The following is a 144179-nucleotide window of genomic DNA, read 5'->3' as shown; positions in this document are numbered from 1 at the left end:
TTGCCCACTTAACAGCATCCGTAATGATCTCATTGGGATACTTTTTTTCTTTAAATATATTCTTTAAAATAAGACATTGTTCATTAAAAGTTTGCGTATCGGAGCAGTTTCTTCTCAAACGCCTAAATTGGCTGTATGGGATATTTTGTAACCATTTTTTATGATGGTTACTTCTAAAATCGAGATAAATATTCACATCAACATTTTTGAAAAATGTTTTTGTGGTAAATTCGTTCCCATGGTGCCCTACAATGAGGTCAAGAAATTCTACTTGTTCTGTACTCTGATTGAGAGTAAAAATGAGGCCCCAATCATTCTTGTTTATTTTTGAGCAAAACTGCTGGAGGGAGACACTATCACCCTGCCAGATAATGAACAGATCATCGATATATCTTTTATATAGCTTGAGTTTTCCTAGATGTAGTTCTTTTGGCATGATAAAAATGTTTTCGAACACCTGCATGAACAGATTGGCATAGGACGGTGCGACTTTTGTTTCCATCGCCGTTCCTTTTTGTTGATGGAATATACGTTTGCCATGTGTGAAATAATAATTATTTTTAGGTATAAAGGATAGAAATTGTTTCTGGATGTGTAGGATGTTGGGATCTTCTTGTAGAATGATTTCAATGCATGCTAAGCCTACAGTATGTTCAATGTTTGTATACAATGCTGTGAGTGGCTAATATAAAGTTCTCTTCCCATTCGGTTTCTTTTAGGATATTTATAAGTTGGGAAGAGTCTCTTAGGTAACTGTCCATTTTGATTACATATTTCTGAAGAAACAAGTCGATGTAATGGGATAAACTACTTGTAAGGCAGTTTGTATTTGAAATAATGCGACGACCAGGGGGAGAGGTTAGGCTCTTATGAATCTTAGGTAGGTAGTAAAAATAGGGTTTGCTGGGGTTTCTATGAACAGAATTTTTTTTTCTTTTTTTTGTTAGGAGGCCCATTGTTGCATGTTTTTTGATGAATTCTCAGTAATGTTGCTGAATGGAGAAGTGCCTTTTTATGGTAAGTTTTCTTATGAATTTCTCAAAGTCCAAAAAGGTATCAAAACAATTATTGTTATTGGTAGGACAGAAGGAAAGTCCTTTTTCTAGAACCAATCTTTCATATGGGTTCAATTGATGCAAGAGATTAAAGATTTTTATTGGATGTCGGGAGTTTCTCTCTCTGTCGTAGTTATCTTTCCTCTTTTTGCCTCCCTTTTTTCCTCTCCTTCTAATTTTCTTTTTGTGCTGGTGTAATATGAGCTGATTGGTTTCATGGGTGTAAGTGTCTTTATCCTGGTGTGTTTGTGTGGGGTAGTTCATAAAAAATAATTTGTAGGTATAGCTGGTGTGGCGTTTTCATTGGTTTTGGCAGGATCATCTGTGGTCTGAGAAGATAGTGGTTTTAAGAATGGAACTGATACTATAGATCCATTCAAAGAGTGGTCTAAAATAACTGATGTTTCCACCGAATGTATTGTGCTGTTAGTTATGGGTTCTATATCGACCTTTTATTCCTTGTGTAAATTAGTTAAGTGATGCACCCAGGGCATATATCTCTTTCCCAGAACTCACTGTCACAACTCGGAAATGTCCTTTCTGTCTTGTCTATGCTGCCACAACCACTCCACACCACTGCCATAAATCTTGAGGGAGATTTATTGCTGCTTCTACTCCAGTTTTATGCCATAGAAGCAATGAAATGAACTAAAATTCTTGAGAACACGGCACTTCCACACCATGGAGGGGGGCTGGCATGGGGCATTTCCACCCCGTGCCAACATTCTTTTCAAAAACCAGTGAATGAAGGGCAGACCTGGCGTAGTTTTGCCCAACAGATGCATCAAGAGGCCTAATACAATCTATAGAAATTTGGTATACTATGATTGTACTGACCCAAAGTATCAAGGGGAAGTGTCATTTGGAGTGCAGAATGAAAGCTGTAAAAACAGAGCCCACAAAAAAAAAAAAATACAAATGAGTTTTTTTTATCAATTTCAGCGCACTTGGAAATTTTTTCCTACTTTCCAGTACATTGCATAGAGTAATATGTGCCTCAGATAACAAGCCCATATACATCTCTACTGTATTAACTGAAAAATAAAAGTTATTGCTTTCGGACTGAGGGGAGTAAAATCAAACACAACAAAGAAAAGGGGCTGAGTCCTGTAAGGGTTGAATGAGCCATTTACACTTGTTTTTAAAGGAAACCTACCATTTAGAATGGTCGGTGTAAGTTGTAAGTACCGGGCACCAGCTCAGGGTGAGCTGGTGCCGGTACTTACTTTCGTTAGTGTTATAAACCGCGGTATCGCGGTTTTAACACTTTTTAAACTCTAGACCAGAAAAGGCTTTGGCGCTGGTGCTCGGTACTTACAGCTTACCCCTACCATTCTAAATGGTAGGTTTCCTTTAACCCCTTAAGGACGCAGCCATTTTGTAGCTTAAGGCTCAGCCCGATTTTTTGGATTCTGACTTGCGTCGCTTTATACGGTTATAACTTTTGAACTCTGTTACTTATCAAAACGATTCTGAGATTGTTTTTTCCCCACATGTTGTACTTCATTTTAGTGGTAAATTTTGGCTGATAAGTTTTGCGTTTATTTACAAAAAAAAAAGAAAATATGATAAATTTTTTGAAAAATTCGCCATTTTCGAAATTCTAAATCATTGCGTTTTCAGGCAGATAGATTTACCACCTAAATAAGTTGCTGAATAACATTTCCCATTTGTCTATTTTACATTTTCATAATTTCTGAAATGTCTGGATAATTTATTTTGATGTCACGCGGCTTACAAATCGAATAGCGATTTTCCGGATTTTCAGAATTGACTATTTTGGGGATAAATAAAGTATTGAATGAAATTTTACATATTTAGCATCAAAACCCCCTATATAATCTACCCATTTTCAAATCTGCACCCCTCAAGCTATCAGAAACAGCTTTTACGAAGATTGTTAACCCCTTGAGATCTTCATAGTAATTGAATCAAAATGGAGGTGAAATTTAGAATGGTCATATTGTTCCCTTATACGTTCATTTAGCACTAAAATTTACACATTTCCAAAATATAAAAAGAGAAAACCCACCATACAATTTGTTCTGCAATTTCTCCTGAGTACAAAGACCCCCCACATGTGGCTGTGACTTGTTTTATGGGCGCACAGCGAGGTGCAGAAGGGAAGGAGGGCGCTGCAGCTGCCAGGATTTTAGTTTCCTCATTGGCCCCTTTTGAAGGCTATAAAATGTTCGCTTTTTCGTTATTTGGGCCATGTGACGGCATTTTTTTTGCGGGACGAGATACTTTTTCCATTGTTACCATTTTGGGGTTGGTATCACCTATTGTTGAAAATTTAGGAACTTTTTTTGAGGGCAGGAGTAGAAAAGCATCAATTCTGTACTGGATTTTTTACTTTTTTTTTTTTTTGGTGTTCACCGTATAGACTAATAATCATGTTATCTTTATTCTATGGGTTGATACGATTACGGGGATACCAGACACGAATATATTTTCTTACGTTTTACTAAATTTGTCAAACAAAACCCTAATGTGGGGAAAAATCTATCATTTATGTATTGCCGTCTTCCAAGTGGCATAACATTGTTACTTTTTTGGCTACGGAGCTGGTTGATGGCTTGTTTTTTGCGGGACATGTTGTACTTTGCACCAGTATCATGTCTGAGTACATATGGTTTTTTGATCGCATTTTATAGCATTTTTTGTGGGATTGAAAAGGTAAAAATCATAATTTTTGGAGGGTTTATAACAGTTTTTTTTTACGGCGTTTATCGTGGGGGTTCAATAATGATTTACTTTTATTCTACGGGTTGTTATGGACGCGGTGATACTATATATGTGGGGTTTGTGTTATGATTTAGACTTTTTTTGAGTTATATGTCTCTTTATATGTTTTGGGGATTTGGGGCATTTTTAGTGATTTATGACTTTATTTTTTTATTGAATAACTTTTTCACTTTTATACCATGGGACATGAACAAGCAATCTTCTGATTGCTTCTTCATGATAATATTCTGCTATACTGATGTATTGCAGAGTATTATCAGTGTCAGCCTATACACAGACGCCAGAAGCCATCTTACCGGCAATTCTTGCAAGTAACTCTGGGGTCCAGATCGGACCCCAGAGTTGCTATAGCAACGATCGGCGCCCCCCCGAAAACGGTTCGGGGGGGCCGATCGTGGGGGAAAGATCCCCCAGATGCATGTTAGATGCCGCGGTCGCGCTGACCGCGGCATTTAACGGGTTAAGCACCTGCGATCGGAGACAACTCCAATCGCGGGTGTTACACTGGGGTGCCGGCTATTAGTTACAGCCGGCACCCCGTGTTTCCCGATGCCGGTTCGGCTCTGATCCAGAGCCGAGCCGGCATAAGCGCCGTGGCGGATATATCCGCCACTGAGCGCTAAGTCACTGCGCTCCGTGGCGGATATATCCGCCACGGAGCGTGAAGGGGTTAAGATTCACATTAAATATTGACATAAAAAGAGCACACCTGCCCATTGTCCCTTATTAACAACAGATAATACCTTAGTGCATAAAACACTTAATGTTCAGTTGCTGTACAATATATATTTTTCAATGATCTTTAACTTTTTATGTCTCTTCCTACTGCCATGAAGTAAACTGATCTGCCTGAATGTAAAGAACATTTTAAAGTTAATTTTTATTTCATAATTTTAAAAAATGGGCCTAAAAATCCCGAAATCACAATTCAAAAAACAAACAACAGGCTCTCATGCACCCTCGCCGGAACGATTATGTTGCAGTGTTTGTAAATGGGGGCACAACCAATTCCATGCCTTGGAACTTAATGCATGTATAGATCCCCTGATGTTTATCCCAGACATGTCTAGAGATCGGGGTATCTGTACAATTTTTAACATCCCTGACATGCTCCCGAATTCTGACGCAAAATTCTCTGATTGTTTTGCCCACGTACTGCAGACCACAGTCGCAGGTCAGGAGGTATACCACTCCCACACTTTTGCAGTTTATAAACTGGCGGTTCTTATGTATGTGTCCAGTGGTATTACTGGTGAATGTCTTTCCTTCCCTGATGGATTTACAGGCCTTACATGAGCCGCACTTAAAGGTGCCTTTAGGGGGATTAGGGAGCCAGGTTGTATTGGTCACCGGTTCTAGATGACTATGAACCAATATCGCCCACCTTCCCTCCAACATCTGATCCATCTGAAGTAGTTTCCAGGAACTGGAAAGGATCTGTTTGACCTGCTGATGTCTCGCATCATATGTCCCTATGATGCGTACTGGCCCCGTAGGTATGTCCCTCGTACGAGGTGACAAGAGTGTATCTCTTTGTCTCTTAAGGGCCTCATGATGGGCGTCCCTTTTTTTGGGGTAACCTCTCGTCTGGAATCTGAATTACAGATCAGCCGCGGCTGATAGATACTCCGAAAAATTCGAACAGTTCCTCCTAGCCCGGAGGTACTACCCCTTGGGGATACCCCGTTTCAGTGGTTCAGGGTGCCAACTATCCCACTGTAAAAAGCTATTTGTAGCCGTAGATTTCCTGAATATTCGAGTATTGATTTTACCCAATTCAGATTTCCAGATCATTAAATCCAGGAAGGAGATTTTATGTTTGTGGATTTCTGAGGTCAAAAACAAACCTACAGAGTTCGTATTAAGAACATCACCGAACAACGTGATAGTACCATTCCAGAGAATCAACACATCGTCTATAAAACGAAGCCATATCAGGATATGGGATGTAAATCTACTCAGCTGGTCATTGAAAACCAGTTCTTCCTCCCACCAGCCCAGAAAGAGGTTCGCATATGAGGGCGCACACGGGCTCCCCATTGTTACCCCCCCTGAGCTGGTGGAAGAATTTACCATTAAAGGTAAAGAAATTATGTTCCAATACAAATCTGAGCAAATTGAGGGTGAACTCATTATGCTTTTGAAACTGAACACCTCTGGTGCAGAGGAAACTCGCCACTGCATTACAACCATTATCATGAGGGATAGAATTATATAAAGCCTCAACATCCAGACTTGCTAAGTATGTTGTTTCAGGGTCCACTTGAATGCCATCCAGTCTCTTCAGCACATCCATCGTATCTCTCACATACGATGGCAGGGATTGAACAAATGGCCGAAGGATCTGGTCGACATAGATACTAGCATTCTGAGTCACACTACCCATGCCTGAGACTATAGGGCGTCCTTTTAGGGCAGTGATGGCTAACCTATGGCACTGGTGCCAGAGGTGGCACTCAGAGCCCTTTCTGTGGGCACCCAGGCCATCACCAGAGAGGACTCCCGGTATCTTCCTGCAGTCCCAGACAGCCCAGGACTTGCTGTGCAGAGGTATTTTAAAGTGACAGCGCTACCAGGGACTATTTTCTGCTTTATTGGTGTCCTCAGGGTGCTGGTATCAATTAAAACTGTGACAGAGAAGGGAGTATAAATCACAAATTAAATTTCTGGGTTGGCACTTTGCGATAAATAAGCGGGTCTTTGGTGTAGTTTGGGCACTCGGTCTCTAAAAGGTTCTCCATCACTGCTTTAGGGGGTTCGTCCCCTTATGTATCTTGGGGAGGCCATAAAACGTGGCTACCCTCGGGAACTTGGGTGACAAAAACTCTAATTCTAATTGGCTAATAAGATTATCCATCTTAGCCTTAAGAAGAATCTCTGTCAAGGTCGTTACAAACATCTTAGTAGGGTTAGTATCTAGAGCTCGATAACAGTCCTTGTCCCGCAACAAATTTTGACACATAAGTACATATTGGTCCCTGTCCATAATTACCAAGTTCCCCCTTTGTCAGAGGGCTTGATAACTATGGAGGAATCCTCCTCTAAACCTCTGATGCTTTGTTTTTCCTGGAATGTAAGGTTATGGTGAACAACATCCCGGCTCGTCTCTAGGGATCTAAGTTGGTCAGTAACCAACCACAAAAACGCATCAAGAGGAGTGTCATTATTGATCGGTGGAAATTTTTTTGACGGTACTTTTAAATTTGTAAATGGACCCTCACCAGGGTTGCGTTCAGCCTCACCCATTAAGTCCATCATAGTATCCAAACATTCAAGATCTGTATCCTCTAGGCCCAATTCAAGGCACTGTCTTCTGTTATGTTGGACAAAAAATTTTTTCCATTTCAGTTTTCTAATAAATAACTGAATGTCTTTAACCCATGTAAACATGTCGTAGGCTGGAGTGGGCACAAACGATAAACCCCTACTCAAAACTTTTCTCTCCGTTTCAGTGACTACCCGTTTGGACAAATTAAGTACTTGTAGTGTGTCGTTCGGGGGTAGGGTGCCAGTTATCTCTTTCTCCTCAACATGTAGCCGTTAATGGGAGGATCCCGGGCTTAAAAACCTCCCCGATTCGATCTTTTATTCTGGCCCCCTCTCCCGCGACTACCACCCCTTGGTGCCTGACTTTCACTTCCCTGAGGTTGTTGATATGGGAGGCGTTTCCTCTGCGTATTCGATTGTGATAATTCACCATCAGACAAGTCACATTCAGAGGAGGAGGGTTTGATCTCAGATTCACCTGCTCCTCTGCTTGAGTAAATGAGATTAAAGATTTTTCCGTCCCTAAAGTCCTGTGTATCTCGACAAAATTGAAAATGTTTTCTTTCGTTTATTTGTGCTGTAAATCTTTCAACTGTACGTTTCAGGGTTGTCTCTTTTCTTTCGAAATCACTATTGGAGGAGAATTTTTTGACACATTCAATTACTTCTTTCAGCTTCAGGGATGTGCCCTCCAGTCGTGACTTCTCTTCCTCCAGAAGTAATCTCATGAATCGTAATGACGATTCAATGGATTCCTTCTCCCACTTCTTTAATAATTCAGTGGACCTAATCCTAGAGGAAGGGAGATTTATTCAGAGACCCCTAGGGACAATATTATTTTTGAAGTAGGTTTTCAATGACTGAGTCTCCCACCACCCCTCTCTTTGTACACTTGTGTAAGATGTTTAAAGGCTGCGTTGATACTCAGGCTCTGAGATTGTGGAGTAAGCTCTTTGCCCGAAAAAACCTCCCTTGCCTCATCCAGCCATTTCTCCGTACTTAGTTCCCTGGTCAAGAAACCAGCCATCCCCTTTCTAAAGTATTTAAAAATTATATCAAAAGAGTCTATAAGTGATAGAGTGTTTACGTTCCAAAGGGTTATATAAATCTGCCTGAATGTAAAGAACATTTAAAAGTTAATTTTTATTTCATAATTTTAAAAAATGGGCCTAAAAAACCCAAAATCACAATTCAAAAAACAAACAACAGGCTCTCATGCACCCTTGCCGGAACGATTATGTTGCAGTGTTTGCGTTCCAACGTTCCAATGTAGCAAAGGTACATGAGACTAGTTCATATAAGGTAAGTGCATGATTCTGACGTTGGTCATTTTAAGCTAAGTCTGACAGCACATCACACACATATATAACCTTAGTCTTAGTATAGATTGCATTGTCGGCTGACTAGCATTAGACTAGATCAGTCAAACAGATTGACCAGCATTCAGACTAGCTCAATCATACAAATGCCTGCCTGACGCGTTTCTACATGGGTCCCTATCAGCCCATACGTCATCAGAGGCTCTTAAAGATAGTTTTTAGGCTTGAAACATTGTATATGTCAAGCATGGACTGACAGCTTAGACGTTAATGTGCAAGTCAGTCCACGCTAAGACATGCCGGCATTGTGGCAGCCGTAGGCGCCGCGTACACGCTGCCGGCTCTTTAAAGATAAGGCCTTTCCCCCATCAGGGCGGTGCTGCCAGGCTCGCCACCAATCCCCGAGCGTCAGGTAAGAATGACGTTAACTGGAGGCTCGCTACACTGCAGCCAATAGGAAAGCCGCTATCTGATCGGGGCATGAAGTAAACTGCATGCAATGATTAGAATCAGGTTTCATATATTATCTTTGATTAAGGCTTCCAGCATTCAAAATGGGGCACATTTACTAAGGACCTTGCACCAGTTATCTGTCAGACTTTGTGCATTCTTTCATGTGCAAACTAATGGCACATATATTGAAGAATTGTTTGCACTTTATGTGCGGTGTACCCAACCCGTTTGTGTTGCGGTTGCACTATTCATCACATTTATTTTCAATTGTCCAATGTACAATTGGACGCCACATTTAACATGCAAATGTACCTGCTGTGATTGAGGTACAGGTACCTGATCACCTGTGCAAATGTGCTGGCATGTTTTACACCTGCTTTGTAGGCAGGATAAGGAACCATTTTTTGATGGAGGTCTCAGGACACTCTGGACAACCAGTTGCCACAGTATGCCAATCTTTTTATGGCTGAACTGAAAGGTGCTTACTTATCCACATGCACCACAAAACCCGTGATCTACTTCCTTTATATTGATGACATTCTGATAATCTGGACTGCAGGTGAGGAGGCCCTGCTTTAATTCCATGACGGCTAAAACAACTTTCACCCCACCATCAATCTGAAAATAAGCTACTCAGATAAGGAGATACACTTTCTGGACACCACTATTACTATTGACAATTGCTGAAAATTATGTATATATTTTAACATGAAGCTATAAAATTTAGTATTGCAAATATTTTGATCAACATATTATCTTTGTTGCTAACTGCAATATAAAGAACATTTCTTTTTTTCTTTGTTAACAATCAAGTGACATGGCATCTAGACTATTACTTATCAACTCTTCATTAAACTTTAATGAATTAATCATTCATTATTGAGGAATAAATGTTGAGATCCAGCTGTGTTGTCCCCGTTCACTTCACAAGCCTGGACAAAGATACTTTAAGGCCTATATTGTTCAGTGTTTAGTTTCTTCTTGTAATTTCCTATTACCTATTAGTTTCACAAAACAGAAACCTGAACGCTTAGTTGTTCACTTGCCTTTGAATATATGAAGCAGGAGAAAAGTAGAATTGCAATTTTTTTAATATTGCTGTAATGCATTAGAGGAAATTTAAATTCAAGCATGATAAACAAGGGACTCAGGAAAAACTGAATTTGCTCATGAAGTGTTCTGAAAATGATTAGATTTCAGGTTCGGCTGCTTGGCTGGGACCATTGATTGACATCCACCTCTCAGAGTAAGTTCCCTTGGCTGAGTTGGATGTGTGTTCCTCTGCAAAGCTGAGTGATATCATCGGAACATGTGTGCTAGTATCAGCTATGACCTTATTGATGGATGGCTGAACTAGTTAGCTGTCTAGTTCTGAGACAGGTGACTGGTTATTGCAGTCATCTTTCTTTGTCTGAATCAATTGTCATTGTTGTGGCTTGCTTTTCTGTGTATCTGACCTCTGTTATGTTTATTTGACTATTCTCTTGCAATTTGATTCTATGCCTCATTGCCATCTTGGATTTGACCTGGTTCTGTTTAACTTTGCTTATTTGTCTATTATCTGTTGTTTGTCCTTCTGTTCTTTGTCTCTAGTGATGCTACCCTGCTTTCTTTGACTCAGACTTGTGTTCAGTTAATGTCTCAATTTATGTGTCCTTGTGTGAACACTGGCCTGCATGTGATTATATAGCAGCTGGCAGACAAAGTAAGTTCCATCTCTCACTTTTCAGGGTCTTTCAGGGTCTGTTAGTTGGTAGTAGTTACACTGGTTGCTGGAGAGGTTCCTCAACATGAACACATAAATCTCTAGGCACTGGGACTATGGTAATATTCTTATTTTTGTGGTCCAAGGATTCCTTCCTTATAAAATAAACTTCAAAAATGATGCTAATGAATCACAAGGGCTAGTCTAGCTCTTCTGTGATCTGGCTGTACAAACTGATGTTACTCTGTGCAGCAGCACGTCTCACATTCCCTATAGCACTTTCTGTAATCCCAGCAGCAGAAATCAGCGAAAAGACAGTGGGGGGGGGGGGGGGGGGGCGGGGGAGGAGGAAGTCTTTTTGATTCACCAGTATAACTTTTAAAGTTTATTTTAAAGAATAAAAGTTTATTTTTTTTAAACCCCACTCCCAATTAATAATATAGTATAAAAAGCAACAATCACATATACCATATACCATACCCTTGTGGACAAGCAATATGTGTGGGAAGATTTTCCCCATCTCCTTGCATGACACCTTGACGTTTATGCACGTTAGTTAATTATACACATGGATATACTAAGATATCGATTTGTTACTTTATTTTGTAGCTTATACACTTTTCATGAATTGTGTCTTATGAAGAGATGGGCGAATCGATTCGAACAAAGTGGAATTCGGTCCGAATTTTACAGAAAAATTGTTTCGTCACGAACCCGAAGTTTATGCTGATTAGTGGGAACAATTTTTTTCTCCCGCTTTTTTAGCTAAATGCCCATGAGCACAACATGTTACTTGGGGCAGAGAACTCTTGGAAGGAGAAAGGATCACCCTTTATGACATCTGCAGACCTGTAAGCCCATCAGCGACCGGCAGGCTTATGTGATGTCACACAACCCTATAAAAGCTGTCAGCCATCTGCAATCTTGGCATTTCACACTGCATGTGCTGTCTGTAGCGTCCAGATACTTCTACTGTAATGTGCTGTAGCAATTTCTGCTCCAATTCCAGAGTGTGCATTTAAGGGGATCTGCATACCGCAAATAGCAGGGGGTTTTTTGTTACTGAAGCCACTAGGAAGAAATCTGTTTAATATCCACACAGCTGCTTTAGTGATTTCTGCTCCTCTCCCAGGGTGTCTATTGTGGGGTATCTGGATAACACAAATTCCCATACTTTTGTTGTATTGCTAAAGTTGAGAGCAGGAAATACGTGTCAAATCCACATAGTTTATAGGGTGATTTTTGCTCCAATTGCAGGGTGTCTGTTGTGGGGTATCTGGATAATGCAAATTCACATACTTTTGTGTTGCTAAAGTTGAGAGCAAGAAATACGTGTCAAATCCACATAGTTTATACAGTGATTTTCGCTCCAATTACATGGTGTCTATTGTGGGGTGTCTGTATAACGCAAACTCCCATACTTTTGTGTTGCTAAAAATGAGAGCAAGAAATATGTGTCAAATCTATATAGTTTACAGAGTGATTTTCAATCCAATTACAGGGTGTCTGTTGTGGGGTATCTGTATAACGCAAATTCCCATACTTTTTTGTTGCTCAAGTTGAGAGGAAGAAATAATTGTCAAATCCACGTAGTTTATAGAGTGATTTTCACTCCAATTACAGAGTGTCTGCTGTGGGGTATCTGTATAACGCAAATTCCCATACTTTTTTGCTGCTAAAGTTGAGAGCAAGAAATACGTGTCAAATCCATGTAGTTGATTAACCACTGTGTCAGATAGAAATGTGGCAGGTGGAGCAGGCAGAGGTCGCAGCACAGTAATGAGACGTTGCAGCAGGGGTGACTCTGTGAGGCCACAACTGACGTTGTCATCTAGCGGCGGTGTGTTGATCCACAACCCAAAGGTTGTTGATTGATTGACTAGGTCACCCAATTCCTCAAATATAACATCTGACAACCCCAGCCAAGAGTCTGTGGGTTCTTTAGAGATAACAATTAGTTGATATGGCCCAGTAGCAGGTCAGCGGCCCTCATCTGTCCTCAACCATCCTCTAACCTTTTCTTTTCACTCAGCCAGAGAGCTACTAGGTTGTCTAGGCTCAGTGCCATTATACAGCGTGGACAAAGTGTTTGAGGACAGTCAGCAGCTGCTTGGGAGTGAAGAGGTGGGGCAGACATGCAGTACTTCGTGCAGTAGGCCGGCTGTGCATACTGACACTGTAAAGCAGAATAGCAGTGACAGGGAAACGTAAATTGACGATGATGTAGCCAATCACACATCGTTGCGTTAAGAGAGTGTCAGCTTGCGCGTCAGCGGAGCAGGCAGCAAGTCACTACTGTGCCCATGAGTGAGCAGGTTGGCAGCAGTGTGAGGATGGGAGCCAAAAAGGTGCGGGGTACAAATATCGCTATGGAGGTCCAAGTGTTGGCAGTAAAATCACCATCATCTCGGAGGTGTGGCAGTTTTTTGTTAAGACACCAGAGGAGCCGAGCGTGTGTATATGTAGAACCTGTGGGCAGAAAGTGAAGCATGGCCAGGGAGCTAACATTGGCACCACAGCCCTGCGTCAACACATGCAGCATCACGATCCGATGACCTGGGAGAAACGTGGAACAGATATGGTGGTCCATCCTACCGATGCAGCAAAAGCAGCAGCACCTAGGGGCACACATGCCGTTTCAGCCAGTAAAGGCTCCAGCAGAAGGGAGCAGTTTGTATTTGAGATCATGTCCAGGTCCAGATGCTCATGCTCCTCGCTATGCATGGCACCAGCAGCCATTGAGCGAGTCGATTACAAAGAGACAATTATATGCGTCCAGCCATCCTAAGGTGCAGAAGCTGACTCTTGTCCAAGTTGTTGGAACTGCAGTCCCTCCCTTTCCAAGTTGTGGACTCTCTGCCCTTCAGAGAGCTAATGGCTTGTGCGAACCAAGGTGTAGAGTTCCAAGCCAATTTTTTTTTTCCAAAAAGGCAGTGCCAGCCCTTCACCAATATGTAGAACAGAAGTGGGCCAGGCCTGGAGCTTATCGGTTTCTTTCAAGGTGCACGGCAGCACGGACGTGTGGAGCTGTAACTACAGTCAAGGCCAGTACATGTCTATTACGGCCTACTGGTTGAATGTGCTTCCCGTCCAGCTACACCAAGAATTTGTACAAGAGACGCCACTTTTTCTTCCACGTTTTTTAAAATGCTGCTCCTCTGCCAGTGTCCGCCTCCTCCTTCTCCACCACCATCTCAGCCTCCACAAGTCTAAGTGCTGCTCCATCATAACATATGTGCATGGCACAGCGGTGTCACGCACTTATACACCTGGTTTGCCTCGGTGAACAAAGTCATACAGGGGCGGAACTGCTCCGCGTCATACAACAAGAAATCAATCTGTGGCTTTCTCCGTGAAAGCTGCAAATCGGAACCATGGTGACAGACAAAGGGAGGAACATGCTGTCCGCGCTGCACCGAGGAGGGATGGCGCACGGGTTCAATCTAGTTGTCAACAGGTTCCTCAAGTCTTCCACCCATCTGCAAGTCAATTTTAAAAATGGCCAGGAAACTGTGCATGCATTTCAGACATTCTTACAAAGCCAAGCACACCCTCCTCAAGTTGGAGCATCAGAATGGCCTCCCCAACATAGTCTGATATGCGATGTTTCCATCCGTTGGAATTACAGCCTCCATATGAACAGAGAAAAGCCATTAGTGATTTTTTGATCCAAGCCGTGCTCTGGCGAGAGCACTGTAGGGGTGAAGACTACATCTCATGGCCACATGAGTCCACTGGGGGCTGAACTGGAAGAGGAGGAGGAGGAGGACATTGGAGCACAAGCAGAGTCTGGTGAAATTAGTGGTTTTTCCACTGAGGTGACAAGAGAGGAGGAGCATGAGCATCCGGAGGAGGTAGAAGACGAATCAGATTACCCAAAAGCACTGTGGCAGTATATAGTGGAGATGGAGGCCGGGAGTCCCTCAGAGTCACTTGCGCAGATAGGCAAAGCAGCATGCTGCGGGCCATCTAGTGACAGGCGAATAATCAACATCTGGCTTAGGTATGAATTTTGGCTCTCCACCCTTTTGGATCCTAGCTACCGGTCAAAAATGGGTGATTTTTTTCAGCTGCCGAGAGTGAGGAACAACTGTCGTACTATAGAGAAATACTGAAAGGACAGTTGGCCACTGCCTTTCTGCACCATTTTCCATCCTCTGTCAGGTCTGGCTGAGGGATTCCTGGCAGTGACCGCTCACGTACTACTGCCACGGCTGCTGTGGGGAGATGAGGGGGTAGGAGCAGTAGCAGCTCCTTCAGCAGCAGCTTAAGTCTGGAGTCCTTAATGAGCAAACTTCTTCACCCGCCTAGTGAGGATGGTAGCCACCACCAGCAGCAGTAGCAGCAGGACATGGAGCAGACCCGGCCTACTTGGACAGCACTTTACCACCACACGAAGAGGATCTCATGGACTACTGGGCAGCCAAACTTGATGCGTGGCCGCAATTTGTGGGGTTTGCAGAAGAGAAGCTGTCCTGCCCACCCAGTAGTGTGGCATCAGAGCGGTTTTACAATGCAGCGGGGGCCATCATTACCCAAAGGAGAACCTGCTTGTCTACCCATATTCTGGAGAGACTGACAATTGTCAAGATGAATCAGGCTTGGATCGGCCCAGATTTCAACTCACTAATGCTTTATGCATCAGATTAGATCAGCCATTATGCCTCATCCAAATGTTTAGAAATAAGCCTGGATTCAAACTACCAACCTCAGCCACTATTCTGATGCTGCCCTATGCCACACATCTGCTTCCAGTTTCTCTATCTTCCTCCTACCATCTTTACCAGGGACTGGAATTTTACGCCACCTACACTGTATCTTTGTGCCACTCTCTGGCTTACCTGGTTGCCACTCCTCCGACCTATATCACTGTGCCAGTCTTTGGGTTGCTGCTGTTGCTGCTGAGGCCACCTCCACACTGTGTCATTGTACTACTCTGTGGCTTACTAGGTTGCTGCCACCACCACACATCATTGTGCCACACTGTGGGCTGCTGCTGAAGTCGCCTCCATAATGTATCATTGTGCCACTCTGTGGCTTACCAGGTTGCCACCACCTCCACACTGTATCATTGTGCCACTCTGTGGGATCTTGCTGCTGCTGCCACCTCCACACTGTATCATTGTGCCACTCTGTAGGCTCCTGCTGCTGCTGACATAATCTCCACACTGTATAATTGTGCCATTCTGTGTCTTACCAGGTTGCCACCACCAACACACTGTATCATTGTTGCACTCTGTGGGCTCCTGCTGCTGCTGATACCACCACCACACTGTATCATTGTGCTTCTCTGTGGACTCCTGCTGCTGCTGACATCACCTCCACACTGTATCATTGTGCCACTCTGTAGCTTACCAGGTTGTTGCCACCTCCACACTGTATCATTGTGCCACTCTGTGGCTTACCAGGTTGCTGCCACCTCCACAATGTATCATTGTGCCACTCTGTAGGCTCCTGCTGCTGCTGACGCCACCTCCACAATGTATCATTGTGCCACTATATGGGCTGCTGCTGCTGATGCCACCTCATACTGTATCATTGTGCCACTCTGTGGCTTACCAGGTTTCCACCAGCTCCACACTTTATCATTGTGCCACTCTGTGGGCTCCTGCTGCTGCTGACGCCACCTCCACACCTTATCATTGTGCCACTCTGTGGCTTACCAGGTTGCTGCCACCACCACACTGTATCATTGTGCCACTTTGTGGGCTCCTGTTGCTGCTGATGCCACCTCAACAATGTATCATTTTGCCACTATATGGGCTGCTGCTGCTGATGCCACCTGCATACTGTATCCTTGTGCCACTCTGTGGCTTACCAGGTTGCCACCACCTCCACACTGTATCATTGTGCCACTCTGTGGGATCTTGCTGCTGCTGCCACCTCCACACTGTATCATTGTGCCACTCTGTAGGCTCCTGCTGCTGCTGACATAATCTCCACACTGTATAATTGTGCCATTCTGTGTCTTACCAGGTTGCCACCACCAACACACTGTATCATTGTTGCACTCTGTGGGCTCCTGCTGCTGCTGATACCACCACCACACTGTATCATTGTGCTTCTCTGTGGACTCCTGCTGCTGCTGACATCACCTCCACACTGTATCATTGTGCCACTCTGTAGCTTACCAGGTTGTTGCCACCTCCACACTGTATCATTGTGCCACTCTGTGGCTTACCAGGTTGCTGCCACCTCCACAATGTATCATTGTGCCACTCTGTAGGCTCCTGCTGCTGCTGACGCCACCTCCACAATGTATCATTGTGCCACTATATGGGCTGCTGCTGCTGATGCCACCTCATACTGTATCATTGTGCCACTCTGTGGCTTACCAGGTTTCCACCAGCTCCACACTTTATCATTGTGCCATTCTGTGGGCTGCTGGTGCTGCTGCTGACGCCACCTCCACACTGTATCATTGTGCCACTCTGTGGCTTACCAGGTTGCTGCCACCACCACACTGTATCATTGTGCCACTTTGTGGGCTCCTGTTGCTGCTGATGCCACCTCAACAATGTATCATTTTGCCACTATATGGGCTGCTGCTGCTGATGCCACCTGCATACTGTATCCTTGTGCCACTCTGTGGCTTACCAGGTTTCCACCACATCCACACTTTATCATTGTGCCACTGTGTGGGCTCCTGCTGCTGCTGATGCCACCTCCACACTGTATCATTGTGTCACTTTGCGGCTGACTAGCTTGCCGCCACCTCCACACTGTATCATTGTGCCACTCTGTTGCTTACCAGGTTGCCGCCACCTCCACACTGTATCATTGTGCCACTCTGTGGGCTCCTGCTGCTGCTAACGCCACCTCTACACTGTATCATTGTGCCAGTCTGTGGCTTACCAGGTTACCGACACCACCACACTGTATCATTGTGCCACTCTGTGGGCTCCTGCTGCTGCTGACGCCACCTCCACACTGTATCATTGTGCCACTCGGTGGCTTACCAGGTTGCTGCCACCACCACACTGTATCATTGTGCCACTCTGTGGGCTCCTGTTGCTGCTGACACCACCTCCACAATGTATAATGTTGACACTATATGGGCTGCTGCTGCTGAAGCCACCTCCATACTGTATCATTGTGCCACTCTGTGGCTTACCAGGTTTCCACCACCTCCACACTTTATCATTGTGCCACTCTGTGGGCTCCTGCTGCTGCCACCTCCACACTATATCATTGTGCCATTGTGTTGGCTGCTGGCGCTGCTGATGCTACCTCCACACTGTATCATTGTGCCACTTTGCGGCTGACCAGCTTGCCGCCACCTCCACACTGTATCTTTGTGCCACTCTGTTGCTTACCAGGTTGCTGCCACCTCCACACTGTATCATTGTGCCACTCTGTGGGCTCCTGCTGCTGACGCCACCTCCACACTGTATCATTGTGCTACTCTGGTGGCTTCTGCTGCTGCTGACGCCACCTCTACACTGTATGATTGTGCCACTCTGTGGCTTACCAGGTTGCCTCCACCCCCACACTGTATAATTGTGCGACCCTGCGGTCTACTCATGCTGCTGCCAACTGACTGCTGTCTCTGCTTTCCCGCAATCGGGGGGCATGGCCGTTGGACAACCCAACGGATTTGGAAAAACAGTGGGAATTAGTGAATGCCGGCAGACCCGAATAGGTGAAGGACAAGGCTGCGGGATCGTGACTGGACCGGATAAGTAAATGTGCCCCTATGTGTCAAGCTAAAACAGAGGGTGTAATAGATGAAGATATGTGCAAATATTTTTGATGAAGTGTCTAGTAACTCCGGTGATCCATGTATTGCTGAAAATACATAAAAATCTAGTTGACCCATCTGGGAGGCCAAATGTGGCGATAACCGGTCTGTCTTGTCCAATGTAGCAATTTTCTTGGATAAGGGCCTGAGATCCTTGTGGCAGTCAATGTGGCATCATATATAAAGAATACCTCAGATTTTTTGCTTAAACTGAAGAAAGTGATTTGTCTGAATATGCTGAAATTACATTAGTTTTATTTGATGTTGTATCTTTATACACATCAATAGGGCATGAGCAAGGGATAAGAGCAGTATTAAAAAATTGGAAAGTTCTAAGTATACTGAGAAGGGAAGGCAACTCATACTGACATTGTTGACATTGGTGCTTAGAAATAATTATTTCCTGTTTGGTGATGATTTCTACTTGCAGCTAAGTGGAACTGCAATGGTCGAATATGGCGCATTTTTGGAGGAGAAGTTTGTCTATGTATCCCACCACTACAACCATGTTGTGAGGTGGTGGCGGTACATAAACAATATCTTCCTCCTTTGTGCTGGTGGTAATGTTCAATTGCGCCAGTTTTTTTTAATATTTAAACATGGTTGATGAGGGTGTGAAGTTCACCATGCTGGAATCGAAAATTCAAATTCAGTTCCTGGTATTAATATTGTTATATTAATGTATTGGTATTAATAAAGAACAAAAGAATTAAGACCAATCTAAATATTAAACCGGCTGACAAGAACAAAATTCTTCATTTTGATAGCCACCACCCTTGATCCATGGTACATTTTCTTACTTTTTCGTCAGTTTTTAAGGCTGAAGAGAATAGTGACTGATGAGGAGAAATGTTCTCTCAGTTTAAGAAAATGTCTATGAAATTTAAAGATCAAGAGATTGTATCTCGAAATTTGAGTAAAGTGACTGTCATGGGTTCCCCTGCGGCCCATGTCCCCGGTCACAGGCACACACGTGTGTTTTCCTGTGCCTCTGGTGCCCGGCTGCAGCGGCACTCACCTCTCCACAATCCAGCGGAGGCTGGTGCACACGTTCTTGTCTTCTTAGTGTGTGCGCACCAGCTTTACGAAATTTAAAGGGCCAGCATGCTGCTAATTGATGTTGCCGCCATCTGACCTAATAAGTAATAAGATTGTGGATCTTCTGCTATCTTCCAGTAATTTCGTGATTTTGATGGTCACTGATCGGTTTTGTGAGATGTCCCACTTTGTTCCTTTGCCGGGTCTGCCATCAGCTCATCGTCTTGCTAGCCTGTTCTTCCTCCACATCTTCTGTCTTCATGGACTTCCTCAGCACATCATTTCAGACTGTGAGGTCCAGTCTGTTTCCAAGTTCTGGCGCTCAATGTGCAGCCAACTGCAAGTTAAGTTGGACTTCTCCTTGGCTTATCATCTGCAGTCTAATGAGCAAGTGGAATGGGTCAACCAGACTTTGGGCTGCTATCTCCATCATTTTATCTCTACCCAACATGACAACTGGTCCAACCCTGCTGCCACGGACAGAATTTTCCTAAAATTCCTTGGACTCCTTGGAATCTGCCGGCTCAAGTCCCTTCTTCATTGTCTATGGACAACACGCAATTCCATCTCTTCCTCTTTCTGTTCCTTTCAATGTTCCTGTTGTGGAAGAGTTTGTTCAGGATATGAATTCCATCTGGGAACAGACTCATCTTTCCCTACTCCAGGCGTCTGCTTGAACCAAGACTCAGGCCAACAAAAATGCAGGTCTCCTCCAATCTTCTCTCCAGGAGATAAAGTGTGGCTGTCCTCCAGGTATGTTCGGCTGAAGATTCCCAGCTACAAACTCGGTCCTTGTTTTCTGGGTCCATTTGAGGTGCTGAAGCACATCAACCCCGTAGCCTATAAGCTTTTTCTTCCTCCCACCATGAGTATCCAGAACTCCTTCCACGTCTCCCTACTGAATCCTGTCATCTTGAATTGCTTCTCTCGACAGTTAGCAGCTCCTGTGGCAGATTGGAAGGCTTTTGGGACGGGGTAAAGCTCTTGGGAGCCCCGGGACATAATCCTGAACCTTCAGAGATTCCTTCAGTCCAAGAAAAGCGGAATGCCAAAGGGGTTAGGGCGGTGGGGTACTGTCATAGGTGCCCCTGAAACCTATGGGCACACCCATGGGCCTTCTTGTGCCTCTGGTGCCCGGCTGCAGTTGCACTTACTTCTCCATGATCCAGCGGCATCTCTGCAAGAATTAAAGGGCCAGCGCACTGCTAATTGGTGCTCTGCTGCCGTCTGACCTGATAAGTAGCCAGCTCCTCCCTTTGACCCCTGCCGAATCATTGTGCTCTTTGCCTCTGAAAAAGCATTGCCTGTGTGATTCCCTTTGTGACCTCCTGCTACATCCCTTACTCTGATCCCCTGTTGCCTGTCCTGCCCTCCTGCCTGTCCATGACCACGTTTCTGCTCTATGAATCTGTACTTCGTCTTGGCCGCCTGTGGAGTGACTTGGTGGTATCCCGCCACAACAAGGCCAACCCACTTTGTGGCGGGCTCTAGTGAAAACCAGGTGCCCCTTAGACTCCATTCCCAAGTGATACAAAAGATATTGAGCTAGGGGTGTGGGCATAGAGTTTACAAAGGCAACCCCCGCTGTATTTATACAATGCAACCAAAATTTTGGATCAAGATAAAGAATCATAAATCGAAAAGTGCCAAACAAGTAAATTTTATTGTACACAGAATAAATGGCAAAACAACATAGAAAATACATATAAAAACAGTGTGTAGCATGTAATCACAGAAGCAACAACCTATTAAAGGATACATGTCATCAGGTCTGTGTCACTTGTCCTGTCACTACTACCTGTTGGAGCAGCTCACAAAGATCCCATCCCAGTCTTTATCTAGTCAATTCATACATTAATCATTATAAAATCATCTATTCTTTATTATGTAAATTAGGCTGGTCACATGGTCAGAGGCAGTGATGTCACCCCTGTTACCCCTCCTCTCTCCTCCCCTGCTTATGTCTGTGTGTAATGTATAGTAAAGCATTGCTAGTGTGTGTGCTGCACCTGCTGACTTGCTGCATTCCCCTGATACACATGTGTGAGACACAGACATCAGCTACACAAGTACCTGACATGTTCTGCTATAACATAGCTGCCTGGAGCTGTTGTATTTCTCCTATACACACACACAGGCTGCAGGAGGCGTGGCCACCAGCAAGCACATGGAGCAGCCATTACATAGAGCAGCTGTCAGTCAAGCACTGGGGGTGTGGCTGTACCTCCCACTCATGAATAAGCTGGACAGCTTGAATATGCTAATGACTCATTGGACATTTCACAGGTCATTTGCATACAGCTTTAGGACCTCATTGCTTAGGTTTACAGGCATGTAGAGGGACAATGAAGGGATAGAGGCAATGCTTTGTAATAGGTTATTTTGCATGATGGGTTCTCTTTAAGAGAAGCAGGCATTGTACAGAAAGTATAGTGTAGGTAAAAACATGAGTAAAACTTCATAGGCAAAGAGAAAATGCATAAATCATGAAGAGCTGACATAGTTACCTATACCGATAAAACAGGCACACCCTGTACAACCCCGGCACATGTTTTGCTAGTAGCTTTCTCAAGAGGATAAACTGAGGGCAGGGAAGGATAGCTGGGGCCAGAGGGATTAACTGAGGGCAGTTGGGACTAGCTGGGGACAGGGGGAACTCGCTGATGGCAGTGGGACTAGCTGGACAAAGGGGGGATTAGCTAAGGGCAGAAGGGACTAGCTGAGGACAGAGGGGAACTAGCTGGGGACAGTGGGGACTAGATCTGGGGGCAGTGGAGGGGGACTTGCTCTGTGAGACCTGGGGGGTTTACTTTGTGGGAAGGGGGTAGAAGACATTGAGTGGGGCTACCTTAGTGAGGAGAGAAACAAGACCTGGCGGAGGGCAAAATTATAGTAGTTATATATAGTATTATAGTAAGATATAAAAAAAATATAGCAGTCCGAGATTTCAGGGTAAACAAGAATGTACTTGTTTTTCCAACATGTGTCCAAAAAGCTATGTTTCAGCTCCTCACATCTGGAGTCTTTTTCAAGCATAGGTGTATTAACATAGTGGCAATTTTATACAAAATACAAGGGAAGTGACATCATTACACAAAGTCATGTAATCAATTTGTTAACAGTTTGTTAATAATACATTTCATAGTGTTAACAATCCATACTAGCTTTATTACATCATAATCAAGGATCGGTGAACTGTAATATAAAGCGCACTTGTGCTCATAATGATATCCTTTGTAAACGATTGTGCGCTTACCTAAGGATCAGGTAAAAAAATCTGGACATTATGTTATCGGCGTACTACCTTAGACACTGCACATGTCCGTTATCACGTGACTAGAGATCAAACAAGAGGTCACGGAGGAAAAAGAACTCACACGATGACATCGCAGGTGTGCATGCACACAATAGAACAGATCCCTCCGCCGCCATAATAAGCAAGGGAAGACTGCTATATAGCAGGTAATGGGTAAACCCACTAACTTATAGGGTGCTACATCTCCTTGGAAAACAGGTGTGATTGCTCCAACACTAGCCCCCCTACTCGGGCTGTGTATATGGCTTCAAACTAGCCCATAGCATCATGTTTTGGACCTAAGTCCCGCAGGTGCATATTTAGGGCCAGGATGGCACTCCTTATGCAGTCCTATATTAGAGACAATTTGCATCCATAATATTTATATCATGCAGTCCCCCTAACAAGGTCATAATGTGAGAATTCTCCAGACAAAAATTAAATATTATAAAAACAACCGCAATGATCTGATCCAGAGGTAAATCAGCGATGATCGTATTCTTCAACGTGTAGATATAGTGAAGTGCTAGTTGTGAGGTTATCTATGAAAAAAGAAGAAAACAAGGAATCAATAAATTTGGCTTGAGATATAATCAAATAACAAATTAATATCAAATATTACACCTATGATCCTCTAAGAAGATCATAATGATCCTGATTCCACCTTAATAGAATCATGCCCATGCCACATCCAATGTTCTGAACTCCACATTGAGACCCTTGGGCTTCAGGGTATCAAGCTTGTAAATCCATTCTAGTTCTTTTCTACGTAATATGCGAGCTCTGTCTCGCATCCAAAAAATGTTTAGATACAGATAAATCTTCTCTCTTATCTCTTATTGACTGTCTATGGTTGTTGAGTCTTGTTTTTAGTGCAGTACTAGTCTCACTAACATACCATCGCCCACACGGACACTCCAAAAGATATACCACATGTGTGGAATTGCATGTCAGATAGTGTCTGGAGGGGTACTCCTTACCAACATATCTATTAGTGAATTGACTACCTTTAATGATGGTTCTAAAATTCACGCAATTAAGACAAGGATAGCAACCATATTTCTTGGTAGATAAAAAAGTTTGAGTGGTTTTTTCGATGGGCCAATATCTGACTGCACAAGATCATCCTTTAGATTTCTTACCCGTCTATAGGAGAATAGGGGGGGGGGATTTTGAAATATCGTAGAATTACTTAATCCATCTCTCAAGATGGACCAATGTTTCCTGAAGATATCAGATATGAGGTGGCTAGACTAGTGTAAGTGGAGACAAAGGTAAGTCTGTTCGTTGTTGACTTGCGGGGTACCCTATTTAAGACCTCCTTTTGATCTTTGGAGAGTACCTCCTCTTTTTGTTTCACTAAAATATGTGAGGGGTAACCTCTGTCCCGGAATGTGTCCATCATAGTTCCCAACCTCTCTTGTAAGGGAGGATCCCCATCTACAATTCTTCTAACCCATAGCATCTGATTATTTCTGTCTGTATCCTTAGTATAAAGATCCGTCACCAGCCTACTATCCAACAGTGACACATTGACATCCAAGAATTGCATTACTTCCCTTGAACACACATAAGTGAATTTCACTGAAGGGTTAATGGATTTCAGGTAGTCAAATAACAGTGTAAGCTGTTCCTTTGTACCTGTCCAAATTACAAATTTATCATCTATATAACGCCACCAATTGAGGACCTTGTCAAAGTAATACCATGTATAAATGTAATTCTCTTCCAGAAGACCATAAAGGTATTAGCGTAAGTAGGTGCCACATTTGACCCCATAGCGGTCCCCTGAGTTTGAATAAAGAACCGGTCTCTGAATAAAAAATAATTACATATCAGTATCAAGTGCAACAGAGAAATAATAAACAAATTGCATTCGTCAGAGAATAAAGAAGAGCCATGAAGGAAATGTTCCCCTGCTGCAATACATCTGGTATGATCTATAGAGGTATATAAACTCACCACAACAAAAGAAACCAATATAATGCCAGATTCCACAGGTAAGACGATACTTGTCGGTAAATTTGTGTATCTATTACCTGTTTTTCAATCTCAGCCAAATAGGAATCCTTGTCTATGATGACAATCACACGCCTTTATCGGCTGGCTTGATAACCAAACTGTCATCATGGACAAGGGCCCTCAGGGGCTCCATCTCTTCCTTTTTCATATTAGGGTGTCTAAATGTAATGTTCCCTTTAGATCTAAGGATATCCAAATATCTTTTCACAGCTATTAGAAAAGTTTCTATGGCTTCATTAACATAGGGGTTAAACTTACTCTTAATAGATAAATCCAAATCCTGTAAGGATAATTCAAATATTTTGTCCTAAGTTGTACCTCAGTCAGTTGTTTAAAAGAAATGTTCACAACTAGATTTTTTATTTTAAGTTGCGGCCTCTGCTCGAAGTCACAGGAAGTTTGGCATGTGGAGATTTGTCTTCTCCTCTGATGATGTTTTCCGCCTGTTCTCCTTTCCTGAGTACTCCATCCATCAAAGATCTCAAAAGGAAACATGAAGCCAAATCTAGAAGGTTGGTGACATTGAGGCTACATAAATCTACCCTGGAATATTACAAATCTAATTGCATACCTAGGGGCATGAGATCTACTATGCAACCTAATTTATTTTCAAATAATGACTTTTTTTGCACCCAATTTATGCAATTATCCAATCAGTATGCAAGAGACGTAACTTTATTAACTGCTTCACGACCGCCCGACATGTATTCACGGCGGCGGTCGTGTCCCGCTGCATGGAGAGGGCTCACGGGCTGAGCCCTCTTCATAGCCGGTAAGTCTTTGCTGCATATTACAGCGATCGCTGCCGGCAAAGCTGCCGCATGGGCGCCGCCATCTTACCTAGGATCGTCCCTCCCCGTGACGCCATCGGGGAGCGGCGATCGTCTCCATGGTAGCCTCGGTTCTTCGGAAGACCCGAGGCTATTTCGTTTTAACCCCTTTCAGCACATTGTAATGAATGAGGAAGAAAATCCCCATATACTGCCATACTGTAGTTTAGGGGGGTCTGAAAAATAGTAAAAAGAATAATAAAAAAAGTAAAAAAATATATATATAATAAAAAAACCTAAAAATTCGGTACACATTAGGTATCAACGCGTCCTAAAATGCCCGATCTATCAAAATATATTAACGGTTTTTCAATGCGTTGAACCCTGTAATGGAAAATAGCGCCCAAAGTCAAAAATGGCACTTTTTTTGCCATTTTGAAAAATATCAAAAAAATATATAAAAAGTGATCAAAAGGCCGTACAGTCCAAAAAATGATATAATTAAAAATAATATCAAATGTCGCAGAAAATGACACCACCCACAGCTTTTTACAACAAAGTATAAAAAAGTTATGGCAAGAAAATTATGGCAAAATCCCCCCAAAAAAATTTTGTACAGAAGGTTTTAATTTTTGTAAATGCATGAAAACATTATAAAACCTATGCAAATTTGGTATCTTCGTGATCGCACCAACCCACAGAATAAAGTAGACATGTCATTTGGGGCGCTTAGTGAAAGCCGTAATTTCCAAGCCCACAAGAAAATGGCGCAAATGCGGTTTTTCACCATTTTCACTGCATTTGAATTTTTTTTCCTTCTTCCCAGTACATAGCATGGAATATTCAATACCATTACTATGAAGTGCAATTTTTTACGCAGAAAACAAGACATGACACAGCTCTTTACGTGTAAAAATAAAAAAGTTATAGATTTTTGAATGTGGGGAGTGAAATATGGAAATCAAAAAACAGGAAAGGGCCCGGTCCTTAACCGGTTAAATATCGATTTTTTACATCGTGAGATGTAAGGACACTTTGAAAACTTTACTAAATGAGGAGGAGCTAAGCATAAAATCACTCTTGCTAATTTACCATCTAAATTCCAGAATGAGAAGGAAGAAATTAAAAGAAGGAAATGGTACAGTGAAATGGAGGACTACCATTTGGGTAATGTGTATAATTGCAAGTTTGAAGACATTAAATCCAGTGGTCATTCATCTAAAGTGACCAACAAGAAACGTAAGAGACAAAATAGTAAGCTTAGATCAACTGTTGACAGCTAGAGATGAGCGAACATACTCGTCCGAGCTTGATGCTCGTTCGAGCATTAGCGTACTCGAAACTGCTCGTTGCTTGGACGAATACTTCGCCCGCTCGAGAAAATGGCAGCTCCCGCCGTTTTGCTTTTTGGCGTCCAGAAACAGAGCCAATCACAAGCCAGGAGACTCTGCACTCCACCCAGCATGACGTGGTACCCTTACACGTCGATAGCAGTGGTTGGCTGGCCAGATCAGGTGACCCTGGAATAGACTAGCCCCTGCCTGCGCTGCTCGGATCATTCTGTGTCTGGATGCCGCTAGGGAGAGAGCTGCTGCTGGTCAGGGAAAGCGTTAGGCTGTTCAATTAGAATAGTGTTAGGCAGGAGTGATTCTACAAGAACCCAACAGCCCTTCTTAGGGCTACAATAACGTTATACTTTTTTTTTTTTTTATTTGCAGCTAGTACCATATTGTGAGGAATTTGCAGGGGGACTTGCTACCGTTGTGTTTAGCTCTTAGTGACACACATATCCACCTCAAACACCAAAGTGGGAAAATTTATTAGGGGTTTGATTTCAATTAGGCACAGTCTGCCATTTACTTTTTATTTTACGTTTATTTTTTCATAACTCAGCGTCATCTCATCTGGCATAGCAGTGTGCTTTCATACTTGCCAGAAAATAGCCATAGGAGAATCCAAACGGCTTACTTACGCCTACAATAGCGTTATATATATTTTATTTCTGGTTGATCTGCTGGTGGCTGTCCTTGCTGCAGTGCATCTACTACCAAATTGTGAGGAATTTGGAGTGAGACTTGCGACCTTTGTGTTTAGCGCTTAGTGACGCACATATCCATCGCAAAGACCGAAGTGGGAAAATTTATTAGGGGTTTGATTTCAATCAGGCACAGTCTGCCATTTCCTTTTTATTTTACGTTTATTTTTTCATAACTCAGCGTCATCTCATCTGGCATAGCAGTGTGCTTTCATACTTAGCTAGAAAATAACCATAGGAGAATCCAAACGGCTTACTTACGCCTACAATAGCGTTATATATATTTTATTTCTGGTTGATCTGCTGGTGGCTGTCCTTGCTGCAGTGCATCTACTACCAAATTGTGAGGAATTTGGAGTGAGACTTGCGAATTTTGTGTTTAGCGCTTAGTGACGCATATATCCATCGCAAAGACCGAAGTGGGAAAATTTATTAGGGGTTGGATTTCAATTAGGCACAGTCTGCCATTTCCTTTTTATTTTACGTTTATTTTTTCATAACTCAGCGTCATCTCATCTGGCATAGCAGTGTGCTTTCATACTTGGCTAGAAAATAGCCAAAGGAGAATCCAAACGGCTTACTTACGCCTACAATAGCGTTATATATATTTTATTTCTGATTGATCTGCTGGTGGCTGTCCTTGCTGCAATGCATCTACTACCAAATTGTGAGGAATTTGTAGTGAGACTTGCGACCGTTGTGTTTAGCGCTTAGTGACGCACATATCCATCGCAAAGACCGAAGTGGGAAAATTTATTAGGGGTTGGATTTCAATTAGGCACAGTCTGCCATTTCCTTTTTATTTTACGTTTATTTTTTCATAACTCAGCGTCATCTCATCTGGCATAGCAGTGTGCTTTCATACTTGGCTAGAAAATAGCCATAGGAGAATCCAAACGGCTTACTTACGCCTACAATAGCGTTATATATATTTTATTTCTGGTTGATCTGCTGGTGGCTGTCCTTGCTGCAGTGCATCTACTACCAAATTGTGAGGAATTTGTAGTGAGACTTGCGACCGCTGTGTTTAGCGCTTAGTGACGCACATATCCATCGCAAAGACCGAAGTGGGAAAATTTATTAGGGGTTTGATTTAAATTAGGCACAGTCTGCCATTTCCTTTTTATTTTACGTTTATTTTTTCATAACTCAGCGTCATCTCATCTGGCATAGCAGTGTGCTTTCATACTTGGCTAGAAAATAGCCATAGCAATAGGATAGCATCGTTTGGTTTTAAAAACTAAAAAACACAGAAAAAAAAAAACACAAAAAAACACAAAAAAAAGTTTAAAAAAAATTAAAGTTATAACTTTCATTTTCAAAATGTTTAACCCGAGGGCTAGGGGTAGAGGACGAGGGCGGGGACGTGGGCGTCCAACTACTGCAGGGGTCAGAGGCCGTGGTCCTGGGCGGGGTGAGACACCACCTGCTGATGAGGGAGCAGGGGAACGCCGCAGAGCTACACTCCCTAAGTTCATGTCTGAAGTTACTGGGACTCGTGGTAAAGCACTGTTGAGGCCAGAACAGTGCAAACAGGTGATGTCGTGGATTGCCGACAATGCTTCGAGCAATTTGTCCACCAGTCAGTCTTCCACGCAGTCCACCCATGTCACCGAAATCGGCACCTCAGCCTCCTCCCCCCCAGTCTGCCCCCTCCCAGGAAAATTTGGCATTTGAACCGGCATACTCTGAGGAACTGTTTTCTGGACCCTTCCCACAGTCACAAACCACTTGTCCGGTTGCTGCTGAGCAATTTTCCGATGCCCAGGTTTTCCACCAGTCGCAGTCTGTGGGTGATGATGACCTTCTTGACGTAGTGGAAGAAGTGTGTAAAGAGGTGTCCGACGATGAGGAGACACGGTTGTCAGACAGTGGTGAAGTTGTTGTCAGGGCAGGAAGTCCGAGGGGGGAGCAGACTGAGGGATCGGAGGATGATGAGGTGACAAACCCAAGCTGGGTTGAGAGGCCGGGTGAACACAGTGCTTCTGAGACGAAGGAGAGTCCTCGACCAGAACAGGTTGGAAGAGGCAGTGGTGGGGCCAGACGGAGAGGCAGGGCCAGAGCAGGTGCATCAGCGCCAAATGTGTCACGTAGTGAAGCTCCCGTGGCGAGGGCTCCCGCGGCGAGGGCTAGATTTTCAGAAGTCTGGAGGTTCTTTAAGGAAACACCGGATGACCGACGGACTGTGGTGTGCAACCTTTGCCAAACCAGGATCAGCAGGGGTTCCACCACTACTAGCTTAACTATCACCAGTATGCGCAGGCATATGAATGCTAAACACCCCACTCAGTGGCACCAAGCCCGTTCACCTCCGGCCGTACACACCACTGCTCCTTCCCCTGTGTCAGCTGATAGTCAGTCCCCTGCCCAGGACCCTGGCACAAAAACCCCATCGTCGCCTCCACGATCCTCCACAGCATCCACCAGCGTTCAGCTCTCCATACCCCAGACGCTGGAGCGGAAACAGAAATATAGTGCAACCCACCCGCACGCCCAAGCCCTTAATGTCCACATCTCCAGATTGCTTAGCCTGGAGATGCTGCCCTATAGGCTAGTAGAGACCGAGGCCTTTCGCAACCTCATGGCGGCGGCCACCCCTCGGTATTCGGTCCCAAGCCGCCACTACTTTTCCCGATGTGCCGTCCCAGCCCTGCACCAGCACGTGTCAGACAACATCATCCGTGCCCTGACCAACGCCGTTTCTGACAAGGTCCACCTGACCACGGACACGTGGACGAGTGCTGCCGGGCAGGGCCACTATATATCGCTGACGGCACATTGGGTTAACTTGGTGGAGGCTGGGACCGAGTCTGACCCTGCGGCTGGTCATATACTGCCGACGCCGAGGATTGCGGGGCCTACCTCGGTCCAGGTCTTTCAGGCCTACTATTCCTCCTCCTCCCGTGACCCTCGCGTTCAAAGAATTTATTCCAGCACCGATTACTGGGTATTCACTCTCCTGGACCCACGGTACAAGCAAAATCTTTCCACTCTCATCCCTGGAGAGGAAAGGAGTGTGAGAATGCATGAATACCAGCAGGCCCTGGTGCACAAGCTGAAACACTATTTCCCTTCTGACAGCGCTAGCGGCAGAGTGCATAGTTCTGCGGGACAAGTAGCGAGGGAGAGTAGGCGAGCAGGCAGCTTGTCCAGCACTGGCAAGGGTACGCTTTACAAGGCTTTTGCCAGCTTTATGTCACCCCAGCAAGACACTGTCACATGTCCCCAGTCTCGGCAGAGTAGGGCTGATCTTTACAGAAAGATGGTGAGGGAGTACGTAGCTGACCATACCATCGTCCTAAATGATCACACAGCTCCCTACAACTACTGGGTTTCAAAGCTGGACATGTGGCACGAACTGGCGCTGTACGCCTTGGAGGTTCTTGCCTGCCCTGCCGCTAGCGTGTTGTCCGAGCGGGTTTTCAGTGCAGCTGGTGGCATCATCACCGATAAGCGTACACGCCTGTCGACTGACAGCGCTGACAGGCTGACGCTTATTAAGATGAATAAAGCCTGGATTTCTCATAATTTCCAATCTCCACCAGGTGAAGGAAGCTCAACCTGAATAATTTATGCACTCCTCCTCCTCCTCATTGTCCTCCTTCTCCTCCTCTTTGTACACTAAAGCAGAGGAAACTGGCTATTTTTTGACAGGGCCCCGGGCTCTAGCTATAGTACTTTATGCATTTAATTTTTCTGGAGGGCCACCTACCCGGTCCTCTGTTTTAAACAATTTTTGGGAGTGCCACATACAGGCACTCAATCTATTCAATTTTTCTGGAGGGCCACCTACCTGCTCCTCTGGTTTGAAAACTTTTTTGGACTGCCACATACAGGCACTCAATCTATTTCATTTTTCTGGAGGGCCACCTACCTGCTCCTCTGGTTTGAAAACATTTTTGGACTGCCACATACAGGCACTCAATCTATTCAATTTTTCTGGAGGGCCACCTACCTGCTCCTCTGGTTTGAAAACTTTTTTGGACTGCCACATACAGGCACTATCCAAATTAAATTGTCTCCATAGCAGCCTCCACACGTTGTCTCCATTGCTACCTCCAAAAGTCGTCCATATAGCTGCCTCCATACATCGTCCCCTTATCAAACGAGGTGTGTCAGGCAGAAATTTGGTTTGTTTTCATGGATTCCACATCAAAGTTGTTACTTTGTTGCCACCCTGCTGTGTTATCCACAAAATATACTGGCAAACTTTTACCATTTACGGATATTATTTCAGCGCTTCTGTTTACATTCCCCTCACCCGCCATATCCCAAACTTATAAGAACGCTACTACACTTAACTTGGTGCAGGCTGGGACTGAGTCTGACCCTGGGGCTGGTCATATACTGCCGACGTAGAGGATTGCGGGGCCTACCTCAGTCCAGGTCTCAAAGGCCTACTATACCTCCTCCTCCTCCCACCCCTCCTCCACCTCCTCCTCCTCCGAATTACCATCCGTGGGCATGGCGCCATCAGTCGGTAGCTCTAGGCACAGCAGCAGTGCTGTCGCTAAGCGACAGCAGGCGGTGCTCAAACTGCTGAGCCTAGGCGATAAAAGGCACACCGCCCAAGAGCTATTACAGGGCATTCCACATCAAACTTGTTAACTTTGTCGCCACCCTGCTGTGTAATCCACAAAATATACTGGCAAACTTTTATCATTTACCGATATTATTTCAGCGCTTCTTGCGCATCTGTTTACATTCCCCTCACCCTCCATATCCTAAACTTATAAGAATGCTACTACACTTGATCTTATACAAAAGGTTCTTAGAAGTGCTGTTTGGGGAGTAGCCTAGAGACAGGGGCTTGGATTGGCGAAAGCTCGCCTGGCAGCGGAGCGCCAGCTCCATGCCAAGATCCATCTAACATAGTTTTAACTGCAGCACCTTTAATCTACTACTAGTTCACTGCCTCCATACATGGTCCCCTTATCAAACAAGCTGTGTCAGGCAGAATTTTGGGTTGTTTTCATGGCTTCCACATCAAACTTGTTAACTTTGTCGCCACCCTGCTGTGTAATCCACAAAATATACTGGCAAACTTTTATCATGTACCGATATTATTTGAGCGCTTCTTGCTCACCTCCTTTGGTTCCTCTCTGCCACCCATTGGTTTGAAGCCTGAGTCAATTATTGGATGTTTTAGATGCTATCTAGCTTCATTCTGTCACTCTGTCATGGCCATGCTGTTGCCCATAATTTTGGCATAATGGTGCAATTAAGCAGCCTCAGAGGCATCCATGCATGCTGCCCCTGCTGTTTCCTGTCCATTTCCGTGGTGTTTCCATCCTTTTCTGAGGTTCCCAGGTGTTTGGCCAAGCTTCCCTGTGCAGAGCCTTGGTCCCCTTGAAAAATGCTCGAGTCTCCCATTGACTTCAATGGGGCTCGTTATTCGCTCATCTCTATTGACAGCACTTCTTTTTTGGAGGAGGTTCCACAGACTCCAGACCCCGGCAAAAACTGACAAAGAGAGGCGGAAAACGTAATCAAAGGAGAAGACAAATCTCCACATGCTAAACTTCCTGTGACTTCCACCAGAGGCCGCAACTTGAAAAAGAATATTTATTTGTGAACATTTCTTCTAAACAACTGACTTGGGACAACTTAGGACTGCTACAACTTAATAAGGGGCTATGCTTTTGCCCAAAGAGACATATTGATTGGTTTCAATTAGAATTGGACTTACAGAACTTTATCAGATCTATTAAATTGAAAACCTTTTTTTCTGAACATACACCGAGGACACATTCCAAAATATCTGAGTTATCCTTACAGGATTTAGCTTTATCTATTAAGAGTAATTTTAACCCCTATGTTAATGAACAAGCCATAGAAACTTTTCTAATAGCTGTGAAAAGATATTTGGATATCCTTAGATCTAAAGGGAACATTACATTTAGACACCCTAATATGAAAAAGGCAGAGATGGAGCCCCTGAGGACCCTTGTCCATGATGACAGTTTGGTTATCAAGCCAGCCGATAAAGGCGTGTGATTGGCATCATAGACAAGGATTCCTATTTGGCTGAGATTGAAAAACAGTTAATGGATACACAAATTTACTGACAAGTATCGTCAGACCCTAGATTCTCTATAGAAAGAAAGCTGTGCAATCTGATCAGTGAGGCAGTGTCATCAGGCATTATTGATGAAGAGACAAAAAAATTTTTGTTGATTGAATCACCTAGAACTCCTTTTTTGTATATCTTGCCAAAGATCCATAAGTGTCTAGAGAACCCGCACGGTCGTCCTATTGTTTCTGGATCTGGGTCAATTTATACTAATATAGCAATCTTCCTGGATAGATTGTTGAGAAAATTTGCCATTGAAATCTAAATTCTTCCCAAGACAAGAGATGAGCAAAGAAATGACATTGTTTAAACTGTCCTGTGAAAAAGATATCAAAAAGCTCAAACAAACAAATGGATACCCAAATCTAACAAAATTGGAACAACAAGCGACGAGAAATTTACAGAAAAACAATAATATAAGTATACGCCCAGCAGATAAAGGGGGGGGGGGATCGTGATACTTGATACACTAGTATACAACAAGGAGTGTTTAAAACAACTACAAGATGAAAAAACCTACTGTAAACTTTCTAGTGATCCCACCAATCTATACACAACAGAACTAACTAAGTTATTAGATGAAGCATATGAAATGGAAATCATAACAAAAAAAAGAATATGACCATATATTACATAAACATTACAGGATACCTATATTTTATTGTATACCAAAAAAGACAAAAATAACCCACCCGGATGACCAATAGTATCCGGCATAGGATCATTAACAGCTAATCTTTCACAATATATAGACAGTTTTCTAGAGGAATATGTTAAAAAAACAAAAAGTTATTTGAAAGACACAACTCAAATTATAGGGGTCCTAGAAGGTTTGCAGTGGGATCAAAGCTGGCTAATTACAACTCTGGACGTCAGTTCATTATATACATGTATAAAACACAATTTAGGAATTCACGCAGTGGAATATTATCTAACAAATGCAGGAGACTTAAAGAATGAATAAATTAACTTTTTAGAGAATGCATCCAGTTCACTTTAGAGCATAATTATTTTTATTTTGAAGGGGATTTCTATCTCCAATTATCCGGTACAGCCATGGGCACCAGGTTCGCACCAAGCTATGCTAATTTATTTATGGCATATTGGGAAGAACAAACCATAGAAAGCATGCTTGGTGATGGCCTAGTGCTCTGGCGTCGTTATATCGATGACGTCATTTTGATTTGGGACAAAAGTAAAATAGAATTAAAAAACTTCATCTCAGCAATAAACAATAACACCTACAACCTTTATTTTACACTCAATATAAGCAAAGAAAGAGTAGAATTTTTGGACTTGCAAATTGACATAAAAGAAGGCAAGCTAGAGTGCAGTACTTACAAAAAACCCACATCGAGAAACAGTTACATATCTAGGCACAGTTGCCATCTCCCTAGATGGTTAGATAATATACCTTATGGACAGTTCAGAAGACTGAGAAGGAACTGCACGACAATAGAAAAATTTGAAGAAGAAGCAAGCCAACTAACATTACAATTTCAAGAAAAAGACTATAAAATCACGACACTAGAACCAGCTTTACATAAAGCAAGACAACTCACAAGAGAACAATTATTGGAAAAAAAAATCACACCGTCACACAATAAAACAAATGAAGAAAAAGACACAGAAAACACCCCACAAGAGAACAAAACTAAAATCATTTTACCATATAACACACAGTAAAAGAAAATACAAAACATAATTACTAGACATTGGGATATGTTAAAAAATGACAGAGCACTTCATGAAATGCTACCTGACAGACCAACCATAGTCTATACCCCAAACTAAATACGTCCTCAAACTCAATTCAGTAGAATTCCCCCCTGCGCTTCAATTAAACAACCAAAAATAAGGGGAACTCAAGGTTAATATATTTAAAAATCTTATAAGTTTTTTTATTTCATATCAATTAAAACTAATATAAACATTGACTTAGACAATAAACATTAAAAAATGGTCCCGAATTAATGGGGGAGACTTCAGCAATTCATCTCAGGTACATTCATTATACTTTTGAACAATATATCAAGCAATAATGTGCATTTCCTATCTGTAATCTATAGTATGGAGGTTATTACCTTGCTATGGCTGTTTGTCTGCCCCGCGCCCCGACGCGCGTTTCGCTTGCAAATTTTCGCTTCAAAACGCGTCTAGCATATGTCATAAGAATTGAGCAGCTTCATACCTTACAACATCTATGATTCACATTGGTGGACTATTTATTTGAACGTACAACATAACCTTGCTCCGGGGCTTCAACGCCGTGTGTACTACAAAAGTTGATAACACGTGACATCAAGATCATCTAGTTTGGACTGCGGGAGGTGAAAACCCACAATCCACAAGCCAGTCAAAGGCATCATCAGCGGCGTCTTCAAAGGCGTTCTGAACGCCACTACAGAACAAAGAACGCATCCAGCTTGTACAGCCCAAAGACACTTTACATAACGTCCCCTGGGACAAAGCGGCGTAATAGACATAGCTGGTGATCGGAACCCGCAGAAGAAGGCAACACGGTCCCGCTAAGAAACACCAACATCACCCAGCTGAAAATCAACTAACCGTGAGTGCCAAATAATATAACAAACAGTCGCATATTACAAACCATAAAGGTACCACATGAAGGCTAAAATTGTCTTAAAAGATTTAAAGCTGCTCAAAGAAACAAATTTTATTGTTTATTTTTCATTTTTTATTTTTTATTTTTATTTATAATTTTTCATTTTATTTTTCATTTTTTATTATAGAAAAATGTGTATTACAGGCATAGGGCCCTATGACCTGAAAACACAAACCTCCTGAAATACTTACCCCTTGGTCGTAAACCTTAACACATATATGCTAATCAACAAATATAGATTTCATCTATCAAATATCTGTGAACTTTTTTCTTTCCATTTTGGGAATTTTATGAAACTACCTTAAAAAAGGATTTCATGTTTTACTTCTCTGTCTATGTATAATCGCGTCTTTTGTCTATATATAATCGCTATTTTCTATACATGAATATGTTTTTAAATGTCTTAAATATTGGTCCTTAACTATTGTAATTGAATATTATATCGAGACAAGCAAATTAAATTAAATAGTTTTTTTGTTAACGAGTTGTTTACAAATTCTTGTTAACAAATTATTTACAAATTGTTTGCATCATTTTTTGTTTACAAATTGTTTACAAATTCTAGGTAACAACCTGAGACAGTTTCTATTTTAGTGCCCACATTCTTTGCAAAAAATCTGTGTATATTTGTTCCTTTTTTGGTGAAAAGGTCTTGATGGTAGCACATAGAACTGGAAAGGTTGGAAACTGATAAGTGCCACCACAATATCCCTAAGCAAATTCTCACATTATGACCTGGTTAGGGGGACTGCATGATATAAATATTATGGATGCAAATTGTCTCTAATATAGGACTGCATAAGGAGTGTCATCCTGGCCCTAAATATACACCTGCGGGACTTAGGTCCAAATCGGGATGCTATGGGCTAGTTTGAAGCCATATACACAGCCCGAGTAGGGGGGCTAGTGTTGGAGCAATCGTAGCACCCTTTAAGTTAGTGGGTTTACCCATTACCTGCTATATAGAAGTCTTCCCTTGCTTATTATGGCGGCGGAGGCATCTGTTCTTTTGTGCGTATGCGCACCTGCCGATGTCATCATGTGAGTTCTTTTTCCTCCGTGGCCAATGATACAAGGTCCGGATTTTTTTACCGGATCCTTAGGTAAGCGCAAGATCGTTTACAAAGTATATCATTATGAGCAGATGTGCACTTTATATTACAGTTCACCGATCCTTGATTATGATGCAATAAAGCTAGTATAGATTGTTAACACTATAAAATGTATTATTAATGAATAGTTAACTAAATGATCACCTGACTTTATGTAATGATGTCACTTCCCTTGTATTTTGTATAAAATTGCCACTGTGTTAATACACCTTTGCTTGAAAAAGGCTCCAGATGTGAGGAGCCGAAACATGTTGGAATAAACAAGAAGGTTCTTATTCACACTGAAATCTCGGAGTGCTGCCATTTTTTTGTATCTTACTTAAAGGGGTTATCCGGGTTTAAAAAATTTTCTTATGGCCGGGCTGGGGAGGGCTATTTAAACACAATAAACATGTACTTGCCTCCTCCGGCGCTTCCGATGTCCCGCGCCGCGGCCGGTCTTCTCTGTGCGCCGGTTTCATTACAAGTGCGCACAGTGAGCTTCCGGCCGGCCGGATGCTCCCATGCGACACCATCTCCCGGCGCTTACAACACTGAGAGATAGGGACGGATGGGAGGAGCCGTCCACATTGCGGACCAGAAGCTCCCTGTGCGCGGCTTCCGTGCCCCTGTAAACAAACAGGGGCACGGATCGAAGGGACCGCGGCGCGGAACATCAGCGGCGCCGGACAAGGTAAGTCCATGTTTATTATGTTTAACTAGCCCTCCCCAGCCCGGCCCTAGGTAATTTTTAAAACCCGGAAAACCCCTTTAAGGAGTGACTTTGGTCCAAGTCCTGGGAAATGCACCTGAGTCGTATCCCCTCAGTGTGAGTGCCGTCACAATTGCTTTTTAGTATTATAGTAGTCATATTCACATACAGATGGGCAGTATTATAGTAGTTGTATTCCTATACAAAGGGGGCGGTATTATAGTAGTTATATTCTTGAACATAGGGGGCAGTGTTCTAGTAGTTATATTTTTGTACATGGAGATGGAACGCATGGGTAGCCCTCACCTGCTCTATTTCTACTAACCACCCCGTTACTTAACCACTGTAATGCCACCCTGAGTACCTCCAGTATCTTTCTTATTGTAAGCTTTTTCGTACTTCAGTTACCCACACATTATATGTTCAATAGCTTGGTTGTACATTACTTTCTGTACAGTTTGGGCCAGTTCATGTAAGTAATAATATTGGATGCTAACCTAGAAATGAGTTATAGTTATTGACTAGAGATGAGCGAGCACTAAAATGCTGGGGTACTCGTTATTTGAGACAAACTTTTCCCGATGCTCGAGTGCTCGTCTCGAATAACGAGCCCCATTTAAGTCAATGGGAGACTCAAGCATTTTTCAAGGGGACCAAGGCTCTGCACAGGGAAGCTTGGCCAAACACCTGGGGACCTCAGAAAAGGATGGAAACACCACGGAAATGGACAGGAAACAGCATGGGCAGCATGCATGGATGCCTCTGAGGCTGCTTAATCGCACCATTATGCCAAAATTATGGGCAACAGCATGGCCATGACAGAGTGACCTAATGAGGCTAGATAGCATCTAAAACATGCAATAATTGACCCTGACACTATAGGGGACGGCATGCAGAGGCAGCGGCAGCAGTGGCAGGCTAGAGAGTGTCATGGCGACATACCCTAAATGGACTCAGGCTTCACCAAAGGAGGTGAGCAAGAAGCACTGAAATGAATTCCTATGTGAACAAAAGGTTGACGGTATATTTAGTCGATAACACAGCATGGTGGCGACATAGTGACCAAGTTCCATAACGTATCTGGTGAAACACCCGAAAAATGAGCCTGACACGGCTCGTTTGATAAGGGGACGACATGTGGAGGCAGCCATGAAGACGACTTACATGATTAAGAGCGACAGTATGGGGCATCCATATTGCGCTGCTATGATTGCAACTTCAGGTCTCCAGCATGGCGGCGACAGATGGGCCGGGTTCCACTATGTATCAGGTGAAACACCTGAAAATTCTGCCTGACACAGCTTGATAAGGGGATGATGTGCTGCATATCATCTCGTGCTCCAGCATCTGGGGTATAGAGAGTTGAAAGTTGCGCATAGAGACATTGTTGGACGCTGTGGAGGATCGTGGAGGCAAAATGGACAGGAAACAGCAGGGGCAGCATGCATGGATGCCTCTGAGGCTGCCTAATCTTGGGATGGAGCTGGCGGTCCGCTGCCAGGCGAGCTTTCGCCTGTCCAAGCCCCTGTCTCTCGGCTCCTCCCCACCCAAAATGGGCCTGGGGGCCAGAAGCGTTTACTTTGAAATAATTATAATTTTCAAAGCAGGCGGGGTCGTTTTAATATTTCACCTAGGAATAATGGAATAGCATAGTGGTTCTATTTTTAATTGTTTTTTCAGAAATGGTTCCATGATTAAGAGCGACAGTATGGGGCATCCATATTGCACTGCTATGATTGCAACTTCAGGTCTCCAGCATGGCGGCGACAGATGGGCCGAGTTCCACTATGTATCAGGTGAAACACCTGAAAATTCTGCCTGACACAGCTCGTTTGATAAGGGGACGATGTATGGAGGCAGTGAAGTAGTAGTAGATTAAAGGTGCTGCAGTTAAAACTATGTTAGTTGGATCTTGGGATGGAGCTGGCGCTCCGCTGCCAGGCAAGCTTTCGCCAATCCAAGCCCCTGTCTCTCGGCTACTCCCCAAACAGCACTTCTAAGACCCTTTTGTATAAGATCAAGTGTAGTAGTGTTCTTATAAGTTTGGGTTATGGCGGGTGAGGGGAATGTAAACAGATGCGCAAGAAGCACTGAAATAATATCGGTAAATGATAAAAGTTTGCCAGTATATTTTGTGGATTAAACAGCAAGGTGGCAACAAAGTTAACAAATTTGATGTGGAAGCCATGAAAACAACCCAAAATTCTGCCTGACACAGCTCGTTTGATAAGGGGACCACAATTGGAGGCAGCTATATGGACGACCTTTGGAGGCAGCTATGGCGATGACGTGTGGAGGTAGCAATGGAGACAATGCGTGGAGGCAGCTAAAAAGACGACGTGTGGAGGCTGCTATGGAGACAATTTAATTTGGATAGTGCCTGTATGTGGCAGTCCAAAAAAGTTTTCAAACCAGAGGAGCAGGTAGGTGGTCCTCCAGAAAAATTAAATAAATTGAGTGCCTGTATGTGGCACTCCCAAAAATTGTTTAAAACAGAGGACCGGATAAGTAGCCCTCCAGAAAAATTAAATACATAGAGTACTATAGCTAGAGCCAGTTGGCCCTGGCAAAAAATAGCCAGTTTCCTCTGCTTTAGTGTACAAAGAGAAGGAGAAGGAGGACAATGAGGAGGAGGAGTGCATTATTCATTATTCAGGTTGAGCTTCTTTCACCTGGTGGAGAATGGAAATCCTGAGAAATCCAGGATTTATTCATCTTGATAAGCGTCAGCCTGTCAGTGCTGTCAGTCGACAGGCGTGTCAGCTGCACTGAAAACCCGCTCGGACAACACGCTAGCGGCAGGGCAGGCAAGAACCTCCGAGGTGTACAGCGCCAGTTTGGGCCACATGTCCAGCTTTGAAACCAAGTAGTTGTAGGGAGCTGTGTGATCATTTAGGACGATGGTATGGTCAGCTACGTACTCCCTCACCATCTTTCTGTAAAGATCAGCCCTACTCTGCCGAGACTGGGGACAGGTGACAGTGTCTTGCTGGGGTGACATAAAACTGGCAAAGGCCTTGTAAAGTGTACCCCTGCCAGTGCTGGACAAGCTGCCTGCTCGCCTACTCTCCCTCGCTACTTGTCCTGCAGAAGTACACCCTCTGCCGCTAGCGCTGTCAGAAGGGAAATACTGTTTCAGCTTGTGCACCAGGGCCTGCTGGTATTCATGCATTCTCACACTCCTTTCCTCTCCAGGGATGAGAGTGGAAAGATTTTGCTTGTACAATGGGTCCAAAAGAGTGAATACCCAGTAATCGGTGCTGGAATAAATTCTTTGAACGCGAGGGTCACGGGATAGGCAGCCTAGCATGAAATCTGCCATATGCGCCAGAGTCCCAACACGCAAGAATTCACTCCCCTCACTGGCCTGACTGTCCATTTCCTCCTCCTCCAACTCCTCCAACTCCTCTTCTTCTGCCCATAGACGCTGAACAGTGAAGGACTGAACAATGGTCCCCTCTTCTGTCTCGCCAACATTCTCCTCCTCTTCCTCCTCATCATCCACCAGTCTACAATCTCTCTTCGTTGCTGGTAAACTGTGGATAACATGGTTAATGTTGAATTCCACCTCGTGGGCACGTCGCACAACAGTCGGTGAGAGGGCAGTGTGAGGCGACGCTGCGCTGCCCTGAGAGTGGCAGCATCTGTGCTGGACTTCCTGAAATGCGCACAGATGCGGCGCACCTTCGTGAGCAAATCAGACAGATTGGGGTATGTCTTGAGGAAACGCTGAACTATCAGATTTAACACATGGGCCAGGCATGGCACATGTGTCAGTCTGCCAAGTTGCAGAGCCGCCACCAGGTTACAGCCGTTGTCACACACAACCATGCCTGGCTTCAGGTTCCAGCCACAGATCAGTCTGCACCGTGATGCCCTGTAATAGCTCTTGGCGGTGTGCCTTTTATCGCCTAGGCTCAGCAGTTTGAGCACCGCCTGCTGTCGCTTAGCGTTGGCACTGCTGCTGTGCCTAGAGCTACCGACTGATGGCGCCATGCCCACAGATGGTAATTTTGAGGAGGAGGAGGTGGAGGAGGGGTGGGAGGAGGCATAGTAGGCCTGAGAGACCTGGACCAGCAATCCTCGGCGTCAGCAGTATATGACCGCCCCAGGGTCAGACTCGGTCCCAGCCTCCACCAAGTTAACCCAATGTGCCATCAGTGATATATAGTGGCCCTGCCCGGCAGCACTCGTCCACGTGTCCGTGGTCAGGTGGACCTTGTCAGAAACGGCGTTGGTCAGGGCACGGATGATGTTGTCTGACACGTGCTTGTGCAGGGCTGGGACGGCACATCGGGAAAAGTAGTGGCGGCTGGGGACCGAATACCGATGGGCGGCCGCCGCCATGAGGTTTCCAAAGGCCTCGGTCTCTACCAGCCTATAGGGCAGCATCTCCAGGCTAAGCAGTTTGGAGATGTGGACGTTGAGGGCTTGGGCGTGTGGGTGGGTTGCACTATACTTCCTTTTGCGCTCCAGCGTCTGGGGTATGGAGAGCTGAACGCTGGTGGATGCTGTGGAGGATCGTGGAGGCGAAAATAGGCTTTTCGCACGGGAGGTGTTTGGGCCGGGGTCCTGGGCAGGGGGCTGACTAGCAGATGACACAGGGGAAGGAGCAGTGGTGTGCCCGGCTGGAGGTGAACGGGCTTGGTGCCATTGAGTGGGGTTTTTAGCATTCATATGCCTGCGCATACTGGTGGTAGTTAAGCTAGTAGTGGTGGAACCCCTCCTGATCCTGGTTTGGCACAAGTTGCACACCACAGTCCGTCGGTCATCCGGTGTTTCTTTAAAGAACCTCCAGACTTCTGAAAATCTAGCCCTCGCCACGGGAGCTTGACTACGTGCAAAACATTTGGCGCTGATGCACCAGCACTGGCCCTGCCTCTCCGTCTGGCCCCACCACTGCCTCTTCCAATCTGTTCTGCTATAGGACACGCCTCCATCTCAGAAGCACTGTGTTCACCAGGCCTATCAGCCCAGCTTGGGTCTGTCACTTCATCATCCTCCGATCCCTCAGTCTGCTCCCCCCTCGGACTTCCTGCCCTGACAACAACTTCACCACTGTCTGACAACCGTGTCTCCTCATCGTCCAACACCTCTTTACACACTTCTTCCACTACGTCAATAATGTCATATAATGTCACCCACACACTGTGACCGGTGGAAAACCTGGGCATCGGAAAATAGCTCAGCAGCAACCGGACAAGTGGTTTGTGACTGTGGGAAGGTTCCAGAAAACAGTTCCTCAGAGTATGCTGGTTCAAATGCAAAATTTTCCTGGGAGGGGGCAGACTGGGGGGGAAGGAGGCTGAGGTGGAGGAGCTGGAGGAGTGCTGATTTCGGTGACATGGGTGGAATGCGTGGAAGACTGACTGGTGGACAAATGGCTAGAAGCATTGTCCGCAATCCACGACATCACCTCTTCGCACTGTTCTGGCCTCAACAGTGCTCTACCACGAGTCCCAGTAATTTGAGACATGATGAACCTAGGGAGTGTAGCTCTGCGGCGTTCCCCTGCTCCCTCATCAGCAGGTGGTGTCTCACCCCGCCCAGGACCACAGCCTCTGACCCCTGCAGTAGTTGGACGCCCACGTCCACGCCCTCGTCCTCTACCCCTAGCCCTCGGGTTAAACATTTTCAAAATTAAAGTGTAAACTTTTTTTTTTTTTTTTTTTTTAAACAAAACGATGCTATCCTATTGCTATGGCAAGTTTCTATTCTACATTGACAGCACTCAACTAGATTTTGTGCTGTGCCTGATGATTTTGAGTTATAAAAAGAAATAAACGTAAAAAAAATAAATCAGAAGACTGTGCCGAATTCAAACTCCTAATAAATTGTCCCACTTCGGTGTTTGAGGTGGATATGTGTGTCACTAAGAGCTAAACACAACAGTCGCAAGTCTCCATAGCAAATTCCTCACAATATGGTACTAGCTGCACTACTAGTGGCAGCAAGCCCAGCCACAAGAAAACCAAAAAAAAGTTTAATATAACACTATTGTAGGCCTAAGTAAGCCGTTGAGGTTCTCCTACGGCTATTTTCTAGCCTACACTGAAAGCACACTGCTTTGCCAGATGACTTTGAGTTATAAAAAGAAATAAACGTAAAAAAAATAAACCAGCAGACTGTGCCTAGTTCAAATCAAACCCCAAATAAATAGTCCCACTTGGGTGTTTGAGGTGGATATGTGTGTCACTAAGAGCTAAACACAACGGTCGCAAGTCTCCCAGCAAATTCCTCACAATATGGTACTAGCTGCACTACTAGTGGCAGCAAGCCCAGCCACAAGCAAATCAAAAAAAAGTAAAATATAATGCTATTGTAGGCCTAAATAAGCCATTGGGGTTCTCCTATGGCTATTTTCTAGCCTACACTGAAAGCACACTGCTTTGCCAGATGACTTTGAGTTATAAAAAGAAATAAACGTAAAAAAAAATAAATCAGGAGACTGTGCCTAATTCAAATCAAACCCCTAATAAATTGCCCCACTTTGGTGTTTGAGGTGGATATGTGTGTCACTAAGAGCTAAACACAACGGTCTCAAGTCTCCCAGCAAATTCCTTACAATATGGTACTAGCTGCACTACTAGTGGCAGCAAGCACAGCCACAATCAAACCAAAAAAAAGTAAATATATAACGTTATTGTAGCCCTAAGAATGGCTGTTGGGTTCTTGTAGAATCACTCCTGCCTAACACTATTCTAATAGAACACCCTAACGTTTTCCCTGACCAGCAGCAGCTCTCTCCCTAGCGGCATCCAGACAAAGAATGATCCGAGCAGCGCGGGCAGGGGCTAGTCTATTCCAGGGTCACCTCATCAGGCCAGCCAATCACTGCTATCGACGTGTAAGGGTACCACGTCATGCTGGGTGGAGTGCAGAGTCTCCTGGCTTGTGATTGGCTCTGTTTCTGGCCGCCAAAAATCACAACGGCGGGAGATGCCATTTTCTCAAGCTGGTGAAATACTCGTCCGAGCAACGAGCAGTTTTGAGTACGCTAATGCTCAAACGAGTATGTTCGCTCATCTCTATTATTGACCTATTATCAGGGGTGGTTTAGGAATTTCCTATTGTTAGAGGAGGTGTCTTGTTGGTAAACCCCACCTGGTTTATCCAACTATTTGTGTGGTTGGTACATAGGTTAACTGTTTTTAATGTGCTCATTATTCTTCAATTGGACATTTTTCTAGTGATTGAATAAAGATGTATTGTATATTTTCTACTTGAGCCCTATGACACACATTTTTTCTCTTTGTGTAATATTGATTCATACATTGTGTGTCGGCATATATAGTCTATGACTTTGTGGTTATGAAGGGTCCACAAGAGAGTTTCAGTATTACAGTAGTTATAGTTTTGTACATAGGGGCCAGTATTATAGTAGTTATATTCTTGTACAGAGAGGGCAGTTTTATAGTAGTTATATTCTTGTACAGAGAGGGCAGTTTTATAGTAGTTATATTCTAGTACATAGGGGGCATTATTAAAGTAGTTATATTCTAGTACATAGGGGGCATTATTATAGTAGTTATATTCTTGTACATAGGCGCAGTATTATAGTAGTTATATTCCTGGACATAGGGGGCAGTATTATAGTAGTTATATTTTTGTACATAGGGGGCAGTATTATAGCAGTTATATTCTTGTATATAGGTGGCAGTATGTACCTGCTGCATCAGTTCAGACAATTTCTATCAATATTATGCTCTTGTTTGTGCACTGTATAGAAGTCTGCTCTAGGGCCTGTATTACTTATTGTACAAATATGGTATTATGCACTAGTGGTTTCTGGGAAGTATTTGCACTGTACTTTGGTTTTTGGAGGGTTTTGATTAATAGTAAGGCCCCCTGAAGGGTAGCCGTATGACAATGCAGCCCTCGGACTGAAAAAGGTTTTGCACTCCTGCTCCATAGCCATGGTAGCCATGCGCTGGGTTAGAGCTGTTAGGGATAAGTTGTTTGACCAGAATAGCCTGGTATACTTACCTGGACCTATTCCTATATAATGACTGCTGAGACATCTATCTAGTTGAAAAGGTGTTATTAGCGACATAGCGCTGTAAATATATGTAAAATTGTGAGCTGTGGGAATGCCCTATTTTAAGATGGCTACCTGAGAGCTTCCTATTTGCTTCAGCATGAGCTGAGGATATATCCATTTCTAAGATGGCTGCCAGAGTGTTGCTTTAATGGCTATATGCTGTAGCTTTCAGTGAGGTTTCTATGGATGTTCTTAGACTTCAGGATATGTGCAGCAGTGACGGGGACATGCCATAGAGCAGTGATGGCGAACCTTTTAGAGCCCGAGTGCTCAAACTTCAACTAAAAGCCACTTATTTATTGCAAAGTGCCAGCACAGCAATTTAAGCAATAATTTATTTCTCCTTGTTCTTTAACAACTTTCAATCGTTCAGCCTCATAAAGACACCGATGCATTTGAAGGGAGTAGGGCAAATTTGTCATTTTAGGAAGATTCTGTAGGAAGATTCTTTGAGTCCTGTCTGGTGAACTTCATGCTGGGGTGATGGCCTGGGTGTCCACAGAGAGGGCTCCGAGTGCCGCCTCTGGCACCAGTGCCATAGGTTCGCCACCACTGCCATAGAGGGTGTGTTTACAGGATCTCTGAGGGTAGGAACATGTGATGTTTTTTTTCCCCTTTAACTCTGTATACACCACATATCTGTTAATCACTGTTCACTGATGGATTCATGTATTAATTCTACGAACACATTGGGGCACATTTACTTACCTGTGCCTGCACGATCCCCTACGAGAATGCACAGCTGCGCGATTCACTTACAGCATGCGCCCGTTATCCTACATGTGTCGCTTCCCCGATCAGGTGCGCTGGAGTTCATAAGTGCATGGCTTGCGACACAATTTTAAAGTTAAATTCTTGCAGTTTGACGTCCGCCCCCGGATTTGTGACGTGTGAAAGCCGGCGCAATTGCAACACAATTCGATTGTGTGCGACAAAAACTTCTGTTAAATGCAGCGCAAAACAGAAATTGTCTGGAAACCCAACGTAAATGCAGTCCGCTGACCCTTAGTAAATGTGCCCCATTATGTATATAAATTGTTATTTATTAAATTAACACTTCATGAGCGAAATATGTGTTTTGAGTAAGAAAATCCTGTGTTTTTCACAATTTGTGGAACTGATCAGACACCATATTGTTGCTTGACAAAGGCTTCATGTAGAAGCTGAAATCCTGCAATGTGTTTGGAATAGATCCACTTGTTTTTTCATTCACTACATGGAGTGCTGCTGTATTCTTTGTGTCTATTCACAAGGAGGACTGCCATACTCTGTTGGCTTGCACCCAGGATTAAGTATTTTTGCAGTGGTGCGCCATATTACATATATATGGGTTAAATAAATGCGATGGTAATATTATCTAATCACAACATGTGAAGGCATCCTTGCATTTTGCAATATTTGTGAAATATTGGGGCAAATTTACTTACCCGGCCCATTCGCGATCCAGCGGCGCGTTCTCTGCTCTGGATTCGGGTCCGTCCGGGATTCATGAAGGCAGTTCCTCCGCCGTCCACCAGGTGGCGCTGCTGCGCTGAAAATCATCTCCACGCGCCGGAATGCACCACCTCGGACCAGGTGAAGGTAAGCGGTCCCCAAGCGACACTTTTTCGGTTTTTAAATGAGGCGGTTTTTCCGAATACGTCGGGTTTTCGTTTGGCCACGCCCCCCGATTTCCGTCGCGCGCATGCCGGCGCCAATGCGCCACAATCCGATCGCGTGCGACACAATCCCGGGGCAATTCAGGTACAATCGGCGCAAATCGGAAATATTCGGGTAACACGTCGGGAAAACGCGATTCGGGCCCTTAGTAAATGGCCCCCATTGTGTTCACATTACATTTACATATGTGTGGTTTAAATCAACAAGATGTTAACTAAATGTAAACACAAGTAAAAACAAATGGCACATTTACTTAATTGTCCCTAGCGTATTCCCCGATGTGCATTGTTCGACCAGAATGCACTGTACTGCGATTCACTAATGTCATGGGCCTGAGATCTTGCGTGTATCGCTTCCCCAATTCGGTCTGTCGAAGTTCACCATCTTCTTCCTGGTGTATGAAAGTCCATTGGATGCAACACAATTTATAATGCCGCGCTCATCCAAATCAGTCACATCGTCCGACGAACCGCCTCTGATTTCTGTCGCATGAAAGCCGGCACTGCTGCGCCAAAATCTGATAGCATGCGACACAATCCCCTTCTAAATACCTGTCACAGCAGTGCAAATCCCGATAATGTCGGGAAGTCCAACGGAAATGAGATCTGCGGACCCTTTGTAAATAAGCCCCAATATGTGAATATAGCCTAACATTGAAATAACACAGTGCTTATATAGTGCTTATATATATTTTGTTTGTGTTAATGCTGTGTAAACATTGAGTTCAAACTATGTTTGCGTAAACAGGGTTTACATTAATGTTAGTGTAATCTAATTACAGTCACGTTTGCTCCCGCAATCCCTGTCTCGGATCGCGTGGTCCATGGTCCGCGGATCCGTGGCCAGCTTCACTTACCTCCACCAGCTCCAGCGGCATCCTCCACAGCTCCCGCAGCTTGGCGCGCATGCCCGTCTCCTAGGGCGCAAGTGCGCCGGCTCACTAAGATTTAAAGGGCCAGCGCACCAATAATTGGCGCTGGCCTGATTTAAATTCCAGCCCCTTCCTATTGCTGGATCTTCAAACTCACCTGAAGAGAAAGTTCCTGCGTTCCTGTGATTCCTGCGTTCCTGCGATTCCTGCGTTCCTGTGATTCCTGCGTGCCAGTCCGCCCCTGTGGTCCTGCCTGCCAGTCCGCCCCTGTGGTGCTGCGTGCCAGTCCTCCCCTGTGGTCCTGCGTGCCAGTCCACCCCTGTGGTCCTGCGTGCCAGTCCGCCCCTGTGGTCCTGCGTTTCTGCGTCCCAGCTCCTGCGATTCCTGACGTGAGTCCTGTTGTGCCTTCCTGTGCTATTTTCCTGCCGTCACTCTGGGTACACACTGTCTCCTGTATTACTACCTTGGCAGCCACCGCGGGCTACTCGCACCTGTGGAACGGACTGATGGTATTCCGCCGCAGCAAGTCCATCCTGCTTTGCGGCGGGCTGTGGTGAACACCGGGTGCAACTTAGAGACCGGTCCCAGGTCGGCAAGTACCACCTCCCGTGGTGGTCCGGAGGGTCCACAGACTCCCAGTCCTGACAGTAAGATCTGGCCATGGACCCCGCCAAGGAGCCACTTCAGATACTGGCTGAACTTTCCGGGGTTGTCGCCTGGAAGTCGCAGCAGATTGCTGCCCAAGGAGAACTTTTAGGCCAAGTCGCTTCCACTCTTCAACAGCTGTTTGACTCCCGGCCTCAGCATCAAGTCCCGGTGACTACTCCGGCAGCAGTTTCAGCGACTACTCCTGCGACTTCGCCTGTCATCCCGGCTTGTCCATCGGCACCAGAGCCTAGGATGAGTCTGTCTATGCCTAACTTAGATGGTGATCCCGAACAGTGCAGAGGATTGTCATCTCAGTTGGTCAGCGAGCATTCCAAGGTGGCATTCATCATCAGCCTCCATACCAGGAAGGCCCTGGCCTGGGCTACTCCTCTGTGGGACAGGAACGATCCAGTTACGGCCACCCTTAGCAACTTCCTGGCAGAGTTCTGGTCCGTGTTTGAGTAACCAGCATGAGCCTCATCTGCGGAAACGGCACTACTGAACCTACAACGAGGAGACTCCACCGTGGGTGAATAGGCTGTCCAGTTCCGCACCTTGGCGTCTGAGCTCTGTTAGAACAAGGAAGCCTTATGTGCAACTTTTAAGAAAGGTCTGTCCTCACGGGTAAAGGATGCATTGGCTGCCCGTGATCTGCCGACTACTATGAGTGGTCTTATCACCTTTGCCACCCGGATTGATGTGCGGTTCTTGGAACGAGCTGAAGAGTTGCGGCACGAGCGACCTCTAGTTCAGCTTCCACGTCTGCCTCGGTTGGCTTCGGTCTTCCAGAAGCCATTCCAGCCTCTGGTCGCTCAGTCTGCTGGTGAACCTATGCAGTTTGATAGAGCTCGATTACGCCTCGGGAACGATCCAGACGTTTCCAGGAAAACCTCTGTCTGTACTGTGCCAGTCCCAAGCACCTCATCAGGACTTGTCCAGTGCGTCCCCAATGTCCGGGAAATGCCAGCACTTAGGGCTTCTGAGAGAGGCATCCTTAAGTGTGAATTCAGCTTCTCCACATCTGATTATTCCAGGGCTGCTCAGTGTCGGCACCGTTGCCCCTGTGCAGGTCTCAGCATTCCTGGATTCCAGTTCGGCAGGGAACTATGTGGATGCCACTCTCGTTTCCCGGCATCACCTTCCGGTGGTCTCTCTCAAGTCTCCCGACTTCAGATTGGAACCCCACATCAAGAAAATTTGGTCTTCTATGTCCTGCCTCGCTCCACATCAGGTCTTCTTCTGGGTCTTCCAAGGCTCGAGTTACATGCCCCGGCTCTCAATTGGAAGTCTGGTGAGATCCTGCGTTGGAGTCCTGAATGCCAATCCCGATGTATGGTGGCCCCACTTCCGGTCTTATCCTCTACTGTGTCTTCCAAGTCTCTGGAGGGTCTGCCAGCTTGTTACCGGGACTTTTCTTACATTTTTTCTAAGAAATAAGCGGAGACCTTGCCACCACATCTTCCCTTGATTACCCTGTGGATCTCGTGCCTGGCACCACTCCTCCCAGAGGTTGAGTCTATCCGCTTTCGGTTCCAGAGACGGCTGCCATGTCTGAATACATCAAAGAGAACCTGCAGAGGGGTTTCATACGCAAATCCTCCTCTCCAGCTGGTGCAGGTTTTTTCTTTGTCACCAAGAAGGACGGCTCCTTACGTCCCTGTATAGACTATCGAGGGCTGAACAAGATCACAGTTAAAAATCGCTACCCTCTGCCATTAATTACGGAACTGTTTGATCGCCTACGCGGTTCCAGGGAGTTCTCCAAGCTGGATATTCGGGGTGCTTACAATCTCATCCGGATCCACAAAGGTGATGAGTGGAAGACGGCGTTTAATACCCGTGACGGGCATTTTGAATATTTAGTAATGCCTATCGGACTGAGTAACGCCCCTGCCGTTTTTCAAAAATTTGTGACATTTTCCGGGATCTTCTCTATACGTGTGCCGTGATCTACCTGCATGACATTTTGGTATACTCTCCAGACCTTGAATCCCATCAGACAAACGTACGTCAAGTTCTTGGTCGACTTCGTGCCAACCATCTGTACGCCAAACTGGAGAAATGCCAGTTTCACCAGCACAGTCTTCCATTCCTTGGTTACATGATTTCCGATAGAGGCCTTCAGATGGATCCCGCAAAACTGTCTGCTGTTCTTCAATGGCCACGCCCAGAAGGCCTCCCAGCCATACAGAGGGGGTTTGCAAATTATTATCGACAGTTCATTCCCCACTTCTCCACTGTCGTGGCTTCCATTGTGGAACTCACTAAGAAGGGTCACCAATAGAGATGAGCGAGTATACTCGTCCGAGTATACTGCTCGGTCGAGTATACTGCTCGGTCGAGTATTAGCATACTCGGACCGGCTCGTTACTCGGACGAGTATCTCGCCGGCTCGAGATCAAGCATTAAATTAAGTGAAGAACAGTATTTTTATTACATAATAAAATAACCCAGATGTTTACTGATGTTTTGCTTGTAAGAACACATTGAAATAACACTATTCTTCACTTTCCAGGTGTTCGCGCGTGTCTCCCGCTAAGTTAGGAGATGTTCGGAACATCTGGAATGTGAAGAATAGTGTTCTTTCAATGTGTCCTGCACTTAAATGTTCGTGTTTTCAATGTTTTTAATGTTTTAATTCTATTCTTCACTTTGCAGCTGTGCGCGCTTATCTCCGAACCTATCTGGAGACACGCGCGCACACCTGCAATGTGAAGAATAGAATTAAAACATTAAAAACAGTGAAAACACGAACATTTAAGGGCAGAACACATTTAAATAACACTATCCTTCACTTTGCAGCTGTGCGCGCGTATCTCCGAACCTATCGAGAGACACACGCGCACACCTGCAATGTGAAGAATAGAATTAAAACATTAAAAACTGTGAAAACACGAACATTTAAGGGCAGAACACATTTAAATAACACTATTCTTCACTTTGCAGCTGTGCACGCGTATCTCCGAACCTATCGGGAGACACGCGCGCACACCTGCAATGTGAAGAATAGAATTAAAACATTAAAAACAGTGAAAACACGAACATTTAAGGGCAGAACACATTTAAATAACAGAAGAATAGAATTACAACATTAAGAACTGTGAATACAGGACCATTTAAGTGCAGAACACATTGAAAGAACACTATTCTTCACATTCCAGATGTTTTGAACATCTCCTAACTTAGCGGGAGACACGCGCGAACACCTGGAAAGTGAAGAATAGTGTTATTTCTATTTTTTCTTACAAGTAAAACATCAGTAAACATCTGGGATATTTTATTATGCACTGTTCTTTTAATGTTCTCTTTTACTAAAAAAAATGCTCGGGTCTCCCATTGACTTTAATGGGGTTCGTTATTCGATACGAGCACCCGAGCATCGGGAAAAGCTTGTATCGAATAACGAGCACCCGAGCATTTTAGTGCTCGCTCATCTCTAGTCACCAATCCACGTGCCTGGTCTCCTACAGCTGAAGAGGCCTTCTCCAAGTTGAAGTCCGCATTTGCCTCGGCTCCAGTCCTCTCTAGGCCTGATACCAACAAGCCTTTTTATCTTGAGGTTGATGCATCCTCCGTAGGAGCTGGAGCAGTGCTCTCCCAGAAAGGGCCTAAAGGCCGAACTTCCACATGCGGCTTCTTTTGCAAAACTTTTTCCCCAACTGAAAGAAAGTAATCGATTGGAGACAGAGATCTGTTGGCCATCAAGCTTGCGCTAGAAGAATGGCTGTATCTTCTGGAAGGTGCTCTCCATTCCGTGAGTGTGTACACTGACCACAAAAACTTGTTATACCTCCAGACAGCCCAGCACCTGATTCGCAGGCAAGCCTGGTGGTCTTTGTTCTTTTCCCGTTTCGACCTGCTGATCCATTTTCGTCCGGCGGACAAGAATGTCAAGGCAGATGCCCTGTCCCGGGCTTCGGATGTTGTTGGAGAAGAACCAGCTCCTCGACACATAATTTTTCCGGACCAGCTTGTTGTTGCAGCTCCAGTGGATCTTCGGCAGCTACTTCCCAGCAAGACATATGTTAGACCTGGGGACATTCTTCTCGTGTGGCTGGGCATTCTGGAGGTGCAATGCACCGTGGCCCTCATCTCCCGCTAATACTGGTGGCCAGACTTGGTCAAAGATGTTCAGGAGTTTGTGGGATCCTGCTCCTCCTGTGCCCCCAACAAAGCCACCCGTCTCAAACTGGCTGGACTGTTACTGCCGTTTCCGATACCCAGTCGCCCGTTGTCCCATGTGGCAATGGACTTTGTCACCAATCTGCCTGTCTCCACGGGCAGTACTTCCAGGTCTTCTGTCTTCCCCACAGCTTGCCAATCTATTCTTCAGACACATCTTCCGGCTGCATGGTCTTCCGCTACACATCGTGTCCCATCGAGGAGTCCAGTTTGTATCAAAATTCTGGCGTTCCTTATATCACCAACTGCAGGTCAACCTTAACTTTTCCTCTGCCTACCACACGCAGTCTAATGGTCAAGTGGAGAGGGTGAACCAGACTTTGGGCTGCTACCTCCGTAACTTCTCAGCTCTCAACTCATCAGGACTACTGGGCTGACCTTCTACCTTGGGCTGAGTTCTCCTACAATTCCCTGGACTCGGAGTCTATTGGCTCGGCTCTGTTCTTTGTGGTCTATGGACGCATTCTTCGCCCCCCTCTCCCATTGTCTACTCCCTCTGATGTCCCTGCGGTAGAGGATTTGGTGCAGGACCTCCAGTCTATTTGGGATCAGACCCACCAATCTCTTCTACGTGCTACGGACCGTACCAAGATCCAGGCTGATAAGAAACTTCCTCCTGTCTTCTCTCCTGGTGACAAAGTATGGTTATCCTTCAAATATGTCCGGCTTAAGATACCCAGTTACAAACTTGATCCCCGGTTCCTTGATCCCTTTGAGGTAATCAAGCGTATCAGTCAAGTAGCCTACAAGCTCCGCCTTCCTCCATCTATGCACATCCCAAACTCCTTCCATGTCTCCCTCCTGAAGCCAGTCATCTTGAACCGCTTCTCCCAGCAATTCCCTCCTCCTGCTCTTGAGGCGGATTCCCCAGATGTCTATTAAGTTAAGGAGGTTCTGGAGATAAAGAAAATTAGGGGTAAGCGGTTCTTTCTTGTAGACTGGAAGGGATTCGGGCCTGAGGAGAGATCTTTGGAGCCCAAAAAGAACATTTTGGATTGGACTCTCCTCCAGAGATTTCTTGGGATGAAGAAGAAGAGGGGGAGGCCGAAGGGGGTGGTACTGTCACGGGTGCTCCCGCGATCCCTGTCTCGGATCGCGGTCGCACTCGTGCCTCTCCCTGGTCCGGTGGCCGGCTTCACTTACCTCCAGTTCCAGCGGCGTCCTCTGCAGCTCCCGTCTCCTAGGGCGCGCGCACTGGCTCGCTAAGATTAAAAGGGCCAGCGCGCCAATAATTGGTGCTGGCCTGATTTTAAATTCCAGCCTCTTCCTATTACTCTTGCCGGATCTTCAACTCCCCTGAAAAGAGAGTCCTGTGATTCCTGCGTGCTAGTCCATCCCTGTGTGCCAGTCCCTCCCTGTGGTCCTGCGTTCCTGAGTGCCAGCTCCTGCGATTCCTGACGTGAGTCCTGGTGTGCCTTCCTGTGCTATTCTCCTGCCGTCACTCCGGGTAGAGGCTTTCTCCTGTATTACTACCTTGGCAGCCACCGCGGGCTAGTCGCACCTGTGGAACGACCTGGTGGCATCCAGCAGCAGCAAATCCATCCCACTTTGCGGCGGGCTCTGGTGAACACCGGGTGCCACTTAGACTCCGGTCCCAGGTCCACGGTGGTCCTGAGGGTCCACAGACTCCCAGTCCTGACAATTGCCTTGAAATGCACCATATAAATGCAGCCCGAGTGTCTTTACTTAGCATTTATGTAGGTGTATTCTTTGGGGGGGGATGTATTAACGCACTTGCGCCACAATTCTGGTGGTTTTGCGCCAAAAAACAGTGTGAAAAGCCTTGAACCACATTTATCGAGGCTTTTGAGACCTGTTTTTAGCCATTTTCCGACTTGTCTGACTGAGGGGGACTGGCCTTCGGAAAAAATTGTGTCGCAGAGTTTAGACCACTTTAAAATAGGTCTAAACTGGAAACAGACAGTCTGATCCTGCACCAGATTCATTAACACAATGATAAATCTGGCGCAAAAAATGACTAGGGTTTTCCTCCACTAAACTGACGAAACTTGGGACACATTGATAAATCCCCCCCCCCCATTGTGTTTACATAAACATGGTTCAACCACTATGCACACCGGGACATAATATAACATCCTGGTGCTGTGGGCTGAGCTCTTTCCAAAGAAAATGGGCCTTTTACTGCTGCATTTGGTGCTGCTAACCTTACTGACCATCCCCTGGATCCGCCATCTTGGATGGCAAATCGCTGTCCCCTGTGACGTCATCAGAGGGCGGCAATAGGTTATCATGGCAGCCTACAGACTAATTGAGACTTGTAGGCTTGCCATGTGTAATGATCTCTAATAGCCAGCAGATTACAGGCTATAAGAGTTGAGCAGTATAATCGCTACATACTACAATATTGCAGCATATAATAGCAATCAGGTCCTGCAGGGGTTAAAGTAGCGTAGAGGGTCTGAAATAATGGTAAAACAAAATTAAAATGTTGTTGGCCTCCAAATTTTGCAAAGTTGCAAATATTTTTTTTATGTACAAAAGATTTAAATTTAATAAAATCTCATAAAACCTATGTAAATTTGATTTCCCTGTGATTTTTGCGACCCAAAGAATAAAGAGAAGGTATCATTTGCAGTGCAGAATAAAACCCATAAAAACAGAGCCCACAAGAAAACGCCACAATTTTTTTTTTTTATGGAAATTTCACTGCATTTGAAATTCTTTCAAGCTTTCCAATACTGCAATATTAACAGCCCTAACACATCTTTGTAAATGTAAATATAAAAAAGTTATTGCTTTTACTTTTTTTTTTTTTTTAATTCTTTATTAGAGATGAGCGAGCACTAAAATGCTCGGGTACTCGTTATTCGAGACAAACTTTTCCCGATGCTCGAGTGCTCGTCTCGAATAACGAGCCCCATTGAAGTCAATGGGAGACTCGAGCATTTTTCAAGGGGACCAAGGCTCTGCACACGGAAGCTTGGCCAAACACCTGGGAACCTCAGAAAAGGATGGAAACACCACGGAAATGGACAGGAAACAGCAGGGGCAGCATGCATGGATGCCTCTGAGGCTGCTTAAACGCACCATTATGCCAAAATTATGGGCAACAGCATGGCCATGACAGAGTGACAGAATGAAGCTAGATAGCATCTAAAACATCCAATAATTGACCCTGACACTATAGGGGACGGCATGCAGAGGCAGCGGCAGCAGCGGCAGGCTAGAGAGTGGCATGGCGACATACCCTAAATGGACTCAGGCTTCAAACCAATGGGTGGCAGAGAGGAACCAAAGGAGGTGAGCAAGAAGCGCTCAAATAATATCGGTACATGATAAAAGTTTGCCAGTATATTTTGTGGATTACACAGCAGGGTGGCGACAAAGTTGACATAGAAGCCATGAAAACAACCCAAAATTCTGCCTGACACAGCTCGTTTGATAAGGGGACCATGTATGGAGGCAGTGAACTAGTAGTAGATTAAAGGTGCTGCAGTTAAAACTATGTTAGTTGGATCTTGGCATGGAGCTGGCGCTCCGCTGCCAGGCGAGCTTTCGCCAATCCAAGCCCCTGTCTCTAGGCTACTCCCCAAACAGCACTTCTAAGAACCTTTTGTATAAGATCAAGTGTAGTAGCGTTCTTATAAGTTTAGGATATGGCGGGTGAGGGGAATGTAAACAGATGCGCAAGAAGCGCTGAAATAATATCCGTAAATGGTAAAAGTTTGCCAGTATATTTTGTGGATTACACAGCAGGGTGGCAACAAAGTTAACAAGTTTGTTGTGGAAGCCATGAAAACAACCCAAAATTCTGCCTGACACAGCTCGTTTGATAAGGGGACGATGTATGGAGGCAGCTATATGGATGACTTTTGGAGGTAGCAATGGAGACAACGTGTGGAGGCTGCTATGGAGACAATTTAATTTGGATAGTGCCTGTATGTGGCAGTCCAAAAAAGTTTTCAAACCAGAGGAGCAGGTAGGTGGCCCTCCAGAAAAATGAAATAGATTGAGTGCCTTTATGTGGCAGTCCAAAAAAGTTTTCAAACCAGAGGAGCAGGTAGGTGGCCCTCCAGAAAAATGAAATAGATTGAGTGCCTTTATGTGGCAGTCCAAAAAAGTTTTCAAACCAGAGGAGCAGGTAGGTGGCCCTCCAGAAAAATGAAATAGATTGAGTGCCTGTATGTGGCAGTCCAAAAAAGTTTTCAAACCATAGGAGCAGGTAGGTGGCCCTCCAGAAAAATGAAATAGATTGAGTGCCTGTATGTGGCAGTCCAAAAAAGTTTTCAAACCAGAGGAGCAGGTAGGTGGCCCTCCAGAAAAATGAAATAGATTAAGTGCCTGTATGTGGCAGTCCAAAAAAGTTTTCAAACCAGAGGAGCAGGTAGGTGGCCCTCCAGAAAAATGAAATAGATTGAGTGCCTGTATGTGGCAGTCCAAAAAAGTTTTCAAACCAGAGGAGCAGGTAGGTGGCCCTCCAGAAAAATTGAATAGATTGAGTGCCTGTATGTGGCAGTCCAAAAAAGTTTTCAAACCAGAGGAGCAGGTAGGTGGCCCTCCAGAAAAATTGAATAGATTGAGTGCCTGTATGTGGCACTCCCAAAAATTGTTTAAAACAGAGGACCGGGTAGTTGGCCCTCCAGAAAAATTAAATGCATAAAGTACTATAGCTAGAGCCAGTGGGCCCTGTCAAAAAATAGCCAGTTTCCTCTGCTTTAGTGTACAAAGAGGAGGAGAAGGAGGAAAATGAGGAGGAGGAGTGCATAAATTATTCAGGTTGAGCTTCCTTCACCTGGTGGAGATTGGAAATTATGAGAAATCCAGGCTTTATTCATCTTAATAAGCGTCAGCCTGTCAGCGCTGTCAGTCGACAGGCGTGTACGCTTATCGGTGATGATGCCACCAGCTGCACTGAAAACCCGCTCGGACAAGACACTAGCGGCAGGGCAGGCAAGAACCTCCAAGGCGTACAGCGCCAGTTCGTGCCACATGTCCAGCTTTGAAACCCAGTAGTTGTAGGGAGCTGTGTGATCATTTAAGACGATGGTATGGTCAGCTACGTACTCCCTCACCATCTTTCTGTAAAGATCAGCCCTACTCTGCCGAGACTGGGGACAGGTGACAGTGTCTTGCTGGGGTGACATAAAGCTGGCAAAAGCCTTGTAAAGCGTACCCTTGCCAGTGCTGGACAAGCTGCCTGCTCGCCTACTCTCCCTCGCTACTTGTCCCGCAGAACTACGCACTCTGCCGCTAGCGCTGTCAGAAGGGAAATAGTGTTTCAGCTTGTGCACCAGGGCCTGCTGGTATTCATGCATTCTCACACTCCTTTCCTCTCCAGGGATGAGAGTGGAAAGATTTTGCTTGTACCGTGGGTCCAGGAGAGTGAATACCCAGTAATCGGTGCTGGAATAATTTCTTTGAATGCGAGGGTCACAGGATAGGCAGCCTAGCATGAAATCTGCCATATGCGCAAGAGTACCAACGCGTAAGAATTCACTCCCCTCACTGGCCTGACTGTCCATTTCCTCCTCCTCCAACTCCTCCAACTCCTCTTCTTCTGCCCATACACGCTGAACAGTGAAGGACTGAACAATGGTCCCCTCTTGTGTCTCGCCAACATTCTCCTCCTCTTCCTCCTCATCCTCCTCGACCTCCACCTCCTCCGATATGCGCTGAGAAACAGACCTAAGGGTGCTTTGGCTATCAACAAGGGAATCTTCTTCCCCCGTCTCTTGTGACGAGTGCAAAGCTTTCGACTTCATGCTGATCAGAGAGTTTTTCAACAGGCCAAGCAGCGGGATGGTGAGGCTGATGATGGCGGCATCGCCACTGACCATCTGTGTTGACTCCTCGAAGTTACTCAGCACCTGACAGATATCAGACATCCACGTCCACTCCTCATTGTAGACTTGAGGAAGCTGACTGACCTGACTACCAGTTCTGGTGGAAGTTGACATCTGGCAGTCTACAATCGCTCTGCGCTGCTGGTAAACTCTGGATAACATGGTTAATGTTGAATTCCACCTCGTGGGCACGTCGCACAACAGTCGGTGAGCGGGCAGTTGGAGGCGGCGCTGCGCTGCCCTGAGAGTGGCAGCATCTGTGCTGGACTTCCTGAAATGCGCACAGATGCGGCGCACCTTCGTGAGCAAATCAGACAGATTGGGGTATGTCTTGAGGAAACGCTGAACTATCAGATTTAACACATGGGCCAGGCATGGCACATGTGTCAGTCTGCCGAGTTGCAGAGCCGCCACCAGGTTACGGCCGTTGTCACACACAACCATGCCTGGCTTCAGGTTCAGCGGTGCCAGCCACAGATCAGTCTGCGCCGAGATGCCCTGTAATAGTTCTTGGGCGGTGTGCCTTTTATCGCCTAGGCTTAGCAGTTTGAGCACCGCCTGCTGTCGCTTAGCGACGGCACTGCTGCTGTGCCTAGAGCTAGCGACTGATGGCGCCATGCCCACGGATGGTAGTTCGGAGGAGGAGGTGGAGGAGGGGTGGGAGGAGGAGGAGGCATAGTATGCCTGAAAGACCTGGACCGAGGTAGGCCCCGCAATCCTCGGCGTCGGCAGTATATGACCAGCCGCAGGGTCAGACTCGGTCCCAGCCTCCACCAAGTTAACCCAATGTGCCGTCAGCGATATATAGTGGCCCTGCCCGGCAGCACTCGTCCACGTGTCCGTGTTCAGGTGGACCTTGTCAGAAACGGCGTTGGTCAGGGCACGGATGATGTTGTCTGACCCGTGCTGGTGCCGGGCTGGGACGGCACATCGGGAAAAGTAGTGGCGGCTGGGGACCGAATACCAAGGGGCGGCCGCCGCCATGAGGTTGCGAAAGGCCTCGGTCTCTACTAGCCTATAGGGCAGCATCTCCAGGCTAAGCAATCTGGAGATGTGGACATTAAGGGCTTGGGCGTGCGGGTGGTTTGCACTATATTTCCGTTTCCGCTCCAGCGTCTGGGGTATGGAGAGCTGAACGCTGGTGGATGCTGTGGAGGATCGTGGAGGCGACGATGGGGTTTTTGTGCCAGGGTCCTGGGCAGGGGGCTGACTATCAGCCGACACAGGGGAAGGAGCAGTGGTGTGCACGGCTGGAGGTGAACGGGCTTGGTGCCACTGAGTGGGGTGTTTAGCATTCATATGCCTGCGCATACTGGGGGTAGTTAAGCTAGTAGTGGTGGAACCCCTGCTGATCCTGGTTTGGCAAAGGTTGCACACCACAGTCCGTCGGTCATCCGGTGTTTCTTTAAAGAACCTCCAGACTTATGAAAATCTAGCCCTCCCCACGGGAGCTTGACTACGGGCAACATTTGGCGCTGATGCACCTGCTCTGGCTCTGCCTCTCCGTCTGGCCCCACCACTGCCTCTTCCAACCTGTTCTGGTCGAGGACTCTCCTCCGTCTCAGAAGCACTGTGTTCACCCGGCCTCTCAACCCAGCTTGGGTCTGTCACCTCATCATCCTCCGATCCGTCAGTCTGCTCCCCCCTCGGACTTCCTGCCCTGACAACAACTTCACCACTGTCTGACAACCGTGTCTCCTCATCGTCGGACACCTCTTTACACACTTCTTCCACTACGTCAAGAAGGTCATCATCACCCACAGACTGCGACTGGTGGAAAACCTGGGCATCGGAAAATAGCTCAGCAGCAACCGGACAAGTGGTTTGTGACTGTGGGAAGGGTCCAGAAAACAGTTCCTCAGAGTATGCCGGTTCAAATGCCAAATTTTCCTGGGAGGGGGCAGACTGGGGGGGAGGAGGCTGAGGTGCAGGAGCTGGAGGAGTGCCGATTTCGGTGACATGGGTGGACTGCGTGGAAGACTGACTGGTGGACAAATTGCTCGAAGCATTGTCGGCAATCCACGACATCACCTGTTCGCACTGTTCTGGCCTCAACAGTGCTCTACCACGAGTCCCAGTAACTTCAGACATGAACCTAGGGAGTGTAGCTCTGCGGCGTTCCCCTGCTCCCTCATCAGCAGGTGGTGTCTCACCCCGCCCAGGACCACGGCCTCTGACCCCTGCAGTAGTTGGACGCCCACGTCCCCGCCCTCGTCCTCTACCCCTAGCCCTCGGGTTAAAAATTTTGAAAATGAAAGTTATAACTTTAATTTTTTAAAAACTTTTTTTTGTGTTTTTTTTTTTTTTGTGTTTTTTAGTTTTTAAAAACGATGCTATCCTATTGCTATGGCTATTTTCTAGCCAAGTATGAAAGCACACTGCTATGCCAGATGAGATGACGCTGAGTTATGAAAAAATAAACTTAAAATAAAAAGAAACTGGCAGACTGTGCCTAATTGAAATCAAACCCCTAATAAATTTTCCCACTTCGGTCTTTGCGATGGATATGTGCGTCACTAAGCGCTAAACACAAAGGTTGCAAGTCTCACTACAAATTCCTCACAATTTGGTAGTAGATGCACTGCAGCAAGGACAGCCACCAGCAGATCAACCAGAAATAAAATATATAACGCTATTGTAGGCTTAAGTAAGCCGTTTGGATTCTCCTATGGCTATTTTCTAGCCAAGTATGAAAGCACACTGCTATGCCAGATGAGATGACGCTGAGTTATTAAAAAAATAAACGTAAAATAAAAAGAAACTGGCAGACTGTGCCTAATTGAAATCAAATCCCTAATAAATTTTCCCACTTCGGTCTTTGCGATGGATATGTGCGTCACTAAGCGCTAAACACAAAGGTCGCAAGTCTCACTACAAATTCCTCACAATATGTTAGTAGATGCACTACAGCAAGGACAGCCACCAGCAGATCAACCAGAAATAAAATATATAACGCTATTGTAGGCTTAAGTAAGCCGTTTGGATTCTCCTATGGCTATTTTCTAGCCAAGTATGAAAGCACACTGCTATGCCAGATGAGATGACGCTGAGTTATTAAAAAAATAAACGTAAAATAAAAAGAAACTGGCAGACTGTGCCTAATTGAAATCAAACCCCTAATAAATTTTCCCACTTCGGTCTTTGCGATGGATATGTGCGTCACTAAGCGCTAAACACAACGGTCGCAAGTCTCACTACAAATTCCTCACAATATGTTAGTAGATGCACTACAGCAAGGACAGCCACCAGCAGATCAACCAGAAATAAAATATATAACGCTATTGTAGGCGTAAGTAAGCCGTTTGGATTCTCCTATGGCTATTTTCTAGCCAAGTATGAAAGCACACTGCTATGCCAGATGAGATGACGCTGAGTTATTAAAAAAATAAACGTAAAATAAAAAGAAACTGGCAGACTGTGCCTAATTGAAATCAAACCCCTAATAAATTTTCCCACTTCAGTCTTTGCGATGGATATGTGCGTCACTAAGCGCTAAACACAACGGTCGCAAGTCTCACTACAAATTCCTCACAATATGTTAGTAGATGCACTACAGCAAGGACAGCCACCAGCAGATCAACCAGAAATAAAATATATAACGCTATTGTAGGCGTAAGTAAGCCGTTTGGATTCTCCTATGGCTATTTTCTAGCCAAGTATGAAAGCACACTGCTATGCCAGATGAGATGACGCTGAGTTATTAAAAAAATAAACGTAAAATAAAAAGAAACTGGCAGACTGTGCCTAATTGAAATCAAACCCCTAATAAATTTTCCCACTTCGGTCTTTGCGATGGATATGTGCGTCACTAAGCGCTAAACACAAAGGTCGCAAGTCTCACTACAAATTCCTCACAATTTGGTAGTAGATGCACTGCAGCAAGGACAGCCACCAGCAGATCAACCAGAAATAAAATATATATAACGCTATTGTAGGCGTAAGTAAGCCGTTTGGATTCTCCTATGGCTATTTTCTAGCCAAGTATGAAAGCACACTGCTATGCCAGATGAGATGACGCTGAGTTATTAAAAAAATAAACGTAATAGACTGTGCCTAATTGAAATCAAACCCCTAATAAAAGGGATAAAAGGGGAGGACAAGGAAGAAAAAAAAAAAAAAGGGGGGCGGGGGGGAGAGCCCGGCCACAGACAGGGACCGGTGGGGGGGGGTTGAGGGTTATGGGATCTCCAGGCAGCCAGGGCAGCCACTGGATTGGCAGCCATGCAGGTGGGCGCACTATTCGCCAGTGGCCAGGAGGGACCTGTATGCGGTTGATTGCCTGAACTGAGTCCAGGGAAGCCAGGTCTTGTGGAATTTCTCAAATGTGTCATGAATTGAGGCAGTGAGTTCTTCCATGAGCATTATTTAGTTAACCTTCGAGAGCCAGAGGGACACAGATGGAGCAACCGATTGTCGCCACAAGAGGGGAATACATGATCTTGCCGCCATAACGAGGAAGCGGAGAAGCAAGCGCTTGTACACCTGGAGTGGGATCTCGCTATGTTGAAGAAGGAATAGGGTCGCATCGAGGGGCAGAGAGTAGTCATCAATCTGCCTAATCGTGGATTGGACTGCGTTCCAAAAGGGAGTCAAAGTGGGACATGACCAGAAAGTGTGAAGTAACGTGCCCTCCTCCGGCTCGCACCTACAGCATGTTGGGTCTGAAGTTATTGCTTTTTCAATGAGGGGAATTAAAAATTGAAGCACAAAAACGAAAAAAAAAAGTTGAATCTATGCACTATTAAGGCTACATTCACACGGAAGTATGAAAACGGCCATATCTGTACCGTACCGTTTTTTTGGGGGGTTACATACAGCCACATTAATTTCAATGGACAATACGTCCAACCATTTATATTGCCGTTTTTGACACCGTAGCGTACCGTACCATATACTAGCCGTATAAAAATATAGAGCATGTCTTATTTTCTCCCGTATTTCAGTTCCGTATGCCCTAGAAATCTATGGGTGACATATAAAATACAGGTTAAATACGTGCTGCATATGGATGAAAAACGTCACATATATACGGGCTCATATGGCCTGTAAATAAGGGACTGGAGAAATCATACGTGTGAATGTAGCCTTAACTCTGTGAAGATACAATGTGTAAATGCATCCCGTTGCTTTCTCATAGCATTTACTTAAACACAATTTACATCTGCATGATAAAAGCATGATGTTAACTTCAACTTATAAAGTAGAGATAACCAGTGAAGTGATAACATTATTGCCTGGAGGGTGCAATCTGGCCTGGGTTATTATATACCCCCCAATTATCCCCTGGTGTATACTGTGGCCTGGGCCAGACTGTAACCAGGCTCCAAGGTAGAGTAGTATATTCTGGGCTGGGGGGGGATGTACGCTGACTTAGAATATATACCTTGGCCAAAAACTACCCAGGTATAATCTGAGACCGGGAAATTCTGGCCTGCTACACTGGGACAAATGAGAGTTTTGTGTTATGGTTGTTAAACAGAACTGCCTTTTATACCTCAGAATAGAGGGATAAGGATATTGAAATGCACAGAGCATTTATAAATAGCGTCCCGACAGGTTTTTTTTTTTTGTCATTTTATTCCTTGCTGTGCATTATGAGCCATATTTGGGAAGTGCTGATGATGGAAGTATTTGTCCTTTTCTGAGGCTCACACATTTTGTTATTTTTGATCACTCAATTTGGGTGCAGTTGGTAATCCTGACACTTTTCTTGTGCTTATAGGTCCTGCCACTTTTTGGTGCACAAATAGATGTGTTAAAAGCTGGTCCACCAAGTTCTCTTTCACTTTAATGAATGTGGAGACAATTCAGAACCTTTTCAGTTGTGCACCAATTTATTAAGCACTTGCGGCAAAACCCAAAATTCCAGTCTAACTTGCACCCTGTGCCACAATTGATTAATGCCTCCACTGTGTATGGATGACTTGACCATCTTTTTCACTGTATAAAAATGAAAAAATCCCGGCACCTCGAGGTGAAAGCAAAATTTCTTGTTTTATTTTCAGAGCAAATAACAAATCAAGTATACACAAGTCACGCAGTAAAACGCGTTTTTCGGCTCCCCTGAGCCTTCATCAGCTGGCGTCTTCCTCCCATGTGTGAGCTTTTAAGCCATCTGACATTCCTGCAAATTATGTCACTTCCTGTGAGCCGCGTCAATCAAAGTATGTCACTTCCTGTGAGCCGCGTCAATCAAAGTATGTCACTTCCTGTGAGCCGTGTGATTCACTCTGTCACGTCATGATCACATGACTGTCACGTGACCCGACATTGATCATGTGACTATTTTTTTTTTTATATAATTGTATTTTTATTATTATTTTTCAAAAAAAACATAACAGGAAATTGTCAGGTACATAATATGCAGTAAAATTTTACAGGAATAATACAACTGTAAGTCAAGGTTTGCCCCGTAGGGTATTAACAGGTTAAACTTTCCATTAGCATACCAGGAGGCCAAGCCTGACAGTATAATGTATACATAATATTAAAACAATAAACAAGGGAGGCATCGATCATGTGACTATTAACAATCTTAAACTCAAAATGGAACCATCGTTCCTATCTATTCGAAAAAGTTTACTTTAACAAAAAACCTTCAAAATATAATATTGTTATCACAGTAGTACAAGATTCTCAAGTTTTTCAATATTATAATACAAATATTACAATACTGTTAGTACAAGGCTAGTAACTTCACTGAACAAAAGTTTCACTGTGTTCAGAGACAGCACTACTAGACTATTTTTTTTTTTCCTTTTTAGTTGGCATATATGCCAGTTGTGTAAGATGTGCAAAAATTACCTCTTACCAATTATTGACATTGGTGAAACTTTGCACCACATGGTTACTTTGGATCTAAAGTGAGTGAGCAATGGGTCTAAATTATTTGTAAAATGTTTCTCAGGTTTAGTGGTGACCTGCACTGCAAGATATTTAAAGTAGCTAACTCCTTGTAACTATGCGACTCTACGTTGGAGCCCCGGGGTCACAACAGCAAGAGCCATCACGGACTATTTATTCCAATTCATTCAGAATCCAGAATATGAGCAATGGAACTTTCAAAGCAGCCACGTCTGTTAGCAAATCATCTGGATATAATGAGATACAACCTTCCCTAGATGCCCCCGGAAATCCCACATTGTTCGAGGACGAACACACCAGGCATGCAAGGGGTTAATTGCTAAAGCAAATAATTGTGGCAAGAAAAGATAGCCATGCATGGTGACCGGCTCTAGTGTGAAACTACTTGCCATTAATCCTTAATCTCATTTTAGGATTGGCATACAACAGCATCAAGTGAGAGAACTGCACCCCCCCCCCCCCCTTCGTTCTAGCCATCTGGGCCTGGATATTCAGGTATAATCATCTTTAATTGATGACTGTTGATCTGCCAGACATAAAACTAACTGGTACTCCCCACTTAACTGTGTTACAATTTTTTGTAAGGCATTTTTCCACTACTTTACGTCCATGGAGAGTAAAGAGATAGGCCTGTACGACTCGAACAACGGGGTCTTTACCTGGTTTAGGAAGGATGACTACTAATTTTAGCTCAAAACAATTTTTTTTTTGTCCCAGTGACAATTGGATCTTAAAACTTTTTTGCTGTCATGGGAACAAGTCTTATCAATAAAACTTAATTACAGACACATTATAGCTGATCATTGCAACCTGATACTCAAGTAAAGCATTACGAAAGCTTAACCAAAAGCATCAAAGTGAGCAGAGAGGTCCATCCATTAATCTGTAAATTGGGTGTCCTTATATTGGGGAACCACCTGCAATACCTCTTTAATGGATTCAAGCAATTCTCCTCTATTTCTATCAGTAAGATATCCTTATAACATTTGAACAACTCCCCCGGCAGACCATTGTTGGGTCTGGTCTCAAGTCGACCAGTGCAGTGAGTGTATTGGATGGAAGCCGAATTATTAAATAGTTCTTGGAGCTCACAAGCAACATGCAATTAACACAGACTCAAAGTTAGTCTGAGCAAAAAGCACACTTTATTTGAACTGATAGTTGTCTTTGATACACATTAGAATGGGCGTATACCACATAATCCTTTCATGAAAATATATTCATTTATTTTTCATTGTGTTGTTATACATTAAATCAGGAATATTTAGTCATTCTTAAATATCCCCCCCTAGATCCATTTGCATCTATAAGGGTGAATGTTTTGAAATGGAATAAGGAAGATACTCCATCCCAGTGACATATGCTAAATGTGAGGGTGTCCCCAGTGAAAGATCAATCCTTGATAAAGTTCCAGAAGAGCTGGAATAAAAAGAATATTTAATGTGCAAGGGTTCCTAAATCGCTGGAGACATAGGAAACATTGATAACATTTAGCAAAAATAAGTCCCTGGAACTGGCAAAACATTAAGTATCTGCAAGGTTGTTTTCATAATTTAAAAAAAAAAACAACATAGAAAAAGAAGCAGAGGGCAAGAGGGAAGAAACTTAACCAGAAAGACAGGTTAAGGGGGTGAATAGAACAGCAAAAATACAAACAGAGGCAATGAGCAGACCCCACCCCATTCATCCAAGGAGAAGCAAAATTCCCTGGAAGCCTAGAAGGAAATCCAGGTGGTGAACTTATAGACACACTCAAGGGTGGACTGGGAATTTAAAATGGCCCTGGAAAAAACTATAAAAGTGGCCCCATTTTATGGGTGGAGTAAAAACAAGTGGGTGTGGTCAGATAATGTTGATGGGGTTATAACAGACAAATTGTTGGTAGATGGCCTTACTGGAAAAGATGTTCTTGTTTTGCATTAAGTGAATTTAATGTGCAAAGAATGTGACCTGTCGATCAGTAAATGATGCAAACACACAACCCTGTAAGCCTTAAATACCTTTCCCCTGTGCCGTACATGTACAATTCAGAGAAAGAATATATTGATACTGCCTCCTATGTACAAGAATATTGCTACAATAACACATTTCGAATAACACATTCAATCCTGCCTTCTATATACAAAATAAAACTACTACCATACCTTCTCCCATATACAAGCCAACTACTATAATACTGCCCCTATGTACAAGAATATAACTACTATAATACTGCCCCCTATGTACAAGAATATAAGTACTATAATACTGCCCCCTATGTACAAGAATATAACTACTATAATACTGCCCCCTATGTACAGGAATATAACTATTATAATACTGCCCCCTATGTACAAGAATATAAGTACTATAATACTGCTCCCTATGTACAAGAATATAAGTACTATAATACTGCCCACTATGTACAAGAATATAAGTACTATAATACTGCCCCCTATGTACAAGAATATAACTACTATAATACTGCCCCCTATGTACAAGAATATAACTACTATAATACTGCCCCCTATGTACAGGAATATAACTACTATAATACTGCCCCCTATGTACAAGAATATAAGTACTATAATACTGCCCCCTATGTACAAGAATATAACTACTAAAATACTGCCCCCTATGTACAAGAATATAACTACAATAATACTGCCCCTATGTACAAGAATATATCTACTATAATACTGCCCCCTATGTACAAGTATATAACTACTATAATACTGCCCCATATGTACAAGAATATAAGTACTATAATACTGCCCCCTATGTACAAGGATATAACTACTAAAATACTGCCCCCTATGTATAGGAATATAACTACTATAATACTGCCCCCTATGTACAAGAATATAACTACTATAATACTGCCCCCTATGTACAAGTATATAACTACTATGATACTGCCCCCTATGTACAAGGATAGAACTACTATAATACTACATATATAAACAGAAGCGAACATGAAAAAAATCAGTATTTATCATATACAGCTACAAAAAACACATGACATCCTCACCTATTGCATCCAGTGACATCAGGTGATCCCCGGATTGTACTCGTTTCTCATCTTTCCAATAGTTCCACCATCACTTTGTCTCTTCCTCCAGGTACACAGCTTTCCTGCAGAGTTTACCACACAGACGTCTTATGTTCTGCACTTTCTCATTGTCCCTTCTTCTGCTACTACCAATACTGTGCCCCAAATACTGTAATAGAGCCCCCTGAAATATTAGCACCACACAAATAGTGCCCCATAATGTAACATACTGTAATAGTATAGGATATTTTATTTATTCTTTCTCTCCTTTAACCCCCTTAACCCCCACCCCCCACCCCAGTATAGATAGAGCTCCTACTATGACCCAGGCGTAATAATAATGCCCCCAGCCTGCCCCAGACATAAAATTAATGGCCCCAGACTACCCCAGACATAAAATATATGCCCCCAACCTACCCCAGACATAGAATTTATGCCCCCAGCCTGCCTCAGTAATAGAATTAATGGCCCCAGCCTGCCCCAGTAATAGAATTAATTGCCCCAGCCTGCCCCAGTAATAGAATTAATTGCCCCAGCCTACCCCAAAAATAGAATTAATGGCCCAGCCTACCCAAGAAATAGAATCAATGGCCCCAGCCAACCCCAGAAATAGAATTAATGGCCCCAGCCTACCCCAAACATAGAATTAATGGCCCCAGCCTGCCCCAGACATAGAATAAATGGTCCCAGCCTACCCCAGACATAGAATTAATGGCCCCAGCCTACCCCAGACATAGAATTAATAGCCCCAGCCTACCCCAGACATAGAATTAATGGCCCCAGTCAACCCAGAAAAAGAATTAAAGGACCAGTCCACCCAGACATAGAATTAATGCCTCCTGACAGCGCCAGATATAGAATAATGCCCCCCTCCAGCCCCAGATATAGAATAATGCCCCCCGCACGCCCCAGACATATAATTAGTGCCCCCTGCCAGTCCCAGATATAGAATAATGCCCCCCCCCGCCAGACATATAATCAATGCCCCTTGCTAGGCCCAGATATAGAATAATGCCCCCCCAGACATATAATCAATACCCCTTGCATGCCCCAGATATAAAATAACACCCCCCCCTACCCCCGACATATAATTTATGCCCCCTGCCAGCCCCAGATAAAGAATAATGTCCCCCCCCCCCGCCCCAGATAAAGATTTAATGTAGAGGCGTGGGATAGTGACGTCACTGCTCCGCGCCTCTCACATCAAGCCGCGGAGCTACATGGAGGCAGGCTGACATCTGGTAGGGGTCAGCGCTCCTCCACTGAGTGTATACACAGATGCAGAAGCAGCAGTGCAGTGGAGAGGGGATATTCAAAACGCATTGTTTCTAAGGCGTTCAAAAGAGCACAAGATACCCCATGTGATAAACTCCTACAACCTCACCCCAAAAATTCGGGTGACACCACAACCAGGTATGTAACGACATACCACAGCAATTGGTCTAATATGTATCATTGCTTGGAAAAATTCTGGCCAATCCTTCTATCAGATTCCATCATATCACAGATTGTGCCTGATCGTCCATCGTTATCGATTCGGAGAGCTAGAAATCTACGTGACCATTTGGTCCATAGCTTCTACCCTCCCAGCACAGTGCAACCACTATTTGGTGCATCTAAACCCAGATGGGGCTGCACCCCTTGTGGAAAATGTGTAGCATGTACCAACATCGAGACCTGTACCACTTTTTCCAACTCGGAAGGTACAAAAACTTTTGACATCACTTGGCCTATCACATGCTCCACAAGGGGAGTTATCTATTACGCAGTATGTCCTTGTTCCAAAATCTATATTGGACTCACCACGAGAGAATTCAAAGTAAGGGTGCGAGAGCATGTGATTGGGATAGCCAATGCGAAAACCACCGAGGATGATCAAATTGAAAGTCTAAAAACCATCCCTCGTCACTTTTTACAGCACCACTCATATGATCCCAACCTATTACGCTTTCGGGGAATTGATCATGTCGAAACAACTCTGCGAGGTGGCTCCTTGATGAAAAAATTACAACAGATTGAAACTAAATGGATCTGGTGTCTAAAAACCATGCAACCACTTGGTCTCAATGAGTGTCTGTCCTTTGCGGCATTTCTGTGATCTCCGTAAGTACCCTTGATGTTGGGTTTATGGGGGACAGCTTGTCCCCTGGGCCCGGTTTTAATTGCACCATTATGTTTGTTTTTATGCGTTGATACTAATTTGTCTTTCTCTCTGCAGAGTTCCTCTAAGCATGAAGATATTATGTCATATCAGCTTTTCCCCTCCTACAGGACCCCGTTTCGGTCGTTTCACCTCATTTTTGGATGTTCCTATACATATATAATGCTCATATAATGATAGTCTCTTTTATGTTTTTTTCGCACACGTCAGGGTGTGCATCCTACATGGTGTGTGTCTTGCATATTGGCAATCTATTCCTCACAAGATGTCCATACACAAGTCTTTGCACTTAGTATATATTTCACGTTTTCAGCTTTGTCTAAACGTAACACAGGCTGATTAATATTTTATTACTTAAACACCTTGATTTCGGGATGCAATAACGGAGTTCATATATCAATTTATCATGCACATGTCACTTTACCATTATGTGTTTACATTTTTTCATATTACCTTTGACAAGATAGGTCTTATTGATAAACACATTTCACCTCATAGACATAGGACATATTATCAGCTGTCAAAACATATGTCTATACACTTATAACTCCATGCACTTTACACTTTTTTCACCATTGAGCATTTTTTTCACCATTGAGCATTTTTTCTTTCTCACTATACACGAGTGTATAATTGTTATCAGCTCTGACATCAGCACATTGTCAGATTTTATGTATGTGGGGTTACTACATTATTCTTTATGTGTTTTTATGTGGTTTTTATGTATTTTTCATCCATATATATTTCCTTATGTAATTTACATTCACATGTAAGCACAGGTCACTTTCATGCACGGTCACTTTCTTGATTGTCCCAATTTTGGAGCGTTGATTGGCACTTTGGATATGTAATGCACATCATACTGCCAGACTCACTGTATGGTTTATCAATATTAATAATAAGATTCATTCATTGTATACAATGACAATCCATGTATGGAGGGTTTTATAAATATTTGTGATAGTACTCACCACGGAGGACTCCTTTTCTGCTTTTAATGTCAATCCTACCATTGTCGTGTTTAATCGATCACTCGCGCTGAGTGCGCATGCGCAGGCGGAGCGGCAAAAAAGACCGGGGCGGCCACTACTTGGTCGGCATCTCGTAACCATGGAGACGCTCTGTGCTCGCGAGATCTCGGACCTGTGCGGCACTTCCGGTTCTTGGCAGCCGGATCCTAACCTTGCTCATGCGCCACTAAACAGCGACGCAGTTCATTCCGGGACGACATAAGGAACGACACATGGTAGGCATTTCTTTTATTGGTTAGAATAGACTTTATATACTGCTACCGGGTCAGCCTTACATCACCCCCAGATGAAGGCTTGACGGCTGAAATGTAAGTCGGGGTCGGCGTGTGGTTTCCATTCATGGGTAAGGACTTATGTGCCAATCAAACAGCATTGCACTGCTTTTCATCTATACATGTGAATTGACTACTGTATCATTTCCTTTCCCTTTCCCATTTGTATATAGCAACTAAGTATATCTTGTTTCACTTGTATATTACATAGTAATAGATGTCTGACTTGTACCCACGCCGTTTCCAGCCAGGGATATTGTCCCCTGAGCATCTGTCTAATTGTATTAATGATTTTTACGATTGTACGATGCAGGTACTATAGATTAGATGAAAAGTTGAAGGGAGGGAGTGCGGACCGGCCCCGGACGAGCTTCGCACCTGCCCCAGACCGGCCCAGAACCAACCGGCCCACCGGGAAAATTCCCGGTGGGTACTATGGCCAGTCCGCCCCTGGACACACTCTTTATGCCAAGGAAGCACACAGAAAATGCATAGACATTTTCCCTTTTTGCATTGAAGTTTTTTTGCTCCCCTTCTTTCCAAAATACAACTTTTTTACATTTCTGTTTGCAGAGCTGTAGCCTGTTTTCTGTATAACAAATTATACTTCCTAGTGCCAGTTATAAATATCCTATGCAATGTATGGGAAATCCAAATGTGGAGAAATTTACGAAAAAAACATTTTGCTGTGTACTGTATTCTTTGGGTTGGTAGAATCTCAGAGACACCACATTTATATAGCTTTTAATGTGTTTTAATACATTTAACATGAAAATTCGCTGTTAGTTTCATTATATTCTGACTCCTATAACTTTTGTTTACAGGTGGTCCCCTAACTTAAGAACACCCAACTTACAGACGATCACTAGTTACAAACGGACCTATGGATATTGGTAACTAACTGTACTTTAGCCCTAGGCTTCAATGATCAGCTGTTATAGTTATCAAAGGTGTCTGCAATTAAGATTTATTGTTAATCCTGGTTCTAATGACAACCCAACATTTTTAAAACCCAACTGTCACAGAGACCAAAAACATTTTGGCTGGGGTTACAATGATAAAATATACAGTTCTGCATACAAATTCAATTTAAGAACAAACTTACAAAATCTATCTTGTACGTATCCCGGGGACTGCCCATATTGTGCCATTTTTTGAGGATTTTTGTAAAGTGCTAAGATAACAATTAAAAATTTAAGTGGAATGTTAAACTCTTTAAGGGAGTTACTCACACTTATATGTGGTCAATCTGGGAAGAAGTCCTTTCTGAACAGGATCCTTTATGTGAGCCAAAGTAGACACATCACTTATAGGGCTTATATTCAAATCAGGGCCGGCGCTATGGGTAGGCAAGTGCCATGGATCCAGAGATATTCAGGTTTAAAGTGAGAATATCAGGTGCCATTTTTATATATAAAAATCACTTCTGACGGCAGTTTAACAGTTAATATCTCCATTTTCCTGAAAATAAGAAACACAAATTTAGATTCATATAAAGAGGAGACTCTCTTCTTTCATAGAAAAAAGAAGTGAGGTTCTAAGTGTCACAGAGCCAGAGATACAGCCCCCTGAAGTGTGTCCCCCCAATCCAGATTCTTAGCCATCAGGCTATAGTGAGAATTTGCTGCACACAGGAGCTGCTGCACCTCACAGATAATGGAAATATTCACTTCATATGTTACTACATTTTGAGAAGGGATAATATCAACTAATATTCATGTTTTTAACCCTTCTCTTTGCAGAACTATCTAAGAACACACTTTCTCTCTTATTGCCTTTTATTTCGTGATAGTTTTTTTTTTTGTGAAAATTGACTGATACGATGAACACTCGATCCTCTTTTCACCTAATGTCGATATTATATATTGACACCGCGACCCAGAACATGTCCATAAAGTTATATTTTACACCAAAAACATTCACATGTTCTGGAATAAAGTTTTTATTGGACACCATCCTCCATTACTTACACCTTTGTTATGACGTTCTCACGGCTAATACAATGGCACACATCTAAACGTGACTTTTATTATCTCATTAGCTGAGTTTATGGATACATAGTTATTTATTTGGGTTACTGTTGTATAACGGAGCAGACAATGAAAGAAATGTGTGAGGCTCAGTGCAATTTTCTGCAAAAATAGTTTGGTGTCCACTGTGGATTTAATGTTCCCTTAGCTGCATATTTTGGTGAATATACACACGTGGGGTCTGTATGATCTCCTCACATCTTACTGTTTAGATGTTTTAAGTACCGTATATACTCGTGTATAAGCCGAGTTTTTCAGCACAAAAGATGTGCTGAAAAACCTCCCCTCGGCTTATACACGAGTCAATAAAACACAAAAAAACTTCCATACTCACACTCCAGAGGCCCGATGGTCCGGTGGCTCCGGTCTTCTCTGTGTTGTATCAGCCGGCAGACACGCGTCCACGCGATCTGCCGGCTGGCGCACAATATCGCGCAACGGTGTCACCGCTGTTGACGTCATCAGCGGCGACACCGCCACGTGATATTGTGCACCAGCCGGCAGATCGCGTGGACGCGTGTCTGCCGGCTGATACAACACAGAGAAGACCGGAGATCGAAGACCAGCCACGCGGAACGGAGCATCAGGAAGCCGCCTGTAGGTGAGTATGAAAGGTTTTTTTTTTAATGTGCTTGGCGAACGGGGCTGGAGGCTGTATACATAAGGGGGCTGGAGGCTATATACATAAGGGGGCTGGAGGCTGTATACTTAAGGGGGCTGGAAGGCTGTATACTTAAGGGGGCTGGCTGGCTGTATACTTCAAGGGGGCTGGCTGGCTATGTACTACTGGGGGCTGGAAAGCTATATACTGGGAGGCTGTGACCAATGCATTTTCCACCCTCGGCTTATACTCGAGTCAATAGGTTTTCCCAGTTTTTGGTAGTAAAATTAGGGGCCTCGGCTTATACTCGGGTCGGCTTATACTCGAGTATATACGGTATGTTTTCTTTATATAAGTATTCTGGATTTGTACATATTTTAGAGGAAATTTTGAATGTTAATTGCCAAATGCATCACCTGGTTGTCTGCTTTTATTTAGTTTTTTAGCTATATTTTGAAGGTTGTGACTGTCTTAAAATTTGTAGCGGAAAAGCAGATATCTAGTTATTACAGTTTTAGTGATATTATGTGGATTTATTTATGTGAACATATCAATAAGGGACATTTGTGAACTCTAGACATGTCCATCTACTAGATTTAGGAGATGTGAAGATAAATATTTTCTGTTTGGAGCACATTTTTTCCATCAAAGTCAAATTTTAAGTTTTTTTCTATAAAATGTTTCAGCTTGAATCAAAATTGCATGAAGGTGCCTGTGTCTATAAACTCTTTAATGCCATTTTGAAAATGGGGCAATTGTCTGCTTTCAAAATATTTTAAAATATGTGGTTTGTTGGGTTTACTTCCTTTATTTATATAGAGCACACAGATTACGCAGCGCTGCACAGAGCTTGCCAGATCAGTCCCTGTCCCCATGGGGCTCACAATCTAATCAACCTACCAGTAATTTTTTGTAGTGTGGGAGGAAACTGGAGGACCCGGAGGAAACCCACACAAAAACAGAGAGAACATATAAACTCTTTGCAGATGTTGACCAGCGCTGCAAGGCTGTAGTGCTAACCACTGTGCTGCCCATCAATCTCCCTATCATCTATCTATCTACTATAAAATTCTCCCATGTTACAGCTTGTTTTACCATACTAAAGGGAACCTCTTGCTGGTCATAAAATAGTTTTGTTTTGTGGCCCCACTTTTAGTTTTGCCCAGGGTCAGCTTTGGTTATATACAGAATTAATAATATAATAATAATAATAATAATAATAATAATAATAATAATAATAATAATAATAATATCTTCTGATCTGACATCTGTATGATCTGGTTGGAAGTTCATATCAATATTTACTATTATCAACTGGGATATGGGATGCATTTTATTATAATATGGTATGGGACCTGTATCCGTGTCAGAGGTAACAACAATCGGAGCCATTTAAGTGTGGTGGGTCACATTTTTTTAATGGCGGCTGGCCCTTTTGAGTAGTCCACAAAAGATGTGCAGGTCACTTTGTATGGCCATGAGCTTTCTTATATCTTCTGCAAGCCCCATTCTTCCTCTTTGAAGGAAGATGAATCTAGATGGTGCATTGGCAAACACTGGCACCATTAGAACTAATGTGCTTTTGCTAAGCTTTAGCAATGGAAGCAATAGATCCTTTATGTTTTCAGGGTATTCAGGCTCAGGGGGTTGAAGAAGGTTTATGGGAGGGAGCACCTATTTTTATTCAGTAATTTTTGGTCTTAAAATGGAAAAATTCTGTGCCACCATGAGCAGCTAGAATGTGTGTCACCAGCAAATTACAGAGTTGCATTTACAGTTTTTTATGTATAAGAATAAAGCAAAGAAAGTATAATCAAAATCACCATTTTATTTTAATATGAAAAACTATAGCTAAAAAGTTTATTATCTTTCAAAAACAGTTCCTCTCATGACCAAAGGTGTGGTATTGCAACTAAGACCCATTTATCTCCATTTAGCTTAGCTGCAATACCTGCACAAACCATGAGCAGGTGTGGCACTGTTTTTGGAAAAGAGCAGTCATGTTTATCAACCTTCTGGACAACCCACTTAAGTGAAGAACTTAAGTGTTAAGCGCTATGTTTAAATAGCAGGTACATAATAAGACTCTTATATTCTCACAAGATGTTTTTTCTCAGCTTCAGGAATAATTTATCAGTTAATGTTTATACCACAAAATCACTTTTAAACATCATTAAAAATAGCTAAATGGTCTGTAGAGTTCACAAAGTAATAGTGAGAAGTAATCTCTATAATACAGTACAGTTCCAATTTCTAAGGCTGATTATGTGCACATAGACATATTTAAAGTGCTACTTGATATGGACATTAACACCGACATATTGATTACAAAATACTGTACCTGTTCTTAACACCCTGCAACAGATATCCAACAAGATAATAGAAGGCCTGATGAAGACTACACGTTCTTGCTTTACAACTAATTATAACATTTAAAAGGAAAAACTCCAAAGCCCATAAGGTGAACACCATTTCAATTCACTACAACATAGTGTCATTATTATGAGATGCTTTCAATTACTTTGCCTTTGCCAGCTTGACCTGTCTGACATTGCACACGTTTAATGTTACTCTCTGTGAGTTTTCTTTTGAATTGGAGCCTAGTATAATCAAGGGCCTTCTAGATTTACACCAGCAAACATAAAATTGAAATTCTGTACTACATGATTGATGTGAAGAAACCATTTCAAGGACTAACTAGAGCTTTACTTGCTAAAATACTATTGTAGGGGAAACTGTATTCCTTCTAAGTAAGGCAAACCAAGACAATAGGCTTGTGAGCTTATTTTTCTGTGCACTTTGTATAATGGATCATTGTCTGCCATTCACGTAGAATAAAGGAAAAGGCTGCCAATGACAAGTTGTTAAAAGAAAACACCCTGCATTATACGTTCAAACAACCTCCAGGGACAGCTCTACAGAGTTGTTAAAAAATATAGTACTGTTATGAATCTTGACAGATCTATATAACATATTTCAAGATGACTTCATATTCAGTTTTTTGTTTTTATTTTCTTTGTGTTTTGATCTTAAGCAAAGAAATCTCAAAGATGCACACTGTCTTTGCAGGAGTCCAAAATTTATGTTCCAGCTTTGACTTTGATTAGCTGTCTTGCTTCATTATTTAATCATCTGCAGTAGCCATGGAACATATCTTTGAACAGAAGCAGATTACTGACAATCATTTGAAAAATCAAAGTATCCTTTGAACACCATGGTGAAATTTGCCAATGTCCTTATGATCAGTAAAAAGAACAATAGCGGAATTTAAATTAAGGACAATCTTTTTCATTAATGCATAAATATATATATTTCACCTTTCTCAAGTCTGTCTATCTCTGTTTATCTCTATCCATCTATGTAATATATCTCTATCTATCTCTCTGTCTTTGTCTGTCTCTTTCTGTTTGTCTATTCCTGTCTATCTCTCTTTCTTGTAGATCTGTTGCAGAATGTACATTTGGGCAGACACACATAGGTGTTTTGTTTTCATTTTGATTCATTCTTTTGTTTCCATTGTTCAGTTTTTTTCACGCCTGCAAAAAAAATAAAATAAAGGTTTAACATTATTAGAAAGCATAATCATCATTAAACAGAGAAGACTGTCATCAGGTTTTTTTTTTCCTGACCAATACTTTTCTATTGCCTTCCACGATCCATAAGAAAAAAAAACAAACAAAAAATAACAGGATAGCCCCAAAATGTTTTCAACCGTAATTGGGTCGGTGGAAAACAAGGGAAGGGTGAAAAAGCGCATAGCACATAATGTTTCAGTAAGGCTTCAGTGAACATCACTGAAGCTAGGATGTGTAAATATCCGGCTGTGTGAATAAGCACTTACAGTATATACAGAAAACACATGCAACCTATTCCAATTTTACACAATTATCTCTCCAATAACCTTCCAATCCACACTTCACTTTGCTGTTTAGCTAACACAGATCTGTGACTAAAAAGCTGTTTAAATATTTTCATATAATTTCCATGTATTTTGTTGTGTTGAAAAAGACTACATTTGGTGACTCACAAAGTGTGCAAACAGTGTGTTTAAGACCTCCAATACCGTTTCAAGAGTAAGAAAATAGCTTTCTGTTTTTTCTGGTATGTCGAGAACAGAAGAACCATAGTGATGACCGTTGGTTTTGCTCATAAAATGTGAAAGGGTATAATTGCAAATGGAAGCATTATATTTCATACCTCAATCTTCACTTAGCAATTTGTCCCATCCCCATGGCACAGATGTAACAGTACCCAAGACCCCTGCTACTTTGGAAGAGATATATGGCTCTGATGAAGTCTGAATGATACCTGAGCGAAATGACTGAACGTTCTGACTTTGAAGATGATACAAGTCAAAATTTTTTTTTTCTACCCAAGAGGAGACAAGTTATTCAGTAAGAGACTTACTCAAAGAATCTTCTCAAAGATGCCACTGAGTTAATTGAATCAAGGCCCAAAAGCATACATTTATGTTTACCCGTAGTCTCTTTTTTTGTGGTTCAGACATCATGAAAAGGATGCCCATTAAGACAAGTTAGTTTATTGCATCAGTTTGTTCGTTGGACCACACATAGAAGCTGATAAAGAGTTTTTCAATAGCATGACAGATGCTCAAAAAGACTGGTGGATTGCATTTAAAGAGGCTATAGAGAAATGCATAGGAAATAAAGATCCTAACTACAAAAAATATTGTTGGGTGAATGCTGAAATCATCCAAACCTTAGGTTGCCTAATGAGTTTGAAAGTATATTTCCTCTATGCCCACATGACTACTTTCCTGAAAATTTGGGAGCTGTGAGTGAAGAGAATGACACATTGATTCCACCAGGACATTAAAAAGATGGAACCAGGGAAAATGAAGTATTACAATGATGACAGACTACTAGCTTTTTGCAGACCTGTGTCTTCTACCTCTTCATGTGAACTTGGAATTGTATTTACAGAACCATGGAATTAGGTGCTCTATAAGTTAATTAGTAAAAAAAACTATTGCCAGCTCCTTATCAGTTAGTTGATCATACAATTCACAAGAAAACACACAAAACTATAAATCATCAGTGTTTATTAAAAAAAAAGAAAAAGTGCAATCGTATGAGTTTAAGGGATTGGTCAATTTACCTCATGTTTTCTGAATGCCTAATTATTTTTTCACACACAGTTGGTGTGAATATGGTGCAAGGGGAAATAGTCACAATCCCTACTCAGTATTGCTAAAGTATTGCTAAATCTCCCCCTTAGTGTCGCCCTAGTTTTGTTACATGTACACTTAGCATGATAGAATATAATTAAATCATAGCTCTGTTCGAGTGCTGCCTGACTAGACTAGTACAAGAGAATCGTTTGTGTTCAAATAACCTAAGAGTGCATAAAGAACAGGATGGGCTTTCCCCACCTCACATATTTGGACATTAACATGTCATAATGCCTCCAAGGTTTCTGAGATATCAGCCCCAGTATCTGAGCATTGCAATCCTCCCCACTGTCAGACAGTAGTTGATGAACTGGAGGAGTGTGTTATAGTAATCTTCTCCGTTTCTTAGGATTTATCAAAAGACACATCCCCTCCTTTTCTCTATAAACTCCTCTCTGACAATAGAGAGAATAACAACAATAGTCAGATACTGGAGCTGATATGTAAGCAACAGTGGGGGCTACAAAGAAATTTTTAAAATCTGAAGTATGTCTGAATCTATGAATCAGCTTCTACATTATATTATGTTAACCTTCACATGTGTGAGGTGGTGAAAGGTCCTCTTTAATTGGCAGATAAAGTTTGTAAGGTACTGTAGTTAGCAAGATAAGAAGATATTGGTTATGTGCTTATTTACATGGTCCGCTAGGTTGGAATTCACCATGATGTAAATCCAGATGGATAAAGAATTTTGTTTCAACAAACCAATAAAAAATAGATTAGATAAGCATATCATAATTTATTGCATGAGATTTTTGGGGTTGGCTGTTAAAACTCCAGAATGTCATAAAAGCTGCCTGGACACTTTAAAAGATGCCGAGTGTCCTATACTTCAACAATTCTATACACCTAATATTTTGGATTTCAGGCCCAGAAACCAACCAGACAAGGACAAAAATGATAGCAGCAATGGCTTGCAGATATAGATGAACGAACTATATTACCCAGATATTTAGCAATCTGTCCTCGTTAGATTCAGGCTTGCATACCTTCCAATCCTGTATATCCTTCTAACTTGTTTTCCTCTAACTTTCTAACTAGCTAACTAACTTGTATTCTTATACATTTCCTTTAGATTGACTAACATGTGGAAAAAATCTTATTAGTTAAAACAGAATTAACTCAACTACCTACCTAAAACTACATTGGTTAATTATTAGACACTATTATTAAGGTTACCACTGAGCAAATTTTTCTTTGAAATGCAGAGAGATAAACAATGTGGCAGGATCTCCTTGTTTAGGCTTTCGTCTTTCTGCAGACAATGATAACATTTTAGAAGTCAACTGCCACCTAATTCTTATTATTCCTGCCTACTAATTAGGTTTGTCCAGACATGACATGACTAAAGTTAGGATGTATGTTGTATCATTTCCGAAAATTTCTATCTACCATCCAGGAAGGCTGAATCAGAAAAATTTTGTGGACTGACTAAATGCTAGTCATGGTCCCCATTTTAGCCAGTGTGCTTCCCCCATTTGATGGGAGTCTGCAAAGAGTTCCTGCTAGAGAAAGAGCTGGACGACACAAAACAGTTGTTGCTGGAAACCCCCTGTCGTACCCCTGTTCTGACTGATGATTTTTTACTACTGAATGAAATAAAATGGACAGCTTTTATCGGTGAGTGACATACCTGTTTTCTTTATTATCAAGTTATTCCTGCCGTCATTGCAGGAGGATAATCACAGCAAATAAGTCGCACATAGATGGGATGCTGCTCAATTTCAACTTTATTAGAGAACATTTTGTTTTTTTAACTGAAACTGGGATAACTGATAAGGGGGAGGTGTTGGTTCATTGTCAAGCTGGTAGCTAGTAAGACTGGCAATAAGGTGAAGTACTTGTGTCCTCATAGGTCGCAGAAGTTTGCAACCCCACTAGATGTGAGTCATGGTGCCAGTGGCCTGACTACAGCACCATCAGGTATCTGGGCAGGGGGTATGGAGCTTGGAGCTATCCAAGTAACATCTCCAAACTATTTTAAAATGTTGTCTCCTGAGACTTGAAGGAGGTAGATAGTTCATGACATAGTTTGAATGCCTTTTCCCATTATTCAGGTGAAAAAGGTCTATCTAGCTCTCACTCCCAGGCCCGGCATATGAGATGTCATGCATAGCCCTCATCATAGGTTGGTAGGTTGTTGTCGCGTGTGAGAAACCTAAAAAGTAATGGTCAAGTGGGACCAAATTGAGAGAGGAAATTGGGTGACATCCTTGAAGGGAAGTCAAACTTGTTTGTAGTAGAAGCCACTGCAGTCTGGGAGACCCAGACCACCCTGTAATTTCCACTGGATGTCAGTGTACATTTAGCAACTCTGGGGTAGGAAGAGGTCCAGAAGAAATTGGTTAAAAGGCTATTAAGTTTATTGAAAAACTGTTTTGGGAAGAAGATAAGTATTGTTTGACAAAGTTAAAATCGGTAAACCCATCATCTTAAAACACCTCACTCTGCCCATCCAAAAGATTTTTTTTGTCAACCATTTTGACAAATCCAATTTGAGGGAGTCCAAGAATGGGAGGTAGTTGAGATTGTGCATCAGAGCTAGGTCAGAGGGGATACAAATTCTTTCACACATAAAAGGATATTTTTGGCAAAAAGCTTGAGTGGAAGCAGAGTCAAATCCGACCCCCCATGGCTATGGTTTTGGAGAGATTTAATTTTATGATTAATAAAGTGGCCAAACTATTGTATAGTTTCCATTTCAGGGTCTGTCAGGTAGAGAATGGCATGATCCGCAAATGCGTATTGATAGGTGTTGTCACCTATGCTTAGACCAGAGATTTTAGGGTGGGTGCGAATTGCCATCAGATGTTCAATCACTAAGGCATACAAGAGGAGAGAGAAGAGACAGATTTGTACATGTGGGGCATTGCTTACAGTTTTTATGTGGTCATCATGAGAGGTCCAATCCCCAATTGGAGCAAGGTCACCTCAAGGAACCCCCAGTCCAGCCAATCAAATGCCTTCTCGGCATAAAGAGAAAGCACTAGAAAAATTATGGAGGTTTTAGAGGCATTGCTTATTAAAGAAAAGGTTTCTAGAGTGTTATCTCTAGCCTCTATAAAAAAAAAGGGTCCTTCACATCTTTCAGGGATGTGGGTATGTAGGAAAGAGGTGAGAAAGGGGGCATCAAGGAAGCGTTGAAAGCATTAAAGAGGGGTGAAGAGATATTAGTAGGGAGTGTCCTATAGAAGACCACAGTAAACCGACTGGGTTCTGGGCTTTTACCAGATGGAAGGGATTTGTTAACATGTTGGAGTTGTTCCATGGAAAAGGGGATTCAAGTTGTGTAACACCCTTGTCAGATAACTTTGGCATTGCTTTGGCACTGCTTGAATGAACTGAGTCAAGGTCTTCGTCGGAAAGTTAGAGTGAATTGTTGAAGCTCAGACAAACAAAGTACATCACTGAGAAGGGGTTTGTTTAGTCTTCAATTGTAGGACCTATGTTGGCCAGAGGCTGTAGATAAAGTTTAGAAAATGGAGAGGTGGTCAGTTAAATATACAGACCCAATGTTGGCATCAGTCACAGTGGGCAAGAGTGGACATGCTGAGTCAGGAAATAATCAATCCTACAAAAAGAATTATAGATTGGAGAGAAAAATGACTCCCTGTATTTCACATTTTAAAAACAGACATTTGGCTTCACTGTCTGTTTCAACCCAAAGGACCTTACATTGAGCATCTTTATTTTAAAATATCAATATCCCTTTATACTTTAGCTACGGGGTTTGTGGAAGAGGAGGGTATAGTACTGGTTTTTAATTCCTGACATATTATAAGAGGTGTCTCTTGGATGCAGAGATTATGGGCCTTATGCTCATGAAATGTACAGGGAACTCGAGGATGTTTCTCAGGAAGATTCAAAACTTTGGCATTAAAAGAGGCCACAGTTAGCCTAGTCATGTTTTTGAAAGAGAGAGGGGTTCCCAAAATCCAAATATGCAATAAAGCAAAAAGAACCACAATGTCTTATCACATCTCCAACTGTTGGGAAGTCCGTACCATTACAAGGCACAAGAAAAAATGCTACCTCTTCTAATCCACAGTTCCAATATTTAAATTGCACGTTATATTAATATACTATTTAAATCAACATTTACACAAAATTTAATTAATGTATCAACTCATATATAGAGATATAAAACTCCTTTACCAACCAATGAGGTAGAACATACCTTAAATACCATAAATACAGCCTCATAACCAAGTTCCATACATATATATATAGCACCAGAACCAAGTCCAACACTTAGAGTAAATTCAGCACACAACCAACTTTGTACATATTTACAGCACCAGAACCATGTTCAAGTAGAAACAGCTTCAGAGATTAGAAGAAAAACATATAGCACCAGCATTGAAATCAGTAAGTAAATACAGCTTACTGTACTGGAACCCTTCTATGTACATTAAAAAGAACCAAGCTCAGTGTACATAATAATTAGTATTGAGTGCAGAATTGTGAGCTCATGTGTGTGATACCAGCACTAACTGTAAATCCAATGACATCTGATTAGAGGAGTCTCCTTCATCTTCTTCTACTTGGTCTCCATTCCAGTTTCTTCCAGCCACAACTCCTCTCTGCAGATTTAGCAACACAAAAATTTTAGATTCCTCACTTAATCATCATCTGCTCTATATTATTATCATAAACTTATTACTGTTCTGTTGTTCCCCTAGAGATCAATATTATGTCCCCACAACAATCAATATAGCCCACAGTAACCAGTAGTCACTGGGATGGTGCCAGTAGTCACAAGAATGCCACCATTAGTCACAGGGATGCCCCAAATACTCACAGTGATGCCCTTAGTAGACGGTAGTTACAGGGATGCCCCCCAGTAGCCGGTAGTCGCAGGGATGCCCCCAGTAGCCGGTAGTCGCAGGGATGCCCCCCGGTAGCCGGTAGTCGCAGGGATGCCCCCCTGTAGCCGGTAGGCGCAGCGATGCCCCCCAGTAGCCGGTAGGGATGCCCCCCAGTAGCCGGTAGGCGCAGGGATGCCCCCCAGTAGCCGATGGTATAAAAAATTTCAAAATAAACGTACCTTAGAACACATGGTGATTTCATACACCTGCCTGCACCAGGTCCCCTTTGACCTGGTGCAGGCGGTTATGTTATCAGTAGTCACCGGCACCGAATCATCCATTACACGGGCTGCATGCTGTCCGCCTACATGATGGAAAGAAGCTCCAGGGTTCTTTACAGTGAGTAATGAGTAGGAGCTAGAGTGCTGACCTGACTAGTTATGTTTTTAACAACCACTTCACCCAAGCCATGGGAAACCAGTTGGATCCCATCCCTGGTGGGAGTTTGCTAATACCCTTTCTGATTTAACTCTTCAGATAGCACAGACAAGAGTAAATATAAACAATTCAAATAGAAATAACAAGGGGAGAGGAAGCTGGGTCATAGAATTGAAATGCCTTTTATTAGGCTGATGAGATAGGAGTGTAAAATGGGGCATCAGCAGGACACTGTGGCAGGAGTTGAGCCTGTGGGTACTAGAGTCGGGCTGGGATCTAATGCCACTTATAAGGTGGTGGGGGAAGGACATCATGAATTAAATTTGTACCATCATACAGAAAAAGTGAATGAAAGGATTACACATGAACTATCATGGTAGATAAACACCTTAAGAACTGGGTGGGAATCACCGTAGGAAAGGATTTCAAGTTTCCATAAAATGTTCAGAGGAGCCATTCAACCATTGTAGATGAGGAGAATCAGCAATAGGAGCGTCTTCAGCATTCCAAGAGGATGCCCTTCTCTACTGCTGTTGTGATTCAGGAAGTGGTGGATTTCAGTCCAGTAGCAAAAGGTGAAACAGGTCTAGTGCTTGCAGAAAAGAAGGAAGGTCCTTGTGGTTTGCAAGAGTTACTTGCCGAGTGTTGTCACAATTAAAAAACAGTTGATGTCAATGGTGGCTCCTTGGTGTTAACCCCTTCATGGCTAATGGTGGATGATCGGGGCTGTGGGGAGGCATCTGTGCCAAACAGGGAGTGCATTGAAGAAGGATTTTGTCCTTTTCCACCACTAGATTGACAGTAGATGTGCTCACCTGGTGGGTTGTTGTTTTGGGTGAGATCCCTGTGGGGTCAAGCACCATTACGTCTGGCTGATGCCCGGCAACCTGTGCTGTGGCAGATGGCCACCAATGGCTGCTATCCTTCCACAAAAGCTCTGTGGTTGTGTGGACACTGATGCTATTAGCAATGTTGGGTGCTGTGCCTGTGACTGAACGTTATTGGGTGAAGCCAGTTCTGACTTGGGAGCTGGGGACGTATGGAGACCTTTGCCATCGGGTCTCCAGTTCTCCTTCATTTCTGCAGCTCAAAAGGAGGTGTAGGAACAGATCAAGCAGAGAGTTGTCTGCAAGATGGCTTCCCACTTAAAGAAATTTGGTGGAAAGCACTGCATGTCAATGGCGATCAGTACTTGAGCGGCCTTTGGTAGTTGGAGATTTGCATGGACGGTGCCAACTTATCCTAGAGCCTCCTGGATGTCCTTCTGTGCCGAGTTTTGCCAATAAGTGGTGAGTACTATGCCCCAACAAATAGAAACAGAGGTGAGCCCTTCTTATGTGTGGCTGTCCTTTATGCTGGCTAGTCTCACCCCCTTATGCACCTACTTTACCCACTGACCAAGCCACATTCCTATTCGTGGAAAAAGCACATTGTGGCTTACGGCTGAGGCACAAAGATTATGGACCCACAAGAGAAATAATATGCAAGCTTCTGAATTTAGCTCATAGAGATGTCTTCCTGAGGAAAACTAGAAAGGGAGCAGATCTATGCCACAGTGAGGCCTTGATCTGACTCTTTTAGGATATCTCCCCTGTGACGTTGACTAAATGCAGACAACTAATACAAGTTACAGATGTCCTGAGGGCACCTCACATACTACATAAGTGGTTATTGCCTTTTTATGTTTGAAAAAGTTATCCATATTATGCACAGGCCCAATGACCTTCTGACTCTAGTTCCAGATGACTGCAAAAATGTAGACAACCTGCTTGACTGACTCAAAACAGACGTTGCATCTCTATCTACTCTGCCACTTCTAGAAGTCTGGGGCCAATCAAACCAATCAACAAGAAAGTGACTAGCAAGCTCAGATAACACTTGCACTTCTCATTCCCTTTGTGTTCTGTATTCTGTTCTGCTGCTTTTGGCTATCAATCCTGAGGATTTTCATTCCTTCTGACACATGAAATGAAAGGGAAAAGCAAACAGTGGCAACGTCATAGAGTGGTGGAGGGTGAAAACAGCATTATGGAAATCACAGGGTGTTCCAGGGAGACATCTGTCAGTTGGCATCAGCATAAGTAGGCTGAAGAGTGGCACAATGACAAATTATGGAGGTGGCAGCAACATAATAGACCACAGAGTGGCACAATGACAAAGTGTGGAGGTGGCAGCAGCAGCATGAGGTCAGAGAGTGGCACGAGGACAAATTATTTAGGGGGCGATTGTGGAGGTGGCGGACAATTCCAGTCCCTGGTAAAGATGGTGGGAGGCAGATGGATCATCATGGCAGATGTGTGGCATCAGGCAGGTGACAGCATCAGAAAAGTGGCAGGTAGTTTGAATCCAGACTCATTTCTCAATGTTTGGGTGAGGTGTCATGGCTGATCTAATCTGATGCATAATGCATTGGTGTGTTGCAATCCATGTGGTATAAGCTATACCACAAACACCAAAAGAATTAAGTCAGAAATCAATTAGATAAATGATGCTTTTCTCCTCCTCCACGCCACCGAAAGGTAAATGTTTTCAACAATAGGAGATACTAACCCCAAAATGGTTTCACTAGAAAATACATATCATCCCCCAAGAAGAATGCCCACACATGGCCCCACTAAAGGCAAAAATAAATTTTATAGCCTATAAAAGGGCACAATGTTTATTTGACAAAACTGGAGGCATTCCTTCTCTTCTGCGCCTCGCTGAAGCGTAGGAGTGCCTCCAGTTTTGTCCTGTAAACATCGATGCCCAAAACAGTCAATTCTGAAATCTCCTTGAAAATATGGAAAATCTCTGAACAATTTGTAAGCCATGTGACATGAAATTAAATTTCAAGACATTTCAAAAGTTATGAAAATGTAAAGCAGACATATGGAAAATGTTATTCAGCAACTTCTTTAGGTGTCTGCCTAAAAACAAGATAATTATGAAGTTTCAGAATGGCAACATTTTACAAAAAATTCATCAGTTTTTAGATTTTTTTAATAAATTGATGCAAAACTTATCAACCAAAATAACCACTAAAATCAAGTACAAAATGCGACAAAAATGCATTGATAAAAGTGTTCAAAAGAATTGTTTTCATATAAAGCAATGCAGGTTAGAATACAAAAAATGGGGCTGAGCCTTAAGCTACAAACTGGCTACGTACTGAAGAGGTTAATGTAGTGCACACCTGTTAAATTGAGAGCACCAGAAAAAATTTGATTCACTTAGTCTATGCACTTTAGCAAGATGCACTAGATGTGCCAGATTCATAAAGACCGTGCACCAGTCTTTATTAATCATGGGAACTCTGACAACAGTGAGCCGAATTTTTAATTCTTTTTAACATAAAATAACAAGATAAGCAATTCAGTGTTTGGTCTTAGTCTTTTCTGAGTTGGTTCATATCATAATATCACAGTTTATAAGGTTGAAAAAAGACACTTGTCCATCAAGTTCAATCAAGGAAGGGAAGGCTAGAAAGGCTAGACCCTTCTTGAAGCTCTCTGCTGTCCCTGCCTGCAGACCAGCGCCTGACCAGCGCCTGAGGCAGGCTATTCCACAAATTCACAGTTCTTATAGTAAAAAAGCTCTATCGCCTTGGTGAAACGGAGACGGTGCCCCCTAGACTTTTGATTTGATTTAATTTAATCTGAAACAACTTACCACCATATTTTTTGTATGGACCATTCATATATTTATATAAATTAATCATAGTCTCTTTTCCAGACTTAATAAATCTAGTTGTTTTAATCTTTCCTCATAACTAAGACCAATAATACCCCTTATCATTTTTGTGGCTCTGCGTTGAACTCTCTCCAGCTCCAGGATATCCTTTTTATGGACATGTGCCCAGAACTGGACAGCATATTCCAGGTGAGGCCGAACCAATGCCTTGTACAGTGGTAATATTACATCCCTATCACAAGAGTCCATACGACTTTTGATACATTACAAGATCCTACTGGCTTTAGAGGCAGCTGATTGACGTTGCATGCTGTTATTTATTTAATGATCAACTAGTACCCCCAGGTCCTTTACAACAAGGGACTCTCCCAGATTACCTCCCCAAAGGACATATGTTGCCTTTGAATTATTAGCCCCAAGGTGCATAACCTTACATTTATCCACATTAAACCTCATTTGCAAAGTGGATGACAAAATATTTAGTTTGTCCAAGTCACCCTGCAGCCTATGAACATCCTCCATAAACTGTATTACACTACACAGCTTTGTGTCATCTGCAAAAATAGACACAGTGCTATTAATTCCTACCCCTATATCATTAATACATATATTAAATAGTAGTGGGCCAAGCATAGAACCCTTGGGTACACCACTCATAATTTGTGATCATTCTGAGTAGGAATCATTGACCCCAACTCTCTGGATACGATCCTTCAGCCAGTTCTCAATCCAATTGCAAATAATTTCTCCCAAACCAATAAACCTTATTTTACCCATCAGGTGTCTATGAGGGACAGTGTCAAATGCCTTTGCAAAGTCCAATAACACAATATCCACAGCTGCTCCCCCATCCAGGCATCTGCTCACCTCTTCATAGAAGAAGGTCAGGTTAGTTTGACAACTTCTATTCTTAGTAAACCCATGCTAGCTGTCACTTATTATACTATTTGATGTCACATACTCCAGTATATAGTCTTTTACTAACCCTTCCAATATTCTCCCCACAATGGAAGTTAAGCTTACAGGCCTGTAATTGCCTGGCGAAGTTCTAGAGAACTTTTTATGTATTGGCATCACATTTGCCTTGCGCCAGTCACCACACCAGACATTAATGAGTCCCTGAAGATTTTAGACAGCGGTACAGCAATAACAGGACTGAGTTCTTTAAGAAATCTGGGGTGTAACCCCTCTGGTCCAGGAGCCTTGTACACATTGATTTTATTAAGCTTAGATTTGGATCATATCTACATTCATCCAGTCTAGTGTATTACAGGATTCATGACCCGCACTGGCACCACCCACGTCAGAAGTTCTTTCTTCTATCGTATAAACGGAGCTAAAAAACCTATTAAGTATCTCCGCCTTCTCTTGGTCTTCAGTCACCGATGCCCCTTTTTCAGAATAAAGGGGTCCAACCTGTTCTGACCCATTTTTTGCATTGTTATACTTAAAAATTTCTTGGGATTTGTTTTGCTTTAGCCCCCTGTCTTTCATTTTGTATTTTGGCTGATTTGATTTCCTTTTTACAGTTTTTGGCAAGTTTTTGTAAGTATTGAAAGCCTCTGGTGACTCGTCAGATTTATATTTTTTGAATGACTTCTTTTTCTCTTTAATTGCCCTTTTAACTGTAGCTTTAAGCCACTTGACAGTATTTGGTCCCAGTCTATATCCTGTAGTGCATCCCTGAATTCCTGGAAATTAGCCTTCTTAAAATTCAAATTTTTCAATTTCCCCACCTGTATTTGCTTTCATATTAAATTTTATTATATTATGATCGCTGTTCCCAAGGGGTTCCCGGACGCTGACATTTTGAACAATCTCCACATTGTTAGAAATCACAAGGTCCAACAATGCATCATCTCTTGTGGGATCTTCTACACCATAAAATTATCCTGCAGAAAATTGATAAAATGTCTCCCCTTCACAGATGAAGAAGAGTTGTGACCCCAATTTATATTTGGAAAGTTAAAGTCTCCCATTATCACACCTAAGTAAAGTTGCCCCCCCCACCTTGTTCAAATCAAACAAAATTGGTGTCAGACGTTTGTGCTACATTCCCACATTGCCCAAACCAAACTGGTGCCGAACAATTCTGCTACATTTGTGCTGGTTTGTACTGCTTTTGTTTTGAATAAATGAACAAAAAATGAAAGGTCAAAAGTTCAACTAGCCCCCCCATATTAACCGAATCAAACAAAACTGGTGCCAAACGTTAGTTCTACGTTTGTGCAGCAAAAATTTTCATTTGTGCCGCTATCATTTTTAAGGTATGTTCAGGTGTTTACATAGGTTAAAGGTTTTTAGGATGAACTCATAAAAAGCAAACCTAGTGACACTTCCCTGGTTCAGGGGGAGCTAGCAAACATATTGTACTTTGGAAGAAATGAACTCTGTTGACCTCTGGAAAAAAAGTATGAATATATTAAAAATGATAGCAGCACAACCATAGCACTAACGTTTGACACCAGTTTTGTTTGATTCGGTTAATGTGGGGGGGCTGCTTGAACTTTTGACCTTTAATTTCTGATTCATTTATTAAAAACAAAAGCAACACAAACAAAAATTTGAGCAGCACAAACCAGTACAAACGTAACAGAAATGTTCGGCACCAGTTTTGTTTGGTTTGGGCAATGTGGGGGGGGGCTGGTTGACCTCTGGAAACTGTCATTAATATCTTAAAAACGATAGCAGCACAACTTAACTCAGGTCATTATCACTATGGTCCCCTCCTGTGCAGCCCACTCCAACTGTTTATAAAGGTGACCCTCTATTTCCTCAGAGATGTTAGGGGGTCTATAAATTACACCAAAAATAATTTTTTCAAAGCTCTCTTGGCTTTGAATTTCAACCCACAAACTTTCAGCCTCCTCACACTCTTCTGAGACCACTGACTCACAATCGCTTTTAAGTCTCTTCTGACATACAGACATACACCACCTCCTCTCCTATTTGCCCTTTCTTTCCGAAAGAGTGTAAAACCTTGAATATTAACACTCCAATCATGTAATGCATCGAGCCATGTCTCTGCTACACCAACAACATCTAACTGTTCCTCTAATACAAGAGCCTCAAGCTCGCCCATTTTGCCTGTGATACTTCTGGCATTTGTGAACATACATTTTAATTTTCCACAGTTATTTATATGATTTAAAGTAATTTTACTGGCACATTTATCCTTACTATTGTTTTATAACTTGTAGATCTTGTTATCCACTACCTTAGTCCCCCATTAACCGCCCTCCTCACCACCCACCTACATAACCTGTCCCCTCTCTGACCTGTCTACCCCTTTTAGTGTCTTCCGCTTCCTCCTCCCCAATCCTAGTTTAAATAATCTGTCACCCCTGCTATGATCTTCTCCCCTAGCACAGCAGCCCCTCTTCCATTTAGGTGCAAACTATCTGCGGGAAAACAGCTTGTACCCCAATGAAAAGTCAGCCCAGTGCTCTAGGAACCCAAATCCAAGGATCTGAGCTATGCATTTAACTCCCTGGGCTCCCGCTGTCTGCTCTGTGTAGCACATGGCACAGGTAGAATTCCAGAGAATACTACCTTGGAGGTCCTAATTCTTTAAAATTATGCTTCAGGCTCCTCCACCTACTATCTATTCTGTCATTGGTACCAACATGGACCATGACAGCTGGTTCATCCCCAGCCCCTCCCAGTAATTTATCCACCTTTTCCACCACATGTTGAACCCTGGGACCAGGGAGATGGCAAACCATTTGGTTGAGGCGGTCTTGGCGACAAATTATTCTATCTGTCTTCCTGATTATAGAGTCCCCTACAACCACTAGCTGCCTTGGCATACCTGCACTCCCATCTACCCTACTACTAGCTGGGCCGCTCTCCAGGCTGTTAGGGAGAGCAGGATCTGCTAGGGCTGCCATTTCTGACACTGACATCCTTACATCATTGCACAATTTTGCAATTGTGCTTGGATGTTCAGAGTCGAATTGGCCTTCCTTTTCTTTGGCCCCTTTTTACCCCCTCTATTTACAGTAACCCAGCTACCCACCTGACCCTGCTGGCTTTCCTGTCCACCCGCCACCTCTATCTTGTTTATTGCTTGCTCAGTGAGCAGCATACTCCTCTCAAGATTTTTCGCAGCCGTGCAATATCTTCCTCCAGATCTGTAACACGAGCTTCCAGTAGAAAAATATGGGCACGTCTGTCACAGCGGTATTCACCCAGGAACTCCTGCTCCATACGGCATAGTGTGCACTGGAGCATACCACCAATCTTGCTATTTGTGTAAGATGCTTGCTCTTCTTTCTCCCCACTAATGTATGTTGTAGCGGGTCTTTTTACTATGTATAGTGTGTAACATTCTTCACTTGAAAGATGGTAAAGTATTTGTGTCGTTGGTAGAGATATCATACGAAACAACTAATCTAAACGTTTAGGGCCATAGGGCCTTAACAATATTTTGGAAGGGGGGGGGAGGGTGGTGGATGGGTAGGGGATAGTGGGGAGCCGTGGTTGCTGAGAACATTTACATAATGTGCACTTCATACTCACAGGCTATGTACTGTAATATTTGCTTTCTGTCCAGAGGTTCCATTTATTTGAGAATTTGTTATCTTCTGCTCTTTTGGGACTTCTTCTAAGTTTATCAGTAGAAGGGCTTGTTCTGGGTTTAGTGCAAAGTCTTTTTTTGTTATTTTTTTTTTTTTATATTGTAGCTGTTGCTTTCCATAGGGGAAGAATTTTGGGGCAGTTCCATAGCATGTGTATTAAGCTTCCTCTCATCCCACATTTTCGCCAGTACGTTGGTGAAATGTTTGGGTATATAAGGTTGAATCTAGATGGGGTGAAGTACCATCTTAGGTGGGTTTTTAGGATCTCCTCTATATGTGAGGTGCAGCGTAGTGTCAGGTAAGTTTGGAGTGCTGCTTTCCATTTTGCTGTTGTAAATTTAATGTGAAGATCTTCTTCCCATTTCATTACGCTATAAGTTTTGGTAAATTCAGTTTTTTTCCCTAGTCCTCCTTCTAAGGGAAGAAGGAGATCCCTTTTTTCCCGGGTAGTTGTTTGTCCAAAAACTCTAATAGGATGGGATCAATTTTTGGTGTTGTTTGGTTTAATTAATTATATAGGGTATTTACCCTTTCAATTTGTTGGTTTTCGGTAGATGGGAAACCTCTAGTGGATAGTACGTATCTGGACTCTATGTGACCATTTGGGTTCAGGGGGTCATTTATTGTTTTGAGTCCCTTTTGTCTCCATACATCTAATTTGAGGTGTTTATTTTGGTTTTCTAGGAAGGTTAGTGGGATTCTGTTTATCATTTCATGGTCATATTGTTTTTGTTCTTGACCTTATTTCCCCATACATTGCCTGATATTGTTATTGATTGAAGCTTTGCATGCAGTGGGTCTGTTCCCCATAGTTTGGCAATCATTCTGTTTGCTAGTGGTGTTTTGTTGTTGTAATGTTTCTCTATTGTTAGCCGGAGTTTGTCTTGTGTGTCCACCCACCAGAGTTTAAGCTGATCATTTATTTCTGCTTTATAGTAGCCCTTCAGGTCCGGTAGGCCTAATCCACCTGTCTTACTATGTTTGGTCATAGTAGCTAGTGAGATTTTTTTTTTTTTTTGTGTTGCCAAATGAATTTCTGGAGATTTTTGTTGTTTGCTATAAAATAATTATTTGGGATCTTGATTGGGGCCGTTCTGAACAGGTATAAGAATTTGGGTAGTATTACCATCTTGAAAGAGGCAATATGGCCGAACCATGTTAATTGGTGTCTGGAGTATTTTATGTATAGTGTATTGATGGAGTTGACTAAGGGCGCAAAGTTTGTCTGGTATAATTTTGTGAATGAATATGTTAGTTGTATTCCTAGGTAGGTTATGCTTTGTGCTTGCCAATTTAATTGGTATTTCTGTTTCTAAGATTTATGATTTGTTAGTGTTGATTTTATAGTGTGATACTTTTACATATTGTTGTCTATGTTGTCCGCAAAAAGTGCTATTTTGTGTATCATGCTTCTTATTTTGACTCCTGTGATGTTGGGATGATTCCTAATTGATTCTGCCAGGGGCTCAATTGAGAGAGTAAAAATTATGGGGGATAGGGGACAGCCTTGGCTGCTACCATTTGTGAGTGTTATTTTTTGGGAGAGGGTATTGTTAGTATATACATAAGCAGCTGGGCTGGAGTATAATGCATTAATTGCAGAGAGGATTGGGCCTATTATTCCGTATTTTGTCAGTGTGTAAAAAGTGTATTTCCAGTTGACGCTGTTGAACGCTTTTTCAGTGTCAATTGTCAGGAACATTGCAGGTATGTTATGGATCTCTCAGTGCTGGAGTATGTTTTTAAGTCTTCTGGTATTGTCAGGTGTCTATCTATTAGGGACAAATCCGACTTGATCAATTTTGTCTGTTTGCAATTATTTTGGGGTAGAGTTTGATATCTGTGTTGAGTAATGAGATTGGTCTGTAGTTGAGAGGGGTGTCCATTGGTTTGCCTGGTTTTGGGATGGTTATTATTAATGCCATCAGCATATCTTGGGGGAATGTTTCTTTGTCAGTAGCTAGATTGAAATTTTTTTCCAGGTATGGAGTTAGTATATGTGAGAATTGTTTATAGTATTCTCCTGTCAGTCCGTCAGGTCCAGGGGCTTTATGAGGGGGTAGTTAATGGATTGTCTGTTTGATCTCCTTCTGAGTGAATGTTAGATTTAATTGATGTTCTTGTTCTGGTGGTAGGTTGATCCTATTTAGAAATCTTTCAATGTCTTTTTCAGTGGGTTAATATGTTGCTGGGTCTAGTTTAATTTTATATAGTTTTTGATAATAGTCTCTAAAGGCGTTAGCTATTTCTCTTGGATGTTTTAGTTGTGTTATTTTGATTTTTTGGTGTTTGTCTTTTAATTTTAATAGCTAACAATGAGCCTATTTTCTGGTCCTGAGCATAGTACTTGGTTTTAGTGAAACGTGTGGTTCTTTTGTATTTGTATAGTAAGAGATTGCATAGATGATCTATTTCTTTATTTAGTTCTGTCATAAGTGCATAGGATTGGTTTGCCTTGTTCTGTGTTTCTAGTTCATGTACCTTTTTAGTGGCATCAGATATGTCTTTGTCCTGTTGTTTTTTGATTTTCGCCTAGTTTCATAATCTCTCCTTTTATAAACACTTTATAACCCATCCAGGCCGAGAACAGATTTGTTTCTGGGGAGAAATTATTTTTTAGGCATTGTAATAGGGCGGTTTCTATAAAGAATTTGTTACTCTCTTTAAAGGCTATGCTCATATCCGCCTTCCATATGTAGTCATTGTATTTGGATAAAGCATCCGATATAGTCATAAAAATAGAACATGATCTGACCACTCTATGTTTCCTATAGAAGTTTCCTCTATTCTATCTAGGAGGGAGCTTTCAATTGTAAAGAGGTCGATTCTTGAGTATGTGTTGTCTTTGTGAAAAAAAGGAGTAGTCACGCTCGGTACTATGTTGCATTCTCCATATGTCATGGAGTCCATTATTCCACAGGAGTGAGTGGAGTTCATAAGGTTTGTGTCTTGGGTGGGAGGTAGAGTCAATATCCTGTTGTACTGTAGCATTAAACTTGCCACAGATTACAAGTGTTCCTTGTTGTACTTGTATAATTTTGTTCAGCAGTTTAGTCAGGAAGCGATGTTGTTGTTTATTTGGTGCATATAAATTCACTATGGTGTATTTCGTATTGTTGACATCACACACTAACACTCTTCTGTTAGGGTCTATTATTTGTTGTTTTATTTTAATAGATAGATGAGCTTTGAACGCAATTAATCCGCCTCTTTTCTTCTTCTTATGTGGTAAAGATGGTGGTTGGGTATAGATTGTGGTTAATGTAGGGTGTGTTTGTAGATGTGTCTCTTGTACACAGCATATGTCAATTTTGTTACGTTTGATGCTCTTTTGTGTGGGCTATTCATTTCCTTAACGTTTAGGGACATTATTTTGATTCCCATTTATAAGTTGTTGAAATGCTTTACCCTGCCTGTAGTTGTTAACTAGTGTGTTATCTATAGGATTGTTACCAATGCAATCACAGCTCGCCATGTGAGGTGGATGGGGGTAGGAGTAGAGGGTAAAAAAAACAATTTAACATAGACATATATATTACATGGTATTACATTAAAGATCGCATGGATCTATATATACCTTGACTATGGGGGGAAAATACCCAACATGAGCATACAGAGTGTAGAACAAAGTGTCCGACGAAGCCTATAATTAGCTGTCGCGACGGATGAGTGGAGTGATAGTCCCAGGACTTTCAGCGGTTGTTCCAATCTACTTCTAGATGTTGTGGAGGTTTTCTGGTTGTAGTTTTTGGGTTTGAATCCGTCTTGATGTTCCAGGTTTTCAAAATCTCTGTACCCACTTCTGCAGAGTCGATTGGGATGATGCTGTTATATCTTCTGACGAGCAGTTTTGTAGGGTATTCCGTGATTCCGCAGGATTGTTGTTATTGGCATAAACTCTCTTCTGGCCTGCAGAGCTGCTGCTGATAAGTCTGTGTATAATTTGATGTTGTCGTACAGTTGTGGTAAGGTGTGAAGTTTTCTTGATTGTGTGAGCAATGCTTCTTTTACATGGAACAATGTGAACCTGGCCAGGGTGTCTCTCGGTACTATGTCTGGTAAATTAGCTGGTTTGGGCACCCGGTGTACCCTATCTAGGCATAGATCATAGTCGGACAGCTCTGGCAGTAGTGTATTAGTTAGTTTCTGTACGTATTGTTTGAGGTCTTGTTCTGGTATGCTTTTATGGATACCTTTTTGAGCTTTACGTTGTTGCGTCTGATATGGTCTTCATAGTCCGTTAGTTTTGCTAGCATTCTAGAGATTTTTTCTTCGGTGTCGTTATGCGCATCTACTAATGCATTATGGACGCTGGTAAAAGTTGTCATTCTATTTTCTGTCTGTGAGACTCTTTCTCCCAGGTCATTGACCGTAGTTTGAAGTGGAATAATTAGTTGGGACAGGTCCTTATGCATAGAGCTGCGCAAGACCTTTTAACATGTCTTTAAGAAGGGCTTCAGACACAGTTTTGTCAGATGCTTGAAAGCATGTGAATGCATCCTGGCTAGTATTAGTAATATCAGGCATTTCTGGATCATCTTCTGATGTGGCATTTAGCTCCTCATTTTGTAGCCTCTGTTTTTGCTTTGCAGGGCTGATTGTAGAAGAATTATATGCCAAGTTTGTTGAGGATTGCAGGGATCTTCTCTGGGAGATTCTGATATTTTATTGCTGCTGGAGGGAAAAGACACGTGGGGATTGTGGATTGGCGCCATGTTGGAGTATGGCTAGGGTGCTTCTATGTGCCTTTCATGTAGCACTAAATGTATGGGTTTTTCTTGACCTGTGCAGTTTCCTCGCTCACTTTTCTCCTGGTCCGCTTCAGGCTGCGGTATCTTCAGCGCTTCCTTGCTGCTTTGCTGAGCGTGCTGTGGGAGTTGGAGCGGTGTGAGCTGCTGTTTGGGCTGCTCTGCGACACTTTTCGATCTCCCAGGCGCTGCTGAGCTTTGCTGCTTGGAGGTCCTGTCGGCGTTTCTAGCCATTCTTTTCCTGCTAATGGAGCTCATATTTTCCCCTCCGATATCGGAGGTGAGTGTTCCTTTATATCTAGCAGGTGGTCGCTGGTGCTATCTGGTGATTAGCTGGGCTTTGGGCTCGGAGTTACTCTTCTATGCGGCCATGCAGCTCGGCAGTTAGCCACGCCCCCTGTATCTCTTATTTTCATAAGGTAATTTAATAAAATTTAACTTAATAGAGAGCATGCAATAAATTAAATCTAATACCCTTCTGAGGGAACTAGCAGTTTAGTAAGGTAAAAGCTGTTAACGGTCAATACTTCTAGAAAAGCAACAAATTTATGTAGTTTTTATTATGCTTTTATACCTTTTAACACCTTGAGGCCTTTTCTAAATTTATTATTTTTCATTTAGCAACTTGTTTTTTTTTTTTGTATTGTTTAATATTTCTTGACTGTTTCTTAACTGTTTCTCAAGTATTTACAGTTTTTTATTATGTTTTAATATTCTACCAAAAAATCTTTTAAAAACACTTAATTTGTTAATGTGTTGTTATATTGTGAAAGCTAAAGAAAATCTAAATATATTGTTACCATTTTGGGATACATCTAACATTTGAGGACAAAAGGAAGCATAAAAATGGCAATTTTTAACAGATCTGAATTAAAATGTTTACGCTTCTCCCTGTACAGGTAGAATAAAATCAAATCCTCTTGGACAATGGTTATTACTGAGTTTTTTTATTAAAAAACAATAATTATGGAGAAAAGGACAAGACTCGGGTGACAGGGAAACCAACTGCCTATTCACCCTTTATTGCAGCAGTTAAGGGGTTAAACTGCCCTGAACAGAGTTTTAGATTTAATCTATAGTATAGGTGGAATTCTATTAAATAATAGAAATAATCTAATTCATAAACTCTATGCTTTCAAAAACCAAATGTTTGGATCAACACTTTCCCGCCTTTTCAAGCAACTGATAATATTTTGTGTTAGCAATATATTTTTATTCATTTTTTTTCAAGGGTACAACAGAACATGTTTAGATAGCAGAAAGAGGGATCAGGGAAGATATGGACAATCAAACTCTGGATTGATGGTTCATCTATGGTTGCCAACTATGCTGGAATAAAGTTTCTTTGTCATCAATGCCTTAAGGACATGGCTTAAAATGTCAGGACACAGCACTTTTTTATGTTTTTCCCTGCTCATATTCCAAAAGACACATTATTTTAAAATTTTTATCATATGGGGCGTGTTTTTTTACCGTAAGATTTGTTTTTTGCACAGCATAACAAAACATGATAAAATTATTCTGTAGGTTAGTACGACTAAGGAGACACCAAACATGTACAGGTTTTCTTATGTTATACCACTTTAGCAAATAAAAACTCCTTTATAAGGAAACCGAATTTCAAATGTTATGCCATATTTTGAGAGCTATAACATTTTAATTCCTCAATTAGAAAATAATTATTAGGGCTATTTTACCGTGGGAAAAGGTAATGGTTAGTTGGGTACTGTTATAGGGAAAATCTGACTTTTTGATTGCTTTTGTTGGTTTTGATGTTTTTTTTTATTTTTTATTCCCTTTACAATCTAGGTATAATTATGTTATATCTGCTTTGTCAAGGTCGCTACATACATGACGGTACCAATTTTCTGCAGTGGGTTTTACTATTTTATTTTTTTAATGCAAAATGTAATTATAAATAGGGGATAGGTGATTTTTGTAGTGTTTTTTATTTTTAAAAAACCTTTATTTACACTTGAGAAACATTGATCCCTTATAAAATTAGCAAAACAAATCCCAAGAAATTTTTTAAGTATATCAACGCAAAAAAAAATGCGTCAGAACAGGTTGGACCCCTTTATTCTGAAAATGAGGAATCGGTGACTGGAGACCAAGAGAAGGCAGAGATACTTAATAGGTTTTTTAGCTCCGTTTATAAGATAGAAGAAAGAACTTCTAATGTGGGTGGTGCCACTGCGAGTCATGCATCCTGTAGTACACTGGCTGAATGTAGACTTGATCCAATCCAAGCTCAATAAAATAAATGTATACAAGGCTCCTGGACCAGATGGGTTACACCCCAGAGTTTTTAAAGAACTCAGTTATGTTATTGCTGTACCGCTGTATAAAATCTTCAGGGATTCCGTAATGTCTGGTGTGGTGCCAAGTGACTGGTGCAAAGCAAATGTGGTGCCAATACATAAAAAGGGCTCTAGAGCTTTGCCAGGTAATTGCAGGCCTGTAAGCTTAACTTCCATCGTGGGGAAAATATTGGAAGAGTTAGTAAAAGACAATATCCTAGAGTATGTGACATCAAATAATAAGTGACAGCCAGTATGGGTTTACTAAGAATAGAAGTTGTCAAACTAAGCTCATCTGCTTCTATGAGGAGGTAAGCAGATGCCTGGATGGAGGAGCTGCTGTGGATATTGTGTCCTTGGACTTCGCAAAGGCATTTGACACTGTTCCTCAGACGCCTGATGAGTAAAATAAGGGTAATTGGTTTGGGAGAAATCATTTGCAATTGGATTGAGAACTGGCTGAAGGATCATATCCAGAGAGTTGTGGTCAATGATTCCTACTCGGAATGGTCAACAGTTATGAGTGGTTTATTCCTGGGTTCTGTGCTTGGCCCACTACTATTAAATATATTTTTTAATAATATAGAGGTAGGAATTAATAGCACTGTGTCTATATTTGCAGATGACACCAAGCTGTCTATGGAAGATGTACAAAGGCTGCAGGGTGACTTGGACAAACTGAGTGTTTGGTCGTCCACTTGGCAAATGAGGTTCAATATGGATAAATGTAAGGTTATGCACCTGGAGGCTTATAATCCAAAGGCAAAATATGTCCTTGAGGGAGTAAATCTGGGAGATTCCCTTGTTGAGAAGGACCTGGGGGTACTAGTAGATCATAAATTGAATAACAGCATGCAAGGTCAATCAGCTGCCTCTAAAGCCAGTAGGATGTAATATTACCACTATAGAAGGCATTGGTTCAGCCTCACCTGGAATATGCTGTCCAGTTCTTGGCATCGGTCCATAAAAAGGATTCCCTGGAGCTGGAGAGGGTTCAATGTTAAGCCACAAAAATGATAAGGGGTATGGAGGGACTTAGTTATAAGGAAAGATTAAAACAACTAGATTGTTTGGAAAAGAGACTACGAGGGGACATGATTAATTTATATAAATATATGAATGGTCCATACAAAAAATATGGTGGTAACTTGTTTCAGATTAAATCAAATGAAAAGACGAGGGGCACTGTCTCTGTCTGGAGAAATCAACGTTTAATAACCAGAGGTGACAGGGCTTTTTTACTATAAGAACTTTCAATCTGTGGAATAGCCTGCCTCAGGCGCTGGTCACAGCAGGGACAGCAGAGAGCTTCAAGAAGGGTCTAGATGCCTTTTTAACCTAAATAACATTGAGGGTTATGTTATATAGAATTGTTTGCCCTAAATCCCTTCCTCATGCAATCCCTTCCCTTCAATCCCTTGGCTGAATTTGATGGACCAGTGTCTTTTTTCAACTGTATTAACTATGATAAATCATAGCAGTACTTCTCAGAGCAGTGCATTGCAGAGATCCATAAAAGACTCTTGAAACTCTGGATTGATAGTTCATCCATGCTTACCAAGTATGCTGGAATAATTTTTTTTGTCATTAACCAGACAATAAAGTCTAATATTTACCATAATCCACATCAGCTTGGTTCAAACCTGATTAAGCATTAAAATTGACTGTTTTTATGAGGTGGCAATGGCTATTATAGAGATTCACAGATGCCCTCAGGGCAAGTCTAAAACTCTGTTCTCATATTCTATGAAAAATAGACCCAATATAATGAATAAAAAGGAAGGGCTGCTCTCCCCAACCCAAACGGGCTAGGAAAATGAGGACAGTCAGGTGCCTGTTTTGATTGCCTCATTGACTGTTATAGGAATAAAACCCATCTTATCAGGATGGATATACTGTTCTATTAAAGAATTAATTCTAGAAGCCATTATCTTTCTCAGCATCTGCATATTGACATTGCTAAGTGAGATAAGCCTGATGTTCTGACATGAAGAGTGGTTCCCATCAGGTTTTGGTGTAACTGACATCATCTTTATTTATATAAGACTATTATTAGAGATGAGGGATCACTAAAATGCTCGAGTGCTCGTCTTGAATAACAAGCCCCATTGAAGTCAATGGGAGACTCGAGCATTTTTCAAATGGACCATGGTTCGGGAATAAAATGTGTTATTTAATTGAAAAAGAATGTCTTCTGATAAGTTAGCAGATGTATGCAAACATCTGCAATCTATTCTTTACTGTTCCGGCGTGTATTATATTTCCCGAGAAGTTAGCAGATGTGAAGAACAGTGAAGAATAGAATAAAAACAGTGAACACAGGATCGTTTAAGTGAAAAACACAGTGAAGAATAGATTGCAGATGTTCGGCACATCTGCTTACTTGTCGGGAGATACATGCGGAACGATGCAAACAAAATAGCATGTGAAGAACACTATATATGTGTGTGAAGAACACATTGCAGATGTTTCCATACCTCACCCTCTAAGCCCTTCCCCCCTCTCCTGGTGAACCCCTCTTATAACTTGTCCTGTCATCTATTATCTGCAACTTTCTCTCTGAGCTTTCAGCAAGTGTCTGAGACCTCAGGATCTTCTCCTGTGAGACCCCCATTCACACACAGCAGATTTACCTGATTGCAGGGTCTGGAGTCTCCCCAATGTCTCTGTCCTTGGTGCTGATCTCCTGGATGCACTATCCCAGAATCTGCTCCTCTTCTTCCACTGAAGTCTCCCCGATCTCTCTGACCTTCCCTATGTCTCTGTCCTTTTCCCCGATCTCTCATTGCTGCTCCCCGATGTCTCTGCCCTCCCCGATGTCTCTGTCCTGTTTCCTGATGTCTCTGTCCTCCCTTATGTCTCTGTGCTGCTCCCCGATGTTTCTGTGCTGCTCTCCGATGTCTCTGTGCTGTCCCCCAATGTCTCTGTGCTGTACCCAATGTCTCTGTGCTGTCCCCCAATGTCTCTGTGCTGTCCCCCAATGTCTCTGTGCTGTCCCCCAATGTCTCTGTCCTGCTCCCCAATATCTCTGTCCTGCTCCCCAATGTCTCTGTCCTGCTCCCCAATGTCTCTGTCCTGCTCCCCAATGTCTCTGTCCTGCTCCCCAATGTCTCTTTCCTGCTCACAGTGTTTTTCAATGTGTTCTTCACACATATATAGTGTTCTTCACATACTATTTTGTTTGCACCGCGCGTGTCTTCCGACAAGTAAGCAGATGTGCCGAACATCTGTAATCTATTCTTCACTGTGCTTTTCACTGTGTTTTTCACTTAAATGATCCTGTGTTCACTGTTTTTATTCTATTATTCACTGTTCTTCACTGTGTTTTTTTAATTTAATGCTCAATCTCGAGCAGGGGAAAACTGAAGTTACTCACCGGTAATGATGTTTCCTCATACCACGACGGCACCAACCAGAGAGAGAGGGATCCGCCCCCAGGGACAGGAAACCTGAGCTTAAAAACGCGCTCCTCCTATCCTGCCTCAGTGGTTTACAGAGACTTGGAAGAGACTTATCGTTAATACATCAGAAAAATGTTTCCATGCATGTGTAATATGTAGACACCCAATTGACCGACACCAAGAAAAAATTAGGAAAAAACACCCGGGTGGGAATATACCAGGTGCCGTCGTGGTACGAGGAAACATCATTACCGGTGAGTAACTTCTGTTTTCCCCAGCACCACGACAGCACCAACCAGAGAGATTTTCAGAGAAGAAAACTTTTAGGAAGGGACAATAGAGGAAAGAACCTTTTTGGGAGAGGTCTTCTAAGGGTTCGAAGGGAGGACCTGATAGAGCTTTTAACACTAGGGATAAATCCCAAAGGGGGAAACTTGACCTAGTGGTAGGGCAAAGTCTTACGGAGGCCTTAATAAATCTAGCAATCCACGGATGGTTTGCTATGTTTTGATCAAAAATTGCTGCAAGGGCCGACACCTGGACCTTCAGAGTGGATGGTTTTAGACTAGAGATGAGCGAACACTAAAATGCTCGGGTACTCGTTATTCGAGACGAACTTTTCCCGATGCTCGAGTGCTCGTCTCGAATAACGAACCCCATTGAAGTCAATGGGAGACTCGAGCATTTTTCAAGGGGACCAAGGCTCTGCACAGGGAAGCTTGGCCAAACACCTGGGAACCTCAGAAAAGGATGGAAACACCACGGAAATGGACAGGAAACAGCAGGGGCAGCATGCATGGATGCCTCTGAGGCTGCCTAATCGCACCATTATGCCAAAATTATGGGCAACAGCATGGCCATGACAGAGTGACAGAATGAAGCTAGATAGCATCTAAAACATCCAATAATTGACCCTGACACTATAGGGGACGGCATGCAGAGGCAGCGGCAGCAGGCTAGAGAGTGTCATGGCGACATACCCTAAATGGACTCAGGCTTCAAACCAATGGGTGGCAGAGAGGAACCAAAGGAGGTAAGCAAGAAGCGCTCAAATAATATCGGTACATGATAAAAGTTTGCCAGTATATTTTGTGGATTACACAGCAGGGTGGCGACAAAGTTAACATGGAAGCCATGAAAACAACCCAAAATTCTGCCTGACACAGCTCGTTTGATAAGGGGACCATGTATGGAGGCAGTGAACTAGTAGTAGATTAAAGGTGCTGCAGTTAAAACTATGTTAGTTGGATCTTGGCATGGAGCTGGCGCTCCGCTGCCAGGCGAGCTTTCGCCAATCCAAGCCCCTGTCTATAGGCTACTCCCCAAACAGCACTTCTAAGAACCTTTTGTATAAGATCAAGTGTAGTAGCGTTCTTATAAGTTTAGGATATGGCGGGTGAGGGGAATGTAAACAGATGCGCAAGAAGCGCTGAAATAATATCCCTAAATGGTAAAAGTTTGCAAGTATATTTTGTGGATTACACAGCAGGGTGGCGACAAAGTTAACAACTTTGATGTGGAATGCCCTGTAATAGCTCTTGGGCGGTGTGCCTTTTATCGCCTAGGCTCAGCAGTTTCAGCACCGCCTGCTGTCGCTTAGCGACGGCACTGCTGCTGTGCCTAGAGCTACCGACTGATGGCGCCATGCCCACGGATGGTAATTCGGAGGAGGAGGAGGTGGAGGAGGGGTGGGAGGAGGTATAGTAGGCCTTTGAGACCTGGACCGAGGTAGGCCCCGCAATTCTCTGCGTCGGCAGTATATGACCAGCCCCAGGGTCAGACTCGGTCCCAGCCTGCACCAAGTTAAGTGTAGTAGCGTTCTTATAAGTTTGGGATATGGCGGGTGAGGGGAATGTAAACAGATGCGCAAGAAGCGCATGATGCGCATGGAGCTGGCGTTCCGCTGCCAGGCGAGCTTTCGCCAATCCAAGCCCCTGTCTCTAGGCTACTCCCCAAACAGCACTTCTAAGAACCTTTTGTATAAGATCAAGTGTAGTAGCGTTCTTATAAGTTTAGGATATGCCGGGTGAGGGGAATGTAAACAGATGCGCAAGAAGCGCTGAAATAATATCCCTAAATGGTAAAAGTTTGCCAGTATATTTTGTGGATAACACAGCAGGGTGGCGACAAAGTTAACAACTTTGATGTGGAATCCATGAAAACAACCCAAATTTCTGCCTGACACACCTCGTTTGATAAAGGGACGATGTATGGAGGCAGCTATATGGACGACTTTTGGAGGTAGCAATGGAGACAACGTGTGGAGGCTGCTATGGAGACAATTTAATTTGGATAGTGCCTGTATGTGGCAGTCCCAAACATTTTTCAAACCAGAGGAGCAGGTAGGTGGCCCTCCAGTAAAATGGGATAGATTGAGTGCCTGTATGTGGCAGTCCCAAAAATGTTTCAAACCAGAGGAGCAGGTAGGTGGCCCTCCAGTAAAATGGAATAGATTGAGTGCCTGTATGTGGCAGTCCCAAAAATTCTTCAAACCAGAGGAGCAGGTAGGTGGCCCTCCAGTAAAATGGAATAGATTGAGTGCCTGTATGTGGCAGTCCCAAAAATTGTTCAAACCAGAGGAGCAGGTAGGTGGCCCTGCAGTAAAATGGAATAGATTGAGTGCCTGTATGTGGCAGTCCCAAAAATTGTTCAAACCAGAGGAGCAGGTAGGTGGCCCTGCAGTAAAATGGAATAGATTGAGTGCCTGTATGTGGCAGTCCCAAAAATGTTTCAAACCAGAGGAGAAGGTAGGTGGCCCTGCAGTAAAATGTAATAGATTGAGTGCCTGTATGTGGCAGTCCCAAAAATGTTTCAAACCAGAGGAGCAGGTAGGTGGCCCTCCAGTAAAATGGAATAGATTGAGTGCCTGTATGTGGCAGTCCCAAAAATTGTTCAAACCAGAGGAGCAGGTAGGTGGCCCTGCAGTAAAATGGAATAGATTGAGTGCCTGTATGTGGCAGTCCCAAAAATGTTTCAAACCAGAGGAGCAGGTAGGTGGCCCTCCAGTAAAATGGAATAGATTGAGTGCCTGTATGTGGCAGTCCCAAAAATTTTTTAAAACAGAGGACCGGGTAGGTGGCCCTCCAGAAAAATGGAATAGATTGAGTGCCTGTATGTGGCACTCACAAAAATTGTTTCAAACAGAGGACCGGGTAGGTGGCCCTCCAGAAAAATTAAATGCATGAAGTACTATAGCAAGAGCCAGTGGGCCCTGTCAAAAAATAGCCATTTTCCTCTGCTTTACTGTACAAAGAGGAGGAGAAGGAGGAAAATGAGGAGGAGGAGGAGGAGTGGATCAATTATTCAGGTTGAGCTTCCTTCACCTGGTGGAGATTGGAAATTCTGAGAAATCCAGCCTTTATTCATTTTAATAAGCGTCAGCCTGTCAGCGCTGTCAGTCGACAGGCGTGTACGCTTATCGGTGATGATGCCACCAGCTGCACTGAAAACCCGCTCGGACAAGACGCTAGCGGCAGGGCAGGCAAGAACCTCCAAGGCGTACAGCGCCAGTTCGTGCCACATGTCCAGCTTTGAAACCCAGTAGTTGTAGGGAGCTGTGTGATCATTTAGGACGATGGTATGGTCAGCTACGTACTCCCTCACCATCTTTCTGTAAAGATCAGCCCTACTCTGCCGAGACTGGGGACAGGTGACAGTGTCTTGCTGGGGTGACATAAAGCTGGCAAAAGCCTTGTAAAGCGTACCCTTGCCAGTGCTGGACAAGCTGCCTGCTCGCCTACTCTCCCTCGCTACTTGTCCCGCAGAACTACGCACTCTGCCGCTAGCGCTGTCAGAAGGGAAATACTGTTTCAGCTTGTGCACCAGGGCCTGCTGGTATTCATGCATTCTCACACTCCTTTCCTCTCCAGGGATGAGAGTGGGAAGATTTTGCTTGTACCGTGGGTCCAGGAGAGTGAACACCCAGTAATCGGTGCTGGAATAAATTCTTTGAACGCGAGGGTCACGGGATAGGCAGCCTAGCATGAAATCTGCCATATGCGCCAGAGTACCAACGCGTAAGAATTCACTCCCCTCACTGGCCTGACTGTCCATTTCCTCCTCCTCCAACTCCTCCAACTCCTCTTCTTCTGCCCATACACGCTGAACAGTGAAGGACTCAACAATGGTCCCCTCTTGTGTCTCGCCAACATTCTCCTCCTCTTCCTCCTCATCCTCCTCCACCTCCACCTCCTCCGATATGCGCTGAGAAACAGACCTCAGGGTGCTTTGGCTATCAACAAGGGAATATTCTTCCCCCGTCTCTTGTGACGAGCGCAAAGCTTCCGACTTCATGCTGACCAGAGAGTTTTTCAACAGGCCAAGCAGCGGGATGGTGAGGCTGATGATGGCGGCATCGCCACTGACCATCTGTGTTGACTCCTCAAAGTTACTCAGCACCTGACAGATATCAGACATCCACGTCCACTCCTCATTGTAGACTTGAGGAAGCTGACTGACCTGACTACCAGTTCTGGTGGAAGTTGACATCTGGCAGTCTACAATCGCTCTGCGCTGCTGGTAAACTCTGGATAACATGGTCAGTGTTGAATTCCACCTCGTGGGCACGTCGCACAACAGTCGGTGAGCGGGCAGTTGGAGGCGGCGCTGCGCTGCCCTGAGAGTGGCAGCATCTGGGCTGGACTTCCTGAAATGCGCACAGATGCGGCGCACCTTCGTGAGCAAATCAGACAGATTGGGGTATGTCTTGAGGAAACGCTGCACTATCAGATTTAACACATGGGCCAGGCATGGCACATGTGTCAGTCTGCCGAGTTGCAGAGCCGCCACCAGGTTACGGCCGTTGTCACACACAACCATTCCCGGCTTGAGGTTCAGCGGTGCCAGCCACAGATCAGTCTGCGCCGTGATGCCCTGTAATAGCTCTTGGGCGGTGTGCCTTTTGTCGCCTAGGCTCAGCAGTTTGAGCACCGCCTGCTGTCGCTTAGCGACGGCACTGCTGCTGTGCCTAGAGCTACCGACTGATGGCGCCGTGCCCACGGATGGTAGTTCGGAGGAGGAGGTGGAGGAGGGGTGGGAGGAGGAGGAGGCATAGTAGGCCTGAAACACCTGGACCGAGGTAGGCCCCGCAATCCTCGGCGTCGGCAGTATATGAGCAGCCCCAGGGTCAGACTCGGTCCCAGCCTCCACCAAGTTAACCCAATGTGCCGTCAGCGATATATAGTGGCCCTGCCCGGCAGCACTCGTCCACGTGTCCGTGGTCAGGTGGACCTTGTCAGAAACGGCGTTGGTCAGGGCACGGATGATGTTGTCTGACACGTGCTGGTGCAGGGCTGGGACAGCACATCGGGAAAAGTAGTGGCGGCTGGGGACCGAATACCGAGGGGCGGCCGCCGCCATGAGGTTGCGAAAGGCCTCGGTCTCTACTAGCCTATAGGGCAGCATCTCCAGGCTAAGCAATCTGGAGATGTGCACATTAAGGGCTTGGGCGTGCGGGTGGGTTGCACTATATTTGCGTTTCCGCTCCAGCGTCTGGGGTATGGAGAGCTGAACGCTGGTGGATGCTGTGGAGGATCGTGGAGGCGACGATGGGGTTTTTGTGCCAGGGTCCTGGGCAGGGGGCTGACTAGCAGCTGACACAGGGGAAGGAGCAGTGGTGTGCACGGCCGGAGGTGAACGGGCTTGTTGCCACTGAGTGGGGTGCTTAGCATTCATATGCCTGCGCATACTGGTGGTAGTTAAGCTAGTAGTGGTGGAACCCCTGCTGAGCCTGGTTTGGCAAATGTTGCACACCACAGTCCGTCGGTCATCCGGTGTTTCCTTAAAGAACCTCCACACTTCTGAAGATCTAGCCCTCGCCGCAAGAGCCCTCACCACGGGAGCTTCACTAGTTGACAGTGGCGCTGATGCACCAGCTCTGGCCCTGCCTCTCCGTCTGGCCCCACCACTGCCTCTTCCAACCTGTTCAGGTCGAGGACTCTCCTCCGTCTCAGAAGCACTGTGTTCACCCGGCCTCTCAACCCAGCTTGGGTCTGTCACCTCATCATCCTCCGATCCCTCAGTCTGCTCCCCCCTCGGACTTCCTGCCCTGACAACAACTTCCCCACTGTCTGACAACCGTGTCTCCTCATCGTCGGACACCTCTTTACACACTTCCACTACGTCAAGAAGGTCATCATCACCCACAGACTGTGACTGGTGGAAAACCTGGGCATCGGAAAATTGCTCAGCAGCAACCGGACAAGTGGTTTGTGACTGTGGGAAGGGTCCAGAAAACAGTTCCTCAGAGTATGCCGGTTCAAATGCCAAATTTTCCTGGGAGGGGGCAGACTGGGGGGGAGGAGGCTGAGGTGCAGGAGCTGGAGGAGTGGGGATTTCGGTGACATGGGTGGACTGCGTGGAAGACTGACTGGTGGTGGACAAATTGCTCGAAGCATTGTCAGCAATCCACGACATCACCTGTTCGCACTGTTCTGGCCTCAACAGTGCTCTACCACGAGTCCCAGTAACTTCAGACATGAACCTAGGGAGTGTAGCTCTGCGGCGTTCCCCTGCTCCCTCATCAGCAGGTGGTGTCTCACCCCGCCCAGGACCACGGCCTCTGACCCCTGCAGTAGTTGGACGCCCACGTCCCCGCCCTCGTCCTCTACCCCTAGCCCTCGGGTTAAACATTTTTAAAATGAGAGTTATAACTTTTTTTTTTTTTTTACTTCTTTTTGTTTTTTTTTGTGTTTTTTTTGTGTTTTTTTTTTGTGTTTTTTGTTTTTTTTTGAGTTTTTAAAACCAAACAATCCTATCCTATTGCTATGGCTATTTTCTAGCCAAGTATCAAAGGAAGCACACTACTATGCCAGATGAGATGACACTGAGTTAGTGCCTAATAGAAATCCAACCCCTACTGAATTTTGCCACTTCGGCCTTTGCTATGGATATGTGCGCCACTAAGCGCAGAACACAGCGGTCGCAAGTCTCACTACAAATTGCTCAGAATTGGCAAGTACATGCACTGCAGAAACTACAGCCACCAGCAGATCAACCAGAAATCAAATATATAGAACGCTACTGTAGGCTTCAAGAAGCTGTTTGTATTCTCCTATGGCTATTTTCTAGCCAAGTATCAAAGGAAGCACACTACTATGCCAGATGAGATGACACTGAGTTATTGCCTAATAGAAATCCAACCCCTACTGAATTTTGCCACTTCGGCCTTTGCTATGGATATGTGCGCCACTAAGCGCAGAACACAGCGGTCGCAAGTCTCACTACAAATTGCTCAGAATTGGCAAGTACATGCACTGCAGAAACTACAGCCACCAGCAGATCAACCAGAAATCAAATATATAGAACGCTACTGTAGGCTTCAAGAAGCTGTTTGTATTCTCCTATGGCTATTTTCTAGCCAAGTATCAAAGGAAGCACACTACTATGCCAGATGAGATGACACTGAGTTATTGCCTAATAGAAATCCAACCCCTACTGAATTTTGCCACTTCGGCCTTTGCTATGGATATGTGCGCCACTAAGCGCAGAACACAGCGGTCGCAAGTCTCACTACAAATTGCTCAGAATTGGCAAGTACATGCACTGCAGAAACTACAGCCACCAGCAGATCAACCAGAAATCAAATATATAGAACGCTACTGTAGGCTTCAAGAAGCTGTTTGTATTCTCCTATGGCTATTTTCTAGCCAAGTATCAAAGGAAGCACACTACTATGCCAGATGAGATGACACTGAGTTATTGCCTAATAGAAATCCAACCCCTACTGAATTTTCCCACTTCGGTCTTTGCTATGGATATGTGTGCCACTAAGAGCTAAACACAACGGTAGCAAGTCCCCCTGCTAATTCCTCACAAAATGGTAAAAGATGCAAATTAAAATAAAAAAAGTAGAACGTTATTGTAGCCCTAAGAAGGGCTGTTGGGTTCTTTGAGAATCACTCCTGCCTAACAGTAAGCTAATAGAACACCCTAACGCTTTCCCTGACCAGCAGCAGCTCTCTCCCTAGCGGCATCCAGAGACAGAATGATCCGAGCAGCGCGGCCAGCGGCTAGTCTATCCCAGGGTCACCTGATCTGGCCAGCCAACCACTGCTATCGACGTGTAAGGGTACCACGTCATGCTGGGTGGAGTGCAGAGTCTCCTGGCTTGTGATTGGCTCTGTTTCTGGCCGCCAAAAAGCAAAACGGCGGGAGCTGCCATTTTCTCGAGCGGGCGAAGTATTCGTCCGAGTAACGAGCAGTTTCGAGTACCCTAATGCTCGACCGAGCATCAAGCTCGGACGAGCATGTTCGCTCATCTCTATTTTAGACCCTTTTCTAGGCCTAACTGTAAAAAACCTAAAATACTACTAAAGTCAGGGTTGTACATATCAATTGGTCTCTGAACCATAAATTTAAAGAAAGCCTTCCATGTTCTTAAATAAATTCTATAAGTAACAGGCTTTCTACTCTTCTGAAGGGTCGAAATGACTGGACCCGACAGACCCTTTTTCTCCAGAATCAACCTCTCAATAGCCATGCCGTGAGATGAAGACTCCTCACCTCCGGATGATAAATAGGGCCCTGGTATAATAAGTCTCTCCTCTCTGGTAGAACCCATGGGTCCGCTATTGACATATCCCGCAGACTTGAAAACCAAGCACAGCGAGGCCAAAAAGGGGCGATGAAAATGACCCTTGCTTTTTCCCGTTTTATCTTCCCCAGAGTTCTGGGAATTAGGATCATGGGGGGAAAAGCGTATAGCAGATGATGGTGTCCCCAATTTTGGGAGAAGGCATCCACTGCCAACGGATGATCCCTGCAGTCTAGAGAGAAAAAATGTCTCACCCTTCGATTTTCCCTGTTGGCAAAAAGGTCTATTTCCGGGAGGCCCCACCTTTTGGTTATTATGCTGAAGATCTCCCCATTGAGGATCCATTCCCCCTGGTGGATGATGCTGCGACTTAAGAAGTCTGCCTGGGTATTCTCTACTCCTCTTATGTATACTGCGTTTAGCGGTACCAGGTGTGACTCTGCTAACTGGAAAATCTGAGAGGCTATTTGCATGAGGTGTGGACCCCTTGTCCCCCCTTGCTTGTTTATGTAGGCTACTGCCGTAGTATTGTCTGATCTTACTACAATATTTTTGTTTCTCAGAAAAGGCAGAGCTGCTTCTAATCCTTTCAAAATGGCCAGTAGTTCTTTGCCATTTGAAGAAAAAATTGTTTCTTGAGTGCTCCACTGGCCCTGAAATATTTTTTCCCCCACATGTGCACCCCAACCCCACGGGCTTGCATCCATTGTGATAATTCTCTCTGGATTTGAAACCCAGGGGAGACCCATCTCTAGGTTTTTTTGATCTAACCACCAGTTTAGGGATTCTAATACTAACCCCGGCATTCCTATTTCTTTGTCTAAGGAAGTAGGATTTTTGTCCCAAACCTGAAGAAGAAAATTCTATAAAATTCTTATGTGAAACTGAGCCCAGGGAACTGCAGGAATGGTGGCCACTAGACTCCCCAGGCGGGACCTACCCCTTCTGATGGTTGTACGTGAGGACCTTCTTATTTTTGTTATACTTTCCCTTATCCTTTCCTGTTTTTCTTGGGGAAGAAAGGATCTTTTCCAATTTGAGTCTAGAAGAACCCCCAGGAAGAGCTTCTGTTGAGATGGGACTATTTTTGATTTTTCCATATTTATTAACCATCCCAGAAATTTTAGAATTTCTTGAACTCTGGTTACTTGGTTTCTTACTGCTTTTTCTGAGGGCCCCACTAAAAGGAAATCGTCTAGGTAAGGTATAAAAAGTCCCGGATCTAACCTTATGAAAGCTGCCATCTCTGAAATAATTTTTGTAAAAACCCTTGGAGCTATGGCGATACCAAAGGGGAGGGCTCTGTACTGAAAATGTCTTATCCTTTGATCTAACTGAACCGCAAACCTTAGGTATTTCTGATAATCCGGGTGAATCTGTACGTGGTAATAGGCGTCTGTAAGGTCGATTGATGCCATAAAACAACCTGGATATAACAGATTTACCGTTGATTTTAGAGTTTCCATTTTGAAGCTGGGTACCTGTAAATGCCTGTTTAACCCTTTTAGATTTATTATAGTTCTCAAGGCACCATTTGGTTTTCTTACCCAAAAAAGAGTTGAGTAGAACCCTAGTCGGTTTTCCTCTATTGGGACTGGGCACAGTACCTTTTTGGAGAGTAACTCGGATATTTCTGACATCATCATGTTGCCTTTCTCTCCCAATGGAACTTTCGTTATCTTGAATTCTCGAAGAGGAAAATTCTTGAAGTTCAATATTATCCCTTGAGATATGGAACTGAGAATCCACTGGCTGTTTGAAATGTGACTCCAGGCAGGGAGGAAGTGGGATAATCTTCCCCCTACCTGAGGCCTCGCGTCATTGTGGCCGGGAGGTGGGTTGCCTGGACTGCGAATATTGCTGGCCAAACAAATAGCCCTTACTTGGCTGAGGGGGTCTGGATGGACCTGGTCTGTTTTCTCTATCTCTCCTTTGGTACCTTGATCTACGAAAGGACCGAAAGGATCTGGTTCTATTGGGAGAGGAGGTAGCTGGAAACCCTTTTTTCCCGTCTCCTGCTTTTTCCAATAAATCGTCCAGAATGGGACCAAACAAAAAATTACCGTCACAAAGGATGCCGCATAATTTACCCCTAGAGGCTATGTCCCCCGACCAGTTTTTTAACCACAACGCCCTTCTGGCTGAGTTAGATAATGCTGCGGATCTAGCAGAAAGTCTTAACACATCCACCGAGGAATCTGCTAGAAGAGCCGCCCCCTTCTGAATACCCGCTATAGAGGCTTTTAGGGATTCTCTAGGAACTTTATTCTGGATGTCACCTCCCAGCTGGTCTAACCACAACAAGACTGAGCGGGCCACGCAAGTTGCTGCTACTGCTGGTCTGAAGGAAGTGGTCGCATACTCCCATGATTTCTTGAGAAAACCTTCTGCCTTTCTATCCATGGGGTCTTTTAAAGCATTAATATCCTCAAAGGGTAAGGAGGTGCCCCGGGAGATCTTAATAATGGAAGCATCTACCTTTGGTGGTGGGCCCCAGGAGGATGTAGCATCTTCCTCAAAGGGGTACTTTCTCTTGATAGCCCTAGGGATATATGACTTTTTATCGGGATTTTTCCATTCTCTGGAGATCAGGGATTGTATGGTATTATGAATTGGAAAGGTACGTCTTTTTCTTTCCGTTAACCCTTCAAACATTATATCTTGGACTGATTTATGGAGTTTCTTCTCCTCTATATCCATAGAGGATCTGACCATTCTTAACAGTCCTTGTATCTTCCACTAAGAATAAAGGACGCCCTGATAATTCCTCTTCTGAGACTGAAGAGGCATCCCCTTTTTCTCCCTCTTCCTCTGACGCTGATAATATTTCCACAGGATTTGCTGAGGAAGGTCCCGGGAGGTCATTTTCTATAGGGATAGATCTCTGATCGATAATATCCCTAACTGACACCTGTACCTCCTATCTAATGATGGATCACAGAGATTCCAGCCAGGAAGAAGACTCTTCTGCTACAATCTCTGCAATACATGTGGACCAGGTACTTTTTTCATAGTTTGTAGGTAATTTACGGTTACATATTTTACAATCCCTGTGATGGGTCTTTTTGGTAGCTTTTTTGGGGACCTCTTCTCCCTAAAAAAAATTTTATAACAAACTTTTATCAGTTTAAGGGAACATAAAAAAATTACATCATAAAAACACTCACCACCCTGAATTACCGGAGTCGGGGTCCTCAAGGGCTCAGGAGCATCACGTCTTTCTGCCATACTGAAAGAGTGTAAAGAGCACCATCCACCTGCAGCCCGGGCTCTTTTTTAAAAAAAGATAGGCTCCGCCCCCCTCCTTCCGGTGCCGCCTCGTCTCTTCTGGGTTTACATAATCCCAGAAGAGACCAAAAGAAGAAAAAACTATTTTTAAAAAGGATAAACTCCCCCAAGGAGGAGTACTATAACCCCTGGGCTCCCCCTGGGTCTTGTGGCGTGTCCAGGTTCGCGGCCCCGCGGACCGGGCGACTTGGTCCTTACTTCCGGTCGCGTTCTCTGCTATGCGCCAGAAGTTAAAAGTGCGCCTGAATGCGCGCGCCCGGACCTAGAAGGAAGCAGCTGGCCGGCCACAGGTGCAGCTCCCTGAATGGAGGCCTCCGATGGTAAGTAGATTTTTGGACCGCCAACCAGCGATCCCAAAATAACGAAACTAGAGGAGCTCAGGTCCCTTTCAGGGACAGGAAACCACTGAGGCAGGATAGGAGGAGCGCATTTTTAAGATCAGGTTTCCTGTCCCTGGGGGCGGATCCCTCTCTCTCTGGTTGGTGCGGTCGTGGTGCTGGGGAAATACTCGTCCGAGCAACGAGCCATTTCAAGTACCCTAATTCTCGAACGAGCATCAAGCTCGGACGAGTATACTTGCTCATCTCTAATTATTATTTCAAGGCTTGTAGAGATTTGGGTTAGGAGGACAACCTACAACCAATTGTTTATAATATCTAACAAGTTGGGGGCTCAGAATAAGGATTTTTTTTATAATATAACCTGGAAATGGCCATCTGCACTTCCTCTACAGTAATATTGTTATCAATCAATTTCCTATGGGCCACCTGATGTTTTTTTCAGGTGGAACGTTTGATTCAACTTATGCCTATAAAGTAAATCAATACAAGTCTTCTCTTGCTATGTTACAATTGCGTGTGATTAGGAAAAAAACAGGGGGTAGCTAACATGGGGCGCTAATAAGCCAATTACTGTACTATAGAGGTATCACCAATAGTGGCGAGTAGAAGAGACTACTCCAAAAAGTAGTGACAATGGACATACTTTTATTAAAATAAAATAATGAACAAGAGTAGCATGATATTAGCATAAACACTACAGACACCAAGACATATACAATTTTATAAGTGTTTTTGCCAATATTATAGCTGGACGATTCAGAACCTTTCCCCAGAGTGGGCTACAAACCACACTTTAACAAGAATTCCTCAGGTGAGCGGTTTTCTACACACCCACCAGGCATTTACTCTTAAAATATCACACGAGGCACCATCCTCTCCTGTTGTGTATTTGTTCCTTCTATATTACTATGTAACAAGGCATTCCTCTGTTTTTTTTTTTTAAGCGAGAGGCCATTTCCACAAGTCACCACGAAATTGTAATATTATGTGGTACCCAATGGGTAGCACTATTATCTGCTTTATCACCATTAAAATATTCAGTCGCTAGACTGGAAAGTTCCTGAAACATAGTGGAATTAATCAGGATAGTCAGAATTTGCCAATGAAGTTGAGATCTAATCCATATTGGATCTACAGATAACATAACTGGGTCATGATCTGAACAATACTAGCCGTTCTTACTTTGGAAATAAAATGGGCTCCCAGGAATATGTGGTCAATAAGGAAGTAAGTACAGAAGGACGGAGAATAGAAGGTAAAATCAGAAGTGGCTGGATGACAGGAAATTCAAGCATCTATTAGGTTATGTGTCGTTAGTAACGCAGCAAAATCTGGGGTAGAGTGAGAAGGTGGACAAAACGTTGCATGAGTCGTAGATATATCCATGGAATGATCCAGAGATAGATTAGAATCGCACCTTACAAATATAGCATCCTTGAGATGAGGTGATAGTTTCTGCAACAATCAATGGAAGAAATGAGCTTGCTCCAAGTTTGGAGCATAATAGTTGAGTAGAGATATGTAGTAGCCAGGGGTGGTACCTGTAACCAAGATAAAGCATCCATCTGAGTCTGAGATGAACAAATGTAGTAGAACAAATGAATTGTCTTGTGGCATGAAGATACTAACTAGCTAGGATTTTTCTAAAACATATATTTAGGAAAAGAAAAGCTAGAGAAGTACATATCTTGCAAAAAGCACAGTAAGATTTCAAAGCTGTATGTCTCCCGGTGGGCATTGAAATGCATTACAATTGTGAATGGCACATCCATTCCAGCACTCAGTTTTCGTATATCTCAAAGGACAACTTAAGAGAGATAAAAGAAAAGATAAGGAGGGGAAGGATTAGGGGTAGAGATGGGCAAATTTTTAAAAAATTCGATTAGCCGAGTTCGCTGAATTTTCAGTCAAAATATGATTCTACCCGAATGGAATCATAGCAAATCACATAAAAAAAACTGGTATTTCCTGGCTGCTGAGAGCCTGTAGGGTGTTGTAGAATGTGTCATACTCAAATATGCATAGGGAGCATGGATTGGTCTTCAAACAATGTTGGGGCAGATTTATCAAGTGTCTGAAAGTCAGAATATTTCCAGTTGCCCATGGCAACCAATCACAGCTCAGCTTTCATTTTACCAGTGCTCATGAATATTTTAAAGGGGTGCTGTGATTGGTTGCCATGGGCAACTGGAAATATTCTGATTTTAAGACACTTAATAAATCTGCCCCGTTGTGTTTTAGACAGCCGCTGCTCTTAGAATCGCTGCACTCTTCAATTGCATAGGCAATTAAAGGGGCCAACTTGACCAAATAAGTGAAGCGGGAATGCAGCCTAACGCAGGTAACATCTGTGCCAGCTTGAAAGGACTGAGATGATGGCCAAGATCCCACTATAACATCAAAGAGTGCACTCTTTTTACATGATCCAAAACAGATTTGGCCAGTAAATGGGATATTTGCATGTCTTTTGTGTTCTGTATCCACTCCTGTTTTTGGCTATCAATAATGAAGCTTTTCATTCCTTTTGACAGATGAAATGAAGGTGAAAACAGCATTCTGGAAATCACAGGGTGTTCCAGGCAGACAGCTGTCAGTTGACAGCAGCATGTTTAGGCCGCAGAGTGGCACAAATACAAATTATGGAGGTGGCAGCAACATTGTAGTCCACAAAGTGGCAGAATGACAGAGCATGGAGGTGGCAGCAGCATCCTGAGGTCAGAGAGTGACACAATGACAAATTCTGGTGGGGGCAGCAACATGGTAGGCCAAGTGTGGCACAAGGACAAAGTGTGGAGGTGCCGGCAGTAGCAGCAGGAGGTCAAAAAGTGGCACAATGATAGACTGTGGAGGTGGGTGACAATTCCAGTACGTGGTAAAGATGGTGGGAGGCAACTAGAAGCAGATGTGTGGCATCAGGCGGGTGGCAGCATCAGAATAATGGCTGAGGCAGGTAGTTAGAATCCAGACTCATTTCTCAACATTTGGGGAGGCGTCATGGCTGATCTAATCTGATGCATAAGACATTGGTCTATTGAAATCCTTGCCGATCCACGCCTTACTCATCTTGACAAAATTCAGTCCCTCCACATTTCAGGTGGATATGCGGGTTCTACTTGGGGTAATGATGGACCCTGCCACACTGAACATCTGCTCTGATGCCACACTACTGGCCGGGCAGGCCAGCTTTTCTACTGCATACTCCGCAAGTTGCGGCCACACCTCAAGTTTGGCTGCCCAGTAGTCAAGGGGATCCTTTACCTGGAGTGGTAGAGTGCTGTCCAAGTAGGCTACCAACTGCTGGTGCAGGGTCTGCTCCATGTCCTGCTTCAGCTGCTGGTGGCGGCTACCCTCCTCAGTAGGCGTGTGAAAGAAGCTGCTCATTAAGGACTCTAGACTTAAGCTGCTGCTGATGGTGCTTTTACAGCTCCCACCCACCCCATCTAACCAAAGCAGCCGTGGCAGTAGTACGTGAGCGATGACTGCCAGGCCAGACCTGACAGAGGACAGACAATGGCGCACATAAACAGCAGCCAACTGTCTGCACAGTATTTCTCTATAGTACACCAGTTGTTCCTCCTTCTCGGCAGCCAGAAAAAAGGCACCCATTTTGGATCGGTAGCGATGATCCAAGAGGGTGGAGAGCCAAAAGTCCATCCCTATGCCGGATATTGACTATTCGGCTGTCATTAGTTAGGCAAAGCAGCATGCTGTGGGCCATCTTCACAAGTGACTCTGAGGGACTCCCAGCCTCCATCTCCAATGTAAACTGCTTAGGTGTTCCTGGGTCATCTGCCTCTTCTACCTCCTCCAGATGCTCCTGTTCCTCCTCTCCTGTCACCTGAGTGGAAAAAACACTGATTTTGATAGACTCTACTTGTTCTCCAATGTCCTTCTCCTCCTCCAGTTCAGCCCCCTTTGGACCAGTGCCCTGACCAGACAGATTTTGTAGCATATGTTCCAGGACATTCTAAATCCGAACAAGACAGAAAAAGGTTGCCTAGTTGGCTAACTCACTTTTCAAGTCAAGAAAAATACATCCATAAATCGATAATAAATCCAGCAGAATGTACCAGTACCATAAGTAAAACGTAACTTTTAATAATTACTGATAAAATAAGTTCACAGCGAACCACAATAGTATACGCATCAACCATCTAGTCAGCAAAAACACATCAGAAAGGGAGCTCGTTCAGACCTCCAATAAGTCTCGTCTGACATGGTCCCCAGTAATACCTCACCATGCCTTAGTGCATTCCCATATAGCATATGACACGGTGCATCATCTCAAAACCACGGACCAACATTAATCCGGACAGTAAGGAATAATAGGGTGGATCTCACCAGTCTTCGATGCTCCGTTTCCTGGTCGAACGGTACTGGTCCGGAGGTACAGGACCTATTAAGCCCTACAATCGCTTTGTATCCTGACCCCGCAATATTGCTCCCGCCCTGACAAGGACGGTCCCAGTACTGTCCCTTTCAGACCCTGTTAGTCCCTAATATGTAATCCCTACACGTTTCGTACATCGTGTGACGCACTGATCTGGGGAATAAAGTAATGTAGTGGGCTATGCAGGCTTGATGCTAAGTATGGCTGCAAAAGCTCCCCATCAAAGGGTTAAAATTAATCAAAAACGAGCAGTGGCCCGTATAATTCAAGTTATACTAGTATGGTGACTAGATGTAGTGGCATGGGCGCCACAATCTGGTGCTCTCACACTTTTAAAGTTGATGCTGCCCTCCCCCAATGCGCAGTCAGAAAGATGATAGGCTGAGGACTTCCCTCCGTCAATGAGTGGGAGGAGCTATGATGTCACTTCCACCCGTCACAGAATGGGAGGTGCTATGACGTCACATAGTGGGAGGAGCTATGACATCACTTCCCTTCATCACATAATGGGAGGAGCTATGATGTCACAGAGTGGGAGAAGCTATGATGGCACAGAGTGGGAGGAGCTATAGCCGGGGATTCCCCTGACACACCTCCTCCCTCCTCCTCCACCCTCACAGTATTTCATCGTAGAGTGGGAGGAGTCGCTTCCGAGCAAGCTCAATATGCGCCACACCCCCTCGCTACTCCTCCACTCAGACATTGTTTCGTCATTGAGTGGGAGGAGTCAAGTATGGGCGGATTCGGCATGAGAAGGCAAAAAGTCCTTGGCGTAACCACACCGCATACGCCCACACTCCGCCCTCACCTCCACTCCAATGGGATGCTTCAGGATGCAGGTAGAGGCAGACTGAAGTGTTGTTTAAAGTCACCATGGATACACTTCAATCATCCTGTATGCTAGCGTTATTGTTGCATACTAACTAAATAAAGGCGTATTACGCTGTACATAATCATCGCTTGGTATGTAGGTATCCAGTCTAGTTGGTTTATAGCTGGCAATGTAATTTAGACATTTAAATGAAAAGAACAGACAGAATGAGACTTTCCCAAAGAGGGTACATGTTCTTGCTGTAGGACTAGCTTGTCCCAATTTCCCCCCCTTTCCGGTCTATTGATTACTTGGATGCCATGGAAACAGATCTTACTGGCATCACCATTATGGACTAAGTTCACATGACGGGCAAGCGGCGTGTCCCTACCATGAGCTATATCGCCTAGGTGAGCTCCAATTCTTCTCCTAAACTCACAGATTGTTTTGCGCACGTACTCCATTTTACATCCATAGATTACTCCTACATATTTACAGTTAATGTACTGTTTAATCATGTAGGAGTTACCAGTGACTGATGATGTGAAGGACTTGCATCTCTTCATATAGGGACAGGCTACACACCCACTGCACCCAAAATTACCTGTGACATTCATTTTGCCCAGCCAAGTCTGGTCCTGATGTTGACTGAAATGACTGTGGACAAGCCTGTCCTTCAGTGAATGTCCTTTTCTATAGGTTACTGTTGGATGCGAGCTGATGGCATCTTTCAGATCTGGGTCCATCATCAATATGTCCCAATGCTTATGCAAAATCCTTTTTGCAACCTCAGCCCCATTGTTAAACGTGGTGATTAACCTAATGGTTTTTTCCTCTTTCTTTATCACCTGTTTTTTTGTTGATAAGAGGTGACTTCGGTCATTCTTAAGGGCATCCTGGAAAGCTTTTCTAAGAATTTTGTCTGGATAGCCTCTTTTCAGAAATCTATGACGTAGATCACTGGCTTGCTTGAGGAATAGTTCTGTGGTGGAACAATTCCCCCTGAAGCGTAGGTATTGCCCCTTGGTGATGCCAAGCCTCAGGGGTAATGGGTGGCTACTCTCCCACCTTAAAAGGGAGTTGGTAGAGGTTGTTTTACGATAAACCTCGGTGAGTATGGTGCCCTCACTATTCTTAGAAACCAAAACATCCAAGAATGGGAGGCATTTTTCGGAACTTTCGTGGGTAAAACTCAGCCCTATGGTGTTATCTAACCTGCCAGATTACTAGGACATCATCTATGTACCTATACCAGGCATCGTTGTTTAAAGTGCTCTGTGAGTTGGAGTCTGAGAAAACACAGGTTTCCTCCCACCAGCCCAGGAGCAGATTCGCATAGGTTGGCGCACATGGCCAACCCATTGCTGTGCCCCTGAGCTGGTGGTAGAATTTGCCATTAAAGACAAAGAAGTTCCTTGTCAAACAAAATTCTAGAGCTTTCAAGATGAATGAATTGTGTCTTTCTTGTTGAGTTACACCTTGATTTGAGAAAATGGGCTACTGCTCGTAAACCAATTTCATGAGGGATAGAAGAGTAAAGCACTTCAACATCTATACTTCCTAATAGATGTTCTTTCTCAAGAGAGATGCCTTCCAATTTTGACAACAGATCTAAAGTGTCCCGAGTATAGGATGGAAGCGCTACCACAAATTCTCTCAAAACTTTGTCCAGGTAGATCCCAAGGTTTTTTTGAGTAATGTTGCCTACCCCTCATACAACTGGACGTCCCTTCAGGGGAGACACTTCCTTATGTACCTTCAGAAGGCTATAGAACGTCGCAACTACCGGATTTTGGGGCAACAGAAATTTATACTCGGAGTCATCTATCAAGCCTTCAGATTTGGCTTGTAATAGGAGAGATTCCAGTTCTTTCAAGTATATCTCAGTCGGGTTGTTTAAAAGGATTTCATATGCTCCCCTATCCTTAAGCAGGTCAAGACGCATTTCTTTGTAGTTAGATGTATTCATAACTACCGTGTTACCGCCCTTACAAGAGGGCTTGATTGTTATTGAAGGTTCTTTTTCCAGAACCTGGAGAGCCTGCTTCTCTTCCTTACTGAAATTAAAGGGGGTATACTGTTTTTCCAACTGCCTAAGATCCTGTATGACCCTATTTATAAACACGTCTACTGGTGAGACATCAGAGCTGGGAGGGAGTCGGGTACTTTTTAACTTACAGTCTGTAAAAGGGCCTCTACCACTGTGTGCTGGATTGTTCTCATTTACTAGACTAGTCAGTAATCTAATGTCTGGGAGAATGTCAGCAGGAACACCTAAATCACGATTTATGGAAGTATTTTTCTTGACTTGAAAAGTGAGTTAGCCAACTAGGCAACCTTTTTCTGTCTTGTTCGGATTTAGAATTTTCTGATTCGACTATTGGTATGGCTGGCTTCCTGGCAACAGGTCTGGATACACAAAACTGGATAACAGAAGCTAAGGAGGTTTTTTCAGACAAAGAGTTTGTACAGAAAAGATACACCCCTACTTTTAATGCTGCATTTAAAGATCTAACTGGGTCCAGTCCCTGGAGAACTATATCAAAAACCAAATAGTTCCCAGAGGACTGCGAATAACACTTACCCCAGCACAAAGGTGTGGTTCCCCCACCTTGATGACAAAATGGGAAAGAGAAGCTACAAATAGCTCTCTACGAATTATGCAGTTGTTACTTGATGAAGAGAAAAAAATCTTAGGGACATTAGAGACATGTCTACTAGAGCAGATTGAATTGACAAAAAAATTTGAGACAGAACCCGAGTTCAAGAACAAAGAGAGCCTCTTACAGTCTAGTATAGAGAAATTCCAATACCACATCAAGGAACAAAAACATAGACAGTTTACCCGCGACCTACTTGACTTTAAAGAAAATAAAGTATATTCAACTGTAGTAGGTAGGAGGCAAGTACAGGAAACTGATATTTCTTCATCAGAGACACACAACTCGGATACTGACTCCGCCCATAAATCTAAAGCAAGAACTAGGGGGAGAGGAAGAGGAGCACAAAGGGGAAATAGAGGTAACCCTGAACGTGATTTTTTAGATCACCCATATCAGTTGAGGGTCAGAGGAAATCAGGGCCCCCAACAGAGAGCCCCACAGAAATGACAACCCCCGTACAAAAGAATCCTACAATGACCAACAATGAAACTACTCAGGTCATTAACCTATCCCTGTTTGAACTAACTGTTGTCCACATGAGCGTCCTTAAAAAAGGATTATCCTTTGTACCGAGTTCCAATTTTGAACTATTTGAAATGGTAAAGGACCTACATTTATTTGCTGGGAAACTCAAGTGGCACAAACATTTTGTTAAACAGGACAGAATAGTAAGCTCTGATTAAGGTGTTCCTGCTGACATTCTCCCAGACATTAGATTACTGACTAGTCTAGTAAATGAGAACAATCCAGCACACAGTGGTAGAGGCCCTTTTACAGACTGTAAGTTAAAAAGTACCCGACTCCCTCTGAACTCTGATGTCTCACCAGTAGACGTGTTTCTAAATAGGGTCATACAGGATCTTAGGCAGTTGGAAAAACAGTATACACGCTTTAATTTCAGTAAGGAAGAGAAGCAGGCTCTCCAGGTTCTGGAAAAAGAACCTTCAATAACAATCAAGCCCTCTTGTAAGGGCGGTAACACGGTAGTTATGAATACATCTAACTACAAAGAAATGCGTCTTGACCTGCTTAAGGATAGGGGAGCATATGAAATCCTTTTAAACAACCCGACTGAGATATACTTGAAAGAACTGGAATCTCTCCTATTACAAGCCAAATCTGAAGGCTTGATAGATGACTCAGAGTATAAATTTCTGTTGCCCCAAAATCCGGTAGTTGCGACGTTCTATAGCCTTCTGAAGGTACATAAGGGGGTGTCTCCCCTGAAGGGACGTCCAATTGTATCAGGGGTAGGCAACATTACTCAAAACCTTGGGATCTACCTGGACAAAGTTTTGAGAGAATTTGTGGTAGCGCTTCCGTCCTATACTCGGTACACTTTAGATCTGTTGTCAAAATTGGAAGGCATCTCTCTTGAGAAAGAACATCTATTAGGAAGTATAGATGTTGAAGTGCTTTACTCTTCTATCCCTCATGAAATGGGTTTACGAGCAGTAGCCCATTTTCTCAAATCAAGGGGAACTCAACAAGAAAAACACAATTCATTCACCTTGAAAGCTCTAGAATTTTGTTTGACAAGGAACTTCTTTTACTTTAATGGCAAATTCTACCACCAGCTCAGGGGCACCGCAATGGGTTGGCCATGTGCGCCAACCTATGCGAATCTGCTCCTGGGCTAGTGGGAGGAAACCTGTGTTTTCTCAGACTCCAACTCACAGAGCACTTTAAACATCGATGCCTGGTATAGGTACATAGATGATGTCATAGTAATCTGGCAGGGCTCACAAGCCACTTTTTCTACATTTGTACGGCAGCTTAATGATAACACCATAGGGCTGAGTTTTACCCACGAAAGTTCCGAAAAATGCCTCCCATTCTTGGATGTTTTGGTTTCTAAGAATAGTGAGGGCACCATACTCACCGAGGTTTATCGTAAAACAACCTCTACCAACTCCCTTTTAAGGTGGGAGAGTAGCCACTAGAGATGAGCGAGCACTAAAATGCTCGAGTGCTCATTATTCAAGACAAACTTTTCCTGATGCTCGAGTCAATGGGAGACTCGAGCATTTTTCAAAGGGACCATGGTTCGGGAATAAAATGTGTTATTTAATTGAAAAAGAATGTCTTCTGATAAGTTAGCAGATGTATGCAAACATCTGCAATCTATTCTTCACTGTTCCGCGCATATATTATCTCCCGACAAGTAAGCAGATGTGAAGAACAGTGAAGAATAGAATAAAAACACTGAACACAGGATCATTTAAGTGAAAAATGCAGTGAAAAACACAGTGAAGAGTAGATTATAGATGTTCGGCACATCTGCTTACCTGTCGGGGGATACGCTGTCCCGGGATCCGTGCTGCTGCTCCCCGATGTCTCCGTGCCGCTGCTCCCCGGTGTCTCCGTGCTGCTGCTCCCCGGTGTCTCCGTTCTGCCCCTGCCCTTATGTCTCCGTGCTGCCCGATGTGTCCGTGCTGCCCAATGTCTCCGTGCTCCCCAGTGTCTCCGTGCTGCCCCTTCCCCGATGTCTCCATGCTGCACGATGTCTCCGTGCTGCCCCATATCTCCGTGCTGCCCCAGTGTCATCATTCTGCCCCTGCGCCGATTTCTCCGTGCTGCCCGATGTGTCCGTTCTACCTCAGTGTCTCCGTGCTGCCCCAGTGTCTCCGTTCTGCCCCTGCCCCTGCCCCGATGTCTCCGTGCTGCCCGATGTGTCCGTGCTACTTCAGTGTCTCCGTGCTGCCCCAGTGTCTCCGTTCTACCCCCGCCCCAATGTTCTTCAATGTGTTCTTCACACATATATATTGTTCTTCACATAGTATTTTGTTCGCACCGTTCCGCGCGTATCTCCCGACAAGTAAGCAGATGTGCAGAACATCTGTAATCTATTCTTCACTGTGTTCTTCACTGTGTTTTTCACTTAAATAATCCTGTGTTCACTGTGTTCACTGTTTTTATTCTATTCTTCACTGTTCTTCACTGTGTTTTTTTCATTAAATGCTCGATCTCGAGCAGGGGAAATACTCGTCCGAGCAACGTTTCGAGTACCTTAATACTCGAATGAGCATCAGGCTCGGATGAGTATACTCGCTCATCTCTAGTAGCCACCCATTACCCCTGAGGTGTGGCATCCCCAAGAGGCAATACCTACGCATCAGGAGGAATTGTTCCACCACAGAACTATTCCTCAAGCAAGCCAGGGATCTACATGATAGATTTCTGAAAAGAGGCTATCCAGACAAAATTCTTAGAAAAGCTTTCCAGGATGCCCTTAAGAATGACCGTAGTCACCTCTTATCAACAAAAAAACAGGTGATAAAGAAAGAGGAAAAAACCATTAGGTTAATCACCATGTTTAACAATGGGGCTGAGGCTGCAAAAAGGACTTTGCATAAGCATTGGGACATAATGATGATGGACCCAGATCTGAAAGATGCCATCAGCTCGCATCCAACAGTAACCTATAGAAAAGGACGTTCACTGAAGGACAGGCTTGTCCACAGTCATTTCAGGCAACATCAGGACCAGACTTGGCTGGGCAAAATGAATGTCACAGGTAATTTTGGGTGCAGTGGGTGTGTAGCCCTTCCCTATATGAAGAGATGCAAGTCCTTCACATCATCAGTCACTGGTAACTCCTACATGATTAAACAGTACATTAACTGTAAATATGTAGGAGTAATCTATAGAGTAGTCTATGAATGTAAAGTGGAGTACGTGCGCAAAACAATCTGTGAGTTTAGGAGAAGAATTGGAGCTCACCTAGGTGATATAGCTCATGGTAGGGACACGCCGCTTGCCCGCCATGTGAACTTAGTCCATAATGGTGATGCCAGTAAGATCTGTTTCCATGGCATCCAAGTAATCAATAGACCGGAAAGGGGGGGAAATTGGGACAAGCTAGTCCTACAGCAAAAAAACAAAGTGGATATTTCTGCTGGACACGGTGGCCCTGAAAGGTCTAAATGAGATGCTAAATTTTGGTTGCTTCATATAATTCTAGTGCAATTTTGAGTGGGGGTTTTCTTCTGCATGTACCCTCTTTAGGAAAGTCTCATTCTGTCTGTTCTTTTCAATTAAATGTCTAAATTACCTTGCCAGCTATAAACCAACTAGATCGCGCAAATCTGCGCACTTGGAGACCTACATATCAAGCGATGATTATGTACAGCATAATACGCCTTTATTTAGTTAGTATGCAACAATATTGCTAGCATACAGGATGATTGAAGTGTATCCATGGTGACTTTAAACAACACTTCAGTCCGCCTCTACCTGCATCCTAAAGCATCCCATTGAGTGGAGGTGAGGGCGGAGTGTGGGCGTATCCGGTGTGGTTACGCCAAGGGCTTTTTGCCTTCTCATGCCGAATCCGCCCATACTTGACTCCTCCCACTCAATGACGGAACAATGTCTGAGTGGAGGAGTAGCGAGGGGGTGTGGCGCATATTGAGCTTGCTCGGAAGCGACTCCTCCCACTCTATGATGAAATACTTTTAGGGTGGAGGAGGAGGTGTGTAAGGGGAAACCCCGGCTATAGCTCCTCCCACTATGTGCAGTCATAGCTCCTCCCACTCTGTGACATCATAGCTCCTCCCATTATGTGATGAAGGGAAGTGATGCCATAGCTCCTCCCACTATGTGACGTCATAGCTCCTCCCAATATGTGACGGATGGAAGTGACATCATAGCTCTTCCCACTCCGTGCCATCCTAGCTCCTCCCACTCATTGACGGAGGGAAGTCCTTAGCCTGTCAGCTTTCTGACTGCGCATGGGGGAGGGCAGCATCAACTTTAAAAGTGTGAAAGCACCAGATTGTTGCACCCATGCCACTACATCTAGCCACCATACTAGTATAACTTGTATTATACGGGCCACTGCTCGTTTTTTGATTAATTTTAACCCTTTAATGTGGAGCTTTTGCAGTCATATTTAGCATCAAGACTGCATAGCCCACTACATTACTTTATTCCCCTGATGAGTGCGTCACACGACGTACGAAACGTGTAGGGATTACATATTAGGGACTAACAGGGTCTGAAAGGGACAGTACTGGGACCGTCCTTGTCAGGGCGGGAGCAATATTGCGGGGTCAGGATACAAAGCGATTGTAGGGCTTAATAGGTCCTGTACCTCCGGACCAGTACCGCTCGACCAGGAAACGGAGCATCGAAGACTGCTGAGATCCACCCTATTATTCCTTACTGTCCGGATTAATGTTGGTCCGTGGTTTTGAGATGATGCACCGTGTCATATGCTATATGGGAATGCACTAAGGTATGGTGAGGTATTACTGGGGACCGTGTCAGACGAGACTTATTGGAGGTCTGAACGAGCTCCCTTTCTGATGTGTTTTTGCTGACTAGATGGTTGATGCGTATACTATTGTGGTTCACTGTGAACTTATTTTATCAGTAATTATTAGAAGTTACGTTTTACTTATGGTACTGGTACATTCTGCTGGATTTCATATGTTCCAGGACATGAAGCAGTGGAATTACCTTATTCATCCCATAGTCCTGGTGACTAACAAATAACATGGCCTCTTTTTAAAGGGCCTGAGCAAACGGCAGTGGCTGACATCAAAGTTACACATGGAGTACTCCTGTCCGCTTGCATCATCAAAAAATCATTAAAGGCTTTTCTATGTTCAGACAGACAGTGTAACATATGAAGGTTGGAATTCCAACGGTTGAAAACATCGCATATCAGCTTATGTTAGGGGAGGCGGTTCTGCTGCTGCAACTCAAGGAGGGTGTGCTTGGCTTTGTAAGAATGAATGAAGTGCATGCACAGTTTCCTGGCCATTTTTAGAATATCTTGCAGATGGGTGGAAGACTTCAGGAACCTTTTGACAACCAGATTGAACACGTGCGCCATGCAGGGCACATGGACCATCCCTCCTCGGTGCATCTCGGACACCATGTTCCTCCCATTGTTTGTCACTATGGTTCTGATTTTTATGTATAATTAACATTTATTGGGGTGAACACAAAAAAAAAAAGTACAATTAAGTGATAGCAGTATATTAGAGATGAGCGAACACTAAAATGCTCGGGTACTCGTTATTCGAGACGAACTTTTCCCGATGCTCGAGTGCTCGTCTCGAATAACGAACCCCATTGAAGTCAATGGGAGACTCGAGCATTTTTCAAGGGGACCAAGGCTCTGCACAGGGAAGCTTGGCCAAACACCTGGGAACCTCAGAAAAGGATGGAAACACCACGGAAATGGACAGGAAACAGCAGGGGCAGCATGCATGGATGCCTCTGAGGCTGCTTAAACGCACCATTATGCCAAAATTATGGGCAACAGCATGGCCATGACAGAGTGACAGAATGAAGCTAGATAGCATCTAAAACATGCAATAATTGACCCTGACACTATAGGGGACGGCATGCAGAGGCAGCGGCAGCAGGCTAGAGAGTGTCATGGCGACATACCCTAAATGGACTCAGGCTTCAAACCAATGGGTGGCAGAGAGGAACCAAAGGAGGTGAGCAAGAAGTGCTCAAATAATATCGGTACATGATAAAAGTTTGCCAGTATATTTTGTGGATTACACAGCAGGGTGGCGACAAAGTTAACATGGAAGCCATGAAAACAACCCAAAATTCTGCCTGACACAGCTCGTTTGATAAGGGGACCATGTATGGAGGCAGTGAACTAGTAGTAGATTAAAGGTGCTGCAGTTAAAACTATGTTAGTTGGATCTTGGCATGGAGCTGGCGCTCCGCTGCCAGGCGAGCTTTCGCCAATCCAAGCCCCTGTCTCTAGGCTACTCCCCAAACAGCACTTCTAAGAACCTTTTGTATAAGATCAAGTGTAGTAGCGTTCTTATAAGTTTAGGATATGCCGGGTGAGGGGAATGTAAACAGATGCGCAAGAAGCGCATGATGCGCATGGAGCTGGCGCTCCGCTGCCAGGCGAGCTTTCGCAAATCCAAGCCCCTGTCTCTAGGCTACTCCCCAAACAGCACTTTTGTATAAGATCAAGTGTAGTAGCGTTCTTATAAGTTTAGGATATGGCGGGTGAGGGGAATGTAAACAGATGCGCAAGAAGCGCTGAAATAATATCCCTAAATGGTAAAAGTTTGCAAGTATATTTTGTGGATTACACAGCAGGGTGGCGACAAAGTTAACAACTTTGATGTGGAATCCATGAAAACAACCCAAATTTCTGCCTGACACACCTCGTTTGATAAAGGGACGATGTATGGAGGCAGCTATATGGACGACTTTTGGAGGTAGGAATGGAGACAACGTGTGGAGGCTGCTATGGAGACAATTTAATTTGGATAGTGCCTGTATGTGGCAGTCCCAAACATTTTTCAAACCAGAGGAGCAGGTAGGTGGCCCTCCAGTAAAATGGGATAGATTGAGTGCCTGTATGTGGCAGTCCCAAAAATTGTTCAAACCAGAGGAGCAGGTAGGTGGCCCTCCAGTAAAATGGAATAGATTGAGTGCCTGTATGTGGCAGTCCCAAAAATTGTTCAAACCAGAGGAGCAGGTAGGTGGCCCTGCAGTAAAATGGAATAGATTGAGTGCCTGTATGTGGCAGTCCCAAAAATGTTTCAAACCAGAGGAGCAGGTAGGTGGCCCTCCAGTAAAATGGGATAGATTGAGTGCCTGTATGTGGCAGTCCCAAAAATGTTTCAAACCAGAGGAGCAGGTAGGTGGCCCTCCAGTAAAATGGGATAGATTGAGTGCCTGTATGTGGCAGTCCCAAAAATGTTTCAAACCAGAGGAGCAGGTAGGTGGCCCTCCAGTAAAATGGAATAGATTGAGTGCCTGTATGTGGCAGTCCCAAAAATTGTTCAAACCAGAGGAGCAGGTAGGTGGCCCTCCAGTAAAATGGGATAGATTGAGTGCCTGTATGTGGCAGTCCCAAAAATGTTTCAAACCAGAGGAGCAGGTAGGTGGCCCTCCAGTAAAATGGAATAGATTGAGTGCCTGTATGTGGCAGTCCCAAAAATTGTTCAAACCAGAGGAGCAGGTAGGTGGCCCTCCAGTAAAATGGAATAGATTGAGTGCCTGTATGTGGCAGTCCCAAAAATTGTTCAAACCAGAGGACCGGGTAGGTGGCCCTCCAGAAAAATGGAATAGATTGAGTGCCTGTATGTGGCACTCACAAAAATTGTTTCAAACAGAGGACCGGGTAGGTGGCCCTCCAGAAAAATTAAATGCATGAAGTATAGCAAGAGCCAGTGGGCCCTGTCAAAAAATAGCCATTTTCCTCTGCTTTACTGTACAAAGAGGAGGAGAAGGAGGAAAATGAGGAGGAGGAGGAGGAGTGGATCAATTATTCAGGTTGAGCTTCCTTCACCTGGTGGAGATTGGAAATTCTGAGAAATCCAGCCTTTATTCATTTTAATAAGCGTCAGCCTGTCAGCGCTGTCAGTCGACAGGCGTGTACGCTTATCGGTGATGATGCCACCAGCTGCACTGAAAACCCGCTCGGACAAGACGCTAGCGGCAGGGCAGGCAAGAACCTCCAAGGCGTACAGCGCCAGTTCGTGCCACATGTCCAGCTTTGAAACCCAGTAGTTGTAGGGAGCTGTGTGATCATTTAGGACGATGGTATGGTCAGCTACGTACTCCCTCACCATCTTTCTGTAAAGATCAGCCCTACTCTGCCGAGACTGGGGACAGGTGACAGTGTCTTGCTGGGGTGACATAAAGCTGGCAAAAGCCTTGTAAAGCGTACCCTTGCCAGTGCTGGACAAGCTGCCTGCTCGCCTACTCTCCCTCGCTACTTGTCCCGCAGAACTACGCACTCTGCCGCTAGCGCTGTCAGAAGGGAAATACTGTTTCAGCTTGTGCACCAGGGCCTGCTGGTATTCATGCATTCTCACACTCCTTTCCTCTGCAGGGATGAGAGTGGCAAGATTTTGCTTGTACCGTGGGTCCAGGAGAGTGAACACCCAGTAATCGGTGCTGGAATAAATTCTTTGAACGCGAGGGTCACGGGATAGGCAGCCTAGCATGAAATCTGCCATATGCGCCAGAGTACCAACGCGTAAGAATTCACTCCCCTCACTGGCCTGACTGTCCATTTCCTCCTCCTCCAACTCCTCCAACTCCTCTTCTTCTGCCCATACACGCTGAACAGTGAAGGACTCAACAATGGTCCCCTCTTGTGTCTCGCCAACATTCTCCTCCTCTTCCTCCTCATCCTCCTCCACCTCCACCTCCTCCGATATGCGCTGAGAAACAGACCTCAGGGTGCTTTGGCTATCAACAAGGGAATATTCTTCCCCCGTCTCTTGTGACGAGCGCAAAGCTTCCGACTTCATGCTGACCAGAGAGTTTTTCAACAGGCCAAGCAGCGGGATGGTGAGGCTGATGATGGCGGCATCGCCACTGACCATCTGTGTTGACTCCTCAAAGTTACTCAGCACCTGACAGATATCAGACATCCACGTCCACTCCTCATTGTAGACTTGAGGAAGCTGACTGACCTGACTACCAGTTCTGGTGGAAGTTGACATCTGGCAGTCTACAATCGCTCGGCGCTGCTGGTAAACTCTGGATAACATGGTCAGTGTTGAATTCCACCTCGTGGGCACGTCGCACAACAGTCGGTGAGCGGGCAGTTGGAGGCGGCGCTGCGCTGCCCTGAGAGTGGCAGCATCTGGGCTGGACTTCCTGAAATGCGCACAGATGCGGCGCACCTTCGTGAGCAAATCAGACAGATTGGGGTATGTCTTGAGGAAACGCTGCACTATCAGATTTAACACATGGGCCAGGCATGGCACATGTGTCAGTCTGCCGAGTTGCAGAGCCGCCACCAGGTTACGGCCGTTGTCACACACAACCATTCCCGGCTTGAGGTTCAGCGGTGCCAGCCACAGATCAGTCTGCGCCGTGATGCCCTGTAATAGCTCTTGGGCGGTGTGCCTTTTGTCGCCTAGGCTCAGCAGTTTGAGCACCGCCTGCTGTCGCTTAGCGACGGCACTGCTGCTGTGCCTAGAGCTACCGACTGATGGCGCCGTGCCCACGGATGGTAGTTCGGAGGAGGAGGTGGAGGAGGGGTGGGAGGAGGAGGAGGCATAGTAGGCCTGAAACACCTGGACCGAGGTAGGCCCCGCAATCCTCGGCGTCGGCAGTATATGAGCAGCCCCAGGGTCAGTCTCGGTCCCAGCCTCCACCAAGTTAACCCAATGTGCCGTCAGCGATATATAGTGGCCCTGCCCGGCAGCACTCGTCCACGTGTCCGTGGTCAGGTGGACCTTGTCAGAAACGGCGTTGGTCAGGGCACGGATGATGTTGTCTGACACGTGCTGGTGCAGGGCTGGGACGGCACATCGGGAAAAGTAGTGGCGGCTGGGGACCGAATACCGAGGGGCGGCCGCCGCCATGAGGTTGCGAAAGGCCTCGGTCTCTACTAGCCTATAGGGCAGCATCTCCAGGCTAAGCAATCTGGAGATGTGCACATTAAGGGCTTGGGCGTGCGGGTGGGTTGCACTATATTTGCGTTTCCGCTCCAGCGTCTGGGGTATGGAGAGCTGAACGCTGGTGGATGCTGTGGAGGATCGTGGAGGCGACGATGGGGTTTTTGGGCCAGGGTCCTGGGCAGGGGGCTGACTAGCAGCTGACACAGGGGAAGGAGCAGTGGTGTGCACGGCCGGAGGTGAACGGGCTTGTTGCCACTGAGTGGGGTGCTTAGCATTCATATGCCTGCGCATACTGGTGGTAGTTAAGCTAGTAGTGGTGGAACCCCTGCTGAGCCTGGTTTGGCAAATGTTGCACACCACAGTCCGTCGGTCATCCGGTGTTTCCTTAAAGAACCTCCACACTTCTGAAGATCTAGCCCTCGCCGCAAGAGCCCTCACCACGGGAGCTTCACTAGTTGACAGTGGCGCTGATGCACCAGCTCTGGCCCTGCCTCTCCGTCTGGCCCCACCACTGCCTCTTCCAACCTGTTCAGGTCGAGGACTCTCCTCCGTCTCAGAAGCACTGTGTTCACCCGGCCTCTCAACCCAGCTTGGGTCTGTCACCTCATCATCCTCCGATCCCTCAGTCTGCTCCCCCCTCGGACTTCCTGCCCTGACAACAACTTCCCCACTGTCTGACAACCGTGTCTCCTCATCGTCGGACACCTCTTTACACACTTCCACTACGTCAAGAAGGTCATCATCACCCACAGACTGTGACTGGTGGAAAACCTGGGCATCGGAAAATTGCTCAGCAGCAACCGGACAAGTGGTTTGTGACTGTGGGAAGGGTCCAGAAAACAGTTCCTCAGAGTATGCCGGTTCAAATGGCAAATTTTCCTGGGAGGGGGCAGACTGGGGGGGAGGAGGCTGAGGTGCAGGAGCTGGAGGAGTGGGGATTTCGGTGACATGGGTGGACTGCGTGGAAGACTGACTGGTGGTGGACAAATTGCTCGAAGCATTGTCAGCAATCCACGACATCACCTGTTCGCACTGTTCTGGCCTCAACAGTGCTCTACCACGAGTCCCAGTAACTTCAGACATGAACCTAGGGAGTGTAGCTCTGCGGCGTTCCCCTGCTCCCTCATCAGCAGGTGGTGTCTCACCCCGCCCAGGACCACGGCCTCTGACCCCTGCAGTAGTTGGACGCCCACGTCCCCGCCCTCGTCCTCTACCCCTAGCCCTGGGGTTAAACATTTTTAAAATGAGAGTTATAACTTTTTTTTTTTTTTTACTTTTTTTTTTTTTTTTTGTGTGTTTTTTTGTGTTTTTTTTTTTTTTTTGTGTTTTTTGTTTTTTTTTGAGTTTTTAGAACCAAACAATCCTATCCTATTGCTATGGCTATTTTCTAGCCAAGTATCAAAGGAAGCACACTACTATGCCAGATGAGATGACACTGAGTTATTGCCTAATAGAAATCCAACCCCTACTGAATTTTGCCACTTCAGCCTTTGCTATGGATATGTGCGCCACTAAGCGCAGAACACAGCGGTCGCAAGTCTCACTACAAATTGCTCAGAATTGGCAAGTACATGCACTGCAGAAACTACAGCCACCAGCAGATCAACCAGAAATCAAATATATAGAACGCTACTGTAGGCTTCAAGAAGCTATTTGTATTCTCCTATGGCTATTTTCTAGCCAAGTATCAAAGGAAGCACACTACTATGCCAGATGAGATGACACTGAGTTATTGCCTAATAGAAATCCAACCCCTACTGAATTTTGCCACTTCAGCCTTTGCTATGGATATGTGCGCCACTAAGCGCAGAACACAGCGGTCGCAAGTCTCACTACAAATTGCTCAGAATTGGCAAGTACATGCACTGCAGAAACTACAGCCACCAGCAGATCAACCAGAAATCAAATATATAGAACGCTACTGTAGGCTTCAAGAAGCTATTTGTATTCTCCTATGGCTATTTTCTAGCCAAGTATCAAAGGAAGCACACTACTATGCCAGATGAGATGACACTGAGTTATTGCCTAATAGAAATCCAACCCCTACTGAATTTTGCCACTTCAGCCTTTGCTATGGATATGTGCGCCACTAAGCGCAGAACACAGCGGTCGCAAGTCTCACTTCAAATTGCTCAGAATTGGCAAGTACATGCACTGCAGAAACTACAGCCACCAGCAGATCAACCAGAAATCAAATATATAAAACGCTACTGTAGGCTTCAAGAAGCTATTTGTATTCTCCTATGGCTATTTTCTAGCCAAGTATCAAAGGAAGCACACTACTATGCCAGATGAGATGACACTGAGTTATTGCCTAATAGAAATCCAACCCCTACTGAATTTTGCCACTTCAGCCTTTGCTATGGATATGTGCGCCACTAAGCGCAGAACACAGCGGTCGCAAGTCTCACTACAAATTGCTCAGAATTGGCAAGTACATGCACTGCAGAAACTACAGCCACCAGCAGATCAACCAGAAATCAAATATATAGAACGCTACTGTAGGCTTCAAGAAGCTATTTGTATTCTCCTATGGCTATTTTCTAGCCAAGTATCAAAGGAAGCACACTACTATGCCAGATGAGATGACACTGAGTTATTGCCTAATAGAAATCCAACCCCTACTGAATTTTGCCACTTCAGCCTTTGCTATGGATATGTGCGCCACTAAGCGCAGAACACAGCGGTCGCAAGTCTCACTACAAATTGCTCAGAATTGGCAAGTACATGCACTGCAGAAACTACAGCCACCAGCAGATCAACCAGAAATCAAATATATAGAACGCTACTGTAGGCTTCAAGAAGCTATTTGTATTCTCCTATGGCTATTTTCTAGCCAAGTATCAAAGGAAGCACACTACTATGCCAGATGAGATGACACTGAGTTATTGCCTAATAGAAATCCAACCCCTACTGAATTTTGCCACTTCAGCCTTTGCTATGGATATGTGCGCCACTAAGCGCAGAACACAGCGGTCGCAAGTCTCACTACAAATTGCTCAGAATTGGCAAGTACATGCACTGCAGAAACTACAGCCACCAGCAGATCAACCAGAAATCAAATATATAGAACGCTACTGTAGGCTTCAAGAAGCTATTTGTATTCTCCTATGGCTATTTTCTAGCCAAGTATCAAAGGAAGCACACTACTATGCCAGATGAGATGACACTGAGTTATTGCCTAATAGAAATCCAACCCCTACTGAATTTTGCCACTTCAGCCTTTGCTATGGATATGTGCGCCACTAAGCGCAGAACACAGCGGTCGCAAGTCTCACTACAAATTGCTCAGAATTGGCAAGTACATGCACTGCAGAAACTACAGCCACCAGCAGATCAACCAGAAATCAAATATATAGAACGCTACTGTAGGCTTCAAGAAGCTATTTGTATTCTCCTATGGCTATTTTCTAGCCAAGTATCAAAGGAAGCACACTACTATGCCAGATGAGATGACACTGAGTTATTGCCTAATAGAAATCCAACCCCTACTGAATTTTCCCACTTCGGTCTTTGCTATGGATATGTGTGCCACTAAGAGCTAAACACAACGGTAGCAAGTCCCCCTGCTAATTCCTCACAAAATGGTAAAAGATGCAAATTAAAATAAAAAAAGTAGAACGTTATTGTAGCCCTAAGAAGGGCTGTTGGGTTCTTTGAGAATCACTCCTGCCTAACAGTAAGCTAATAGAACACCCTAACGCTTTCCCTGACCAGCAGCAGCTCTCTCCCTAGCGGCATCCAGAGACAGAATGATCCGAGCAGCGCGGCCAGCGGCTAGTCTATCCCAGGGTCACCTGATCTGGCCAGCCAACCACTGCTATCGACGTGTAAGGGTACCACGTCATGCTGGGTGGAGTGCAGAGTCTCCTGGCTTGTGATTGGCTCTGTTTCTGGCCGCCAAAAAGCAAAACGGCGGGAGCTGCCATTTTCTCGAGCGGGCAAAGTATTCGTCCGAGCAACGAGCAGTTTCGAGTACCCTAATGCTCGACCGAGCATCAAGCTCGGACGAGCATGTTCGCTCATCTCTACAGTATATGACTGATCGTGCAGGATCAGGTACAGCATGGACCAGATGTTAATTGAATTTTTGGGGAAAGAGACCGCAATGTAAATCATTGGCTTAGAAGCCCCAGAATGCCATTTCAATCGAAGCATGCATCGCCAAGTTGATTAGAATGATTAGCAGAGAAATAAACGAAAAACAAGGAAACAATAAACCAGGGGAGGGAAGGGAAGGGGATACACATAAGGGATGGGGAGCACTTGAGTCCATGCTTTTATGGGCTGAAGTGGAAGTGGCACACACTATCTATGACAGGAGCAAATCTTTGAATTCCTTGGAAGAAGTGTTAATTAGAACATCCCAATATGCTTTTCTTTCGACTCATAATACTTTTATATTAATTGTATACCTATCCCCATAATTCTTTTGTGAACATTATTCTAAAGTGTTCAGGAGTTACTGAGAACTAAAGGATCTTGGGACCTGTAGTTTCCAGTGGCAGCCATCTTGGTGATAACTTTAGAGAGGCCATAAAGTTTTGTGAATCATAAAATCAAACTATTTAAGATCCATTTTGTGACTAATGACATTAAGTTTTGTTACATTCATTTATTTATAGCATTATGGGTTTTTGTATCAGACTTTCACATTCCCGGAATACCCCTTTAAAGTGCCATTTACTATATTTCTTATTTTATTAACCTGTGCATTCAATTCTAATGCATTAATATTTTATGTAACATATCAGTTTTATAATCTTATATAATTTTTATTTTTTATATTCCCTTTCCCTTACTACCTTTTAATCTATTCGACCCCTTTGTGTATTTATTTAAACTCATTAATTCTTCCCATTCTTTAATAATTTTTATGGTGTGTAGACATCCACAAATGAAACATTAGTCTTTCAAAAGGCATTTTAGTTTGAAATCAATGTTTAGACCCCTCGGAGTCAAGGTTATGGATCGAGCTTTTGGATGCAGTATCCCGCTCTTCTATTCAATTTAATATTTATTTGTTCCCCTCGCCAGTGGGGTCTTATTTTTTCAATTCCACAAAAAATAATTCCCTTTGGGTCCAATTTTTTTAAAAATGAGCTGAGACACTATGGCTCATAAGACCCTTCCTAATATTTCGGCAGTGCTCTGCAATTCTAGTTTTGATTTTGCATCCTGTTCTTCCTACATATCCCATGTTACATGGGCAGATATAGGGATATTTTGTTTCTTTACATGCTTTACATTCCTTACAATATGTGAATTTCTTTTCTTTATTTCTATTATTATATTTTTCCTTAGGTTTCACATAACTCTTGGTGAGTAAATTTTTTAATGAAGGAGCCTTCAGTAAAATGATGGTCGGTTTCTCTATAAGTTTAGCTCCTATTGTGGGGTCCCCTCTTAGTACATGCCAGTATCTATGGATAATAGATTTTACTTTTAGATCTTCATTTGAGAATGTGGTTATGTACAAGGGGTTAATAACTTCACTGTCCACATTCTGTCTCACTTTTTCTCTTTTTCTATAAAAAGTTCTTCTGGATAAATCTATTTTTATTCATTTCTGTTTGATTTTCTATACCTTGTTGTTTAGTGCAGTTCCTTTCAATTCTTTTTATTTGACCTCTAGAGATGTTATTAATCCACGGTCTATAATGGCAACTATCAAATTGTATAAAGCATAAAGCTGTTAACATCTACTTGCTTGAAATAGTTTCTGGTTTTAATGGCACTCCTGAAATAATTCTAGGTCTTGAAAATGAATGATATCATAATTTTTTTCATATGTAAATCTTAAATTGTAATTATTAACATTAATGTATTTCATAAATCCTTCTAAGTTCATTCTATGTCCCCTTCCAGATAATAATACAGTCATCAATGAACCGTTTAAAAAGCATAATGTTTTTTTTATAGATATTTGTATTACCAAAAATATATTCTTCTTCCCATTTTTCCATATATATAGAATTTGTAGTCAAACCAGAAATAATTGGATTCCAGGCAAAACTTTATTGATTCTAACAGAAAGTACCTCTTTTGCCACCCTATTGCACTAGCTGTTTCCAATTTTTCTTTTATGGCTTTTATGCCCAATTTTTGGGGTATCAATGTTTATAGGGCTGGATCCAACCTGCACATGTGCAGTGGTGGCCAGAGGCTGCCGAGAAGCCATCTTGGAAAAGGGCAACCAAGCCCTCAATACAGTGTGCACGTAGGCAAAAAAATAAACATCAAATGACCTGTGAGGTAGATGAAGAGCGTAAGAATGAGAGCCAGTGGGATATTTAGTGAGTATAATCACATCCTAAAGTGGTGGTAAGATACCATGGTGGGAGATGGAGCGTATTTCATGCTCACACCCTCCAACGCGGGCATCCAAAGCCACTGCAGCTGGCAACCTACTCAGTCCCACATATATGTGGGTATTTAGTGGCGCTTAATCCCTACACAACCATGAATATATTATATAGATAATTTTTATAGTTATCAACCAGCTGGCACAGGGCACAAGATGTAAAAAAGAAAAAAAACTGAAAAAAATCATAATGCTTCATATGAAAAATGTAGGTATCATCCACCAAGAGAGATCTCATCCATCTGATCAGGCAAAAGGAATTTTTTTATATCATCTGAACATATATAGATGATAAACAAATTTATCTGAAGAAATAAAGATCACATAATTAATATTCATGTTGTATCTCAGTCACTTGTTGAACGGATATAGATTATAAAACACTGTCCAGGTAGAATAAACATTTACACCATTCAGCTTGAGAGGGTTTAGTCTATGAGTCCACTTTAGTATCATTTTTTAGTCTATGAGTCCAGTTCAGTTCCATTTTTTCACAGTTACCCCCTCATCCGAAGGGGGCTTTATAGTATTTCCCCAATGTGCAGTTATAAAGTCACTAATCTTTTAAAAAAGTAGCATCCCTTTGCAATCTCTGTATGATCCTCTCCTGGTCTTCATCCGTGTAAGTGAACACTTTCAAATTTTAACGCCTTCTTTACACACTTGTCTTCGCACTTGTACACTTTATGATTACACTTTGTACTGTATAATCGTACAGCGAACAATGATATTGTTATATACATGTATTTGAAATCGATGCACTTTACCTTTGAATGTATTTTTATAGGTTTGTACAATGATGAATTACACAATATTGCACAGGCACTTTAAGACACGGCTCTTTATGGTAATCACTTGTTAGTTGCTTGATAAAAGTGTTACATACCAAAACGTCGCCACTTGTTTAATAAAGTTCACCTTTTATTTTGAAATTTGAACCACGGAGTGCTGCCCGCTTTCTACTTTATTTATATTTAATATATAAATAACAATTTTTAAAAATTCCCCATTGTAAATGTTATGCATTAACATTATTTTCTGTACAGAACTAGAATGGCACTGATTTTGGATTCCTATTCGTTGCAAAAGAATTTAAATAAATAATGAATGACCCTGCTTAACCCCTTAAGGACGCAGGGTTTTTCCGCTCATTTCTCGTTTTCTAACTTCAAAAATCCATAACTTTTCATTTTTACGTGTACAGACCTGTGTGAGGGCTTATTTTGTGCGTAACAAATTTTACTTTCCCGTAATGTTATTTATTTTAACATGCCGTGTACTGCGAAGCTGAAAAACAATTCCAAATGTGGAAAAATTGAAAAAAAGCTCAGTTTTTTCGACTTTGACTGTGCACTCAAAATACCACCTCAGCTTTATTCTTTGTTTGGTGCAATCGCGATGATACCAAATTTATATAGGTTTTATTATGTTTTAATACATTTTCAAAAATTAAACAAATGTTTAAAAAAATTTTTTTTTTGCCATCTTCTGACGCTAATAACTTTTTCATACTTTGGTGCACGGAGATGTGTGAGGTATCATTTTTTGCGAAATGAGGCGACGTTGTCATTGCTACCATTATGAGCTCTGTGCGACATTTTGATCATTTTTTATTTCATTTTTTATGTGATGTAAAAAGGTGTAAAAGTCGCATTTCGGGCATTTGGCCGCCATTTCCCGCCTCGGAGGTCACCGCAGGCCGTAACCGTTTTTATATTTTGATAGATCGGGCATTTTGGGACGCGGCGATACCCAATATGTTTGTGATCTTTACTGTTTATTATGTTTTATATCAGTTCTAGGGAAAGGGGGGTGATTTGAATTTTTAATATTTTATAATTTTTTTTTATTTTTTAAACTTTTTTTTTCTTTTTTTTCCCTCTATTTCTTAGACCATCTAGGGTACATTAACCCTAGATGGTCAGATCGCTCCAACCATATACTGCAATACTTCTGTATTGTAATATATGGCATTTTTGCAGGTCATTCATTACAATGAGCCACTGGCTCATTGTAACGAATCTGCAGAAGCCATGTAGCCTCGTGTCAAAAGAAGATCCGAGGCTACCATGGCAACCGATCACTGCCCCCAGATGACGTTCGGGGGCGCGGCGATCGTAAAAAAGATGGCGGCGTCCGTGCGCCGCCGTCTTTTAAACGCCGACGACGACTTTGTCGGCGGCAATGACAGGTTTAATAGCCGTGATCGGTGCATGCACCGACTGCGGTTATTAGCGGTGAGGGTTTTCTGCAAAATGCAAAAACCTCCACCTTTGTATGAAGAGGACTCAGCCCATGAGCCCTCTTAATACACTCCTTATATCTCTGCGCCGTAGGGCTACGGCGCAGAGCTTTAAGGGGTTAAAGACTGGATTTCTCAGGATAAATTGAATAATCTACAATTCATCTTGTGATTGAGTAACTGTGGACAAAAATGGGAGTTCTTTGGCAAGTTTTGTTTGAAAACAGTTTTTATTGTGTACAAATATGAGTATACAATTATATTTCAGTATAAAGCAATATCTTGTACATTTTTATGTATTACATAATGCAAAAGATAAAAACATTAACAGAAAAACCATAAACTAGGCAATATTCGTGAGTGAGCTTTTTTTTCAATAGGAATAGACCTTTCTAATCAGAGCAGGACGGTTTTGGGGGGGCGAGGTATAAGTAATTTCAGGTGGGGAATGGAGATGATTGAAGGGGTAGTAGACTAGTAGCGGAACTATTTTGATATTGGAACCATGGGGTCCAGATTGTAATGAATTTGTTTCTTGTCCCCCCGCCCCCCCCCCCCTTCCCAGTGGGCTAATTCTTCGAATCTACAAATTTCTGAGACCTTGTTACACCACTGAGAGAGGGTAGAGGCCAAGTTTGTCTTCCAGTTGCATGGAATTAGTAAGTTGGCAGCTGATATGAGGGTGGTAGCCAAGTCGTTTTTCTTAAGAGCAAAGTTATGACTAGGCTTGTCTAATAGTATGACACTTGGTGAGTGGGGTATTTGTATTTTATATATTTGTTCAACAGTTTTGAGTATTTATTTCCAGAATGTTTGTATCTGGGGACATGACCACCATATGTGGGCCAAGGTACCCACTGAGGACTTACATCTCCAGCACTTATTGTCTAATTGTGGGAATATTTG

The sequence above is a fragment of the Engystomops pustulosus genome, chromosome 5, assembly GCF_040894005.1.
Source record: "Engystomops pustulosus chromosome 5, aEngPut4.maternal, whole genome shotgun sequence".
Classification (NCBI taxonomy): domain Eukaryota; kingdom Metazoa; phylum Chordata; class Amphibia; order Anura; family Leptodactylidae; genus Engystomops; species Engystomops pustulosus.
This window is presented reverse-complemented; position numbering follows the sequence as displayed.